Here is a 144,179-nt window from a genome sequence, read left to right on the forward strand (position 1 = left end):
GCACTGTTGATACACAAAAGTAATGTGTCATAAAAGTGACCTCCTGCAGCAGAGGATGGCCATGTAATGGAAAACCAGTGGGCTTTGCCTTTGGTAAGGCAGATAGTGGAGTTCACAAGCTGAAGGTTATGTGGCAGTGGCCAAAGGGAGTGCTGCTATCCAGGAGTTCCATGTTCAGCTGCTGTGGGCCTGATCCCAATATCACAGACACAGGTGTTGCCAGAAATGCTTCAAGCAGCAATTTTTAAGGGTTAGTGAGTTATACTAAGTGACCTCTAGAATTCCTTGTGAAGCTGTCATCTGTGACTTGGTTGCTTACTCAAGGCTGTTTATGCTGTCTCTGCTTCCTGCCTGAAATAATGAAATAGATGCATTAATGGGCTTTCCCATGTAACCCTTTATTTGACTAATTAAAATCTTGGTAGCAGAGGATGGTATTCCAAACCAAGAACTTACCTTCTGAGTGATTTGAGGCCACAAGGCTGTGGTTGGGTCATTCTGTCTACTTTGTTACTCCAGGCAACCATGGCATATCGTCCTTCTAAACCAGCACAGCTCTGCAGATACCAAGTGCACCTCCTTGCTTTGATGATCAAGGTTGCTGCTGTCTCCTGCTTTGCAATAGTTCCAAACTAAGCGACTTCTATGTAGAATCTAAGTGATTATTCATCTAAATAATTTCCCCAGATAAACCTACCAAAGATAGCTCTGAGATGCCATGTTGTAACCATACAGCACCAAGGGCCATTTCACTCCAAAGTGAATTGGCTGCTGTAGTAATTTGTATTCCTAGAAGCTACAACTTCAAGCTGTTTCATTTTGGGATTTGGACTTCACCGTCCTTTCCCAGTGCAGGAAACTGCATCCAGCTCCTCAGAGCTGCACAGGTAGCAGTGGCTGGCTCAGCCTGGGGTCCTTCCATAAGCTGAATGCAAAAGCAGTTTTCCCCTCTGCATTAATGAAAAGCTGGAGAGAAAAAAAGAATAGTAATTAGTAGTGGTAGCTAGCTAATTGGTAGAACTGTTAAAAACCACTTTGATAATCCTGTAACGAATGTCAGAAGCTGACTGTGACAATGACAACTTTGGAATATGCACTCATCTGGAAAAGCAGTTCTAGCATTGACTAAATTGCCAAATCTATTTTAACATGACTTTGCATTTATCATCCATTTTCAGCAATGATTGTATTACAGAGGCCTGTGCCGTATGGTTTTTGACTCTGCAGTCTTAAAAACCTGCTTAAGGTACCCATTAAGGCAATTACAACTTTACTTTTTGCACCAGTATATTGTTCTGGGGACTGATGGGAAGCTTTTACTGGAGTTCTGTTCTCCCAGCTGCACAGCCAGAGCCAACAGAGCTCCCCTGAGCCTCAGAAACACCCCAGGGCAGCCAGAGGTGAGGAGGGATTTGTGTGAGTGTGCTGAGAGCAGGGCTGTGCCTGGGCGGAATGGGCTGTGCACTGTCATCTATGAGATGCTTTGGTGTTGCTGCAGCTGTTTGGTTTGAGGGACCCAGCAGTCACCTCCCTTCCTGGAGAGCACAGATCTAAGTTCCTACCTATGGCAGTTCACCCCTGGACCATGCCTTAGGTGAGAACTTGATATGGTTTCTGTCATTACAAGTCCCAGTTGTTCCACATCACTCTCACACTGACAGAGTCCCCGGGGTTCATTGCTGTAGCTGAACTTTATCGGCACGTTTCTGGCAGAGGAGGCAGCCAGAAACAGCCTTTTGTTCTTTGTGCTTCAGAAGCAAATCTGAATCTGGAAATGAAATTGGGGTTTCTTGCCAGAACGTAGCAATTACAATTTGATGGAAAGATGTCTCATATGTCAAGCCAAATTTTACTAAGTCTTTCCTTTGGGAAAGGATAGAGAGAGAGATCTTCTAGGGTGAATCATGCTGGATATGAAAAGCTAGGAACATCTCCTTTCACTTCTAAGTTATATGTTAGGCAAGCTGAGATGTGTTTTAGCCAAAAGGCTGTAACAAGTTAATCCTCCCTGTCAGCCACTGGGATAATTGCAGGCCAACTTGCAGGTGTTAGAGATTGGATCCTTTTGCCAGCATAACCCAGCATAATGGTGCTGTACTGGGATGAACAAAAGTCATCCCACAGGACTGATCAGAGCAGATCTTTGCTGCTGCTGGTGATATGCACAGCTAAGCAACTTCTGTAAAGCTCTGCTGCTCCCGTGTACCTCATTCAAGCACCTGGGATCTGTCATCAGTTAATGGGTAAGAGCTAATAATTGCCAGCACAGATTTTCCCAATCTGTGAATCCGTTTTTCTTTGCTTCTTAGGCAAATAAATGCAAGGGAAATGGAAGAAACGTGGTGGTCTCCACGTTCCATAAAATCTCTGTGTTTCTCCATGTTTCCTAAAACCCCACCATTGCTGGCTGCTGCTAATTCTCTGGTTCATAATAACGGAGACAAGCAGCCCTTCTCTGCAGAGAGATTCTGACCTGCCAGGTGAGTTCAGCCTTTTGCAGTTCAGTTTGAGTAAAATTACTTCTAGAAATGTTGTATCAATTCTGTTAGTTGCCAAGGCTTTTTCCACACAACTTACTGTCAGCTGGGCATGTAACCAGGAGGAAAAGCACAAAGAGAAAAATCTGAAGCAATAACAAATAATGAATGAGCATAATTACGGGGGGAGACAGGATAAAACATTCTATTCTCTTCCAAGCTGTGGACCTGTGAAACCTGATATGCTGTGAGTAATCTCACTGCTGTTGTCCTTTCTCCCACAGAATGTTCTTGTGTATGGCAGAATGTGCTGGAACTGGTCATTAAATCCCCTTCAGATAAGCAGCAGTTTTTGTATTGTTTCTGAGGGCAGCGTGTGGCATGTGGGCTGTCCACAGCCGTCCTGCCTGGAAGGCATCTTTGAGGGAATGAAGTGAGTTATGCACTGGCATACCAGGACATCAGAACTGAGAGGGTTCACCATGCAGCTTTGTAGTAGCTGCCAGGTTCCCATCTGATACCTGTAGGGGTGATGATCAAATGCCTCCAGTCTAAGCCAGGTGTCAAATACAGCACAATTCAATCCATAATGCATGAACTCCTACAGGAGTTGAAAACGTGGTGTTTAGACACAATGCATCTGCTCCGTGCCCTTTATCTCTGTCCTTCACAAAAGACCATCAGTTCTCAGCTGATGTGCAGTGCCTCTGTGTTTTGCACTTAGTGTTTGTCCTTACAGGTATCAGGTGTTCTCATGGGAATGACCTTACGAACTCTTCAGTGATAAAATTATGCAGAAAATCACAGCACAGCTCTCAGTAGCTGCTTGGTTTACATTACAGTGCTTGGAGTGGGGCTGCAGTAATGTGCTCCTGGTTCCCACCTTGTGTGCTGTAGTGACTTGTTTTGATTGCGAGCAGTGAAATGGCAGAGTTTATGCACAGCAGTGCAGATGAAATTGATTCATTAGAGTTCAGTAGGTTATCATTACTGTATAAATAGATAATGACGTGCCTTCTAATTAGGAGAAATACTCAGTGTTTAGGGTGAGTTTAAGCCTAGAGCTGATTTGACCCCAATCAGTATAAATGAGGATATAGTGCTTCATCACACAGACGGTGCTGATAGCATCAGGGTCCAAAAGCCATCTGCTCTTTCCAGCCTTTAAAATAAATGTGCTTAAGGGTATTTCTAGGACTGTTCTGATTCAGACTATGTTTTTTCCATGCAAATGGACTGATTTGGGCTTCTTGAGTGCAATCACTTTGATTCTGATTTAAGTCACAGTGTTCCATGGGAATTTGGTGGAATTGGTGCTCGGATGATGCCTGTGTCAGGCCTGGGAGCTGTCTGTTATACATTAAAATCTGAACTCCTCCTCATCAGCCTTACTTCAGGGGCATCCATGAATTTGCAAATCACAGTGAAAAGCTCACAAATGATTGGGTTATGCATTTTTACTGATTCTAAAATTCTTATTTAGCTTGAAGGAAACTGAAATTACATTAATCTAATTGACTTAAAGATACTAACATGCTTTGTTCTCATATGAGGAACTGTGTAAAATTTATACTCTGTATTTCAAATGAAATTACATTTCTCTCTAGTTCTCTGTTGAAAACTAATATTTAAAAGATAGGTATCATTCTCTGTATTGCACTTGTATTGGACCGTAAGAAATAAAGTAGGTAAGGAAGTCTTAGTTACAAGGACAAAATAGGGAAGACGATTTTCCAGGTAATGTATTGTATTAAACTTCATTTAGCTATTAGCAATTAGACTTCCGAAGTTAGTAAAAGGATCTCATATTTAAATTTGTTAAGTGCAAAACAGTTCTAATTTTTACTTTTTTGTTGTTTAGAAACCTATCAGAATTACAAACACGTAAAAGTACAACCCATACTCCATTCAAGAGGCTGCAACATCCAAAATGTGAATTGAAGAATATTTGCTTATTCTATGCAAAAGAAACATCTCACTGTTATAACATTTTTGTGGCTTTGTGTCCAAAAATAGCCAAAATAACCTTGGAATAAGCCCTTCATATTGAGGCAGCTTTCTTTGGTTGATAAACATTGGTAAGAAAGTCTTATGAAAATAGATGTTTTAAAAATATTGATGTATAAGAATGCATTATATATCTGCAAAGCACTTTGTAAACACACTTTGTAAAGACAGATAATTCTCTTCTCTTGTTTTTCTTATCTAGTTCAACACTGTGCAACAATTTACTCCTGAAAAGATTAGCTAAAACTGAGCTTGGACTTCCAATACTTAGTTTAGCTCTTTAAAATCTTGGATTGCTGGTGTTAACCTCTTTTTAGTAGAGAGCAGTTTCTCTTCCACTTTTATTTCATTTCCTTGCACCCTTCCCTGCTTAGGGAAACTCTTACAGAAGCTCTGTTAGATGGGCATGTAGTAAGATGGGCAGATGTAAAATTTGATGGGCATGTAGCAGGTTTCTCCTTGGTTGCTTAACTTTGTTGATTTCCCTTGGCTTCTACTAAAATGTTTTAAAGAAATAAAGGTCATTGTGTGCCACAGACTGTATCTGCAAGCTAATTGGATTGCATATCCAAAAGATGCTTTGGTGCTACGTGCTTCCACCTTGGGCAACCAGTGTGGTAGAACTTGGTCTAGGGCTCGTTCCAGTCACTTCCAGGACTAGGGATGTTCCAGTCACTTCCAGGACTGCGAGGGGTGGGCTGAGGGCTTCTGCAAAACAAATGTGCTGTCTGAAGTCAATCATCTGGGAATGTGGAATGATTTTGAAGCTTTGGCTTTGTGGCTACTTAAATGCGTACAGCAATTTCATGGTGGAACCAGGTTGCAAAATCATGGACCCCAACTTTGTAGCCTTAACTTCAACTCACCATAGATGAGCGGGACCTTAATTTTCATGTAAAAAGAACTTTTATCCAGAGTAAATGGAAGGAAGTACAACTTAACAGCAGGATTCTGCATGCTGCCTGAGTGCATCTTGTTAATAGCGTTATGTTGGTATGTCTCTTATGTGGGATTCACCCACATAATCACCCTATCACATGCCTAGTGTTGTCAACTGAGCGAAACAGTGCTTTTAATTCTGGTTCTTCTGCCTTTGAGCTGAACAATGAGACTTTCAGCCCTGCTTGACCAGCTCAGATCAGGGCCTTGGCAGGAGCCTGTTGGCTTCTTCTGCTCCGCTTTCAGGATCATTGGGCTTATGCATGAAGTGGAGGGTAATCTGAAGCTCTGTTCCACTGGCCCTCCTGACAGGCTGTTGTGGGAGCACAGGAGAGTTCACACTGTTTCTTTTCAACGGTAAACTCCTCCTTGGTGTTCCACTTTCGGATTTGAACACACTGGGAACTGCATCCTTGGCAGTTCAACATGTTGTGTTCATGTGCAGTGCTGAGCTTCCATGTACCCAAAGTGGAAGGGAGGGCAGGAACAAAGCAGAGAGAAAAAAATATTTTTAATTAGAAAGTAAGAGTGATTAAGCAGCTTGTTGGATGTCTAGAGCAGAAGAGCTCAGTCTAGGAGGTTTTCCAATCAGATTGTGGGTTTCCATCGTGGTAGAGAACTTTGCAAATAGAATTTGAATTCCAGGAACTCTGTGGAAGAAGCATTCACTTAGAGGAAATGGCTGTTAAATTGCAACAAATTAAACAGGTCTTCAACAGCAGATGTCACTGAAGCCTTAACATATAAGAGATATAGGAGGATTTCAGTAGGCTGAGGAACTAAAAGGCAAAGGCAAGCTGTGGTGTTACTTCATCTGTAAACATAGCGAGAATTAATATTACTTTCTTTACTCTGAAAATCTCATCTCTAGAATGATAGAACAAGAGGGAATGGCCTGGAGTTGTGCCAGGTTGGGGATCAGGATGAATTTCTTCTCAGACAGTGGTCAGGTATTGAAACATGTTGACCAGGAGGTGGCAGAGTCATTGTCCCTGGAGGCATTTAAGGATAGGGCGGATGTGGCATGTAAGGACATGGCTTAGTGGGCAATGTTGGTAGATGAACAGTTGGACTACATGATCTTTTCCAACACTAATGATTCAGTGATTCTAAAATGCAACAAATTGATATTCTTTATTGCACACGTTGTTGTTAAACTGTCATACATGGCTTGAGCTTCACTAAATTCTACCTATGGTGTGATTTTTCCTTAAAATTGACTTTCTTATTACTAGCTCAATTTTATCAGCAGCAATACATGTAGGAGGTGTTAGGATAAAGATGATTCCTGTTAGTGTTCCATCTCCAGCCCCTGATTAAACCAGTCAGTCCCATGAAATGCTCAGAAAAGAATCTGCTGCTGTAGCATTTTGATGCATTCAATTAGCTACTAGTAGCAGCTTTTTTCTGATGAGTTCCTCGTGCAAGAATGAGACGTGATTCATTTAGGGGCCTTGGGGCTTGTCTGGGGCCCTTGTTTGTCTGACTGAGCTGTGAGCGTGTCTGGGTCACCTCTGGGTCCTGACAGGGTCAGCTGGTGGCTGTGATTTTATCAGCTGCAGCAGGCTCACATTCCTACGGTTTGCTGCCTTGTGTTTATGTTCCTGGGCCTGGCTGCCCCACTGACCTCATTCACTCGGGACTCAGATCTCTCTGCCCTGAGGAGGCAGGACAGAGGGAAAAGGTGTTGGCAGGGAACCCAGAAAAGGAGCGTCCAGGATAAAGATATTAGAGATTAGTCTCCATGCTGTGTTAGAGCGACATTAAGCCTCTAAGTTGTCCCACTTTCCAAATCTTTTTTAATAATGCTGCTTAAAATGGAAACAAGCTTAATACCTGTATTTGAGTCAGCCCTTCTCAGTACAACTCGAGACAGTGAAAAAGTGCAAGAGCAGTCTCAGACTGATTTATCTGTGCCAGATTTTCACCTTTCCTTCTTAGTTTTTTCTTCACTCTAGATTAACATAATGCAAATACAATTCAGTTTTTTAATGAGAAATTGCCCCGGCCTCTCTGCTGTAAAATGAAGTGAGTGGACAGTCATAATCAATTAGGGTCAGTACGGCTAAGCCAGAAACATACGTATGGTTGTCACTGTAGAACATCTATGCCTGGTTATGTATTTCAAAGGCTTGCATCATTTGATGCGGTGTCAGACACAGGGTAGGCTTATCCACGCTGAAACTTGCATGGTGGAAGATTAGGAGAATGAACCTATGAGCTTTCATTTCACACCTTGTTGAGATTATTTTCTTAAGAGAAATCAGATGATGGTACAAATGTCACATGCTTTATTGCTGAAATGTGTTATGTGAAAAAGCTCTTTTTTTTCCCATCACTTTTATATCTGTATTAAGCTACTGAAAAGAAATCAGTAAAGTTTCCCAAGCTCTTCTGTATAGCTTGCTAATCTAAAATGCCTGAAAGCAGTATTATTCATAACAGTAGTTCATGGAGGTTGTATGTCAGGCAGATACCTTGCACTGAAGTCCCAACACTGAAGTGTAGGAGTCGCAGACTGTCCCATGCAATTGAAGTCTGACTCAAGAGGTACGTCCTGTGTGTAGGTGGTGTGAAGAGAAAGCCAGGAGCCTTCACTCCCCTCCTGCCCTGAGTTTGTTGGATGTGGCACAGAACTCCCACATGCAGTGAGGTGCTCACCATCACGCCTTCCCAGGCAATGTGCACAGGGCTGAGCTACACTTGGCTAACATGAAATGATAATGAATGCCGTGCTGATGATGCTCAGACTCAACCCCTAAAACCTTTTAAAATCACTGAAAGAGTTGCTAATGATCCCAGTTTATAACAAACATACACAAAACAGCACTGCTCATGATTAATCTTAGAAATAGTAGTGTTGCTGTTCTTTGAGAGAAAAAAAATCTCCCTGCATTGACCTACTGAGATTTTCTGGCACCCACACGGGCTGTATTTAATACCTTTGGCTTTGGTTAAGCATTTCCAAATAATAAGTGCAGCTATGATTGCCTGCTGCTTGTAAACAGCCACAGGTCCAGGACACTTCTGAGCCATGGCCCACTGAGAGTGCTCCTAGACAGAGTGCACACAAACAAACAAAAGGTGTTTAGGATTATACTGTATTATTATGTCACGGGTCCTATGTTGAAAACTTTGACCATCTCAATTGACTTGGTTGCTTCAACTCTAAACTGCCCCAACAGAAAAAGTACTCTAGGACACAAAAATAAATGGAATGGTATATGATGCTAAAAAACTATTTACATGCATCTTTGGAGTAAAATACAACTTAGATAAAGGAGTTGATAAAGAGACAGTGGATCACAGTGAGAATAAAATTACTACGCGGAATGAAGACACACCACAAGCTATGCTGTAGTCATTGTATAGGGCAGCAACAAAAATCTGTGATGCTTTTTGTTTACAGTACATTATGATGTAACTAGAGAATGGAGAGCAATGTGCGTACCCAGAGGAAGGAATGTGCAATCGTATGTTTGGATTTCCTTGAATAGGAAGTGCATGGCCATTTCACTACAGAATTTCTCAATACTGGTTTCATACGCAGCGTGTATTAACCAGTGATAACTGTGGCAGCTGCTGAGGAAGGAGCATGCAAATATTCTCTTACCTTGCTGCTGATATTCTGCATCTCTCTCAGGAAAAGGACAGTTTCAAGAAATTGTTGATGCTTTTAAAATAGAACAAAGTATCAAATAAACACATTAAGCTATATATTGGTTGCTGACAGTGCATTTCAGAACTGATCTAGACATTGTTTTGCCCAGCTGTGACTGGGCTATAAAGAAGGATTGTACCAAATTGCAGTCTGGCCAAGAGCAGCAACTGCAGCAGCCAGGACAGCCAACAGTGTCCCCTGTGTTTGTTTGAGACTTGCCACAGTTCCCAGTGCTGCAGAATACTTCTCCAAAGCAAGACTGCTTTGCCTGTCCTAAATTTAATCCAGTGGAAGAAATCTTTTAGATGATTTCACTGTCCTTTACTGACCCTCAGCTCTTACCAGTAGGTCTTGGTGCCAATATCTTAATTTTTCATTTTATGCTGGTTGCTTTAACAATGTGTTCTTTGGCAGTCGGCCATGTCTACAGCACTGTACGATTAAAATGCCCGCTCTCTACTGCAGCTGTCCATTTGCTTTATGGTCTGATCAGCCAGTAGAGTGTAATTTAAGAGAATAGGAATAAGTCATAGTCGAGGGCACAAAGTATCAGCTGATTTGCTGTATGCAGGGCTGTCCTTTGGAGCTTTTGAACCTGGCTTGTCATACTACCTGTTTATTTTTTAATTAGGGCATAGTGAAGAGGAGGTATGACTTGCTGTGCTGCACACAGTGGATAAATAAAATCAATGCTGCCCTTGTGGAAATACTCTTGGTACCAAGAGCACTCAGGAGTGATGCAGATTTCAAAGCAAATGTAGCACTTTTCTTACTTAAATGTTAGTACAGGTCTAGAGGGCAGGATAATTTGAACTGGTAATGGCATTAACTTTACAGTTTGAATGGAGAAAGAAAATGATCAGTTCTTAGGAGACTCTCAAGTTCTAGACTGTATCTTCAGATGTTAACGAGCCAAATCGAATTGTAAACTGTATTTTTATGTGAGATGCATTTTACCAACTGCCCTATATGCCTGTAACAGTGGATGTGAAGAGAGATGATGCAGAGAGTGGCTTAACTGCAGCAATGAAAACAAAACCATCTACTGGTATAAGCTGAGGGCTGGGTTGACATCCTGTCTGGTAAACAAGGGAAGAATGGAATCAGAAATTAATGGATTCTAATTGATGCGTTGAGAACTGGAACCAACTAGCAGATGGGATGGTGGGGCACGACTGCTCCAAATCTTTTCTGAAGCCATTAAAAAGTGTGTGAAGTGGCAGTGGAGGATGGAAGGAATTTTTCTGTCATGTTTACCATCCCTAGAATCTCTGGGATTTAGAGAAGTCCACCTGCTCCCCCCCACACACACCCTTCTCAGAACTGCATAATTACTGGGCCCGATCAGGAGTAAACACTGAGTAGAAAAGCCAGACAAGGAATATTGTGATTGCCATTTCATCCAGGCCAGCAAACACAAGCTGGAAAGACCCCTTTTTTCCTTCTCTGCTTTATTTTTCTCCTGTCATATTTTACTTAAAAAAAATATTGGCATTAGCAAGACGTGACTTGCTCAGTCTCAATGTGCCCATAAGCTGTTGGCGTGTAAAGCAGTTAAAAGCGGTGACTGAAACGGCTCAGTGATGGTGTAGATTTGCCAAGTCTCAGAGCAGCCAGTGTGAATGAGTGCCTGAATTCATCCCTCCTAGAGCAAGTTGGCAAGGTATATGAATTAATACATAAGATATGTATTTATGTATAGAAATAGACATTAAAAAAAACAACAACAAAAAAAATAACAAAACAAGAAAAGAGAATGAATGATAAAAATAAGCTAAACTACCCCCAAAATAGGGATCTAGATTGTCTTCTTAAAGTTTAGTACAAACAAGAATGCATCAGACCTGAGATAATTTTTTCTTTCCTACAATAATTATCTTTGTAGAAAGATCTTCAGTATATTCTCATTCTTCCTCAGGTTTATTTGTAAGCTGTCAAATGCACAGTTTACTACAGTAGTACAAATATAGCCTCCTGCTGCTGACTGCATTTTGATATGGAAATGTATTCTGACTTGTAAGTATTATTTTACAGAACTCAGTCCTTGCAGAGCAAATGTTAGAACCACTCTTACTAATCTGTTTCTGCTCTTTCTGTTTACTCTACACACTGATGAACTTTCACTGTTCGTTCACTGATGGTAGTGACAAAAGACCATCTAATATAGCGCTTGAAACATATGACTAGCTTTTGACTGAGTAATTTTTAAAAGAAATTACATGCTCCAAAAAATGATAATGGATAATAGGATCTTTATCTTGAAGGAGTAGTAGAGGGAATATAGCGAGATTGAATTTGCAGCCACCAACCGGGTCACATCTCAGTGAAGATGATGTATTATTTCTGACAGCCATTATGGGCTGGTGGCTGTGAAAAGAGCAGCAGAGTAAATTTCATGGTCCTAGCCTAGACCTCAGTGTCCAGACTTCCAGTGAAAGCCAGTGTTCCATTACGTGTTGCCGTGTGACAGATGGCAGCAGAGGGGCAGTGTGACAAAACGGTGTCTGGCACGTTCTAAAGCAGTAAAAATATATTAAAAAATCATAAAAAATGTGCAAACAAATACCTGTACTATGAAGTCCAAGAAACCCAGATTCTGCAAGACCATCTCCATGACTAAAGTTGCATATCCATGGAACACTTAAATAACATCACTACAGGTATGCAGACATCAGGTCAGCCCAGGTGAAGCTCAGATAGTGTTAGTGGTGTTTGCTCTGTAGCTTTTCTTTGCACAATCATGGCGTGGTTCAGTGGCTCTTAAGAATTCTTTACAAAACCAACATGACATCAAAAGAATTCATTCTGGCTCTGTTTACCAGTTAGGTTTGATAAAGGATATGAATTCCCACATAATATTTTTCAGGGTGGAGTGAGTTAACTTCTAAATGGTGTTGAGTACATTGCATTGACTTTCAGGAGCAACCATATGAAAAAATTCAAGTGATTCAAAAAGACACATCAGTTGCATCGTGTGCCAGTCTTTCATCTTCCTCATCCAGCCAAGAAAGCAATACGACTGACTTTGTTAGTCTGTATTCTTTAAGCTGAACTAATAGTAGGTAGCAGAAACAACAGACATTAAATGCTAGTAAAGTTATTTGACTTGTCCAAAGCAATAAGGCAGTGGTATGAGAAAACTAATCTACCTTGTAATTCATTTTCTATACCTGTATTACCATTAAATGTGTAGTATGTCTTGGCAATACACATTGTTGGGGCTGCAGGCGAAGCAGTAATGTCTTCCTATATGCCCTTAATCAAAATACTAATTTTAGAATATGTTTCTCGACTACATTCATTTAAGCAATAATTCTGCCCTGCGCTTAAGCCTAAAGCTTCTGAGGATGGCAAATGTCTGTGTATCCATCTTGAACTTGCAGAAGATACGTGCACAGAATGTGTTTGTTTAAACTGAATTCCAAGTAAAAAAATTCCCCAAGCTGATACTGACTGTACAATGTGCACCTGGGTACGAGGAGTATCACAGAACTGCACATCCCTGCCTCGGCTTTTCTTAAGAAATCCAGTCACCTCGGGCACTAATGCAGTAGAATTGCCAGGTAAATTCTGCTTTTAAAATGATGGTAGGCTTCCATGACTCATGAAATGGCACAGTAAGCTGTACCAGCACTTACCTGTTCGGTGACTAACAACTTGGAGCAACCATAAGCACTGATGTAGAAAGCAGATTTAAGGGCTATTATGCTTCTATCTGATACATACGTTTTAATTCATTCACTGAATATGCAAACTATATGTTTAGCTAAGTGCTTATAATTGGCCCCAGGTGTAACATTCTGAAGATCATTATCGTGTCTCCCTAGTGATACTCTTGTGTATCCACCTATACAGAGGATGCCCCCGTATTAACATAAGGAATTAAAGGCAATATGAAGAGTGCATGCTGGGGACTTCCACCACTTCAGGGGAAAATGGTGGGTTTATTTCTGTTCCTCCTCTCTTTGATATTTCATAAGATCAGATATTCTCTTACCAGCAAGATTCCCTTTTAATTTCTCATTTGAAAAACCTTTATCTGTCTCACGTTTTAACTATATATGTTTCTCTTCTTTCTAGTGTCTGATCCCCCTCTGTTTTATCCCACCTTTGTACCATTCTAGATCATCTACAACCAGAGAAATAGTGCTTAATTTTCTTATGTACAGCTCTTCTGTGCTCTTTGTACTTTCCATAAAATCAAAAGACTCCCACGATACCTGGACTATAACAGAAGTGCAGCCCCAGGGAGCAAATGACGTTCATTTCTCCAAGCCCGTGTCCGCACTACTACTCATGATTTAGATGCATCAGCAGCATGTGCTGCTGTTTTCTTAGCATCAAAATGCAACCATCTAAATGCAAACTATCACACTGCTTCTGCCAGGATGAAGGGCACAGTTGTTTATTTAGGTGATTAAAACAGTAAGGAGTTCTATTCTATATAAAATGAGCATTAAGGCATCTTTTTCCACCTACCCACTGTCTTGCTAAGTAGTTTGGCATCAGTAAGTCAACTTCAGCTGTTGAATTTTCACCTTACTATGGGTTGTCATCTTTGAAGATTTTCTTGAGAGTTAATAGTGAGGTATCTCTTTTAAAATGAAAATGCCTATGTGTGTCTTTGTGGCTTGAGTTAGTCCTGCAGTTGGCCTGCATTCTCAGTAGAGGTTTCCTTGAGCTTGTTTGTGTTGTCCTCTCTTCTGTGTCTATGAGAATTACATACACCTCTGAGAATTACATGCCTGTTCTTAACCACCGACATTTAGGTGAGTATCTCCCAAGGTTTCTTATTTAACTTACAGTTACTATTACAGCTTTCTTACATTCAGAGTATCAGATTTTATGTTCTTCTTCCATGCCATTTTGGTGGGGTTTCATCTTAAGTGTTGCATGGTTCAGTCATGAACACACAGATCTGAAGTGAGGATCGACTGATTCCAGATCATTGCCAGAGGCTTTCCAGTTTGACCTTGGCACCTTGTATACCCCAGTTTGTGTGAAATTAATTAGAAATAGCCTTACCTCTGCTAAAGTGTATTCTGGGGATGCACTCATGCTTGCAGAGCACTAGGACTTCCCTGATTTCAAATGATTTAGAGGAGAAAGTATTTTTCACAGCTATTTATATAGTAAGGCAGGAAGGGCAGCAGTTTTATTCACTATTTTGCATGAAACTTTTGGTCTGTAAGAGTTTTCTAATAGATTTTTCACAACGTGAACCGAAGGCATATTTTTAGCCATTAAAATGCCAGTCATGCTGTTTAGAATTTGTCCTTGAGCCTTGTGACAACCATCTGAAGCACAGCCACTATTATTTATTGCATGCATTTCAAAAATAGTCCAGTCTCTTTCCAGCTTGCTGCAATCTATGGTTAGTAATTATTAACTCAGAGAAAAACACTTTCAGCATCTACAGGTTTAGAAGTACAGCAGAAACTTGCTAAATGTCTTACTAGATAAATCAGTCACTGAATGTCTGGTGATGATGTTTCTGGCAAAATCCCTTAGGATGATGGCTTCTGAAGTCCAGGAATCAAGGGAAGGCACCTGCTTACAAGAATGACATTTCTTCTGTTTTGCCTTTGTGAGAATCCAGCTTTCTTACTTGCCAGGAAAGCAAGTAGCTAAAACTCAACCAAACAGTTTGCAACCAAACTGTTTGACTTCCACAGCAGTTTCCAGAAAGATTCAGCAGTAGGAAGGACCTTGGAGGCAGTGACAGCCTGTCCTCCAGCCAACACTGAGGTGAACCAACCTGGTCAAGAGTAACCTGTATGAATTCTGTCTCCAACAGGCCGAGGTTGCTCTTTAAGAATCATCTAACTGGCCACTTACATTCTCCAAATGATTCCCGATGCCTCAAGAAAAGGGAAAGGGAACAAGTAAAGAAGAGGAAAAAAAACAAACACACCTTATAAGAGAAAACATTTCTGATGTGATATTTCATGACTTTTCATGACTTTTCCAGCCATGATTCTGAGCATACAGTGTTACTGTCCTTAATGCTCCTGCCTAGTGCTGAGGCATTCAGTTAATTATTGAGCTATACTGGTTAGTTTGGTCACATCAGTTTAGATAAGGTCAGCTTTTCTCGGAGCACACGTTACTGCCACGTGCACGAAAGAAAAAGAAGAAAAAAAAAAAAAGGAAAAGCGATTGCATTTTTTAATCTGCATCTTTGAGCCCTTTATTTTCATTGCCATTTAATGCTAAAAATGTAATCTAGTCACTGGAAAAATGGAATTTCAGCTTTCATTTTTTATCTTTGGATGCTTTCACGTGTTCTGACAAGGAAGATTAGGGTCAAATACATACAGGGAATAAAACTGTTTCTGAAATCCTGAACTGTATTTTGGAAATGCTGTTTGCTGTAGGAACAGTCTGCTTGTTTTTTTGGGTTTGTTTGTTTGCTTTTTTTGTGCCTCAAAGTTAATTGAAACTAATGACTTTCATATGAAAATTTAATGTAATTGAGGAAGGATTCACGAAAACAATGACACTTCATTTAATTCCTTTCTGCAGTCTGCTTCAGCTATGAATTGGGACTCAGATCTGGATTGTTCTTTGAAGGATCCTATCTTTGGTGAGATAAATGAGAATTAATACTTCCCATTATTATGTACCTTTTCATAGGGTTACCCAGTTGGTGGGAATTGTCCTTAAGAAAGATTAAACTGCAGATCTGTCACTGCACCATCAGCATCTCTTGTCATTCCTAAGCATCTTCTGAATGTGGCTCAGAAGGCTCATCTTTGTTTTCATCTGCTGAGTGATGCTGATGATCTCTCTCTGTGGATGGATGTTAAGATGAATGCTATCAAATGAAAACAGACACATTTGATGCTCTTACATATGTATTCTTCTGCCGTTTGCTTTCTTGCCTTTTACACTTCATTTCTTAATGCGTGCAAATCTACTGTTATGTTATTCACTGCAGAATTTACCAGGATTATAATTTATCAACATTGATCAGTTTAGGAAAAGCATACATACAGAATGGGATCATTTACGACAATGTTTGTATAAAAATAAACCATATGATGCTGAGTATGTAAACATATTTACGTGTTTTTACTGAACCTACTGAGATTTCAGCCTGTTTTTCTTATTCTGCTACATTCAGATGGTGTTATTAGAAACAGTCTGAGTTATGTTTTCTATTCTGTCACTAACTTGTGTTTTCATAGATTGGGTTAAAAGGAATCCCAAACACACTGGAGAAATTTCCATAATGGTCTCAGTAATGGAAAGATATTTTGGAGTTCTGAGATAATTAGTCAACATTTCAGTAACAAACTGTGGTGAAAAATGTTTCTCCAGCTTGCTTTAGAGTAATTTTTATTTATACAAAATGATACAACTCCCATACCTATAAATCAATCTGAAAATGAACATTTTTTACTTACGTTTCATGGGCCTCAAGTTCCTACTGACTCAGAGGAAATGTTAGATGTTTGTATTCCTTGGGGCATTCAGGCTATGTGAATACCAGCTAAGCTGGAATTAAAAATAAGCCGTATCAGACTTAAATGAAACGTATGCTAATTTGTTTCAACAGCTAGATACTGAGGGAAACATGTTTTAAGAGAAACGAAATACCGCATAGTTGGATTTTAGGCATGTACAGTATGAATTTAATTGCTATCTAGAGATGCTTTTGCATACTGTACAAACGTGGCTACTGAGGGACGTGCAGAGAAAAAGGCATTATTTTACAAAGCAGTTTTAATTGGGCTGTTTAAGTAGTTTAACTAGTCTGTAACAGCTAGGCAGGTCTAAACCATTTAGACTAATGTGGTGTTTTGAAGCATTATGGGTGGACAGCTCTTAGAAGAAAAAGGCCACGGTGTAAGGATTGCCCTAGGCAGGTTTTAACACAGTTCTCACTGAGCTGGTCCAGGCAAATTGTACCACAGCACTGACCCAGTAAAGAAATGATGACATCAAGCACATGATAAAAACATAACTGTAGGAACATTGTCTTAGGAAATCAAAGGGAAACCTCTGGGCCAAGTACCTAAATAACTTTAGGTTATTTAGCAGCTGCGTGACTGTTAATGGGCAGTTCTTTGTTTAAATGTTATCCTGCACATGGCTTTAGAAAGTCATAGGTAGGAGTAATGTCTGAAAGCACTGCTGAACTTTCTGAACTTGTTCTAATACATATTTCTAAGGTACTATGGAAATCAAGTTATTTATGTAGTTTACAAAAGTATAAATTGAAAAGGGAAGAGATCCCCTCCAACCTAAGCCTCTATGATTTTATGATTCTTTGTTTCTATGGCTCAGAGAGCCCTGCCAGCCATGTGAATGGCTTTATTTTAGCTATGACAAATAGAGGGCTGTTAAAAAAATATACTATTATTACTTAGTAATGAGCAAGTCTATCAGCATGTCAGCTGAAGTTGAAGAAACCAGCAAGGTTATGGCTGGATACTCTCAAAATACTCGATTATTATGGCCTTCCTAATGCTCCCAGCACTGAAATTGCTGAAACCTGAGCAAACCCACAGGAAAATCCATCTTTGGATGATAAGTCCCTGGTCTACAAACTGATGAAGGGAGGCACAGTAATTGTGCAAACAGCACAGTCTGTTCATCCAGCTCTCATGCTCTTCTCTGTTTGTTTTCACATCTATTGCTGTATCTCTGGTTTTTGGAAGTAGCAGCACAGTTCTGCACCACGTGAAGTGGATGAAATGAGCTTCTAGTCCATCTCCCAGCACAATAACATCCATTTAAATCAATTTAGTGTAAAATCAATTGAACAGAACGTCCTCAAGATGGAGACACATCAAATATTAAAATGATACGGAAAGATAGCGCACTCGATCATGGCCAGATCTTAGCCTGTAGTCTGACACTAGGACTGTCAAGACTGTCCTCTTACTTAGGCAGTCAGAAGTTCAAGCTGTACAAGTAATGTGTCCCTTTCTGAAGTTATTCATCACAGCTATGAGTTTTGCATCTTAATTGTTAGGCTACACGAGCACTGTGGCAATTTGTTAGATGTCTGAACACATAGTAGAGGTTCTCAACTCTAGGCTGGGCTATCTTTCTTTTCATATATATACATATACCACCACTTACAGGTCAGCAGACAGTGTATGTGCCTCCCCTGTGCTGGTATAAGTGTTCATGGTCCTCTGGTCTGGCAGAAAAGGGTATTTACAGTGCTGAGGATGAAGACATTACTTGCCAGCACCTGAGAAAAGCAGTGGGAATTTAAGAACACCCTAGTCAGCCTGTGATATAATTTATCTTAATTTTGGGAAGGAAATTGAGAAGTTGGAAGGAAATTTCAGTGGTCATTTCGTACAAAGCAGGAACAAGTCAAATCTGTGCTAATGCTGTTGATGTTGATGTTAGTGCTCAGAAGCTGAGAATGACTGAAAGAGGATGACTGTGCGGTTAAAGCAAGGCCGCCTGACTCAGGAAATCTGAGCTCATTTCCTGGCTTTGCTATCTCTTTAGCTTTGCGCAAGAGATTTAATCTCTCCACTTAGGACTTTTTTTTTTTTTCTTTCTTTCTTTCTTCCTGTACCATAGGGGAACAATTACGCTTCAAGTTATTCTAAGAATAAATCCATTAATGCGACGGGTACATTCAAGTTCAGGCGAGAAGACATACAAAGCCTTTGGCTGTTGCTCCTTATTTTAAAGAAGGCCTTTATTCTGCCTAGGGGGCAGATGTATCAGGGTTCTCACAGGGCCGCACGGTCTACATGCTGGGCTACCTGCAGGCCTATCTGCCTAAGCTCTGACATGCAGCCTGTTGTTCTACCTGCCTAATGGCCCCGTTACGGGGCAGAGCGATGCGCACATCGCACACACCGACGGGAGCGGGCGGGGCTGGAGGGCTGGGCTCGCACCGCCCGCCGTGACGCCGGGTGGGCCGGGGGATGAGGAAGGGAGGCGGCGGGCATGCGTGGAAAGGGCTGAGCGCTCCGGCCCTCCCTCCTCGGGGCCGCCGGGCGGGGCGTTTTGCGGCCGCTACCTGGGTGCGTGGAGCGGCGCGGCTCGGATCGAGGACGGGGCGGCTCCGGCTGTGCCCGGCACGGCGGTGAGTGCCGTGTCCGTCCGTGGCGCTGCGCTGCTGAGCGACCCTCGGAGTCCCTCGGCTGGGGGCGGTGGGTGGCGGCAGGAGGGGGCTGCGGCATCGCCGGCTCCGCAGGCCGTGCGGCTGGAGGCAGGGAGGGGCGGGGAGGGCTCTCCTTGCGGGCTCAGCCGCACCCTCGGGGACGCTGCGTGCCCCAGGTTTGTGCGGGGGGCAGGTAGGAAGCGGCTTTAGGCAAAAAGAACCCGGCGCACGGCTGTTTGAATACAGCAATTAAAAGCAACGCTGAGATGTTCTTCTCCGTGATGTATTTCAGCTGTACCGCGGCTCAGATTTTCCTTGAGCCGTCCGGAGCACGTTAGGCGTGTTGCGCGGTGACACAGCTTTGCTTGCATCACCGTGCCGCTGCCTGCACTTTGACACGCCATGAGCCGCCGGCAGCCGCAGCCCTCAGCTCGCAGCACATCGGCTGCACCGCGAGGGGTGCGTGGGAGCTCGGTGCTGTAGTGCGATCCAGGCCGTACAGCGGTTTGAGGTGAGGACGGGAGCTGTGTTATGCCGGTGCGGGGAGCGGGTTTGTTTCTGTTGTACGTGGGCCTCCAGCCTTGATTTGATGCAGAACAGGAAGTTCTGGCGTTATCACGGTGCTGGAAACACATTGAGATGGCATCCAAGGTCCCTTTTGTTGTGTTTTTATAACGGGGAACGCTAGAGGAATTTCTTGAAACTTGGAAAATATGTTTTCTGTACAGGGTTAGAAGTTGGAAATGCTTCATCATGTTAGTGTGACGCAGTGAGTATTTAATCCTGTTTAGTCATACTGAATGAAACTGACAGTTTCTCAAGCATTTATAGGCTCGCATACCCCTAAATGGTATGGGCCCACCTAGAATGTAATACTTCCAAGCTGAAGAGGTGTCACCAAGCAGATGGTAAGCTGGGATCTGTGTCAGCATACAGCTTGCAGCAGCTACAATGTAAGTTTAATCTTTGCTCATAGTCAACACCTTTCAGAATAGCGATCTCTATGTCTGCGCTCCAGAAATGGCTGAGTGGTGTCTTTAATCATAAGGCTGCTTTAAAAAGTAGGAATGTTTAGGGTTTTGGAGGGTTCTACAGTTACTTTTTGTGCATCATGACACCTTGTGTTTCTGAATTTAATAATTAATATGTATGACTATATGAAACATGAATAGTAATGACCACAATTAACATGATGGTCTCAATTAACATGGTGTTATACTAAGAAGTAATCCTGTTTAATGGAACTGCTCGTGTAAAAGCTTGCTGGAGTAAAACCTATTAGTTTTGGACCTGATCATCCTTTAAGATGGATTGGTTATTTGGAGTAAACCAGTTGCAAAGAAGAGCTGGCACAGGCATTTCTCTACATAAAGTCATCACACCTTCGGTCGTCAAAAGAACATTGTTTGTCTGCAGTTGTTAAAGAATGTAGGTCTGTGGGAATGGAGGAGACAAGAGGGAGCGAAAGGTTACAGCTGTGGCTGTGGTGTTTCCTTTTTGCCACTGTTGTGAATTGTAAACTGCCATCGCCTTAATTAGAAGCTTTCAAGCAGGATTAAATTCTTTGCCAACAAGGATGCTAACAAGATGAAAATACTAATGGTGGTTTTGATAATTAGGTTTAAAATCCTGTATTGTGATTCAATTGAAGCAATACAGAGGCTTATGTAAATCTCTGTATAACTGAACGTGTGTATGTTAAAATGAAATCAGAACAGCATTAAAGTAATTATTCCAAAGGTGAAGCCTTAGTCAGTGTAGGTCTCTGTATTTCTTCTTACCTCTGGGACACATATTGAATCTCAATTCAGAACTTCTGTCAAATTAGATGCAGTTTTGAGGATGCTCAGATCCTACCATTCTTAGCTTAAAGCAGCTTGATTCACAGAGCTGGGTTTTACTTTCTAGCTATTTTCCCTCTGTTCTGAAGGGGGGGATTCAGCTGGAACTCTTCTATTGACAGTACTGTATAGTGAGACAAGAATCCTGGGGCTGGGGGGTGTGTTTCTCTGGTTATGTGGGGAACTGGTGACACAAGTTCTCAGTGAAATGCCTTTTTCACAGCACAGTTTGTTGGGATTTTCATGTGCTCTTAGTCCATGATGATTTGAGGTAGTGTTCTGCAGAGTGCATTTTAATGGCTTTGATTGAAGAGGAAGCATGGCTACTGCTGGCAGTGTTTGCTCTGCTTGCATTGCCTTAGTTTTCTAGCCAGAGGAAAACAGCTGGTGAGATTTTACTTTAATGTGGTGGTTGAACAAGTTTGGGGTCTGGAAGAACCCTTTAATTGCAAACAATTTCTGACTTGCAAAAGAACTCCTATGTTTTAGGCTTCGTTGGCCCAGATGGCTTGTGGCACACTCAGCATAAGTTAAGCTGAACATCATGGGAGTGTGTCCCTGAGTATCCTGGGTTCTCTTGGCTCAGAAATACCACGTGTGGTTTGGGCTCTGTATAGATAGAAAGATTCCCAATAGACTATGAATTTGTGTGATACTTGGTTTCAGTTTGTGAATCATATTAATGATAGAAATACATGTAAGAAAAACTAGACTTTACATAGTAATACTATTACATAGGCTTGTTAATCAGTGTTTTTTGATGAGTTGAGTTCTTGCTTCCAGCTAACATGCATCTCACCAAGGGAAATTTGTATAGGCATAAGCTTGGGAGGCCAAAGGTGCTGTTGTTAGCACGTGTGAGGGAAGGACCAGAATCCTTCATCCTGCATAGCTTTGTCCATCAGGAAACAGCTGATAATAATAATAATAATACAAAGCACGAAACAGAATGCCTCAGTCACCATGTGAATCTTGCAGTCGTGAATGTGCTCTGAGATAGTTTTGTATAAAAATAGCACTTTACCACAGATAAATTGTGATGTTGAGTAAGCAAAACTAATCATGTGTCCCCACACCCTATAAATTCAAGTAAAATGTGATTACAGGTGACTATCTCTGTATAAATTAATAAGCTTATATGGGAGAAATGGCTGCTGTGGACAAGCTGTCACTATTCATGTTCAGTTACTTTTGTTCCACGTGTCTACTTTGTTCAGTTTGTTAAAGAAACAGTTTTACCTTTTGGTTCTGGTTGGGTGGAAGTATAACAAGTATCTGCAGCTTCTACGTGTTTCAAAGCTGACCTTGATGGGTACATTCCAATCTGTGTGTTGTAAAATCAGTAAGAAAATATTAAAACACATACAGAAGGCTGTTAGCCTGTGGTTAAATATGTTGTTCTTTAATTCTTTAGCAGATTTGCCAAGTTGTTTGTTCTGGAATATGTTTTTAGAGTTTGGTTTTGAGGTGGGGAGCTGATTTGTAGTAATCACGTTGTAGACAGGAGCTCTAACTGCTCAGAACTAATGAGATGAAATTCCAGTGACACTTTGAGAATGACCGTGGTTTAGAAATAAGTTTCAACTGAAAGCTACGATGCGCTGGTATGTGGCTGCACTAGTTTTGATTAAGGATGGATTTTGAGGAGAAGTCAAATTTGATATCAGAGAATGCAAGCGGTCTAGTATATTCTTGAAAGAACATAGAAAACAATCCTATTAACTGGTTTGTTTGGTAATAAGGCAGAAATCAGTGGCCAGTTCTTGCAAGGCAGGGCATTTATAATTGTGTTGAACTGGAGTATGTATGAGGGCTCCTTTAGTTCCAGATAACCTGGATAACAGTCAGGGTAGTTATAGCCCCTCTGCACAACATGTATGTTAACATATTTAAATATTCAAGGAAAGTATTTTGGTGGGAGAAGTGTAAAAAGGTGGTTTATGGAGGTCTGATGACCTTTTAGGACTACTTCTTGTAAAGACACAAAAATCAGATCCCTTAAAGGAGGGACAAATATAACCCTCTTGTTTGCAGTATTCTCCTATATGAAAAGTAAACTCTGTCCAATTTCTCTTTCCAAGAGTTAGCAGCAGTGCTCTGGAACTCATAAGGCAGTCATAGACAGGAAAAGTTAGAAGGAACAGGTTGGACAGGATTGCAGAGGAAAGATCTGCAGAGAGTTCTAAAACTAGATATATCAAATTCAAGAAATCCCATGAGCTGGAATTAGTTGAAGTTATATTGTATGCTTGCCCAGCTCTTCTTTTTCCTGGTGCATTGTTTTAAGACTAACATGGGAGACAGTGTTTTCCTATTCATTGTCTTTAAAATCAGTTTAACTGCTGGAACTGGATGGATGAGCTGTGGAGTATTGAATCCAGACATCTGAATTGCTGGGATCCCAACCCAGAGAAATACAGGGATTTGTTTACTTTTTCAAGCTTGTTTTCTTTCATGAGTGAAGTTGTAAAGATTTCATCTGTTGTTCCCTTTTCTCGTATTGGGTTGTTTTTTTTTTTAATCCAGTATTGTGTGATTGAAGAATATATATGTATCTTTAAAAATCTCTAGCTGTGATTTGGTACTTCCATTTCTTAAGGCCGTAACCTTCCAACAAAAACTGAATTAGTTTAAAATAGCATTGGCAGTTAGAAGAAAAGGAGCTCATAGCATTTTCCTCTACCTGCCTGCTATTTTACCTTGTGTAGTCCTGTTCACTTTTCATCCCTGAACCTCTTCAGGCTTATCTCAGTACCAGTGAGTCCATATATATAAGTGTCTATATATGTTATTCAGCTTAATCTCTAACAAGCAGGCTTATTTATATACCAGTAAGAGGAATGAACGTGCATGAGTTGGGAGGAGGGAAAGACATATGAATGATAAGTAGAGCTTAGTTGGAGATAGAAACTGCTGAGAACTGTTGACCTTAAGATACGTACGTGGGTGAAGTGTTCAGATATGGTTCATGCTGGTAGAGCAGTGCTTCCATCAGTAGTAACTGTTTATACAGTATCAATTTGTACAATCAAATAGGGTTTTTGTTTAAGACAGTTCAGTGTCCTTATTTGGTGTAGTTGTATCATATAAATGAGTGAACTAGTAAAGCCTTTATGACATAATCAGCGATAATAGCTTAAATTTTCTTTGAAATGCAGTTATGTCTTTCATTCCCACCCCCTCACCTTATAATTACCTTCCAGGATAGAGGTCTTGCCAAATACCAAGTTTAAAGACAGCATTAAAGAGTGACTTAGATAGAGGTGTGTTTTATGGCTGGTACTTGAGGGAGAGGTGGGAGTGGTGCTTGCATAATGGCATGGCCTAACTCTTCTTTGTAGCAGTGGTGCTTTGTCTTTAGGTTCCAGGGCATCCTATCTGTATGGCAGACAGATGGTGCCTATCTCTTCCTAGTTTGCTTTTCTCCTTTGTGTTTATTGTCCCTGCAAATCTGGTAACAGTTTGAACTGAATAATGTCATCATTGAATTGAAACAAGTAAAGACCCTTCATATCTGTACATCAACAAGGATTTGGAAAACAATACATGTTTCGAAATGTAAGTGCCCTGACATTTTGGAATGTAAGCTGCCCTGATTAGGAAGCATGGTCTACATGACTCACCAGGGCTGAGTCTGTTGTGGAGGTTCTGTCCATGAAGTCTATTTCTTGGTACATGACAAACAAAGTAATCAGTGTGTTTTAATTCCTTCTAGCGTGAGTGTTTTTCCATTGGTGTTAGGCGTATCAGTCATGAGTATGATGAATGTTTGAAAGAATATACGAACTCAATGAAAACCCTTTGTCTGTGTCTGTCTGTGTCTAAGCCATCTGTAGTTATTGCTGAAGGAGCTGGTAAGAATTTTGGCAAAACAACTTAGCTTAGAATGGTGTTTTAGCTCTGTGAACAGGAGGGTTGATCTTACAAGTGAGGGAACTGATTCGTCCATGTTGATGCATCAGGTAGCTAGCAGCTTCAGAGCAGTGTTGTGGTTCTGGTTGCTCACTGACCCTGCCCTGAGAGTAGGCTGACAGCCACCGGCATTAGGAGAAGGCTAATCTCTTTGGATTTCACTTCTCAGTTATGAAGGACTGTAGTAACTTGTATTCTTCCATTCAAAAAGAACACTGAAGCAGAATTGAATTGAAATGTGTTATTTTGGATCTGTTTCTTCAGTTTTTTTTCAGGCCCTGGTTTTCTGGGAGTAAAGCCTTTTCCTTTCTCCTCAGTGTTACCTCTCATAGTTTTTTTTCTGGTGAAGCTGCTCCTGAGCTTCTAGACCTTCCCTGCCCTCTACCTCAATAGTCACTGGTGTGAGACTGCTGAAAATCAGTGCAGAATTACCTCTTTGAGAGGCATCATTTCTATTTTCCTATTGTGTAAAGCACAGGTGGGCAGAGTAGTACAAAGCAAAACATTTCTGGGCAGATACCAATCGTGACACAGAGTAGAGGTGCTTTAAGCTGAAGATGGGGGTGGAAAGAAGGCTTGGAAAATATTACTACAGCATAGGTAAATCTTACTTCATCGCAAAGTTTACAGGAAAGGGCTTTTTCAGCAAAACTGAAGCTAATCTTCAGGGTAAGTAACACTAAAGAACATGCGATGTCTTTTAATACCCAGAAGTTCTCTACCATCAAGGTTTTTAATTGTATTCTCTTCCAGTTGAATTCATATGGCCTGAATGATTTTCTTAGGACTGATATATTTTTAGTTCCTCAGACAATTGAGGCCTTGTCCTTCTCAGAGGAGGTGTTTGCTAACCAGATCTTCTGCTAGATTCTTTCATTCTGTTCAGCTCTCATGAGTTCCCTCAAACCTGGAACCTGACTATTGGCTATGCTACCCATCCTGCAGTGCTCCGAAGTAGTTCCTAAGGAAGCTAATTTCTATTGTAAGGGCTTCCCTGTTTCATTTTCTGACATGTCATTCAGTACCTCCCTACTTTGATAAGATACAGTTCATGTATAGTATGTTTTTAATGTTATTTTTAAGTTAAACAGTTCTTAAACTATACTTATAGCCCAGAAACTTAAGTATTGCTTAACATACACTGTCAGAAGGTCTGTATTCTCTGTGTCCTGAATATGTATGTGTTAATATAAAAGTTGATGTGTAACGTATAGATGATTTATGCAGGTACACAGAGGTTGTTTCCATAAGCCATGCATGGCATATGTAGTTGAGATATTTAGGTTTCCATGGGTGAAATGTCTATATATTGCTTTCATGGGTAGAAATCAGTTTTTGTGTTCTAGGAAGAAGAGTGAAGGTCCCTGGAAGTTACCTTGCCATGTTCTTGGTGCCAGAGATATCGATTAATGAGGATTAACTGTTGCTTCAGTTCAGCTGTCGCTGAGCCAAGCAAGTGAATTAGGCAGTCACTTGATTCTTAGCCTGTCTGGAGAAGTAATAGAAGAGTATAGGGTCTGGCTTGGCAAATGTAGTTACTAAACTTCTGACTTTTGTAACATCCCAATTATGGAGGTAGAAATGTGGATAATGCTGCTGAGCTTCATAGCGGTTACGTCAGTCTGCCCAAACCAAGTAGCAAACAAAACTGGTCGCTAATTGGCATTTGCCATATGTGAACACTATTGAACATAATGTTTCTGGTTGAGTAAGGAAGCTTGTGTACTGTCGCAGCTGTCAGCTTCTTGTAGGCTGCAGGAAAGCGTGTTTCATCTTGTAGCTGCTTACTGTGCACTGCTATGGCAGTAAGAGGGAGATTGGTCCCACAAATAACTGGAATATTCAAACTGCTGTTAGCTCTCTGGTTGGGCTATAGGGACAGCAATATTCTTATGTTGTCCAAGATGAAAATGTATGGAGATTGCTCTGAAAGCACTGCCATCTAGTTATTTACATGGAAACTAGAACAAATATGAAGAGCACAATAACATTATTTGATAGAGCAAATTCTCAGCTACAAAACTCTGTTTTTCAGCATGTTCACTGCCATTCACTATGCATTTTTGCCAGCGATGAACAGGAGCTTTTGTACCACACTCAAAAGGATCTGCACCAGTGGAGGTGACCTGCTGTTGCCACTGGTGAAAAGCACCACCCGCTGGCCTCTCTGTGCTCACATTCACTTGTTGGTCTCCATGACTGTTCAGCAAGTGTCAATGAATGTCACCGAGTGCTGATTTTACTGTGTTTTTTATTTTTTATGTGCTTCATTCAGACTTTCATGTCAGACACCATTTTGTCAGACTGCCCCTCTGCTGCCGTTTGCCACACAGCAACAACATGTAATGGAACACTGGTGGGAAGGTTCAACCCCTACTGCCATTCCACCAACATCCGCCTCTGATCTCATGGGCCAACAGAATCAAGTAGTAGATACTACTTTCTGAGCAGCCCTTATATAAACTTTGTTTGCCTCTTTTGTATGTAAGATTCATTCTGTTACATGTAGGGTGAAGTCTCAGGTGTAAAACCGGACTCATCAGAGATGATGATGTATGTGAAACTCTTCTTGATGCTCTTGAAACAGAGGCTATGGGTGTTGCGTTTGCTAGTTGAAGCTCATGTCAGAGGATCTTGTCTTGATGAAAATAATCTTAAATGTGAAGTGCTAAGGAAAGTAACTATGAATATCCTTTCTTATCACCAGAATCTTAAATATCCTTGAAAATAGTGATAAAGTACCTTTTCAGTTAGCTCAGAGTGGTTGTAGATCTTAATTCCTTTTCCCTGGATTATTATGTATGGCTAGGCTCTTCATAATTAGTTTAGCTCCCTATTAGACTTGTGTGAACTAGATAAGGCATTTCCCAGGGCAGAATGTGTAAGGCCTGTTTGTTCAAATATTAGTTTAAGAAAAAAATCCATAGGTTGCTCAAATCTGAAAGTATGTTGAGTTTTTTAAGATAAAGGGGAATGCAATGGAGATTATAATGAACCTGAGTTGTGTGCAATGTAGGAAACAAACTAACTTGTGATGTTCTTGTGAATGGGGTCTTTAGTAGTAAATGTATGTTGAAACTGAGGAAATTTGATAAGAGAACTTGGAGAAAACTTCCAGATGGTGGGAGAAAGTAACATCTGCCAGAGTGTGCTGCTAAGGTGTTTTTTTGATGGCATTTGTCCTTCAACCAAACAAATGAGACTGATAATAGGAAATGGGACAGTAGTTATAGCTATGTAAATAGTGAAACATAGGCATGTATTTTTTGCAGACAGTATTTAATTATCTGAGGTGTTTTAAGCAGTCAGTACAGTTTTCTTGAAGATATTTCCTCTTTCCCTAATTAAGGATAAATGAACAACACCCTTCTGAGAGACCTGAACAGTGTTTGAGTTTAATTTGCAGCAGTTGTTGGAGGATTAAAGCAATCTCATTAAATGGCCTCATTTAAATTTTATGGTCACCTGAGAGATGGTAGACAGATGTCAGAAGGGATTTATTCATACAGCATGAAAGCAGCTTTTCTAGTTCAACTTTCTTGATTTTTTTGGAACATTTCTTTATGAGAGTTGAGGTTTTTTTTGTTAGAGTTGGGGTATGTTTTGATGGCTTTGTGTAATGTTACTTGCTGTGAGTCAGTGCTTCATAATGTTAAGTATAGTGCTGTGCATGGCGTTATTTTAAATGACAATAATGTACGTTATCGACATACGCTTGGCATTAGGTGTCTTGGAGGCTGATGTTTGATATTCATACATGATTTCATTTTGATAAGGTATACAGGTGCACAGTAGACAGAATTCTTTTTTATCCAGCCTGGCCTTGAATGCCTGCAGGAATGGGGCATCCACAGTCTCCTTGGGCAACCTGTTCCAGTACGTTACCACCCTCTGGGTTAAAGACTTCCCCCTAATATCCAATGTAAACCTCCGCTGTCTCAGTTTAGAACCATTCCCCCTTGTACTATCACTATCCACCCAAACACATATATGGGTGTATTCTAAACGGGTGTGTGCTACCTGTTGCAGGATGTGGATTCTGCCATTTTCATTGTGTTAGGATCCCTTAAGAAGCTGTGTTTCTGAATATGTTTCTATTAATATCTTTTTAGTTAGACCTACTTCGAGTAGCACAGCTCTGGGGCATCCTATTCAATTACAGAATCCTGGGGTTGCTTCAGTTTGCATGATTTTAATGCCACTTTGATTTTATCTGATGTGTTTCTTAGTGAGGTCTTGCAGCCTGGGGAGTGAGTCACTTTGAGCTAATGCTTGCTGTGGTTACATAGGGTATTTCCTGTCCCTCAAGTACAGTAGTTCTTGCTCTGTGTTGTTTCTCAGCGTGTTTGCTGTGGTTTAAGTACTTCGGTGTTTTTCAGTCCTGCCAGCTGTCTGTGAAAAATCAAACACAGATAATAGCTTCAGGGAATAACATAATAACTAGCAACACTCTGTGCTGGTAACCTTGTAAGACCAGTGGATGTAGCTGACTGATAAATAAAACCAGGATGGCAAAAACAACATATTCTTTCACAGGTGTCTTCTACAAGAGAAACCTCATCTTGCTAATATGGTATTTATTGCAAGTGAGAACTTTGTGTTAATTAAAACTTGGAGATTTTGCCTGTCCTTACTGTCTATTTGGGCTTTAATAATAATAATAGCATTTAGGCAAATTCATTGTATTGATGCAAAAGTTTGATACAGATAATGTTGTCTGTGCAAATAGTCAGATGAGTATGTGTGGAAGTGTATTTAAGTGGGATGGAAGCTTTCAAGCCAAGAACTGTTGAGGCAAAGATGCAGCTTCATAAAATAAAAGCATAGTATTAAATAGATCAAAATGACATTGTCCTGAAACACATTTTTGATGATGAAGGTAGTGGAATATTTCCAAGGGTCTAGGGAGCCACAGATATAGGGAAAGGAATAAATGCTATAAATCTCTTTATTTCAGAATATGGAGGTAGCTTTAAGTGTTCATGCATCTCTGCACAGAAGTCTAGCATTTAAATTCATTCGTGCCAAGAAATTTTTAATCATTATTAAGAAATGTATTAACTTGAATACTGCATGCAGCTGCTATCCTGTAACTCAGATCTTGTATGGGAACAAGAAGGCAACCAAGATGGGTGACAGTTTCCATATGAAGGTGAAAAATGCTAAGGATCTTCATCATGAATGGGAATATGGAAGAAGAAAATGATGGGGTGAAGATGAATGATCAGTGATGTTTGTTTATTTATTAATCTTTAAACTTAGAAATTGGGGAAACAAAATGAAATGATCAGCCACTGAATTATCAACAAACGTAAGCAAAGATTTGTATCCCACAATGTATTGATGGAACTCTGAGGCTGTATAGGTCCAGGCATACAATTGAGTCCAGAGTATTCTGACAAAATTGATGGAGAGAGAAGTTACTGTTAAGCAGAGGGCTGTGAATGCAGGTTCATGCTTGGGAAATCTGACATAAACAGAATACACTTGGGAAGGGTCCCTGTGGGAATCAGGAGAAACATACAGTGAACTCTTGCTAGAAGACAGCTTTTGCCTCCACCTCATGCCCAGGTGACAAAGTTGATGTTTCTGTTTTGTGCTGATGGTGCAGGGTGTGAGTAGCTTTCTTCAGCAGAAACCTTCTTCAGAATGTGATCTTCAGGGCTGTGTTCTTGGGGTTAGTGCAAGTTAGTTTTATGTCAGTCAGTCAGTTTTACATCAACTGCAGTTCCTATAGGCTGTGCTGGTTCTGCTGGCAGTAACATGTATCACTTTGTTACTCTTTTGCTAACATCTTAAAACAAAAGCACCCCGTAACTCTTAACCATTTACTCAGATCTTCTATGTGAAATGAAGAGCTAGGGCAATCCCTAAGATAGTGAACGTTTCTTCAAATGGCTTTTAGTAATGTTTCTTCCACTGCTAGTTTTATTTGTTCATTCTTGAGGATGTATGATGTCTGTCGGAATCTCTTCTCCTCTTGATGCTGTGAGTGGTACATTGTGAATGTTTTTGGCTAGGGAAGATAACTTTGCAAAGGGTAGTTTTTGTCAGGTTTTTATGGTGTAGTTTTAGAAGCTTTAGGTTGCTGACTACGGGTTTGTGCTATATTCAATTTGTTCTTTTTAAAATACGAAGTCTTAAGTGTGTAATTGAATGACTGAAGAACAGTTGAAAAAATCGATTTGCTGTTCAAATTGGTAGGTGAAAAATGCACGCCCTTTATAAAACTTACCTTTAATGATATGGAGGAAGACAAAGGATAGGCAGTTTAGACCGACCACAAAAATCTAGGTGGTGGAGAGTGAGAACTGAATAATATGTTACTGCTGAATAGCTGCTACTGTATTACTGTTTCTCTGGAAGTCATAAAACGTGAGTTACTTTATACGGTTACAGTGTAGTTAAGCATGGATGCAGTGAAGATAGATGTGAATGCATATTAAATATATTGTTTTGTGTTATTGATGAAGGTCTAATGTATTCTTTCTTTTTCTCAGATTCACGCACCCTTTGAGGACCAATGTACCCAATAGCTCATGGAAGAGAGAAATCAAATCAGGACATCCTTGGTTTCCAGGCTGCCAAAATATGGAACGAAGACTTTAGGAAGTGTCTTACAACCGACATCAAATGGGACAGCTGTTAATTTAACAGGGAATAATGGTGGCAAAAATTTCAGCAAGCACAATGGCACTGTTAACACGTCTTCCTTCTCTTTCAACTGGAGAAAATCAAATAAATACCAGCTTCGTGATCAAAATGAGAGAGAGACCAACTCTAAACATAGTTCTAATGACAAATTAATTGATTCTGAGAAGTATTCTCAGTCTCAAGGAGCATTGAATAATGATATGCTCAGGGTGGGTTTGAACAATACTGCTTCAGCTGGGTCAAAAACAGCAAAGCAAAACAATATGTTTGTATCTTCTACTGAGGAATCAAACCCCAAGTCTTTGCCTGGACTGTCTAGTTCAGCAAAATTCACCAAAGGTGCCCTGTCAGGAAGGACCTCGTATTCTGGACTCAGTGCTCCAAAATCACACTTAAATGGTTTTTATGGTAATCGGCCAATGGTAGGTTTGCAGAGACCTAGAGCGAATTCCAATGCCTCAAGGACAAGTTCAGGAGAAAGCCTTGTACACTCTACAGACAATAGCAAGTCTTCTTCCTGTGAAAAAATGGTAAGATCACAAAGTTTTTCACATTCCATTCAGAATTCTTTCCTTCCCACTGCATCATTAACCAGGTCGCATTCCTTCAATAAAGCTGTGGATCTTACAAGGCCTTATCATAGTCAAAATCTAGCTGTTAGGACATCTCAGAGGTCAACTCTGTGGTCAAGAAATGCGAGACAGTTGGATGTACCCAATGGAAACGAGTCTGTGAAGTATGGATTTACCAGGCCATACTCTAGTATATCATCTTGTACAAAGAAGTCCCCGCTGTCGAATGGATCTGGGTCTGCACCTTCTTTTGGATACAGATTAAGTCGGCCCTCTCTGTTGAAGCCTGCTAGCCAAAGGTTTGCTGGAAATATTATTGTGGATGGTGGCAAAAGTACAACTGCTGACACGTATATAGTGGAGAACTCTGAAATATCAACAAATATAAATAGAACAATTGATAAAAATAGCATTATAGAGAGTAATGCTCAAAGAACAGAATCTGTTGAAGGCCTTCATGAAAGCATGGGAAAACATGGATCAAATGTCATGTGTATGAGTGATGATGGAGATGAAATATCTATATCTTCTTTGTCGTCCTCTGAAAAAAATGACTTGAGCGAAGACTTCAGCGATGATTTCATAGATTTAGAGGATCCAAATAAAACAATACGAGTGCAGCAAAAGGAGAGCTGCATTCAGGAGTTAGAGCACGGGAGCATAACATCAGTAGAACCGTTCACTTCTATCAAGGAAAGTGGAGGATCTTGCTGTAATGCTGATGACTGGCTTGATATAAATGTGTCTGGTAAATACTTTGTTGCATTTGATTTGAAATTTTTGGTACTAAAATGAATATTCTGTAATTGCTATTGTTACTTTATGTATTTAGCCATTCTGTTTTTCATAACAAAACTATACTAGCCCATCCATTTTTTCTCAGTGCCTTTTCTGCATGATAGTTGTCTTCTTCAAGCAGGTTTTTTTTTTGTTTATTTTTTTTTTTTTTCTTCCTTAAAGAGCCCTTTTTCTTTGGAATAAGAATTAATGGTAGCTTCTTTTGCTAATTATCTGGTAAGGTGTTAGAATTCCTCTTAGCCTTGTTTAGACATTCGTTTGTTTTGGATTAGTGGTCTTTGCATTTTTCTCCTCTCGATAGGGAGAGAGCAGCTGAAACTGCTATAAGTAGTGGGAGTAAATGTAGGGTGTCTCCTTTAATTAGCTAATTTTTAAAATCAGAGTGTTACTGGTTTTCTTCTATTGGCATGCTGTATTCACTCCTAAAGTCAATGAAAGACAGAAGGTGCTTAAAAGTCTGTGTTTTCACATCCCTGATGGACTTTGGGGGTCTAAACCTGTGTTGGAAGACATTATAGTTGAAATACTTGCCTTTACTTTTGAGCCCACTTTATTAAAATCTTTATTAAAAAGATACAGATTTCTAAAAGATACTTCTTCTTGGGGGGTAGATCACTGCATTGTAAAACTTAAGCAGAGATGTAGGTTGAAAGGATTCTTGATTATAACTGCCAATCCAGCCTGAACTTTTTACTTGCTAGGGTGAGTAGCGTTAATACCGTAGAATGCTTTTGGTTAGAATTTGTTAGAATATGGTTTGAAAACATGAATAATGCATGCTTTTATTTATTTATTTTTGGAATATTGGATTGTTTTTTGACTTTTTTTGTTGGCTGTTTGTTTTCTTTAAGCAATGGATGACAACAGTGAAAGCACAAAGCACAGTGCCGAGAGTGCAGTTTCTCCAGAGATGAATTACAGAGCTGGGTCCTCTTTTGAGCTTTCTCCATCTGATAGCTCTGATGGCACATATATGTGGGATGAAGAGGGACTGGAACCTATTGGAAGTGTCCATCCGTGTGGAAGCTACGAGTCTTCAGAAATGAACAGCATAGTATGTATTTGTGTATGGACTGAGTATTTGTGGGTTTTTTACTGGGTTTATTGCTGAAGTATATTCTAAAAATAGAATTAATGTAATTTCTTTTTACTTGATAACTATTTTTTCTTTCCTCTGTAGCTGACAGATGTCTGAAACTTCTTTTTAAGGAATTCCTGTTTCTAGACAGATGGCACTGAAACAAAATGTTTACATACATGTCTTCCTCATTCTAAAGTTGAAACAAAATAAATCAATCCTTGTGTAATTTCATAGTAGCACTCACCGTTTACTGAAGGAATTTCTTTATTCTGGTAATGCTAAATATCCTTTACCAGTCTTTAAACCTAAGAGTGAAAAAGCAAGGTAACAGCAAATATCTGTCTTACATTGCCTTGTTTCTAGTCTGTATCTGCATATGACCCTTTTGAACACAAATTCATTTTCATTTGTCAGTTTGTTCTAACGTAGAATCTTTGAAGTAGGTACCTGGCTGTAGTTCATCAGGTGACCTGGGCTATTTCTGTGTCTGGATAACATAAGAGGAACAACTGTTGGTTTTGTTTGCTAAACGTTACTGATCTGAATCCAACATCCATCCATCTAGAGTGATGGAGAGTCGTAGCAGTCCTCCAGCTGAAGTAAGTTAGCCAACCTCTGGATTCTGGCAGACGTGATAAAAATGTTGTTTGTTCCTCATCCTCTTTTCACAGAAACGCTGCTCATATTTACTTATGAGTTGTTTAATTAAGACTGTTCAGATTTCTTTAACATTACACTAATAATTTGAGACTTCTAACAGTATCTATGTGTAATAGATCAGCTTCTCATGCTTCATAAGCTTTAGGGTGTTAGGTATTATGTCACCTGTGCCACTATCAGGACTGTAGAAGCATTTTGGCACTAATTCATGCTTTGATTTCTAATTTTACTGGGGTTGGCTATGCTAGCCCTCAAGTCAGAACAGCACAGAATTGGCCTGTAACTAGGGCATAGCTATCTAATTAGATTGTTGGGTATAACTACATACAAATTTCTGATGTATATTCAGCTCCCTGTGGTAGAGTTTATTTTCGGTCTTAAATTATGGTCCTGGGATGTGGTGTCTAAAAGAAAGTTTAGAAATAGTTATTAACTTCTCATGGTAATTATGACTGGCTTGAAAAAGCATTGAGATTTTTCCAGTAGGGACTTTGTAGTTTATGGACATTTACAGGAAAAAGTTTAGTGTGTAAACAAATGCCCATCTCCTTGGCACACGCGTGTATGCACTAGGAAATGTTCTTGAACTTTCTTCTTGGTTAATTTTGGATACAGATATTTATGATACATGCAGTGGATTTTATGTAACAATTAAGTTACAACTTTCCACGTGCTTTTGGAGTTTGTTTGATACACATAGGTATATTTACTTATGCAAGTGTATGAACTGATGGTCAGGCATAGATTGTCTGATTGACAGAAGCTGCTTTAAGCCTCATACAGCTGAGGTACATTAGATGTTTTTGATACTTTTTTCAACATTGTATTGAAGAATAATCCTATTTGTTTTCAAATGGAATATGAAATGATAATTGGAATCTGGTTTGAAAGAGACAAATTTTAGCTGCTTTTCTTAAAATGTATTTATTCTTGGTGTGGAATCCACATCTCAGTAGGGTGAATCTGGTTTGTCACTTACTGATGTGACTGGAGTTTCAGTTACAGAGTCTAAGATGGTGGTTTTCTCTTCATCTTTGTGGGGTTTTTGTTTTGCTTTCCCTTCGTGGTTGAGTCTTTGTGATGGAATGTCCCTTTCCCAGGTTTCAGAATTAGTTTGAGAGTGGGCAGAATGATTTGTGGTCCAAGGGACATGGCTAGTCTGGGTAATATGCTTTTTAAACTTGCAGACTTCTTAGAGAAGGTGAACTTGCTGAGATAACATTGTGTAATATTCAACCTGTGGTACTCGCTGTTTTCTTGCAGTAATCTTAGTTCCAAGTAATTGAGTATTGCTTTATTATTTCAATAATTCGCTTCTCTACGTGATATGGATTATCTTTTAAATTGACTCCTTTTCTGTTGTGCATTCTCTCCAGTGGGTTAATGCCAGATCTGTAGTTCTTGTTCTGTGGGAAGGTGAGCTTATGACAAAGTAATCCAAAATTTCCAGCTTTAATAACAATACAATTGCAAGTAAGCTTAAATAGTGTGCAACTATGGAATAGAGAAGCTTTCTGGATAAATGTAAGGATTCTTTATGAAGTAGTATTTGGTTGCCTTTAAGGTGTCACCTCTTAAACTTTACTATATGAGATAAACACTGGGGAAGTGATGTTTGTTTCTTTGTTTAACTGAGCTATATGATACTAACATAAATGGCTATGTTTATTTTTGTAAACAGTACAAATTTTCAGTGTTCATTCCAAATATGTTAAAATGAAGTCTTTGTACTGGCAGCACTGTATAAACTTCACTGGAAACGTTTTCAAGACAAAGTCTTTCTGAACTAAGTGTATAGATTTGAACACAGTTTAAGGAGTATAATGAAAATAAGACGTGGTTACGTTGGGCAACTGTTCATCAGGAGCAACTGTTGATTTAATGAGGTTTCAGTACAGAGTGTTCAGAAGATCCCCTGCTTTAGTTTTGTTCTTTAAGAGGTTTTAGTGAAGTGCACGTGTTTCTTCCACATTGACAATTTTTTACCAACAACTTCTTCAAAAAAGAAGAGCTGTGAAACAAGAGCCCTTCATGGGCATTTAGTTACAGGAACTGCACTTAAAAAGCAGATTCTGTCTAATGAGCTAATTTAAACTGGATTTTTTTTTCCTACATTTCATGCTGCAAATGAAGTGTCTAAAGTTTTAAGAAGCTGAAGGTAAAATTAAAGAAATGTATGTTTCAATATAAGATCTACATTTCTGTATGGAGGATTATATGTAATTTCATTATTGAAACCAAGACTCTTAATGTATTTAGATTTTGATAGTATCTTTATGTAAGCCATTACTGAAATGTCTGGATTTCCAAAATCTGAGGCTTACTGCCGTCCCCCATTCCTGTATTTGCTTCTCTTTGCAATCTGCTGTTAAAATGCTCCTTTACTGGGGATGTTCCAGTCAGAACTAACTTGCGTGCCACTTGGCTTTTGCCACCTTCCCACCCCTATGAGGGAGCTGAATGTTTTTGTCTGCTGATGGGTTGTGTCTGCCTGCAATTAGTGTATAAAGTATCTCTATCTGTAAGTGGAGAAATTCCAGCTTCTGATCTACAGTGCTTTGTGACCTTGAGCGTGTCTCATGGAACTCTGGGTCTCACTTGTCTATCTTCAGAATGATGGGTAAAGTAAGAATGAACAATAGCACTTCATGTTGTATCATCAGTATATTTAATATTATTGATGTATTTGTACCTTGTGCTCAAAGTTAAGCTGATCAAGGGCAGGGATTTCTTATGGTTTATTCCTGGTGTGTTGCAGCTGAAGGTGAAGTGCTAATGTCTAAGTTCCATATTGACATTTCATGCTATATTCCAGGGTCTTAAAGAAATTACACTGAGGACATTTGAATTATACTGTTCTAACTTGATATTCTAAGTTCACAATTTTAATGTTATTGTTTTTAGTTTTCCCATATTACAAGTACAGAAATTTCTGGCATTTGCTTTTCATATCCTTGATTTTAACAATTACAACCCTCTAAAATAAATAACTAAATAACTAAAAAGTTATTCTTTTCAGTTATGCTGAAAAACTTCTATTTGGAGAAGAATTGAACACTGTGAAGGTGTCAGGAATATTAATTTTCTTACAGAACTAAGGGTGTGTAGCTGTTTCAGAACATTCTGCAAGCAGTGCTGTTAGACCATTTATTCTTTCAGGAGGCCTTTGGTGGCTGTCAGTTTTCTGATCATGGCATAGATGAATGTCATGGAAGCAGAGGCTGTGACTTCAGAGGTATTGAATCAGAGTGAAAAACAGCCAGTGTCTGCCCTCCCACTACCATGTGGCCTTCAGATGTAGAGCTTAATGATTACAGCAATGGGAGGCAGTAAGAAACTGCATTACTTAATGAGATGGTGTTTCTGTCTGTGTCTTATGTGATGTAGGTGTCCCTGCTGCCAAATATTATTAAGAGGCTATATGACTGTGTTACAGTACACAAACCTCTTGTGTTGCTTTGAGAGGCATAACATCTTATGAATGAGCTTTTATGGTAAATTACTTTTTTTCCCTTTGGGATAGGAGAGCATATTTGCCTTTGAGAGATATATGAATCAGAACTGACACGGCAAATATTCACATGCTGTTTTGGTTGGTAAAAATGAAGGAAAGCAACTTTACTTGAGCTTCCATATTTCATCTGTGCTAATTTCTGTGATGGGGGAGTGAGCAGCAGATGTATTGAGTGCAATATGATAAATGCTGGTAGAAATTAACGCTTGCTTAGTTAATAAGCTTAAAGTGAGATTTCCAATATGACTTTATAACTGTGTATACAGCATTGTAATTTAATATGAGTTTAGAATGGTTGCTTTCAGTGGTTGTCTTTATTCTACCAAGTAGCTTCATCTTTTTTCAGTAACAGGAGAACTTCAGATTTAGTCTAGTGTGCTTCAAACTAATGGTGTTACTGTGGTTTTTCTTAAGGTATGACAGTGTTTAATTTATTCTTAGCAAGTCTTGAAATAGGTAAGGAAGTGATTGTGTGCCCAGGGAGACTGGTAGACTCTTAAAGTTGGGGTAGTTTTTAGTGCTGTTGGTGTAAGCAGGAAGAACGTATCTATGTAAGTACATCAAGTGAATTGCTATTCACCTAACTCATCAAACTGGATTTCTGAACACTTTGCAGATAGCTTAATTAAAAGAATGTAAATTGGCACAAGGTTTCTTTTCCTTTTTATCTGAAATTGTTATAATTATGTAATAATTATTATATAGTTATTAGCTGTATCGAGTTATAGGAACACTGGTATTGAAAATAATTTGTATAAGGTTCAGTTGGTCAGCGTTAGAAAAGTAAGTGAAGGGCAGGACCTCAATGCATGCTGGAATCAGCTTTTTGGTGGTATGCACAGTTTTGGTCCCTCTAGATGAGATGTGTGTGCTCAGTGCTGTCTCCTGAGTTGTAATTGGATGCACTTTTTTCTTTTCAAGAACACGTAACATAGCATTTAGGCCATATCAGTATAAACTGCAAAACACCTTATCATGCTAATCGTCATAGCCCTTCAGATAAGAAATTTGAGTGTCATTTTTCCCTGTAAAGGCTGTTTGTGAGTAAACAGCATTTTTCCCTGTAAAGGCTGTTTGTGAGTAAAAAGTATTTAGGTGTTGTGGTGAGCTTTGTTCACTCTGACATACATCAGGATAGTGCAGTGAGAATGTAACTTTGCAGCAGTGCAAGTCAGAGGAAGGGTTAAAATAGCATAAAAACCTCAAATGCTTCCTAGCTGGTTTGTTGGTTTTCTTTTTTGCTTTTTTAATTAGAAACAACAGTATTAATGTGCCTGTAAAATAATAGAACACATTAATACTATGGAATATGTTGTATTCAAATTACAGTAAAAATCTAGCGAGGATGAAATTTAAAATTTGGTCTCAGGTATCAGTCATAGAATCATTGAATGGCCTGGGTTGAAAAGGACCACAATGATCAGCTGGTTTCAACCCCCCTGCTATGTGCAGGGTTGCCAACCAGCAGCCCAGGCTGCCCAGAGCCACATCCAGGGATGGGGCATCCACGACCTCCATGGGCAACCTGTTCCAGTGCATCACCACCCTCTAGGTGAAAAACTTTCTCCTAATCTCTAATCTAAACCTCCCCTGTCTTAGTTTAAAAACATTCCCTCTTGTTCCATCATTTTCCTAACACTATCCATCTATATAAACAGTCATTTACAGATGGTGATCTTGCAATCTGTGATGCTCCTCTGAATTTTGAGGTTGTTCCATCTTGGTGAATTTCAGATGGTGAAAATTCCTTTTATTTTTTGTTTGCAGTTTGATTACTGGTGGCTAGATGGCAGTAAAGGAATGTGGCTGTGACTTCAGTTGAGCTACATGTTTGGGAAGCGCTATTGTTTATGAATTGATGAAGTCTCAGCAAAATGATTAATATTTCAGATGTTCTTTCTTCCCCTTGATGCTATTGAATTTCAGATTTTTTTTACTTATTCTGTCGTATAGTGAGTTACAAAAGTAAAGTGCTGTGTCTGGCTACTTCTTGAGACATAATAACCCTAAGAATTAGTTCCTATCTATTTCTGTAAACCTAAATTAAACCTACTGTGCCTCTGTAAAAATGTTTTCACAGAGGAATAAATCTTTAAGACTAATATCCAATAGTTGAAGTATTGTGGCTTTTCAGATCAAAGATCCTGTTACATTTGTTGTCATGGCAATCTTCCTTTATGGAGCATGAACAAAATGATGAATTACTTGTTTGGATGTTGTGCTTAACTATCTTCAAGTGCTGCATATTACAAGTCATATCAAACTAGCTCCTTTTCTATCCTATTATTGATATTCTACAGGATTCTATTCCAGCTCTCCTCCCTGTGAGTAAGTCATTACCTTGGTTTGTTTTCTCCCTCCAAGTAACCGGTCTGAGTAGTTTTTCTTTAATGTCACCTTTTGGGAGACTTATATTGTGTTTCTATTTCTTTATTCATCTTTTCTCTCTCTGGTGTTGTCCCTGGCCCCTGGAAGACTCTTCTCTGTACTGTTGGCCTGGAGATGGATTTGACTGACTTCTGTAGCTGAGATGTTTGATTTACTCCATTTGTTTATCCTTTCTTTTCACATCTATTCATGTTTCTCCTCAGGTGTCTCCAGTGGTGTTTTGTTCATTATTTTACTGCATATTTTTCATTGCGAATGGGTTTTTTAAATGGAAGTAACATTCATCAATTCTTAGCATCTTGCCTGAAGAGATGCAGCAAATGAGCCTGTGTAGAGGACAGCACAAAAATGTCGAGAATTTGTGTATTAAATACTGTGGGTCTTTGTAAAGCACATGGAGGTATTAGTTGCAAAAGAATGTTTGAAACACTGTAAGAAGAGCACTTAATTATTACATATAACACTTGTCATATTTGACAGCACAGAAATATGAATTGCTTTCAGCTGGAAAATAGTGTAATTTTCATTTGAAATATTAAAACATAGAGTGTAGTAAATGCAGTGTATTTTTTTGTTCATCTTGTGAAATTGTACCAATTTGCTGCAGTAATTTCAGTCATGAAGCCATATAGACAACACAAGGCATTTTGTTTGGAAAGTCTAACATTAAAAGCATGCATTGACTGAGGGCTTCAATGTCAGGAGAGAAGTGTAGATTGATGGTCTCAGCTGCAAAAACATGTCTATTAATGAGAAAGTAGGGGTTTATTCCTTTAGGGATATTCTTCCCGAATACATTTTTTTCTGTTAGTAGACCACACAAAGAATAGCAATACGATAATGTAAAGGCTAAAAATGATGTCCTTCATTTTAATATAAGATTATTTCCTGGTTATTTCTACCCTACTGGAAGGATAGTTTTGATGCTGCTGCTGTGAAGACTCCTGTTGCCAAGCGAATTAAATAAGTCACTTACTCAAACTGTCATATCACCGAGCCTTTACCTTTTGACATGAACTAGAGCTTCCTATTTCAGTCTCAAGTCCCTACGTCATCTGTTGTTTCAAGAAGTTTTTTTTGTTGTTTTTTTTTTTAAATGAGAACTTACTTTGATTACTGATTTCTCCTATGTGATTTGAAACAAAATCATTATTTGCTGAGTGTGTAGTAATGTATCTGTTCCTCTAGCATCAGCCTCATGTATAAACAGCACCGCGACTTGTGCTGAGAGATGCACAAGTTTTTATAAATAAGGGGTCTTTAGTCGTAGGGAACAAAATGTTGACATCTGACCATGATGTTTGACTTTTTTTTGTGGAATGTCTCAAGAGCAGCTGTCTGCTGCTCTACAGGGGCTTTAACAGCTGCTTTCCAAGTGTGCTGCAATTGTTTCCAAGCCTGTACGCTTGCCTGTCTCTTCAGTCTTTTTCCCATCTCCCTGCTAAGTAGGAACATTGACTGCTATTTGGGCTTTCAGCTCATTCATTTATACCAATTAGTCATGGATCATCTGTTTCTCCTCGAATGCGTTTGTTGTTGCATAGACAATGACGCTTTCTTCACTTACTGAAGTATTCAGTTGAAAACCTGTCTAGAGGGACAGCTAGGCAACACCACTGGAGTTTGACATGAGCGTTAACACTTCCAAACATGTATCTCTTCTTAAGTTGTACCATCTTGGAAAATCTGGTGCTAGAAAGCCTTGCAAAGTTACTATGAAGTAGGATAGCTCATTTGTAAGGGACATAAAAACATCAAATTCAGGGTTAACCAAAAGTTAAATGTGTGAAGGCATTTTCCTAAGGTCTATTGATCACACTTACATCACCTAGCACTTCTCTAGGAAGTCTGTTTCAGTGTTATACCACCCTCAGAGTAAATAATATTAATAATATTTATATAGTATGCCAGATATATAATATTTATTATTCCTATAGTATGCCAGAACGGCACACAGTGCTCAAGGTAAGGCTGCACCAATGCTGTCTATGGCAGGGGACCCATTTCTTGCCTGGTTGACTATCAGTTTTTAACAGGCACTGTTCTTTTCAGCTACTCAAATAAAATAGGATTCAACTCTTACAGTAATGCCTCATAACTGCTAAAACATGGAATATTCGGTAGTGTTTGCGCTTATGCATTTTGAAATGTTTCTTTATGTTTTGAGATTGTTGCCCAGAATAACGTGATGATAATAGCTGTTAAGTGCTCATATTAACAGTGTTTCTGCCATTCATTATGCAGCAGTAAGAATGACAACAGAAGACTGTAAATGCAGTTTTGCTAAGTAGTAATGAGTTCGGGAAGCCTGCAGTTTTTCTCAGCTATTTCAAGATGGTAGTGCTAACACTTCATTTACAAAATGTGTCTGTGTTTATCTGCATCTAAGGAGATAGCAGGAGATAATACTTAAGAGAATTCACACGAGGCACAGCTATTGCAAAGAGTTGGTATTCAGAGCTTTGTTTTCTAGCATGGAGTTGCCTCAGTGTAGTTCAGTAACATATAATTAGCAAAACATGATGAAATGTGCTGTTGACAGAGAAGTATTTTTGGCATCTCCAGTGCTGACCTTGTTTGACATCGTTTGACTTCTGAAGTTCTGATGCAGATAGCAAAGTGGCCTGTCTAGGTTTATTAGTTAAAACTGGCATGCTCCATTTTTGTATTGTATTTTTAAAATACTTTTGCACAGTAATAACTAGGTTTTGTTTTGTTTTTTTAACCGAGTGTTTTTGGACACTGGTTAACTGATGTTCCCTGAGGTTCTCATAGTGGAAGAAAATAGTGCTTGTTCCTACTAATTTTCATGATCTAAATGTGGTATAGGAACAATTTATCAACTAACAAACTGTATTTGCTTCTCAGACGCCTACATTTCACTGCCTTAAAGAAAAAATACATGGGGGTTAAGAATCTTCGAGTTCCTGGAGAAGTATAAATTAGTGGATAGAAAAATGAATGTACACCTGCAGTCGGAATGTTAAATTCCCATTTTCTTTAATTTGCTTCCATTTCTCTGAAAGCTTTCCTGCAGATGTTTATTATTCACAATGTCCTGATGCTGTGTTTCTTTCCTGTGAATGCTTAAAGGAACCACATATAAACAATGTTAATCATGTGGGACTTTGGAATACAGTGAACAGAAGTGATTCTATCTCACCTATTCTACCTTTCTTTTTATATCGCTTCACAAAATGGATGTGAACTATTTTCATCACATACCCTTTCTCCTAAGTCAAGAAGTAAATCGTGTTACAGAAATAGAGAATGTTTGCAGTTCTGTGTCATGGGAAAAAATAAGTCTTAAAATGTGTTGTTCTTTGCAGCTTTTGTAACTGAGAGAGTATTGGGTGAATGCTGTGGAATGACTGCAGAAGAACAGTTGGATCAACAGTGCAGAGATGCCTATCATTGTTCTTCCTTTCTATCAGTCCATCTAACAAGTGGAGGGATAGCTTTCCAAGTGAACAATGTTTGTAAGCAAGTGTACAGCTAAATATTTACTGAACAGCTTAATATCCAGAAAGAAGTAATTAGCAGTGCAGCTTTTCAACCTAATGATTTTCAGTATTGCTCCAGTGAATTGCCTTTAGATGTAGCCAATAAGGGTAAGAAAAATCTGAATTCTGTTCTTAGAAAAGAAATGGGTGTGAAATACCCAAGTGTAATCTTAGGTCTTAAAGATGGGGCTTTTATTGGTGGGATACTAAAAGACAGAGATCAAGAGCTTTAGAACTGTGTGACTATGAACAGTTTCCTCAGTCCTGCTTTGTGTAATTGTTTAGTAGTAATAAGTTTCTTTCTTTAAGCAACCATGTTAAGCAGGCTGCATTCTCTGATCAAGTGCTGTGCTTTGATGTTGATGTGGCTTTCCAGTCACGCAGTGCAAGCAGCATCTGCCTGTTCAGAGTATTCTACAGCCTCCACTTCTAATTATTTATTTATTTTGACAGACTTGACCTTGCTGACACTACAGTTATTTATCTTTAGAATACCTGTCTGACTGCAATTCTGAATGGAGAGTGATTCCATTCAGCACTAACATCCGATGGGCTTTCTTTGTATTGGTTTGCGTATGACTTTAGAAACAGCTTTACGTGAAGCATAGCATTAAAGACAGTGCCTAGTACTGTAAACTGCATGTTTTAAGTTTTGTTGGCTGAAGAAGGTGCTGGAACACACTGATCTTATCAAAACCTTTGGAGTATATTTGGTCAGTAAGTGACTGACATGTTAAGGTATTTAGGTATTGCTGTTCCACACTTCAACAATTCTGGCTTGCTTAACAGCCAGAAACATGTTCAGGTACTGTTGCTTTCCTTGTGGTTCTAAAGGTGTTTTTGGTGGCGTTTAAAGGAGTATAGAGGCCTCTCCATTCTTTATTTTAGGGAGGTAGTATTTTCTGATTTAGCTTCTTATTTACACGGAATTACAGCAACCAGATAAATCTTAATCTGAAAATACTGTCTCTAGACATTTAGATTTAGTAAAAAGGCACCAGAGGTGTGACACCTGAAAGATGCAGTAGAAGTAAATGTGTTAATGGAGTTAATCAATTAGACTTTGCAATTGCATTTTGTCTCTTGCAGTCAGATAAGTGTGCCACTGCCTGAGAAAGTCTGTGACTGCTGTAAATTATGGAGTGTTTTTGTTAGATTTAATGGAGCCTTTCTAACAGTATTCAAGCAAAGACGGTGTGCGTCTTAGCTGTACAAAACAAAAGTATCTTGTGCTGGCTTTATGTTTAGCTTAGAAAATAGAAAGATTCAGTTCTGCGCCATACTTGTTTAGAAAACCTTCTTCCCTGTTCTTTTTTTTCTTCCTCTTCTGAATAATTTGGTCTTGAATCCTTCAGGTCAAGCCTACATTTAGAGGAGTGGAATTCTGAACTTCCTGATGTTTAAATCAAGATTCTATAGGTTCCCTACCCTTTTACTTTGTAAATAACTGTTTATCATTATGATATGAATGCTGAAACAAGATAGTTTTACATCATGTTCTCACAAAGTTACCTTTGAATTCCAACTGAGCAAGATCATTTAGTTTTAAAATGCAGGCAGGATAATAATGAGTAGGAAATTACTTGGAGTTTGGCATAGGCCCAAGGTAGAAAATGGCTTTAGCCCTTCTCTGTTGCACTGTTACCAGTATCGCTGTCTTGAGATGAGTAGGAAGATATTTAGTTGCTATAGTCTCAGGTAAGGCAGGTCTTAAGAGACTGCTCACAACATCAGATTTGTATTTAATACAAATGTAGCAAAGCTTTGAAGTAAGCCTCTGTAGCAATGGAATAAAATATCAAATGCCTCAATTTGTGGTTTCCTTTCTTGAAGGACATCTTGAACAATCTTGATTCCTGTGATCTTGAAGATGATGATCTCATGCTTGATGTAGACCTGCCTGAAGACCCACCTCATGATAAAGGTTAGTTGAGTACCCAGGCATTTTTACTGTGACATTGCATTTGTTGAATTTTACTCTTCTGACTTCTTCAGTAAGATGATGCTTGCATCAAATTGTTTTGGTTTTTATAAATTACCTTCTTTCTTTGCTGAGATGTGGAATTGAATACAACATAAGCATCAAATCTCAAGTTACAGAACTTACGGCCTGTTATAAAACAAGAAACAAACACAAGTAAGCCAACAAAATTTCATTGCAGACTGCCTTTAGGCTGTTGGTGGTTTGAAGTTTACTCTATACTAAGTTAGTCCTTCAGTCCTACGCATTAGTTATATTTGAAAATATAGCTTTGGTGAATGACAATGTAATTTTTGAGATAGTTTATTATTATTATTATTATTATTATTATTATTATTATTATTATTATTATTATTATTATTATTATTATTATTATTATACAAAATGATGGGTATCTCCTAATATATTTTATATGACTGCAACAGTAGCCTTAGATTTTAAATTGCAATATATTGAAGGATCTTCTTTTATGCTTTTATAACCTTTTAATGGAGAGGGTAGGTGCTATTAAAATAGTACTAATGTAAGCCAGAATTAACTGGTTTAGGTAAATAATGCCATAATTCTTTATCAAATCCTATCTGGAAAGTATCAGGCATTTAGTTTGGGTTGTTCCTGACCTGCTCTTAAGAATCGTCACTGACTGCTGGTTCTAAGTCTGACCTGCACTTCCCATTTCAGTGGAGGCTAACATGTCTTAAACTGAACAGGAACATTGGATATGGACACAGTAGTGCCCTACCCTGTACAAATGACATTGAAAGTTTGGAGAGTTTAATAAATGGTTTTGTTAGCTACCTACTTACATATCTTTGTGTGTCTAACTTTTTAAAGGCCTGAAGTTATTGTCTGTAAGAAAAAATGGGATATGTTACTTCAGATTATTTTGGTTTTTCTTCCTTCCCCATAGCTGTATCTACACCAAATGACTTTTTTGGACCTGAAATATTATGAAGGCTGACGTAATTTCTGCTGGAGATAGCCTTTAATGTGTGCTTGCTAACAAATTTATTGGTGATTGTTTCTGCTGTGGTACAATTCAGCTTTTCAGCCCTGAAGCTTAAGATTTTTATTTTTCATACAAAACCATGACATATGGAATGAATAATAAACCAAGCATAAGGGATTGCTCGCAGTACTAATGGTAATACACTGACCGTTCTTTCAGTAATGGCAATTGTTATCTTGTTGTAAAAACTCAGAAGTAATTACAAGGGAAAGATCAAGTTTTTGTTAAGCTTCCTCGTTTATGAAACATTCAGTACATCTGCATCAGTGATTCCATTTAAAATGAATTTCAAAACTGTTCAAAATTCACACTTCTTTGCCACAAACTTAAAAAATCAATTTGCCATTCAATCTAGACACAGGTGATATACTGTTTTTATTTCACTGCTTTCTTCATTGCATCAATATGATAAATCTATACTCATGCTGCTAGTCAAGTGTCAGTGGTGTTCGTGTAGCTGGAATAAATTGTGACTAAAGCAATCCAGGCTGACTTAAGTCAGTGGTTCAGGTGAAGAAATTGCTGTTCAGTAGGGATCAATATTAGTTAATTACTATTCTTTTTGCATTTTTTTTTAATGTGGGATAAATTGGATATCTCTGCCATGATTGCTTCTTCACTAAAATTCAGTGATTTCAAAGTAGCCTGGAAAGAATTGATCTCATGCTTTCCCTTCAGTAAATATAACAAACTGAAAAAATGAATCTTGTTCTTTGTTAATATTCTTATGTTTCTATTTCGTGTCTCAGTTTTCCAAAGGAGAAAAACCATAAGACCGTAGTAACTTTCTGGGGGGCTATTTTGCTTTGACCCATTTGGACTTTCTTGCGGTGCAAGCTGTAGAAGGATGCCTGTGAAGGAAAACAAATCTTCTGTTATTTTAAGTGTACGAGTTAGGTTATTACCTCCATTTTGGTTATTCAACTAGTTGATTTAAAAAGCAAAAAAGAAAAAAAAAAACACCACAAAACCTGAATAGTAGATGCAAGTATTTGTTTTGTTTGACAGCACTTCTTGCCGACCCCTTTTCCACACTTGTGTGCAGCTTCCGTGACATCAGCCTATTAGACTTCCCAGGTCAACAGAAACTCTCCTTGTTTCATTTTGGAGTCCAGGATGCTGCTTGGACACTATTTATAGCAGCCGTTCTAGTTCAACAAGTATGCAGTGTGTGAGGATGGCAGCCTTAAATCACAGGGTAAAACTGGGCTCCCTTCCCACCAAGACGCAGGCTGGGAACACAGCAGGAAGGAAGGCCTGTTTATGAGCGTCTCACGCAGCTATGGCTGAGTAGGCAGCCGAGCAAAACAATGTCCTCTTGTGTAGATTGATTCTTCTAGCAAAGGACTGACAATGTGAGGAGAAGCTCGTTGGGTAAGTTAGAGAGACGGTGTAATGGCAGGGGTGCAGTTCAGGACTGTTTGCTGTGCCTGACGGCACAGGCAGCGTTTGTTTTGGCTGTGTTTCTAGTGGCTTATGAGCTGTTGCCAAATACAGCGTTTGTTCACTTCGGAAGTTTGTGGAATTTCCTTTGCTTTGCAGAAGTTAGTGTTTTAGAGAGATGATTTGCTTTGCTTGTTTTAAACTGTGCTTATTGTCCTCATAACTGAAGTTTAAAATTCTCTCAAGTTGAAACAGCAGCGTCTAGAAGGAGATAGATAAACACATTAAGTAATTGTTTTGTTCTGACCTGTTTCTAAAACGACCATATTTCTGTGTTTGTTGGCTGTTCTCACTTTTTAAAAGCCTGAAGATACTGTCTGTAAAAGAGGAATATGTTCCCTCAGATGATTTGAATATTTTTTTTCCATTCCTATAGCCCTATTTCCTTCAAATGGTTTTCTTAGACCTGAAATACTTTCAAGGCTGACCTCTAATTCTGCCACAGGTTACTCTTATTCTTTTTAAGTGATTTTTATGCTAGTAAAAACCTGAGCTTGTTACAGACTTCTGCTTGGCTGTTCTGAAAGTGCTTTTGACTGGTTTGGGATGGGGGGGGAAAGAAAGAAGCACTGCATCTGCTATCAGCAGGTAGAAAACATTTTATTTACATGATCTGGAGAATAAATTGTATGTATTTTCCTAATTTCTGCTCCTTGTAGATGAATGTGAAAATATGAGCCGTTATGATAGACAAGACAGAAATGCTAGGCAACATCAGGAAGGATTCTGGAAAAGAGCACCACAGCAGCGGTGGAATGCACAAGATCACTATCATCTTGGTCATACCGAGCACTATATTCATGGTAAAAATGATTTGAACAGGTAAAGGACTTTTCTTTTTTCCTCCCTTTGTGAGAAATCTCTTTTGCCGCTAAAGAATATCAAGTGATCCTGGGTACTGTCTGTGAATAGCATGGCAAGAGGGAGCTCTGATGAGATTTGTAATGATTTCTTTGTAAAACTCGAGTAACTAAAATAAGAATGTTTTAACTTGAGCTGGAACTTACTTGGAAGTGTGATTTGTTTCTTGTCTTCGTAGGGTACTGTAAATGCTTGCTTCAATTACAGTATCTATTCCATGGGGAAATGAATTAGCATCTTGTTAATTTCATATTCTAAGTTTGGATAGTTTTTTACTTGAGTTTTTAAGTAAATTAAGTCCTATAGTTTTTATACGCTAGCTTGCATGAATGAACTTATAGCAATAGTGATGACCAAACTCATTTTAGGGTCTTGTAGTTTTTAGTCTGTGTGAGATCCATGCGAGTGCAAAGTGAAAAAGCATCGGCATTTTCTGATTCTTTTTTCATCTGTATACCACAGCACGTAAATATAGCCCATGTTACATAAGTTTGTGTTACTAAATGCTCCCTAGCTCAAGTTTGTCAGCCCTGTGTGTGTGTGTACATCTATATCTAAATATTTGTATAAATAGATATATATGTTTATTTTTATCAGGGGATCAAACTACCTGGATTCTTCTGTTGGTCACTTGGAAAGCTATGGCACACCAAATTTTTACCAGTCTCCCAGACAGCTGGTGAGCTTACCGGAGAATACTGTGATGCTTGATGAAATGACACTTCGGCACATGGTCCAAGACTGCACAGCTGTGAAAACTCAGTTACTGAAACTGAAGAGATTACTGCACCAGGTGAGCTGCTTAAATGGAACAAAAGGCAGTATGTATATTGGAGAATGGGCCCAGATGGGCTGGTCATCTGGCGCTATTAGGCTGCCATTTTCTGCATGCATTGAATTTACAGTGTTTAAGAAAGCATACATTTTTTTAATTGCTATTTCAAGTAGCACTTTTCTGCCATTTCAGCAATTTATCGAATACAAAAATATTACATATTGGTGTTCTGCTTCTCTGTGGAAATAATGAGAAATTAATCAGTAGATATGAAGACAGTCTTTTATTTAATAAGATCCTAAGAAGCTAGAAGTAAAAAAAAATAGTAATAAAAATCAATCACACTAACTTGCTGAATGCAGATTAGTTCAATGGTGATAGCTTTTTCTTCTAATAATAATCATTTAAAAAGCTTTGTATTCTTCACTCTTCTAAACATCGTCCTGTTTGAGAAGGAAGCTCTGCTAGTCCTGCTGGGTCAGATCTATTGGAAGTACTGAAACGTAACCTTACCCCATGTGTTGTCATAAATTTTTAAAGAGCTTTTTCATTTCACTTCTTTGCTCAAGAAATTGTGGGAGTCTTTTGGATACATTTACACGTTAGCATGGAAAGAATTTTCTTTGTTTATTGCTGTTTTTTCTTACCGGAATATTATAATGGAAACAAGTGTTTTAGTTTTAAGGCACAAACAACAAAACAAGAAGCAACTCAGCCCTGAGGCTAATGGGAGGTTATGACTCTGCCTTTGAGAAATGTGAGCATTTGCTTCCCATGGTAACCAGGAATGCTGGTGATGTTTTTCCAGTGACTAAATCAGGGATAGAACTGTACAAAAAATAACAGCGTCAGGGAGGATGTGTTTGTAGAACCTCGTGTGTGAGCAGCAGGCAGCATAGCCTGTGCTTTCCAACAGCCTCAGGTGTGTGATGAGCCTGTGAGATAACGGAAGACTTCTTAGAGCTCTTAATACCTTTAGCACAAGGATAATGAAACAACTAGGCAAATGATGTGTACTTATACTTCAATGTGTAAAGGTGTGCAAGATAGAGCCAAATGGCGTGGGGCCTTGCAGAGTACTGTATTTGAAGTCTTGCTTTAATTTATAGTAGTCAGGCTTCTCAGTAAGGTGGCAGAAGTCATCTTGTTTAAAAACAAGAAGGAACTTAGAAAGTAGTTCTTCCTAACTTGTACATTCTTAACAATCTGCTGCTCCTTTTGCTAGAAGTTTATTTTCTACTGCCGTTGCCGCAGAAGTTAATTTTGCACTAACAGCACTAAAAATATTACATATTTTCCCCCCTTGATTATGAATAAAGTTTGTGTAGTTGTTTTCAAGCTGAGCACTGAATGAGGGCTAGAAGTCAGCTTGGATTGTGTAACAGACTTTTATGATGTGTGAAAAAGCAAGATGAAGTCAGAGCTTCTTTCAAGTGCAAACTTTAGTAGAGGAAGCAAAAGTTCTTGGATGTGTCACCTATGCTATGAAATGTGCTAACACTACGTTTCTAGGTTTATGATTTTAAGAATGTTTTTAATTTGGGTGGGGGTAAAGCTGTATTTAGACCTCAGGTGTGGGCAGTTTTGTTCTTTAAGTTGTATTTGAAGTTGTTATACAAGTGATAAACTGTATGCCATACTACTGAGCATAGTGCGTAACAAATTTATACCTAGCAGACTCCTGGGAAGGCTTGATGTGCTATACTGGATTCATTGCTTTTGCTGTAGTTCATATAGCTGTATCTAGAGTATCTTTAAGTACCAGACCAGCAATGGTATGGTTTCATGTTGTTCAGCATTCTGCCTGCAAAAATAAGGAGTTAGAGCAGTCGAGCCTTGTCTGAACTCTTTGTGACCAGGATAGCAATGCCAGCAGTTCACATGCTGTCTGCTTGCTGCTCACATACTGCTGTCTCTTAAAATGCTGAAATAGGAATTAAGGTGTCTATCTTATGCAGATTTTTTGAACATTTTTTTTTTTACTCTGCTAATTGTAAACTAATTGAATTTTGCAGTAATGTTGTATCAGCTTATATGGAGGGAACAATGTACTTTCTTGCACTAAATGCAGTTTAATTATTTGCAGAAAGATGTTGAGCTACTGGCACGTGTTCCTACTTAAATCTTAGCTGAATCACTAACTTTCTTTTGTAAGCAGTCAGTGACTATAGTAAGTGGCATCTAGTTATTAAAGCCTCTTAAATAATGACTAAGATACTTCATTAGCATGGCTAATATAAATATGCTTTACTTTGATCTTAAAGGTTGCTTACTTCTTCCTTAATTTCCTGAACTTGAACTTGTTGCTCTAGATTGAGGCTACAGAGCTAATGTGTCAGAGCTTCCTTATTTATATCATTCCAGATGTGCTGGAGCCTGTGATAGGCAAGGGCTGATCATCCTCTATAGTAATTCCTCTCACAAACAGCAGCAGTGATGTCCCCCACCTTGTCTTATCTCAAATAAGCACTTATATGTGGAGGACGACTGAAACATGAAGCGTGTAGGCTTATAAAAATGATTTTGCAATGTAGCTTTCATCAGTGGAAAAGAAATTCTGTTTTTCAAACACAAATATTTGTTGCAGTATATAGGATAGGACTGTCTCCAATATAAGAGCAGGTGTGAATGGAGAAAGGAAGTCTGGTATAAAATTGTAAAGTGTGCCAATATGTTTTTGCTGAGGGATTAAACCCATAAGGCACTTGAGTTCCTTTGAAGTATGTGATGTGTTCTTTTCTGTTTGATTCTGGTGAGATCTGTCAGCAATAACTTACGTTTGTCACAGGAGCCCTAAAGACAAGGCAATTACAGATTTAATTGGTAAAATAAAGACAAAGGTTTCTCTTTGTTGTGATGGTGGTGGTTTTGTTTTTTTCTTACCCATGAGATAGTTTTCCTCATTGATTAACCCAGGCTGGATTTGGCAGTTGTGTATTTGTCAGCAACTCGGTGGATTTTTTCTGGAGGCACCTTTAATTTTTTCTTAGTTGAAAGTTTCACTTCTTGGGATTATAAGGACCTCTGAACCGCATGCGTGATTGCTCAGTGGTTGTTGTGAGATGTTAAATTTTAACCATGATCTGAATTGAGTAACTTTTACTAACACAGGTGCTATTGAATGTCAGCTTTAAATGCAGTCTTATATCATGTAATTGAAAGAACTTACGAAATAAATCCTCCTTCTGTTAAAAGACTGTGTAGTAACTCACTTTATATTACACACTGGATCCTCCACGGCAGTTTAAAACTGTCTTCAGACAGAGTTAAGAACTGTAATGGATTTTGCTTCACCTAGAGGAGAAAACCAGAAGTTAATTAATATTTTGCTATGCTTTGGCTGTTTTCTGAAGTAAATTCCTAGCTGAAAGATGCTGCTGTCATAGGAACGTGGTTATTATTTCCCTGTTACTACCCAGCAGGGGGACTGCAAAATGTTCTGGAGCCTGTCACTGTGTGTGTCTTTTGGTTTTGTGTATTTTGAAACTGTAAGCTAAGTGATAGGAAGGGGAAAAAGCCCTAACTGCGATGTGGGACACTGGTAATATCTGCTATATATTGCTGTTGTGCTATACATTAGCAATGGGTGGTGGTTAGCTGTTGCATACTCCTGCAGCCACCTATTGCTAACGTAAAGTGAATTTAATTATGTATAGTCATAAGAAATAACAATACAACAGAACTGTATAATTGAGAATATCTTATGTGCAGAAAGCTTTCATACAAATCAGTTTCAGAGTGCTTCATCTGTATTATGTAGCAGATTTTCCAGCTGGCAAGTGAATCTTATAGGATATGTCCCAATGCTCATCTGCTGACTCTCCTCTGAAATCATTACTTTTTGCTTCAGTGGAAAACGGAGGACTAAGGAATAAGCCTCTTGGTTTATACTGGCAAAATGTTAGAAGATAGTGCTCTGTAAAAGAACAAGTACCAATAGGAATCTGCTGTATTTTGAATACAGCACAAAATGCGATATTATTTAACTTATTTAATTTTCCTTGCTCTTTCTGAGACATGATGGAAGCACGGACAGAAGAGATAAGGTAGTATAAAGGGTAGCACTTCCCACTTCTTCACAGCAGGAACTGAATTAAAACAAAGAAAATGAACATGTGGAGCTGATGTTTGAGAAAGTAAGGGAAGGTGAACTCCAGAGCCTGAAGTATCTTGAAGCGTTCAGTTATACTGCAGTGTGATTAAGTGCAGTAGAAAGGTGATCGATGAGCTGACTAATACTGGGTGGTTAGACTGTCAGTAGTTTTAATGAAGCACTTGGGCTCAGTGATTTGAAGGAATAAAGTGACATTTGGAGAGGAGCCACCAAAGCAGAATGATGAGTCAGAAATGAAATAAATTAGAAGCCTGGGAGAATCAGTAGCCAATGAGAGAAAAAGTAAGATAGGGCAGAATGTGTGTTATTGTAAAATAAATGAAAATAATTGTTTACTGTGCCGTGAATTTGAGAAGAAAATTTTGACAATGGAAACAAAATGGTGAGGAAAATAAAGTGTGTGCCCTTAGATTGACAAGGTCTGAACAAGCTTCAGAGTTATGTGGCTAAGGCTTATAAATCAGCTTAATAAATTCAGGGCTGTGCCTTATTGAGTGATAAGGAGTCTGTCTAGAAGTAAGTGCTGGTACAGTTTTGAGTATTACAGGGTATTTCACTTTGGTTAGATACAGCATACTCTGTAACTCTGCACAACTGCTGAAGGGAATTCACAAGATTAGTTCTGTGAATAATCCTTTGTTTTTTGTTTTTTTTTTAATTTGGCCAGTAGGGCACTAGATGAAGAAGAGCCATTTGTTTGCTTGGGCTCCCAGAAAACTTTAGGAGCAGTGTATTTCCCTAACCACGATTTCCAGTTGTGGATGTGCCTGACACCATGTCCTGCATGCATGGAATTCTCTGTGGACAGAAATGCAGCTTAGTGCAGGTCTGTGCAGGTACTTGCTAGTACCAGTAAGGGCATGGTGGGTGGATCTGTCTACAGCCATTCAGCTGGCTGTTCCTGTGTGCTGTCTGAGCTAAATGCTACCTTCTTCGCTGACCCACTTTGTTAAATAACTGGTGCTAAATTTTGAAATTTGGAATAAGGATTCAGGCTACTGATGATCTGTGCAGTAGGAATTTGCTTAGGAGAAAGGGGAAGTGCGGTGCTATGGAGGTGTATTTAGTTAGGTAGGCTTTGTTTGTTCTTGTTCTTTAGTCCTGATTTTTATTAAAACTCTTAGAAACAAGGGGAGCTGAAGAAATAGGCAACAGAGCCAATATAAATGGCGTACTGTGTCTTTAAGCTGTTGATTAGTAGGTGTTGGGCTGTCATTAAAAAGTGTTTGATGATAGACAATTGAAACTATGACATTCATGGTAATATTTCAAGGAAACCAAAGTCAAATGCACTTTACAATGTCGGGTGGTCAGCAGGCGAATAGCACCCCATACTTGATGAACACAGTTTTCTGGTGGCTCATTTACAGTAATGCTGACAAAGCAAATGAAGGTATTGCAGTGATCATTTTGTAGTACAGCTTGTTTTTCTGTGAGGCGATAGAGGAGCTGTCTTCTGAAAGTACACCCTTCTCTTTCCTGTTCCTCAGTGTTTAAAGGGAATTTGTGTGGTGGTTTTTTTTTTTTCCCACTTCCTCAACGTGTTTCCTTTAAGTAGTTGTTAACAAGTTCAGGATGATTTCATAGATCTTGCTATTGTATTTTGTAAGTTTCCAGCTTCAGATTTGCTCCAATTCTGTAAGTCACTTTTAAACACCTCTCAAAGCTTGTGATTACCCCCAGTTTGTTAAACGGGGACCACCCGAAAGTGGGAAAGTGCTGTAGTGGCTGCTGTTGACTGAAATAGAGTGAAAAAATTCCAGTAAATGTGACTGAACTGAAAATCATTGCAGATTCAAATAGATTGCCGATAGGTCACACCTTTGGCTTGATGCTCAGATGCTGCATTGATTGTCAGTTGCTTGATGGCTGTTGAGAACCAGCTTGATTAAATATTGCATACAAATATATAGATATAAATTTTGGGCTATAAAAATGAATCTCTAGCTAAAGACTCTCTTTACATGGCTAAATGTGTATCAACATCTACAGCATTTGTCTCTTAGCCTCATGCCTACAGTGGAGGTAATGTTTAAATATAACTGTACCAAAGTTAGAATGTGTTGTTTGATGTTTTAATTGGTATTGCAGTCTTAAATCTGGGGAATAGCCACAAACATTGCTATTTCTTTTCTCCCTAATGCTGCTGTTTCACAAAAGCAGTCTTCTGCTGAGGAAATTAAAATGTTTTATCCTTGCTTGTTTTCAGTTGTAGTTGATTTGCCAGTGTGCTTGGTAAGCATTTGATTTTGATATGCTTAATAAACCATCTTGAGCTGCTGTTTTTGCCTTCATTGTTTATATTTGGCACAAATGAGATTAGTTCAATTGTTCTCAATACAAATTCATGATGTACTGAGTTATGTATTCAACAACTTTAAAAAAAAAAACCCCAACACAAAAGAATGGCAAACAAATAAACAAAACAAAAAGCAACAGCAAATCAGACAAAGACATCAAGTTGGGTTAGAAGCAACAGCTTGGAAGTTTTTATAGGTAACTGCAATGTGGTGAGGTTTTCAAGTTTATCACAAACCTGGGGTCTGAAGTCATGTGTTCTCTCCAAGTTTCCCAATGTCAGTGTCTTAGTGCACGATTTCTAAGCAACCAAAAATAACATGCATGTAACCAGTTGCATTGTTTTGCAGGTTCTTTTATCTTTGTTCTAATTCCTATATTTTCATGGTATGTAGGTAGCCTTATTCATATTATTTTCTTTCTCCTTCCTTGTTTTTGCAATACAGTTAAGCAAGAAAAGCAAAGCAAGAAAGGCTGCATAGATTAGCCCAGTATATGTTCACAGTGGGGGTACGTGGTGATAGTGTTAGATTTAATTTAATAATTTTAATAATAATAAGATGATTAAAACAGTGGTGAGGGCTTTTGAGCAGATGATCTTGGCTTTTGCTTTGCTGGTGAGTATCAAATGCAGTTTAGGGTGTGAGTGCTTGAATTACCAGAAGATGTGTGACTTAGGTTCTTTGCATTGGGATCATAATCTGCTGCTGTAGAATATTTTGTTCATCCAGTTTTGTGCATTGCATTGGTATTCTGCAAATACCAACTGTAGAGCTTGAAATGCTGTGCAGGCTACTTTGTACATTTATTTTGCTTGGTATTTTCCCCTCCCCATAATTAATCCTCCCCCGTTACAACTGTGACACTGATATTTTTGTCTTTGTGTAGTATTTAAAGTAGTTGTTTAAAGTCAACAAATTTCTTCAACATTTTTTATTGTTGCTCCCTTACTTTAGCATTTTAGAGAAGTTTGAGGTGATGTAAGGTTCTTCAAAATATTACTGTGCAAATTCATTCTAAATATTTCAAAGTGCTGTAGAACCACATATTGCAAATTGCTGCTTCATCAGCCTGTCACCTGCTGGTGCTCTGCCCAGGAGCACGCAGTGGCTTGTGGATTGAATTAAACTGTTGGACAGCTGAAATATGTGCCATAGAGGGCATAAATATGATACATAATCTTTTTTTCCCCCACAGTTGATCTTTAGTATCTGAGCTGCAATTTTATTCAGTGGTTTCTAGTGGTAGACTTGTGGGCTTAGACTTGCAGTGGTTTCAGGCAGGTTTTGAGACATGATCATCTATGGGTTTTGTATTTTGTTGTTGCGCTCTTAGTGCAAGTGCTTCACAATCTGTCCAAGTAAAATTATACTTTGGTACTATTGCTAGTTGTCCCGCTTCTCCTTATTGTGATTAGTTTCAGAACTAGAAAAGAGTGTTTTTTCATTCTTCTAGTTTTTGCAGTTATTTAGTTCTTATGACTGTGAAATAATTTTGTTTTCACCTGCACTGTAGTAAATGTTACTTGTTTAATGAACATTTAGCTGAAGTATTTTGGCTGTGTATTTGGATGTTACTCAGATGTATTTGGATGGAGACTAAAGGAGATGAAGCTTTTAAAGTGGCATAGTATCACTATACCATCCTGATGTAAAGTATTTAAATGCAATGGCCAATTTTTGCACAAAATCAATGTTTTGACATAGCTGTAGCTACTTACCGTGGCGACATTCATGGCTCTTATTTGGGAGTGTACATATACTGCTGTAAGGCAGGCTTTTATATCAGAGAAAGAAAAACAGGAAAACTCATAGGGAGGGACTTGAGATGCTGTAACAGGCTCTTCAGAGAGGTGATGTAGCCGTGTATTTGAAAGGGGGGTGTTTAAGGAAATGATTTGACTGTTCGTGTTCTCTGTTAGAACGATGAGAATGTGTCGCCCCAGGACATCTCACTCTCAATTCCATCAAGTCCAGAACCACAAGAACCTGAGTCAACATATTTTAAGGTAAATGATACTGATTTACTCTTCAGAATAAGGGATATTAACATGTTTGTTTGTCTTATGAAGTAGTGCTTACAAAGCAGAAAACCTACCAGACGTGTGTGTATCGTAGAATGGCCTGGGTTGAAAAGGACCACAATGACCAGCTAGTTTCAGCCCCCATGCTATGTGCAGGGTTGCCAACTGCCAGACCAGGCTGCCCAGAGCCACATCCAGCCTGGCCCTGAATGCCTGCAGGGATGGGGCATCCACGGCCTCCTTGGGTGTACGTATAGATCATCAGAGTTTTCTTTAAGTGGAGAGATTTATTCAACCTTCTAAAATACTTACTAATGGCAGAAAGTTAAGTAGTTAAAATAACTTCACTTTTCTTTATTAGTAGCAGTCTTGGGAATTATCAGCTGTAGAGTAGCGTCTTAAAGATTTTTCTCACTATTTGGTAACTATTGAAGTTTGAAAAGACAAAGTTTCCTTTGAAGTATAATAATACTTTAATTATTTATGTACTTTGATTTTCTGTTGCCTTATATTCCAGGTTCCTTAGGTGGTCTAATAGAACTAATGTAAGTACCACTAGAGATAGTATTTGATGATTAGGGCTTTTGTCTCTGTGGTGGAAGCTTCTCATACAACAGCCGGGTATGCATCAGAACATCAAAACTGCAGCTGATTTACTTACACGGGCTGCAAATTTAGTGAGTTGGCTAAACTTTTTGTGAAGAGACTTCAAGTTTCTTTGTTTATAAGGTGTATCCTTTATCACATCTCACCATGCAAATAAGGTGAAGAAAGATGATGTTCATGTTATTGTTAGGGCTCTGTGAACCTCTGCTTTAGTATATCTGGTAGAGCTGTTGATTTAGATTATGTGGCCTTGGGTGAAAAACTCATATTGCCTCATGTTCTTTTATAGACAGAAGATTTATTGAATGAGATCAGGCAGCTTAAAGATGAACTGAAGAAAAAGGATGAAACAATCAACCAATTAGAGCATCAACTTGTAAGTATAATTTTAATGCTTAACAAAATCCTGAGCAAGCACTGCGAAGTGCAAACCGAATAGGTAGTTCTTATGAAGTCTTTAAAAGTGATAAACTTCTAATTTTTACCCTTTTCTGAGGGACCCTTTCATTCAGGAGGCCAATCATAATTTGTATTTTTTTTTTAATATTGAGCAAATCAATATAAGCTGTTGTGTGAATCCAGGGGACGCTTACAGTTCAGATTCAGATGAGCATGCATCCTCAAACAAAAGTACTATATTACTATTCACTTTTTACTCCTGTTCTAGACTAGTTTTGGATTTTACCCTGTGTATATCTGCATTGGCTTCTGCCAAACTAGTCCGTTGCATAGTAGTTACATGTTTTCAAACCATTTACTGAAGTCACTTAAGAGAAATTGCTTTTTAAATTCACTTCAAACTGATTGCCTCAATCAAAAACACAGATGAGTAGTGTGGAGGGAGGAAGGATAGGATGCCATTTAAATGTATATTGGCCTTTCTAAGAACATGGAGCACTATCTTCTATGGGAATAACTTTTTCCTGCAATTTCCTGTGCAGTCCACGCATTTTCCATATCGAGTGATGCTGTATTTTATAATTACTTTCAAATACCTACATGTACTTTTTCAGTTATTGGTAATGAAACAGACTTGCACCATCGGATGTGCGAGTCTGATGTGGGATAGGAGTTGTTCATTTTATAACAAATTTTGTAGTAGTCATCATGTAACTTTCTTTGTTAATAGTAAGAACCTCCACACTGTTGTTTCAGTGTCATTTCTTTTCATGCACTGAGTAAAGATTTAGAATGTGTTGTTACGTAGCCATTCATCTTCTTGATTAATTGCAGATATTTGCAGTTACCGTGTTTTTAGGTGCGCATGCATATATATGACAAATCTTTCAAGTAATCTCTTTGGAAAGAGAAATAATCCAGAGGAGCTAGTTGTTAGATAAGCAAATTAACACAGGGACAAGTACTTCATTTTATCAGTGCGTAATAAACACGGTAACCAAATACTGCCAGGAGGTATCAGGTGCTGGGCCTGAGTGGTGCTTTTCAACAGTGTTAATTAGTTATTTTCTAATAAATTCTTCGTTCTCTTTCTTGGGGGGTGTTTAAGGCCAGTAGATGTAACTGCCAGAAAGACAACCAAAAACCTGCAGTGGCCAAGTGCGCGTATGCTGATAAATTTACACAAACTTCCTGGAGGAGAAGTTCTGTGAGTAAAAGTTGTTATGACTTTGAGTTTCATTTCTCATTTTTCCAATTAGTGCATATGCACAAGTTTGCCATACTTAAGAGATGATGTGTGCTGTTTATAAGTGTTTTTATTTGTATGTCATTACTGCTGTGCTTAGCTTAGATGTCTTATTGCAGACCTAATCATGTTTAAAAATATTATTACAAACACTTATTTTAATACATATAATTAAACTTCAGAATTCTTTCCTTAATCATCTGTTGAACATTTATGTCATTTTCAACCCAAGCTGTATATCTAAACCTTAAAATGTTTTCTTAATGTGATTTTTAAGTTGGTTATCCATATCTTTTTTTCCTTGTTGAAGTTTAATGGTTCCCATGTGTGCATCTGAGGAAGAGCGACGGCATGTTCTAACCTTAAGTCCCTAGATGTAAATAAGGAAAGATACTTTATGCCTTCACAATCATTTCTTTGTAGAAGTGGTTGAATTCAAAAAATTATTGGGTGAATGTCACTCTGATAGAGGACATCTTCGTTCCCACATGTTGTTGCATGGATCGTATTTGCTCCCATGTACAAAATTATTGCATTCTTAATAGAACTGTAAGAGAATACTGAAGATGGAATGGTAGTAGGGGGAGACAAGATTTATGTTATAGTAACGTGAAAATGTTTCTGAATGATGAACAAGGCTTTTATTAATTGCCAGCAAGTGATCTTCAGCCTATAATCTTTCAGGTACTACTTCAGCTAGAAAATCATGAAGATTGTCTTTAGAAGATGAAAACTGGGTTAGATTCTTTAGTTTCCTTTTAACCTGCAGTAGGTTTTTTAATACCAAATCGTAGTAAAGACAACCCTGCCACCCCTCTAAAACTATTCTTTTAAATATCTAGTGCTAGGATAGAAATGCCACCATATGGTATGCTCACCAATGAATGATATGCTTCCTAGTGAATCTTTTTTCCATTGAGACCAAGCTTTCCAACCTTCTCTTGTGTGATTAGAACCCAGAGTAAAGGGAGCGTAGCCTTAAGTGGCTCTTCTTTTTTCCTGTGGCACCTCTGTTTTTCCCCTAGGCACATGTAGCGTCCTTGATGTTTATCCCATTCATTTCTGTTCTTTTGTGTCTTTGGAGTTTTTGAGTTCATGTTCTTTTTTTCCAAGATTTGATTTCATGTATGTGACCTGCATGCGATGTGTTTCCATACAGATACTGTTGCTGAGTTAGTGGCTGTTGTTGTTTCCTTGGTCTTTTTATTCTATCTCATTTTTTGTATAAATTCAGAAATAGAATAGCAACTATTAAAAGTTAATTGCTAGCTGAAGTAGCCTTAATTTGAGCAATCTGTAGTATGAATTGTTGAGATAAAGATATCAGTAGATGGGGGTTGGAAGAGGCAGGATAGTATTTCAGCTAAGAGCTTTCATTAGGCCCAGTTAACTCTTTGGTCAGGTAGAAGTGTCGTCTTCAAAGTTCTGTCCTTTTGTTCAGAAAGGCACGTCATTGCCATACAGAAATTGTCACATTGAGGGGGAATATAGATTAAAAGAAAAACAACATAATCCATGCTATGTTTATGATTGGGAAGGTGTGTGTATGTATGTACACATACGTGTATACATGAACTTAGGCAATATAAGCTACTTTTCAGGAGCTGTTACTTGTGAATCATAGTTCAAAAGTTTGGGCCAATGTTTTCTTTATCTTCTGTCTAAATATACAGTATAAATATAGAAAGTCTTGGCACAAAGTCGTCGTTGATCTGAAACTCAATGACAGTGTTACTTGTAGTAGAAAGAAGAAACAAGAGACTGCATTTTCTTGAGGGATGAATACGGTAAAAGCAAATAGCAGGAGACAGGTGACAAAAATGTATTGTCACTAGAAGAAAGGGTTCCTGTTCATTCTAAAATAATGGTCTTGAACTGAGGGTGCAGGCTGGGAAAAACCAGGTTCATTGCATGTAAATATGATTTAAATCACGAATATGCTTAATGCTTATGTAGACTGTGAAGGTTTTATATAGGCTTTGGTTTTAAAAATGAAGTTATAATTGAAATTTTTCCAGTAGATGTAGAACTCTGAGGCATGTCAGCTTTTTGAATCTTTGTGTATCAATAATAGCAAAGTTGATGAATATCCAACTGTTTGTTTTTCTTTCTGAGCCCTGACCTGCCAGTTACTTTAAATGATGTCAAATATCTAAAGTTACTGCAGTTATGTTGGCATAACTTTATTCTAACACTTCATAAATTCTAGCAGATCTGATAGTTCAGGTTAATTCCTGAATCATCAGTCCTTGTTACATTCCATAATTTGCTGTTTCAGAAAGCACTTCATACATGTACTTAATGTAGTGTTTCATAAGGAGTGGACAGCAGAATGAACTAGGCAATACTGAGAGTGGAAATCAGCTATTAAAAGATCTCCGGAATATAAAAACTTTATGCAAGTTATTGCAAGTTTAGTCTCTGTTTAATTTAGTCTGTGATATAGCTGATAATTAGGGATATGATTTCACTGAGAAGTGTTGGTGATGGTTGAACTGGATGATCTTCTAGGTCTTTTCCAACCTTGATAATTCTGTGATTCTGTGATAATCTTGCTAGCGTTATGATTTTCCTAATGAATAGACTTGTAAGTATCTTTAATTGTGTTCCTTCACAGATCTTACTGATTTGTTTCTTTCTCTAGTACTAGGTATGTTTCTTGAAAATGGCTCATCCTGGTGTAGTGATAAATTTATCTGTGGCCACAGCTTTTTGGAAGTAGCTTTAGGTTTGTTTGTTTTTGTTTTTGTTTTTTTTACCTATACAAAGATAAAGACGTACATAATTGTAAACTATGTAAACCTACGTTCATTCTTCCAAGTCATTTTGAAAACTGAGCAATTAAGGTTTGATAGTTAGCTCTCTGGTGCCCAGCCACGCTTTGCTACATATTGTTTTCCATGTGGTATCCTGCTCAAAACTACATTATGTAGTCTTATTGTCTGTATAGTCAGTGATTACTTAGGGGAAACCATTATTTTTGGTTAGCTGTCCTCAGGAGTAAAGTCTGAGGCAATTATTGACTGACAGGGCTCAATCGCGATGTTTCTGGAAGGACTTTATATGGATCTCTTTTAATTCACTTCCAGTCAGTATATACCTCCAGGTGCTGAAGCCTCATCACTGTGTGTTTATCTTCACATTTCGCATAGGTTTTTGTCATTGTCCAGCACTTCTCTACTGTTCATTTGCTCTTTTGTTACACAAAGGTTGCTCTGAAAGTAATGCTTCCTATTTATTTTCATGGAAACTATTAACAGCTATAAGGATCACAATAACACCTTTTGATAGACCAAATTCTCAGCTACAAAACATCCTTTTTTCAACATAATCACTGCCATGAGCTATATGTTTTTGCCAGCAACAAACAAGAGCCTGAATGCTGTGCTCATAAAACAAAAATAATAATCATCACCATCAGAAGTGATGCACTGTTTCACAGCTGCTGTGGTAGCATTATTGCTAAGAAAATGCTACCCATGCAGTCTGTCATTCATTGGCCTGTCCAGATGAAAGTCAGGAGGCACCAAATCCAGACTATATGGTGGATGTGGTGGGACAGCCCAGAAGAATGGCAATGTTTTCCAAGGTCTTCAAGCTGGTGTGGGACCTGACTTTATCCTGTTGCAAGAGAAAGCTTGCTACCTTCTCTGGCTTGACACTGGAAATTTGGGCATTCATCTCAGTGTCACAGGGTAGTAGTCGGGATTGATTGATTGGGTTCCAGGAAATCCCAAAAGATTGCCCCTTTCCTATTGCAAAATGTAGTGCACATCACTTTACTTGATGAGGGCTGTGCCTGGAACATTTTCTTTGACGGGGAGTTTACGTGTTGTCACTCCAGGAACTGCTGTTTTGACTCCAGCTTGTAATAGTGGCACCACATCTTGTCACCAGTAATCTTGTGACTCAGGAAACTAATCTTTAGCCTCATATTTATTCAGTAGGTCCTGGCAAACTTGCTCATGCTGTTCTTTCAATTCCTGATGAAACATACCACCTGTCCCCTCACTGTGCTCACATCTGCTTTCCCATCTCCATCAATATTAAGTAAGCATCAGTAAATGTGTGTTACTTGTTCCACATGAAGGAACTGAGTTCCACACCTTTGCTTCATTTGCACTTCCATGTCAGACAGCATTCTGTCAGACCGCCCGTCTGCTGCCATCAGTTGCAAAACAGCAACATGTAACAGAATATTGTCAGGAGGGTTCAGCCTCTACTGCCATGCTACCAACATCTGCCTGTGACACTGTGGGCCGCCATAATAAAATGGGAGATAATACTTTCGGAACAGCCCTCATGGTATTACTAATACTTTGTTGGTAGCACAGAAAGTAACTGGACTAGGTAGTTATGTTGTACATCTGCTTCTTGCTTTGTTACAGTATCACTGTTACACTGTGTAACACACAGGCACTTGCCCAGCGTTGAGCCCACGGATGAATTTTGTTTGTTTAGTGAAAAACTACCATATGGAACTTGCTTTATACTTCCAAAATTACTATTGCATACCAGGGTTATTAATGTATGTCTTTTTGCTGTTAAATTAGCAAAACACAACTGATGCAAAAACATTTTGTTTACATTGATGCTTGAAGTAAGTTGTAGGCTTCTTTATGATGTCTTAAGTTTATATGGGACGGCTGGTAATGCTAAGTGAGATAGCAAAGATCATCAGCTGCTTTAAAACTCCAAACATGTGGATCTTTCCTACACTTCTTTGTGTAGCTGGAAGAATTTCTCCTAGTAGTAATAGTTTTGAGTTCTATTTGGCTGGTGGTCTAAGACTTCTATATAGCAATAGCTTACACATTTTTCTTTTGTCTTGTTATGGCAGAAGCCTGTTTTATAGGATCATGAAGGTTGGGAAAGATTGTCTTGTTCAACCATTAACCCATCCCACCATGCCCACTAACCGTATCTCTCAATGCAGTATCTACCCTTTTCTTGAAAACCTCCAGGGACGATGACTCCATCGCCTCCCTGGGCAGCCTGTGCCAATGCATCACCATTTATTTTTTTTCTGAGAATAAAAATTTTTTAATATCCATTTTGAACCTCCTCCTGTTGCAAGATAAGGCTCTTGCCTCTCGTCCTGTTGTTATTTTCCTGGAAAAGGAGGCTGACCCTCTTTTGTACTTGGCTAGAATGATGATATCTCCCCCATGCTTCCTCTTCTCCTGACTAAAATAATCCCAATTTGCTCATTTGCTCCTCATGAGGCTTATGCTCCACTCATAACCAATTGTCAGCTGAATTTAACTCCATTCACCACCACTCTCTGGGCCTGGCCTTTCAACCAGCACTTTACCCAGCAAGGAGTGCATCTGTCTAAGCTATGGGCTGCCAGCTTCCCCAGGAGAATATTGTGGGATACCGTGTCAAAGGCTTTGCTGAAGTCTAGGTAGTCTACACCAGCAGCCTTTCCCTCCAGGCAAGTTACTCAGTCATAGGAGGAGATGAGGTTGGTCAAGCAGGACCACGAACTTCATGAAGCTGCGCTGCCTAGACCTGATTTTCTGGCTGTCCTGCATTTCCTTTTATTCATGTGATGGCTTATTCTGAAGTTGAAGTCTCTTCATAGTGCTGGTAATCTTTTTGTATTTTTTAAGGTGTGTTTTTTTAATTTTTTTTTTTTATTTTTAGCCTTTTTACTGAAAACTAAGAACAGCAACAACAAACAGGTTTTCCAGTGCAGTTTGGGTTAAAACTTCACAAAGCTTTTAGCAACAACTGTACAATTTGTCAGGATCTTTGGGAAAATGTTCATCTTGTTCTGGTGTGAGTCCGTCTTACACTTTCAACCTTCCCAGAGTTTCTTGTTTTGGTGGATAGTTAACCCTCTGAATCACTTATTTTCTGGGATGCTTTTGCTGGTTGTTTTTTGTTTTCCTGTTTCACTTTTTCAATATCTGGGAAATGAGAGGAATGGGATTAAAGTTCAATGCCTCGATGCACGTAATAGCTGAGGGGGAAGGATCTGCTGAGGCTGCTGTCTAGCATTGAGGTGTGGGTGGGTAGACTTGTATCGCAGCCACAGAACCTTGAAGAATCCAAACATCTTTTAGTTTATTTTTAAAATAAGAACTCAGGTAAGTAATGTTCTCATTTTATAATTCTACTGTTGCTTGGTTTGTGAGTTTTAGAGACTTTGAGATAACTAAGCTATCTTTGTCATATTTACTAAGAAACTGCAGTTTTCTGTGTGCTTTAAATATGCGCTGTAATCTGAGGAGATACACCCACTAATAAGTACAGGCCTTTTTTATTGGGCATTTGAGCGTGTATTTGGCTCGTAGAGGGAGATGAACATGAGGCTTTTTTCTTTTTTTAAAGAAGAAGCTCTATAAACTTCATTGGTGAAATTTTGTATGCTATTAAAAGAAGAGCCATCTTGTCCTAAGTCAGACATATTGTCAGATAACTATCTCTTAATGTCATTCATGTAGAGGATCAATATAGCATTTGTAAAATCAATGTAAGTTATAATAGAAACTTTAACAAATCTCCAGTACTGTATTTCCTCTTCCTTATTTGATTCCATTGGTGTTGATTTTTCATTACTTTTTCTGATGTACAATTAGGCAAAGCTTTTGATTTTTACAAAGGAGAAGTTCAGCTTATATTTGAGACTTGTCCATTATGGAGCAACATCAACTTTGAAGTCTGCTGCCGGAAGAGTAACTCGGTCTGCTTCTCAAGTTATAAGATGTTCCTTAGCATTTCTGAGAGGGGAACTGAGCCATGCCTAGAGAGCAGTTCAGTCTAGCAGGCAAGACACTGAAATGAGTTAATTGCCCTTTCTCCATTTACTTCATCAGTCAACCAATAATGATTAAATACCATGAAGAATTACTGAGCAGACTGTATTTAGGGCTGTTCTTTGAAGCATTAGTATGGATGCCTAAAAGGCACTGGAATGTTTCAAGGCATCTAAATATTTCTTTGCTTTTACAATAGTATTGTAGCTATTAAGTAGCTCAGCTGGCTTGTTCTTAATCTCTCACTTTAGAGAGAAGAAGAAAGAGGGTATATAACTTTAACCACTCTTCCTAATTTAATGCACTAAAATATCAAAGAAGTCTGAGGAGAAAAAAAAAACACCACCAAAACAAAACCCAACCAAACATCAAAACAAAAGGAAAAACCCTGTGTTACCAAGCGGAACAGTTCTCTACAAGATGAGACCAGTGCCTGCTGAAACTGGCCTCCTTACTGTCTCGAGCTTGGACTATCTTTAGAGAATGGAAGTCATTTTCTATTGTTCCTCCATGCTGACATAATGTAGGATGAAATGTGAGCAAACTGTACAGATGGTCTGAAAAATGTAGTGTTGTACAGTGCTGTGGAAATCCAAAGCTTTTGTTAACGTCTCTTCAGTCAGGGATTTGTTTGTCTTGTTCCTAGAAATATTTGTTTTTTAATACTGGTCTCAATTGATGCAATATATTGTATTGTTTTGCCATACTGATAGACTGAAACTAGTAATGTTCTTTCATGTAGTAGTGTGAAAATATTGTGAACCCTTACGGCTACTGAGAGCAGACTGTGAGAACATGTGAAGTAATCAGTGTCTCCATCTAGAGTTTGTTGGGTAACAATGAACTTTTTCCTGGTGATTTCTCTTAAGTGATTGCTATATCTCAGCTTCTGAAGAATGAAGAAGTCTATTCTACTTTTTTTTTTGTTTTCTGCTATAGTTTAAGGGTGTTCTACCCGGTAAGCTCTAAGATTTCGTTTAGATGGATATATTAAGTTACATCTTAGCAGTAATGAAACTAGGACTAACAATATATAATATCTAATTAGTTGTAGAAAAGTGACGGGTCAGGGAATTGTTTAAACTTGCACTACGGTTAAAAAAAAACAACACCTACTATTTCTTTTTAGAAATCGTATAGCATTTAATAAACTTAGAAAAGAATAATGGAGATAAAATACTGCTTTATTTGTTCAACCACGGCAGTGTGATGTGCAACAGATAGGCCAGCAGAGAAACTAGAGGGGAGGGGCAAACCATGTTTCTGGTGCTTCTGATAGAGGTGTTTGTTTAGATGCGAAATTCCCACCATCTGAAGAAATAGCTTCAAATGGTTGCATTTGCTGTCTGCTGGTTAATGGTAGCTGGAAACAATGAAAGGCAAAAAACATGGGCTTAAAAGCACTGAGATTTATTAGGATTGTTTTTTGTTTTTTTTCTGAGAAAGTCTTTTTATTATAAATGAAAGCTGTTTGGTTTTGCAGTGGATCGGTGTTGTTAACCAGTGTACTAGTTGGGAAGGCGTTTAAAAAACATTTTGTAACCTGTAAAAGTAAGAATTTTAGTATGCATTTTCTACATGAAAAGTTCAGCTACTGTTTTTCTTCCTGGGAAAAAAAAAAAAAAAAAAAAAAAAAAAAAAAAAAACCCACAAAAAAAAAAAACCACAAAAAACCAAACAAAACCAAACAAACAAACAAAAAAAAAAACAAAAAAAAACCCCACTAAACCCAACCAACTTTAACAGGTTTGTGTGCATATATAATAAAAATGGAGATGTGTTATAAGGTTTCTGGCCAGGTTAGTCTATCACAGTGCCATCGCTTCCTGTGGACTTCAGTAGAACCTCACATTTACCTCAACAAAGTAGAAAAACTTGTAAATATATTGATGCCTTTCTGGGGGAAAACGGAAAAGAATGGTGTGGCTTTTTGGTGTCTTGTTTTTCCCTGTTCTCTTTTTTATTATACTTCTCCCCCTCTCTCTTTCTGCACAGGGTGGGTATTCTGCTCCCTCCTTCTCTCCCTGGCAGGGCTCATTCCAGGGCATCCCTCGGACTGTTCCACCGCACCGCAGACAGAGTGAGTCTGTACTTCTCACTCATCTCCCTCACCGTGTTCCAGTAGAAGCTTCCCTTTGCACGCACTGTTCATCTTGTAGTATCCTCCTTTCTCAGGCAGATTTACAGGCATACACAACAGTCTGTGGCTAACCAAAATGCTTCCTTCAGCCAGCGTATAAGCAGCTTCAACTTAGAGCTTTGTAACGGTTACTGAATGCTGATCCACTTCAGCAGATCTTCAGGCAAACCGGAGTAGTCCCATCTTTCCAGTCTTGTCTTAACATAAATCTCGCCTGCTGCATTTTCCCTTTTGTTTCTCATGGCCGTAATATACTATCCCATTTGCGTTTGTTCTGTTTGCTCATAAGTCTGCATGTATGCATACGTGGATGTATTTACATGAATATGCTGTGGATGTACATAAAAAGATACGGGTGAGAATGTAATTGTCATTGCCTCTCACGACAGTTTTTCTTAACTTTGCAGAATGGCTTTCCCAAAATGAGTATTTTTTTTCCCCCTGGTGTTTCTTGTAAAAATACTTCTAATACATTGAAGTGGCTGTTGCAAGATTTGCATGATTTGCTAACGTTGCTTTTATGCTAGCTAAAGTGTGGGCTGATGTAAGATGCTTTTGTTCTCTTGGCTTGGATCTGCAAAACAAAGACAATTGCTGATTTTAAGAATGTGTGCTTACGTAGATGTAGAGAAATGGTAAGTCTGATTTTGTGCTTTGGATTGCATTGTAAACAGATACTTGTTCAAAGAAATATAACTAATTAATAAAACCAAGTTATATTTTTTAAATGTGCTGTAATTTGCAAATTACAGTGTTTGTTTAGCAATGTCCAAGAGCGTATTTGGACGGGAAATGCAGTATAATTATGGAAAGAGTAAGATTTCCAGGGCTGGTGGAGATCTGAAGAGTAAGCTGTACCTTGGAAAACTAAGCTTACATTTGTTTCAGATTGAAATAATCCTGACAATTATTTCAACTGCAAGAAAAGAAAATCTTGTAAGATATCTGAAATTGTATTTCAAATACTCTCTTGACGTTTGTGACAATATTCATTTAATCAACTCACCAGGAATGCACTCTGTTCCATAGGCTTTTCTCTTTGCAATAGAAGGATACGCCTTGTTTGTGTGTTTGCCTGTGTGTAAATGTAATGAATGTAGAACTCCCAACGCTGATCATTATGTGTTTTGTTTCTGGCTAGAGGGCAACAGTACCACAGTGCAGCAGGGAATGGGAGTTTGAAAAGATAGGCCTTAGATCTGAGGAACATAAAAGTACTACATTTCTGGAACTTAGCAGTCATAGAGCCAGAATTGACAGCAGTATCTGAGCTCCCAGATACGCACCTCTGTGTCACATCATTCACACTGACTGCTTAACTAAAGGCAACATCTTTGCTAATTTCTTAGTGGTTCTGAGCTCCCGCTTCATTCCTCCACCCACTGCAGCAGCCTCTTATTCAAGGATTCCATAGTGAACTTCCATTACTAAAGCTGGTTAGATTTTAAGTATACATCTTATGCATTAGATTCTGTAAATGGTTACTGGAGTTATCACTAGCATCTTTGTGCATCCTCCATACTAGGTTTTCTTTTTGTTTGGACAGATTTTAGGTCTTCTGTCTTTAGTAAGGAATGCCAAAAGGGAGGGAATTGAGGCAACTCCACTGAGAATAGGAAAAAAAAACAAACAACTGCAGTTCTTTTGCAATAATATTGAGATGGCGATGGGAACACTAAGGGATGTTTTGGCCGTGTTTTCTGTCCAGAGAAAATTCGAATTTAGGCACTTGTGTAAATTATGCACAAACTTGAGCACTGAAATGTGGGAGGTTCTGTCCAAACATCAGGAAGCACTTCCTTATTGTACAGGTTTTGCAATGATGAAAGTATTTACTGTGTTATTGATAGGTGATAGATTACTCAGAAACACTGTAGATTGGGAATGTAAATCTGTAAACCAGTCATATATAGATGTATACTTTAATTTTATGGCTGCTGGACAGCTAATTGTAGAATCACAGAATCATAGAATGGCCTGGGTTGAAAAGGACCACAATGATCAGCTGGTTTCAACCCCCTGCTATGTGCAGGGTCACAAACCACCAGGCCAGGTTGCCCAGAACCACATCCAGCCTGGCCTTGAATGCCTGCAGGGCATCCACAACCTCCATGGGCAAACTGTTCCAGTGCATCACCACCCTCTGTGTGAAAAACTTCCTCCCAGTATCTAACCTAAACTTCCCCGTCTCAGTTTAAGACTAATCCCCCTTCTCCTGTCACTATCCAACCTTGTAAACAGCCTTTCCCCCTCCTGTTTATACACTCCCTTCAAGTATGGATTGTCACATCGACGTCTCCCCGAAGCCTTCTCATCTCCAAGCTAAACAAGCCCAATTCCCTCAACCTTTCCGCACAGGAGAGGTGCTGCAGCCCTCTGATCATCTTTTTGCCTTGCTGTGGAATTGCATGCATGTTTTGTACGTCCAAGGAGAATAGTTTTTGTAACATTTTGTTATTTCAGCAGACTTGGAGACAATTCAACATTCAGTCTTTCATAAACACTTTCCTGATGGTGCGTGGATTTCTTTTTAAGAATGGAACTGTTTGGTTTTATAATTCCAGTAACCCAGGTGTGCTGAGCTTGATTCCTATGTTACTTGGATTTTCTGTTGGTAACAGGATTTAATTTGGCAACATAGCAAACCTTTTCCAGTGCCATTCAAAACTTTTTTATTTGTATCCTGGAGCTTTAACAATGCATCTCTAGAAATACTACATTTAGAATACACATTTTCAATAAGCCAACAATGAATTGTTGTTACTGTGCAAGTATATAACACCAGTGTGTCTGAGCACCTAGCCCTGCCTACTTTTTCTATACAGAAACAGAGGTGAAAGCTGTTCTTTTGCTCGCCTCAAGCTCTGCAGTTGTCTATGCTTTTTTATGAAGCACTTCATGGAAAAACCCTGCCTTGATGTACTGTATTATTGTCAGCAGTTCTTTTCTTTAGGAAGTTCTGTTTATATACATACTATGCAGAAGAATCCACACTATGCTATATATTATTACCTCACACAGTGGAGAATGATGGTTTGAAGAAAAGGGAGAGATTCGGTCTGTTATGTCTCATAGTTTGATGTCATACTCCATACTAGCAAATGCTATTTTATGACGCTGGATCACAGGTTTAATACAGCTAACTGGAAGAGAGAGAAGGGGAAAAAAAATAAGTCAGAATGTTGACAAACGCTGCAGATATAAGGTGGGAAATCTTGATGGTAGAAAAATACAGCTTTTCCATGTAGTCTTTCAGGAAGGCTGCATTTTCGAATGAAGGTCTGTGAAATGACAGCTTATCCTGTGCAATAGCAGTGAGATGTGATGTCAGAAAATGAAACATAAATGTGGTGGAGTTTGTGTTCCTCCCTACTCCTTACTCCTTGTCTGAAAAGAAGACACATTAGTTTGGAGTATCTTCTGGCTCATGACTGAGTTGCAAGGAAGATGAGTGCAGTCAACAAGGTTGGAATATGTAACACAGTTCATCTCATGATGATGTTCATTGTTAGGTACCGTTAGCATACGTGCGTTTGGATGCAGATATTTTTGATTTATGTGCTTATAATCATATACAAATGCCACTTAATATTCTGATGGCTATTTGAAGTGTAAGAGATTAAATGTGTTGAAAGACTTGAAATTGAGAGAGCAGAGGTATTCCATGCAGGATTTGCTGTGAATATGGCTCATGCTGCATTACTTAAACACTATTATTGTCTTTATTTCTGGAAGGTGGATGAAAAACAAATGTGGGGTGTGCTTAATTGCAATTGAAATGATGAAAAGTTGCAGTTCTGTCATGGCGATTGCTCAATGTTTTGTCTTGGTCCTCTGACATCATTGTCCTTGTCTTTTTCTTGTCTCTGCTTTCCCATTATGCCATTGGCAAGGAGTTGAGAAGTTAGTCCATTACTTCTGTGATACAGCGTGGTACAGTACAACTTCAGATTTCTTACCATCTCCTCTTCACAAGTTTTATCGTTGTTCTTTTGCCCTATGCATGATGCATGTCTATTGGAGATGTGCATGCGGTTTTTTATTTCTCATTCCTCCATTTCCTTTGTTTCTCAAAACACTGCAGGGAGAAAATGTCCATACTTAGTTCTGCAGGGGTATTGTTGAGATGGGTATTCAGATTGAAGATACAGAGTAGCCAAAGCAAAATTTCAAAGGGCATTTCAAAGTAGAGAGAGCGCAGTGCCTAACAACGCTGACATAACTGCGTATCGGTACAACATACTTACTTACATCTTTGTTAGTTTTGTTTTGGAAAACTATCTCAGTGGTTCAGTACCTTTATATTAATGATTAACCACTTCATGGATATTGTTGGCATTTTTCAATAGATGATCAGAGAAACAAGGAAAAATCCCTGAGGCTGATGTGATAGGAACTCCAATTGAATGATCTTGATTGGTGCATCAACGTGTCCAAGTATTTGAAGCTCTTGCCACTACAGAAAATTCCATTTCTTTGCCTTGCAGTGTGTTTACAAAGCATTTTGTCTGCTGTACTTTCTAAGGAGAACTAACTGTCCTCGGTTTCATGGTACTAGAAATATGAGAATTGAACGTTACATTTCAGGAACATCAGAAAGGATTGTAGGTGTTCTTGTCTCCCTGGATTTTGTTTTTGCTTTGGACAAAGAAAAGAACTCTTAGCATGTCAGTCTCCACCAAGTCATGGTCCATCTCTCCTTGAAATACTGTCTAATGTGCATTTAAAGCAAGACAGATGACAATTTCTTAAGAGTTCTGCTAACTCAAATATTGTTCATAGGAGGAGAAATGCTTTACTGTCTTTTTATTCGTCCTCCTAGTGGCACATTTCATCAAGCAGTGATCCTTCTACTGGCCTTTAGACTAATAGCTTAGTCCTAATTTGTTAAAACCCCATGAACAGGAGCTTGCATGTTTTGGAAGTGTTCTTCTGCTCTCACTGACATCTTAGATGTGTAGCAACTTGAGATACCCTTTATTTCTGGTGACTGACCAGACTTTGAGTCAGTGAAAATACAAAGTTAGGAAATACTAGAGTGTTTAAACAAAAACCTGGCAAAAGATGATCCCATATCTTTAGTGCCATCTTCATAACTTTGGGCACAAAGTTATCTTCTGTGTTCGAATTATGAACTTTATGGATCTAAAACTGCTTATATCCTTTCAGATTAGGAAAGGTAACAAAGGAAGTACAGATTTGGCTATTTTTCTACATAAAGCATTAAATGCAAATGCAAATTGAAAAGTTGAAATATTACCTACTCTTTTGTAAAAAACCTTGAAAAAACAGCATCGTCAAAAGCTTTTTTCTTTGTTGTTCATGCTTTTCTAATGTTCTTTTTCAACAAGTTAATTTTTCTCATTAGTATAACAAGCATAGTTACATTCTAAGTTAGGATTTGCAGTGTCAGGAAAAATTTGTGTTCTTTAAGACTGGCATTTAGAAACACTTTATAGGAGAAAGGAAAGTTTTTGTTGTTATTTTTATGACTGTGTACATATTTGAACTTGACATAATGCTATTTGCTGTAAACTTTTTTTGCTTCATTACATGAGAAAATAAATTATTCAAATATTTGTACACAAATAATATGTGCCTTGCTTTGATTTCTGTGCACATTTTTAGCAGTTTTGTTTTTGCAGGTGTGCTTTCAAAACCATAAACCAGTTTGGCTAACATCTGTCAGCTCCTAAGCTGGAAGGATAATTATTTCTGTAACCCATTACAGAAAATCTGAGAAGCAACATTAGTATCTGTAGGGTTTCTTAAACAAAGCCGGAGCTTTTACAATTTTGAATTACTTCTTGTTTTTAGTACTTGCTATAAGATTGCTTGCTTAAGAAGGATGGTTCTGCATTTGACACCACTCAGAAAAAAATAGGTAGTTATGGAGAAATGTATGAATTCTACAGGGATGTTTTTCTTCCAATTTTAAATCCTCCTTGCACCCCACAAACTGATTATATTCAGACTGATCAACATGTCTGCCACTTCACTGATTGATCCAACATAGGTATTGCCTTTTCTTACAAGTAGGACATATATTTTAAGTGGAAAAAGAGGGTTAGGAAATTGGAATTAGATCAAAGAACCTCAGTATTTCTCTCATTGCTGTTAATTTCTCTCTTTGTGATGACTTTGTGGATTCAGTTTGCAGCAGTAATACTATGAGATGAAAAATGAAGATCTAAAGAATCCTAGATGTGCTCTTGTCCTAGAAACGTTGTAGAATTTTGGCGTGCACAATTACCATTATGGTCTCTCTGCTAATTCGAAGAAGGGCAGAAAGACTGAACAAATAAAGTTTCACATTTTGAAGCTGAGTTTAATAATTCAAAAGGGTGCCTGAAGTGATGGTTGTACTCAAGTCCCGTAAGCCAAATGTTGCTTCTTTTTTACTGACTCTATTTTACTTGTAAACAAAAGCTTTAAGCTTGTTGACTGTGTACTTACAAACTAGAATTTGATTGGGATTTAAGTAGTTTAAGCAAATGTCGTGGATGGGAGTAGCTTGTTGCAGCTGAGTTCCTTTATAAAGAAAATGAGAAAATCATCCAAACTTGAAGCTTGTTAAAAAGTGTCGTTTAAGTTCTGATTGGTTTGGGGGTTTGCCATGCATTGCAGACTTCAGTAATTCTTCCAAGACCTGTGTACAAGTTCAAGGTTGAGTATGAGTTTGTACACAGGTTGAAGACTTTTTACAGGAAAGAACAAAGAAAACCTAGAAATGATAGAATTGTAGAACAGCTCAGGTTAGAAGGGACTCAAAGATCACAGTTTCAACACACTGTAGTGGACAGAGTTGCCAGGTCTGAATGTCCTGCAGAATTTCTCTGTGGTTCAGAAAGTGAGGTCACCTCAGACATGGAAAAGCTATGATTTTTTTTTTTTCTTTTTCTTTTTTCTTTTCTTTCTTTTATTTTTTTTTTTCCTCCTTTTTCTGGTTTCTGTGTTTCGGGCTTCTAACCAATACCAGCACAGAAATCAGTGTCCATAACACAATTCATAGCCAAGGGTAGAAAAAGCATGAGAGGGAAGCAGGGAGACACAGCAGGGTTAATGCGGTGTGTGGAGGCTGCAGTGTGCAGCAGTGGAGGACTGTGGCTTAAGCCAATTGGTAGACAAGGGAAAAGGCCCTGCCAGCCACCTGAGTGAGTTTCTCTCATGTGCAGGAACTGCTGGTGAATATCAGCATGGTTATTTACTATGGATAGAAAGTATCGGGAGGGATACTGACTGAATTGGAGATCTCCAGAGCTTACCCTGTGCATAACTTTTTGTCTGCATAGTCAGATAGGAGTCTGAGGTAGACAGAGGAAGAAGGATATGCAACAGAACTGTGAAGGAGAGCTGTGGTGTATCTGTGTGATGGAGACAAAACCCGCCTGTTCATATTCATTTCAGGCCTGATGAAGAAACTCAGCCTTCCCACAGGTATTTTCTAGACTGTAGGTAGTTAGAAATAAGGTTAAACTTATTTACCTTAATTTAAATTGAAGCACTGCTGTTATCTGTAAAAATAACTTGTCCTTTTTGGAGAACTGAAAGTTACATCAGTCTTCTGTGGTAATGGGTTCCTCAGCTACATTCCCCATGATTACTTGCTTCCCTTTGTGATCCAGAAGTAGCACTGGCCATTTTCTTGTCCAATACTGAAATGTCTCTTCAGGCAAAACGTAATGTCTTCATCAAGTTATCTTTCTCTCTTTGGTTATTAGTGTAGCAGTAGGTGATCTCCAGCTTCACATATACTTTGTTATACTGTTTTGTTGAAGATCATTTCTTTACCAGCCCATTTGAATTCACTTCAAGATAGAGCAGCTAGCTAAATCTATTCAGTAACCTAATTATAGCATACCTGTATCCAATTTATTTTGCATCATTTATGCAAAGAAAATGTGCTGTAAATTCATTTGCTTTCCCTCCTGCATGCTTGCTCGGCCCCAGCAATGGTATTTAGTGACCTTCTGCTGCCCTTGGGCCATCCTCTCCCTATCCCAGGTTTTACCCAGCAAAGAGGCTTATCTGTATTCATGATGAAAGAAGAGCAGAGTGTCAGAAGACTACATGGGAACTGTGAAGGAATGGATCATCCTCATGTTTATAGCAATGTAATGTAACTCCCTGGACTTCACTGGGATTGTTTCTGCTTACTGTTACATCTGTGAAGGAAATTAGAAGTAAACCATACTCCAATAGAAGGAAACCTTATTGAGAATGAATATATTTTATATAAACTCCTTTCCTGTGTGTACAGTATGTAGCAATGATGGAAGTTCTGGGATAGCTAACTCTAGTATGCAGCATTTAGAAACTAAAAGATGGATAGTCTAATAGCTGTTGCATTTGTATAAGGATTCAGATCAGAATTGGAATGGTATTTTTGTATCATTGTCAGGATGTCCTGCAGACTAAGGCAAAACCATCAACTAAGCCTCTTTTGTGTTTCTTACTTTACACTGTTATTTATTTATTTATTTATTTATTTATTTTTGTCTTTATTATTGTGTATTTCAGTACTGGTTTAACTTTTTCCACCTAAGTTACAAGTCATGTTTGTACATGTCCCATGAACCATCCTATTTTGCCAAAGTAAAAAGTTTTACTTTCATAAAAGATATACAGCTGTTACCAAGCATCCAGTCAGCATACTTTGGGTTCAGAATGTTATCTGATGCTTTCTTTGCCTAACATATTACTGCATTCTTTTCTCTTTAACAGCCTCAAGTACTACAGCCTTCCAGCCGCCTTCCCAGTTCCACAGACCTCGTCCAGGGAAAACTAATAAAAACGCCACATATCGAGGCCCGCAGTGAATATTCTAAACATGGTGTGCATGAAAATGGCAATCATCAGAATCAAAATGCTGCAAATATATCTCTGAGAAACAGCCTGAATGATGTAAACACTTCAGTGAACACACAGTTAAGCATAAAAGATGAGAATGCGTTGTATTTGGAAAATGTGAAAAATAAATGTACTGAAGATCCTGGGGAGGTGGCAAGTGAGAAAGAAGGTACGTTACTATCTCATTCTCGTCTTCAGAGCTCTACACGAATTGATGCTAGAGAGGTGCGGACTGAGGTAGCTGTGAAAGGTCAACCCTCATTCACATACCAGGCTTCTCGGCCAAAGACTTCAAGAATCGCAAAGCCCCCAACTGCTTTAGTGCCTCCTACAATGGCCGTACTCACGAGGTCTGCAAATCATTCCGCTGCTTCCAAGGAACCTGAGCTTCTGCCATCAAGTAGTTCGACTCAGCTACAGCCAATGTCTGGTCCGGATGACCCGAAGGGTAAACAGAGTCAGAAAGTGTCTAAACTTCGCCCACCAACTATATCCTTCGTTAAACCTAAGCAAGTGAGCAGTCAGAAATCCACATCGGTGTCTCAAGAGCCTCAAAGCACCTGCTTGAAAACTAACATCCCAAAGCCACAAGTACAGAGAAAAGAAAATGTGCAAACACAGAACACCGCTTTGCATTCTGGGGACAGTTTGCCCTCTAGTCGGCATTCCCGCCTCCCTAAACCAAAGACGCATTGAGAACATACCTACATCTCATTGGGTGATGTCATATGTTAAATGGCTTCCTCTGTATTGACGGCCATTGAGGCTGTTTCATCCACAGCCTGCAAATCCTGGGTGAATAGCAAAAAGAGCATTTTCCTTTCGTGTTTGCTTATTCTGCTTTTTTGTTCTGAAGCTCATGTTATGAGCTGTGCAGCAGTTCTTGAGAGTGTTAAATTATATTGTAATTCTGTATTAATGATTGTATTGCACAGTGATCTTAATCAGTACTGAAGTCTGGTGACCATAAATACCAGAATGCTGCACTATGTATTCCAGGAGGGCAGAAATGATATCTTACCTCTGTTAACTTGAGTAATTAGACAATTAAATCACTATTCTTGGTTCTGAGGACTCGTTAGGTTAGAGTGGTAGAAAGTTAGAATTATTAGCAGATGTTTTATTGGCCATAATTCTGACTCTGTATTCCAGAGGCCTATGCAAAAATCCTCGTATTTATCATTATCTGAAGACTGACATATTTAATGTTATTTAATCTGATGGGTTGAGTGGTTTGTGTTGTTTTTGCTGTAATCTGAAGTTGCTCTGTTCTTTATTTATCTAGTTTTCACTCTTCACAGACAACAGATTTCACATGGTGAAATGGATCTTCTCTCTTAAACAGCATCATTTGTTAAGATATCGTGGTATGTTTTTATCGTGTGATAGGCACATTACTGGGTAGATTCTCAAAACGTAGCTCTAAAGGTATATGTGCAAAACCTTGCAGTACAGGCTCTTATGAATTGATAAGTAAGGAGCCTGTGGGAATTAGGGATCCATAACACCTACGCTGAGGTTGCACAACATGCATTTTAATGGATATATTTTAACTTCTGTCGTACCGGTTGTATTTATTGATTTCCGTTTAATATTGAAAGACTCTGAAGTACCTGACTTGAAACATTTGCACAAACTTTGCCATATGTGTAAGGATTTGAAACTATTTTACGTAATAAAACTTGTATTAGAAAAGTGACTATTTTTAAATAATAATAAATTAACCCCATTTATTTGTCCTTATCCAGAGCTGGTACTCTAAGAGTTTTTCAGAGATGTGCATTTTCTTTTGGGAGTTTTTCTGTAATTATTTTTTTTCCTTCTTTTTTTTTTCTTTTTTGTAATTATTCAAGAAGTGCATGAGAAAGAGCATTTGGGGGTGAAATAAAACAAAATCAACATTCTTTGGCTCCCTAGGGTAAGTTTTTGGGTTTGTTTTTAAGTGGTGTGGAAACGTGCCCATCATGGTGCAACTACGGGACCATAACACATGAGCTGTGAGTTGAATACATGCATATCCAGTCATGTGTTCTAGAAACAACATTATGTCCCATCTGCTCTTCTCCTCTTCTTGCCCATCACTGAATAGTAGATATTAATGTTTGGGGGCTTGGGGGTTGTTTTTTCTGTTCTTGTATTGTTTTAAATATAGGCAGCAGAAAGCTGTTACAATTCACTCAAAATCTGTTTGTGTACAGTGTGTAATGAGAGAAAAATGAAATATGATAAAAGTTTGTTCTAGGCTTTGACCGTAGGACATTGACATATATTACAGTGTTTTCTTTGAGAAAATGAAGTGAATGGGCGTAGACATTTCATAAATATCTTCCACAATTACGTTGTGTAATATCAGCCCTTTAACTCAGGGTATCCATATGGATACTTAGTTGGATGGGTAAAAAGAGAAAACACATGCGATTTGAATATGTGCATAGTGAATGTCCCCCAAAGGTTTGGATTCATCATGCTGTAAATTCTTCTACCGGCCAAAGTAGTAGAAAAACAAGAGGTTTGGGGCAGGAAGAGTTCAGGGTAGTTTACATTCCAGAACTGCTTCTGAGAATCTGAAGTAAAAGGCCTACAGGACTCCCTGGTAATTGAAGGGGCTTTGCTGAAGAGAATGTAACCAAGAAGTAACGAGTAACAGTAACTGCTGTAATTAATACAAGATGAAAATAAGTGCTTATAATAATAACTCCAGGTTGCTGTTACAAATCTTCTCCAGAGTTTTTCTTGTTGAGCTCTGGGTTAGATGGCCTGCAGTGTAAACGTGTACTTTTGATAATGATTTTTTGCATATTTCCCCAATGAGCTCCTGGCAGCTGACTGTGTTAATCAAGAGTTCAGAAACTGCCGAGGGAATGGTCAGGTTCCCGGTTTGTTTTCTGGTCCGTATAGATTTCTGCGGAAGGTTTTTATGTTCACTTTCCTCAAAGAGAGGCTGATTTTATTTTTGGTTGTACATGATTTTATGTAAAAAAAAAAAAACAAAAAAAACCTCTTTTCACATAATGCTATTGATGGATTTTTCACCATGAATTTTGTTGCTTTCTCTTCTGGAATTGTCACCAGTCTGGCTTAGTGATGTCAAAGTTTTTATGTTTACATTTAAAAGAACAGATCTCCATCTGTCTGCACCTTTACTGAAAACTTGGGAACGAAGCAGAGAGATTACTGGGGTTTGAATAATACAGAAGGTGGCTCTTTATTTTCAGAAGAACCAAAATACATTATTCGGTGTTTTTTCTTCCCTGTTAAAGGAGCGTAGATTGATACTGTTTGACGCTAATAAATAGCACTTGTCCGTTTTGTTCTGGAAGAGTAGAGAGAGATTGAGCTGGAGAAACTGGGATTTGCTCACAGATGAGACAGATGCTAGTCTGAAATGTTTGTATTCGGCTGCTAACCTCACATCCCTGTAAGGTATTTTAGCTCTTCTGACTTTCCCAGGGAAAGCTCTGTTGCATGTATAGCAAGTCCAGAGTATGAGCAAAGCCTGTCAGCAGATGGGCAAGGAGGAAGAGTGGCAGTGAAGTTTGAAGGCTCGCTTCAGTGAAGGACAGGAGTTGGGGGAAGACAGGTAAGAGGGTGTTATGTACAGCTTGTAGAATGGGGTTAAGTAAGTATATTCAGGTAATTTATCTACCTTATGGAAGGTGCAGATATATCATCAGTACTTGTGCAGATTGCTCTAAATGCATAAATTATTTTATATCTTTAAATTTTTGGTTTTTTAGATGATGGCATTTTTTAATGTCTTATTCTTTTGTTCAGTATTCACAGAAGTATTAAACTACTGTTCAGTATGTGTGTACAGAGGCAATTACGTGTTTTAACAAGTGAATAAACACAAAAGAAAAAACAGAATTGCACTTTAAATGAGCTTTATCGCTTGGAGTTGTGCCTAAAATAATCTAGATGCCTCCTGCTGAGTATGGCTTTTGTTTGAAACTAATTTCCCTGCTAGCGTTACCGTTTCCAAGATACCTTCACATCACTTTCACAAGATTGATATGCACTCGAGCATGTTTTAGAATAGTCATGTAGCGTACTGAGTTTTTGTTGTGCGATGGCTTTAAATCTTCTGTGGAGTTTTAATGCTGCTGAAGCAGCCGGTTACCTTCCGCTTCCCTGAAGCCAGAGCTTCATTTTGCTGATCGAGGCCAAAGGCAACATTTTCTTAGGACTAACATAGCCCTTTAAAAAAAAATAATGGTCCCAGCATATCTTTTTGTTGGAGAAAAATAATAATTGTTAAAGAAAAAAAGTGCAATACTGACTGTTAGAATTCCTGGAGTTGATCACAAAGGCCCTGCAAATCCAAAACCGCACTGAATTTTTCATGTAGTTCTGAGGAAGGTGGGTTCTTGAGACTCACTGCTGTGAGAGTCGAAGTTAGATGTAGCAACTAGACTGCACCGTAGCTCAGTAAAGTTCACTTCATCCTTGGTCTAAATGCCCATTTGTTGTAATGACGCTGGAAATCTGGTTACCATTTGCGTGATTTACTTTGTTTGCATGTCATGACCATATGCGCGTTCTATTCTAAAACCTCATACTTGGGTAGGTTGCATGTTGCGGGGGGAGGGGGGGAGAAGTATTTGTTTTTGCACAGCACATAATCCTCTTATTGTGGACATTTTCTTGCCGTTCATAATGGCATTCTGTTCTTGAATTGGGCTTCCGTAACTATTCCTTATCTTGTTATAGTGGCTTGTTCTGAGCAGAGTGGATTTAATAATACATGATTCTGGTGGTAGGCCTCAGTATAGTAATCTTAACAACGCTATTGAGGAATTTCAGTCACTGTTGTGGGAAAGCTTCTAGCTGCCTACTCAACTATAAAAGCATCATAATAAAAACAGTATAATTCCAGTGTCAATGAAATCTTAAATTCAGTACTAGCTAAAACAAGAGGTACCCTTACTATATCTGCTTTGTTGGTTTTGTTGTTGGTTTTTGGATTTATTTTTTTTTTTACCCAGGCCAGAGTAAATATTGTATATTGGGATTTGCTTGTAAAGTTGATTTAAAACCCTGTATGTAAAAATTCTTTCCTCAATGTTGCTCTAGTGAATAAAAATAAAAGTCATAATTCTAATCAGTCACTATTTCTCCTGACTGTTCACTTCATATATATGTATATATTTCTCTCTGTCATTGAACATGTAGAATTATGAGATGGAAAGGGAGGTTAGGGATGGTAGCAGTGGCGGGTGATTCTTTAAGCTTGTGATGATGTTTTCTTATGGACTTGTCTTTCTTCAACAGACCTGCAGCTTTTCCCCTCTGACTTAAGGCATGAGAGCATTTAGAAACAGACAAAAGGCATAGAAAAGCTATGAACAAGGACTGATGTGGTTAGTTTTTAAAGGTATGTTATTTCAATTCTAACGCACACTTGAGAAGAGCAGATGGTTGCGTTGTAGTTTTATCATGTAAACTAGTTAAATTGATCTCTTATTATCATAACTTTTGAGTAAGTCGCATATGGCTTCTATGTTCAAACACAAAATTTGTAACTTCCTCATCTGAGGCCCAAAAACCTGATTACATACTCCTCTCTTGCTTCAGCTGGGTTAGTGTGCTTTTAATTGCTTGACGAACAACACTGTGTTTTAGTGGTGTCTAATCATGTCGATGTGATCACCAGAAGATAAGTAGCTGATGCAATGACTATGTTATTAGCACACGTAAAAGCTGTAGTTCACGTGGTCCTCCCATTATTTCTTCCTTGCCATCTCCCATCCAGGGCCATAGGCCTTACAGCAGTGATGTGGTTGGCCTCAGAGCATGTTCTGCTCATGCTGGAACACATCTGCTCTCCTGTCATTGGGCATAACGCTATGTGTGAGAAGAAAGTGTGAGGTGATGACACTTCCTGCCTTTTGAAACCCAGAATCAACATCTTTGTCAGTTTTGCTGGTACAGAAATGACTGATTTTCACGAGTACGATTGAATATTGCTGAACCACAAGACAAGTTATTACTGAACCACATAGTATCAACCAGATTCTGGTTGCTGCTTTCCCTGGGTTACAAATATCAGCTGTTCTTTCAAATGAAAATTGACTTTTTGCAGAGGACATGGAACGTAAGTACTGCAGCTCTGAAAATATCATTACGTACTTGAGGAACTCATAATTTGGCAGTCTGAAAAATTAGAGGAAGATTTTCTGCTACCAGTTCCAGTTGCTTTCTGTGAAATCATGGCCATTTAGAGTCTTTGGGTCGCATACAATAGATGGAGTACTTATGTATGCTTAGTTCTGATGATAGTTGGGGATTTTAGTATGCAGCTAAAGGCAGGACTAATTGCTCGTATAACATAGCAGAAACTAATTTAAGAGTGATTCCAGACTTTGATTATTCCAAGGTAGAGCAAAAGCTGACAACTTAAAGGTATCAAAGTAAAATCCTTCCCTCCATCACCACCAGACCTGGCAAATGCCCATCTTAACAGGGTTTCAAAGCCATTATTTGCAAGAATTCTTAAATGTAGATGTGAGGCAGTGAATTTCTCTATGTAAATGAGTACCACACCGGGCAAATTACACTGACATTACGGAGCAACAGGAACCTGCCTCCCCAGCTTCCTAGAGGGTCCCAGAGGCTTATATTATGCTTACACCAGAAAAAGTTGCAACTTCATGGTGTTTTTTTCTTTTATGTTATTATAATTACTCATGTTATTATAATTACTCATGTTTTGCAAAGCACCTTCTGTGTTGTTGAGGCTACTGTAGGTAACTCCAGGTTCAGCCCTGCTCCTTGTAAGTTGTACTCTGTTAACTGATCTGGGTTGTTGCACTGTGACCTGACAGGTTGCTGTCTTAAGGGAGAGCCCTTTCTAAGAGATGCTGTATCAAAATATGGAGCAGAAAAGCAGGTACAGCTACAAGACACACAGCAGCAGGTTGTCAGGCTGAGTTGATCCAACCACGATCTGAACTTATGTTTCTGGGAAATCTGATGTTCAAACCATATGCTTCTAAGTGCTGCAGGTTTGGTAATTCTGTGCAGGGAAGCTTAATGATACACAGACTCTTTGCTAATAACACTCTTGTGCATTTTATGTTGGCATTCAACTCCTTACTTCCAAAGAGTCAGTTAAGGGCTGTGCATGCATGTTGCATCAAAAAGCTGTGAAGAGACAAGAATTGTGTCATTTTAATTGTAAATGCATAGGTAGCTGGTGGATAACAAGCAAAACTATACACTTGCTGGGAAATCTCTTGGAAAAATAAACTCCTATTTGCCTCCTTTGCCTTTTCTGATCGGCTTAAACATGAACTCGTACTGTAAACTTTCTTGATAGCAAAAACTTGTTGCCTTTCCTCCTTGAATGCAGACAGCAGGCTGCCTTTTGCTCCTGTCAGCAGCAGAGGGCAGTGCAATGCAAGCAGATGAAAGATGCACGTTTACAAACGCGTTACCGTGTCAGAGCGCCTTCCCGGCTATAGGTGGGGCTCTATCTATATTTACTCGCTTACTGATGTTCATCTCATCGCTCTGCCCTGTTTGTTTAGATGGAAAGGCCCCAAAGAAAGACATACTGATTCTTTTCTTTTTCTTCTCCTTTTTTTCTTCAGTGAGCAGAAGCAACATTGCGCAGTCAAGAGAAGCAATCATCTATTTGGAGGTGGAGAGAACAGCGGACACTGGTAACCTTAACTGAAGCATCCGCATCATTTGAACTGAAATAACTGAGCTGGCTTTCCCTGCTTGGTCTCTATGATAGGCTGGCCTTGCTTCAGCCAGCTGTATTTATCACGTAATTCACTGACTGCTTAGGCTGGAAATACACAAGGGATATGGGAGATAAAGGCTAAATGTGTAAATGTGTTCACAGCTCCAAGCCTTTGCAGAATCTGTAACTGCTCACTGAGTGCACCAGGTCTCTCCTCTGGAGACAAAGTCCTGCCTGGGAAGAGTCTTCCCTCCAACAACTTGCTGTGCTGGCCATCACTTGTGAGAAACTATTAAGGGAGAATGTGTGCATTACCTTTTAAAGCAATCAGATTATTTCAGGCTATATCCACTAGAGGGTGTTTTGGGGTCTTTTTTTAAAGCAGGGATGCCAAACAACCACAAAAAGAAACCCAACAACGAAAAAATGTAGTCTGTAGTAACTCCAAGACCAGAGGTAGAAATCGTAATAGCTGTACCTGTCCCATCTATAGCACAATGCATATTAGAGTGTAGGCACTTGCTGACAGCACTGCGTTCCTAGGTATATACCTGCCTCTTGTAGACAGACATTTATGTCTCCCCTTTCCACCCTTACAAAATCTGCCACAGACAACAAGATGAGGACGCAGGAATTTGTATGTTTATATAAGTATTCTGACCACACTTTCAGATCTCGGATGATCAGAGGGCTGGAACCCTAAGAGGAAAGGTTGAGGGAACTGGGCTTGTTTAGCTTGGAGGAGAGAAGGGTGAAAGACTGTGGCCAACCAGTACTTGAAGACGGCATATAAACAGGAGGGGGAATGGCTGTTGACAAGCGTGGATAGTGACAAGGAGGGATGGTCTTAAACTGAGACAGGGGAGGTTTAGGTTGGATATTAGAAGGAAGTTTTTCACACAGAGGGGGGTGACACACTGGAACAGGTTGCCCAAGGAGGCTGTGGATGCCCCATCCCTGCAGGCATTCAGGGCCAGGCTGGATGTGGCTCTGGGCAGCCTGGGCTGCTGGTTGGTGACCCTGCACACAGCAAGGTGGTTCAAACTGCATGAATCTTGAGGCTCTTTTCAACCCAGTCCTTTCTATGATTGTTACTTCTCCTTTTACATCTCCAGTTTGATTACGTGTCCAGTCTGCCCTGAGCTGGAAGAATGGAGGAGTGAGACAGCTGAAGTGCTGCAGCTCTGTGGATCTGACTGTACTAGGTTAATTTTTGTCCCCTTTAGAATATTTCCTTACGCATATACAGACTATCACCTGCCACACATCTCCACAGTCCCTCTGGCTGTTAGCGGAATCAATTCATTTTAATGAATTTCATAACTTATTGCTACATACAGGTTTCAGTCCAATTACTTCAAGAAGTCCTGAACCTTTTCTCATCCTTTAAGAAAGAATTGCAGACTGCTCCTCCAGCCGCGTGTTTGCTGCACTCTGAGCAGCACCGGGCTCGTGTCGGTCCGGGCCTCAGCAGCGCCTCGTGCGGCCCGTGGCCATTTTAACTGCGAGCCGACGGGCACGAGGAGCTGCGGGCTGAAACCGCAAGTCCCTTCAGGAGCAATAAGTGTGCCTAGATGTAAGGAAAGGGCTGCGGGACAACACCTGATGTGTGGCCTGCTGCTGTTCCTTGGGATTTCTGGAGCAAGGACGACGGATTGATGTTGCTCGGGGGCGTTTTGCAGCCTGCGAGGAAGAGCTGAGGTGCCTGATGTTGCATAGGGATTCCTGGAGGTGAGTGTGATTCGTGTGGGACTAAAAGCTTCCTGGTGCTTCTAAATGGCTGCTACTTTCTCCCAGTAAATAACGAGAATGGAGGAAGGGGAGAAAAAATATTCAATTCTGAGGAAGAAAATGTGTTGCAAAACCCAGAAAGGTGGCTTTTATTTGATTTGATTTTTATTTTTTATTTAACAATCTCAGTAATAAAATAGACAACATCAAAGAACACAAATGCATCTGTTTTAGAAGCTCTCTCTTGCCCATCTCTTGGTGGTTCTGCTTTAGGCCGAATAGAAGTTGCCCACTGAGATTCCTCCTCCAGCTTGTTCTCCTTGGGGGTCTTAGGAGTGTGAGGCTCCTGAGCTGAAGCTCATTATTATTAATTAAGGAGCAGCTCTTTTCTTGACAACCCGAGGCACAGCTTCATGAATCAAACGCTAACAGTGCCGAGATGATCAATGAGGAGGGGGTTCTGCTGCTTTCCAAAACTATAACCAGGGGTTTAGAGTGTAGTGAAGATCTGGGGTTGTTTGTAAGGTAATTGCCGTAAGATTGTCCTTTATATTTGAATGACTGAGAGATAAGTGCCTAGTTTTTAATTTGTTTTTAATTCTCCCTCACTCTGGGGGGTGGTGGCTGAACACATCTCCAAATGTATTTATTGATCTCTCTTCTCAGCTCCAAATTATTCTCTTAGCAGCCTTTATTACAGGTTCTTCTCTACTACGTAGGTGATGAACATTGCTTTCTTTATAATGGAGAACTAGAGGGGAACAGTAAAACAGCAGATGAGAGTTTTGAGCTGTTGCTGAGTTGAGTTTTGTGCTCTTTTTTCCCCCGAATACTCATGTATCTGTATTCTTCATACACAGCTTATATGAAGAAGCCAAAGACCAATCATTTCTTGTGGAGCAGAGAACTGAAGGGTCAGATTGTAAACTCAGACTAAGTGTTTGCTGAAGGCCCCCTACCAAAAGGTCTTAGTATTTTTCTTAATAGACTGTAGTGGCTTCTGCATGTGCTTCCTATTGTATTGTAGATTCAGTCCAAACTCTTCTTTTTCAGGTCTAGTTAGAGATAAGGAAAAGTTTTCATCTTGAATTTAGGAGAACATGCACATCTGGTTCTTTCTCGGTGCTTTGGACTTGATGACCTCTAGTAAATAGCATTGCTGGCCTGGAAGTGACTGTAGCAGAGGCATGTGTGCTGTCCTGCTGAGTGTAACTGGTCAGGGGATGCTTGGCCATCAGCAGTGGCTCTCTGTGTCCCCTCCAGTGCCAGCACCAGTCATGGGTATAGTTCAAGATGGAAACTGCGCGTCGTCACAAGTCAGAGAGGTTTGTATGTGGGCTACTGAAAAGTCTTTTAAATACTCTATCCCACTGCTAGTGGGAGTTGTAAGGAAATAAACTGAGAAGTGGAAGAGAGTCAGAATGGATTTTTCTCATCTGGAAGGGTGCAAAAGTGTTTGTTGCTGTCAGTGCACCCCAGTTGTTTGGGTGACCAGCTGTTCTTGGGTGGGAAGAGGAAAAGACAGATGCTCTTCTGCCCAGTTCTGTCAGTAATTGCTTTTCCTGTGCTTTTCTGAGTGCAGTCTGAAGACGGTGCTGTACTGAAGATGGCTTGTGTCAATGAACAGCATCTTGCGAGAGGTAGTGGCTCACTGCACTGGGCCAAGCTGGGTCGCTATTGGGGTGTGCTTGGTAATTAAATCTTGGAGGAGCAGCTAAGCAGTTTGACCCCTTGTGTGCATGTAGTAATTAAAAGAGCTTGTAATTAATGGAAAACAGGGAGGGAAGTCAACTGGAACCTGTCAATTTTAGATGTGTTTTGATGGTGAAGGTTTATGCAATGAAGCAGGTGGGGTTGCCTTTTACTACTTTTGTAGGTCGAAGCTTTTCATGACCCTACAAATGGCCAGTGAGGCTTTTGCAGCTCTATTAGATGTACTTGCCTTGCCTAACCAGCAGGAAATAAACAGAACTCATTATCTATGTTGGACAAATCTAGATTTTTCGTTTTACCTGTAAATGTTTGAGGTTGCCTCCTCAGTGATACGAGTAGCTATGAATCTGTGGAGAGGAGGGAATCTTTGGTTTAAATACTTATGCATTTCCTTGGCAATGAGAAAAGCCTACTATAATAATTAAATTCCAATAAATCCCAATAAAGTCCTCCCCTCATTTTTAAGACTGCATTGCAGAACACTTGTTGTTAACCAGCTGCTGTAGTTAGTCACCTCTGCAGCCTGCTAGATGATGACAATCTCTTTTTTCCCCCTCTGCTGTGGAGATATTGGAAGGCTTGTAATCAGTCAGCAAAATTCTGTGCTTCTTTAAGTACTGAGATCCCAGACTCCCATTCTTCACATTCCTCAAACCCTGTGCATGATGTGGAGTGCTCAGCTGGGCTTTCTGTGGAGCTCAATGCCACTATCTAATCTTGGAACATAGCAGGCTTCAGAATCAAGTGAAAGGAGCAGAACATCATTGTGCATAGAGGAGGGGTTTGGTTTAGGTGGTAGGAGGCGGAGGGTAATGAAATCAGTTCAGCGGTTATTTTGCAGCAATGAAGCCAGTTCAAGTGGTGGTTTTGTGTATTATACTTTGATTCCACCAATAGTGTCGGGTGTACATTACATGCTTTGAGATAGGGACATATGCTGCAAAAACAAAGTCAACTTCTTTTACTTATATGTTATGGTGAATTAATTGAACTGAGTCCAGGAAATTGGAACAAACTTGAGCAGGCCTTGAAGGACAGAGCCATAGGAGAGAATCCAGGCCAGAATCCTACAAGCACATATGGGAAGCTACTGTACATCTGCACAAAAGCATACAGATAAAAGAGATCTGAGGGACAGGAGTCTGAACTGTGAGCGAGTGTATACGGATGTACACTGTCTGAGGATGTTCCAAACTGGAACATCAAACAAGATACTGATTATATGCACTTTCAATTCACATACAAAAGTGAGATTTTGTTAGGAATACTTAACTGCTAGATGACAAGCTTTAGTAAGCCTATACTGCTTATCATGCTTATCAAGTTGTGTATTGAAAACATTTGGCTTATTTGATTATATGTGCTGATTTGGACACAAAACTTTCATTTGGGATTGTCTGGGCTATGAATGGCAGAGCACAATTAGGGAACCTGCAGTATTTACATACCACAGTGGCTCTATACCTTGCTCAGAAGCTTATCTGACAAAAATCTGTTGAAGGTTATGGTCTGCTTTACTTCCTGGGCAGGAAAATTGAGGTATTGAGAAATTCTGAATTTCTTGTATAACTTGACATAAAATAGGTTGGTAATTTTCTTGTCAGGATTGCTGTGGTACAAATATGACACTTTCAATGGCTATTTTGGTGCGTTTGTGTGTTCTGTAGTTATTGTAAATGTGAAGGCTGCTCTTGAGCATGGGGGTCATATCAACTGAGTTGCAAGAGGCAAAGTGAAGGGTACAATCCTACTTGCTGATGAACTGAGGTTTTAAAAGAAGAAGGCTTCCCAAATTAGACTGCGGTATTTTAAATATGTTTATTCCCAATGCAAAGCTTTTGTCTCCAGCAAGTTGTTCTCTCCAGTGAAACAGAACTCAAAGGCTGCCTACTTGCAGTCCCCCTTTCATCACAGAAAGATGTAAAACAGACCTCTCGTGTTTTCCCTTTATCCCCCAGTGCTATACTACTGAGCAGCCATTCTGAATGTTTTATAGTAGGGTGTCCATTTAGGTTTTGTGCACCATTTATTGGAATTGGGTGTTTTCCTTGCTCTTTTTCTTCCCTTCCTTCAACAGAGGCAAATAAAGGACCTGTAGCTTACTATCTCAGATTGCTACTGTACTGGGAATCACTGCGGGCCTCAGCAGGTCCTTAAACAACTGCAAAAGTAACCGGACATGTTGGTAGGAGTGAGTGCAATGTGATTTCTGTTATGCCTGAATTGTGTGCTCTGAGCATCCAGAAGTCTACATCAATTAGGAGAATTAATCTACCAACAGCTTAAGAAAATAGTTGATGATGTGGCAGTAGATGTTGAAGCCTCCCACCAGTATTTCATTACATGTTGTTGCTTTGTGACAGGTGGCAGCAGAGGGGCTATCTGGCAAATAGTGTCTGATGTGAACGTTTGTCAGGACCTAGTGAATCAGCACAAGGTTAAAGGTGACAGTTTCCTGGACCATATCATTAATGGTGATGAGATGTGGTATCACCTTTATGAGCTGGAGTCAAAACTGCAGTCCATGAAGTGGTGACGTGTGAAGTGTGTCAACTTTGTCCAGGACTGTGTAGTCTTGTCTATATCTGAGATAACAGCCTTGTCAAAGTAAAATGTCTTCTCTACAGTTTATTACCTTGGAAGATACTTTTCCCTGCTCTTCATGGACCCTGTGGAGTGAGAACCCAGAGGGTCTTAGCCAAGATAGGAGTTGCAGGATTTCCATGTGATGACTTGCAACCAGACAGCCTGCAGGGTATGCCTTACCTCGGCAGTCTCACAAAGAGAACAAGTGTAGAAATGAATAATGTAGTGGGCAACAAGCTGGAAAAATAAAAATATCGATCTGTTTTTGAAGATCAGAATAAACTGTAGCTTTGGAGGTTTCGGTACCTTTACCCACATCTGGGAAGCTTAGCAGGGTTACAGAAGAAGCGGGGCTCCATATAATGGAGAGTGAAAGGGAGCTGCCTATTTTTTTCTTATTCTACCCATCATCTTTCATGTTCTTACTGCTCTGTCATTGCTTAGCCTCCCTGTCCCTACCCTTTTTGCTTAATTGTTGAGTTATGGAGGAAAACTCAGGCAGTTTTCAAAGACTTTTTAAGGGCTTTCACTGCTCAAATCTTGCTGTTCCTTATGGAGACAAGCAGATAAGTTCCAAACTTGGAAATATAAAAAGGTCAGGTGAAGTTGAACCCCAGGTGTGTGGTGTTGCAGGACTGAGGATCTGTTATCTGAATGCTAGAATGTCCTATTGTATGGGAACTGCTGAGTCACGGCCTGATCCACTGATTGAGCACCTGTGGAAAGGACCTGGTCAGCCATGGGAGCACAAGTGAGAGTAATTAACTGTGTGAGTGGAAGCTGTGGAGCCTGGCTGCACCTCTCTTAGACCTTATTTAAGGGCTGACTGCCACCAGGGAAGGCTCTCTGGTTGTGGATCTCTCTCCCTGTTGGAGTTTTCCCCTGTGAGCCTACATCTTTGGAGATGGGTGAGTGTTCCTTTCCTGTTTGTCTCTTCTGCCATTCCACCACTCTAATCTTTCCAACTGTAACGCCTACAAAAAGCATTCTGGGTGAAAAGGCTGTGAGATATACTCAGTAAAGAGTGAGCAAGTCTTTCCTAGCACAGATCCCACTCTGTTTGTGGACTTGGTATTCCTGGAGGTGAGCTGTATTGAGTGCCTGTAGTTTTCATAAAGCTGGTTGGGGGCTGGAGCAGGAGAGGCTGAGGGAGCTGAGTTTCTTTAGCCTTGGAAAGGCTGTGAGGAAGAGATTGTACTGCTAAAAACAGAGAGAATCTGGATTTCTCCCAGACTGATTTTTTTCTACTTTGTTTTTTCTTCTAGCATTCCTATGCGTATGGTACTGAGTGCACATTGTTCCTGCTCCTTTTGGCTAACCAGTATTAAAAGTCCAGTTGCCAAAACAGTCTGATGTATGAATGAAGCCTGCTTCTGCCATGTGAACTGTCTGGAAGCATCACCTATCATGGAGCAGGAGGCGTCCTGCTGGGTCTACAGTGAGCTCCAGCTGTTCATCTTGTGAGTACCACAGTGTTAGTGTTATAAATCAAAGAACTTTCTGTAACACAGACAATAACAAGTTGCACCATAGCTTTAGCCTGTATCAGCAAGTGGCAATCTCCACATAGGTTTAAATTCATCCACATCTTTGGGTTCCTGTTTGCAAGTTAGTTTCACATAACTAATTCAGTTATGGTGTTGTCTATCTGAACAAAGTTCCTGAGTAGTGTGTGATACCGATGCTTATGAGGTTAGAAGGGAGCTGTGCTGGATCTGAATTGGAAAGCAGCAAGAGGTGTTAGGGTGGTAATATCAAATCTGACAGAAAAATGAGAAAATAAAACAAGCAGGAAAAAAAGCATGAAAATAAAACGGTTAACTCCAAATGGTAGCCTGAATCATGGAAAACAAATGGCAATATTGGTTATGGATGAGTTCTGGTCTGGTGAGATTTCATTTTAGACATTCTGGTATGGGTGGGATAATGGATATTATAGGTAGAAACCATGATTTTAATGCTGTTTCTTTTGCTGATTCCCAGTTTAAATAACAGCACTCACTATTGCCTGCATTAGAGGACTGCTGGTTTCCAGTCAATTAACAGATAGGTGTAATGTCCCAGAGCTGAAATAAAATATAGATTGGAGTTTAAGTTGGGCTAAACAGGTAAGGTTGGAGGCTAAAGGCTATTTGAAGTTGTGTGGCAGCTGAGACTGGGCCCAAGGTCCTTGGCTTCTAAATTAACTGCTACAGCGGAGGAGAAGAAATGGTGCTGTCAGCTGTGTGCCTGGCAGAGACTGTATGGCACTGCCTGCCTCTCCTACAGAAAACTGACAGCAGGATCAAAGCAGCCTAAGGTAGGGTTCCTTGGGCAGTCATTCTTATTTTCAAGTAAATATAGACTAGTCATGACAAGTCTTTTCCTGCATACTGCCCTTGCAGTGTATCTCAAGATGTTTGTTTACTGGTTTTGGCCTACAATTCACAATAAAGTGTTGCCTTTAGAGGCAAATGCATATTGGAAGGCTCCATTGGCTGGTAGATGAGAAACCTTCCCATATTTGGACCGTGCTTTAGATTTACCTTTTGTTTACCGGCAGCATTAGAACATGTTATTTGGTAGAAATCTGACGCATTGAAAGTGGGATGAGATAAGTCCTGAGTGGGTGGGAGTAATTTTAAAGACTTTCCGAGCTCTACTACTCTATTATTAACCTTTCTTAGTGGTGCTCTTTCCCACGTGGTGTATCTTTGAAACGATGTAACAGAGACAATATAAGTGGTATCTGTGGTGTTGAGGTGCTTTGAGCAGACAAACTATGGCTGTTACTTTCAGAAAATCACCTTACTTGTGCTTTGAGCGAACGTTGGTACTGAGTGGAACTGATGAGAATTGTTCACTTTTCTCTATTTATTTAGATTTCTATTGGAGGAGGTGGGGAATGGGAGGACCCATGATGCAGTGTGGTAGTATTTGCTGTGTGTCTTCTCTAAGCGTTCCTTGTCCAAATATGTGGATGACTATTTGTACTTTCAGATTTTATCAAACTATCAGTTTTTACTTGCTGTTGCAGCTGGACAGAGGTCTAGATGTAATTTTAAACTTCACTTGATATGTTTAAACCACACTTTTAGTACAGTGCAGTAATGAACGAAGTTGTCTTTGGGCACCAGGGTGTGGGTGCATTTGCCTCAGGGAATGATGGAGAATTTTTGTTTCTTGAGAGGATTTTTTTCACGAATGTGAAAATTTCTTACCATAAGAATAACATGTAGCAGGAGGCAGTATACATGATACAGCTTTTCTCTGGATGAAGAACTGTCTAGCAGAAGTTTGTGGGTTGTGCTGATGGGAATTTTGGATCAGGATAGGAGAAAATTCTGAGCAGTTTTGGCAGTACAGCTCTTTGTCTCCCAGCAAAATTCCTGTGTCTTCCTTTAGTCATTCCCTGTTGTGTCTCCACAAACATTCCTTTACTGGGAACAAGAGAAACTTTGGATTTGTTTACATTAAAGGTTGTTTTGCTTTTGCGCTGTTCTTTCTGTATGGAATTCTTCCCTCTCTCTGCTCTAAAACGCCAGCATTTTCCTTTTGTTATGGTAACCTTTTGTGAAGAGCTTTCTCCTATGCTATATAGAAGAATGCTGCATAAATTGTCCCAGGCTATTGTTGTCTTGCAGCTCAAATCGGGCTGTACTCTTGCTATGAACAAGGCAATTTCATGAGTATCTAATGCTGACTGTTCTCTGTTATTTATTATTACAGGCAGCATAATAGGCTCAGCCTTCTGCCAAATGCCCGTTCTTTACCACACCCTTCTTACCTTCTTCTGTTTGAATAAGATTAGTGAAGTATAGAGAATGTTTAATTAAATTTAATTGCATGACAGCTTAAAAGTAGGAAGGTAATTACTCATTTAATTATTTGGCTGCTTCGTGCTTAAAGTGTGTATATAATTGCTCTTTTTATAAGGACACTCAACTTTGCAAGCTTGCATGAAATTATAACAGCCTCATACTTTTTGTTATTGTTTTAAGTGAAACTAAACAAGTACCATCTATAAAACAATAGAAATGTGTTCTGTTACCTCAACCATTCTCCCCTTTCTCGGCTCAGTTTTGATGGTGTCATCTTCCCTTCATCACTTCTCTGTATTGGAAAGGACTTTAACATTAATCATATTTAAACACACAACCCACTGTCACTTGTGTATTTTTCATTAACAGCTGTAGAACACATTGAGAGCTTGGGATTGAAGACATGCAAGTGTAATTTATTCTTTCCTACACTGTCTTCATTATTTCTACAGTGGCAACCTGATCAATCACTGAATGTGATTGCTTGAAACAGTCAGAGGTTAAGTGACATCTAGTTATGAGTGCTGGTAGAAAACAAGGAGCTTCCCAGTGTGTGTAAGTGCTCTCAAAGAAATCTAAGCAAGTGCCCTTCTTTGCAATAGACCGTTTCTTTTCTCTCCTTAGTAGTACAAGCAGTGAGTTTGAGTTGTGGAGTTCTGACAATCCAATAACTCCCAGGGCAGCTAACAGAAAGTGGCTTTTTCTGTAGGAGTTGCCACAGTGGAGAGAAGCCAAGCTCAGTGGAGGGAGAGATGGTTATTCAAATAGCGATTTGTAATTGCAAGGCAGCTCAAAGTTTGAGGTAAATACAGGCTCTATAAGATTGTGTTTTGTTTAAATAGCAAACAGATTATGAGAAAGTACAGTGCACTAAGTCCCTTCATAGTCCGTAGGCAAGCAAAATAATTTCTCCAGCTCTCTCAAGGTTACTGTCAATTTCTGTATTGATGAGCTCTATTACCTTTCCCAAGTGAGACGGAGCTAGTGGAAGTTAGTACTTTTCCTTGGTAATTCTGATGTGACACATCTAAATAAAGGCCAGTACTCTTGTGACCTTCCTGCCAGAAAGTTAAAGGAGCTGCACAAGCCCAGAAGACTTCATATGTCAGGATTTGACCCATACCCCAGTGTAGTCTGCAGCTATCCTGTTTGCTGCCTGTGTGTCTCCTTTTGTGGATGAGATCTAGATTCAGGTTCAGTAATTCAGGCTTATCCTTCATCTCCTGTACAAGGAAGACTATTGCTTGTCACCATGAACTGCCTTCAGCCTTCCCTAACCCTTGGTACCTGTATCCATATTACCTTTCCACGTGTTGTCCCAGCCTTGGGTACTCCTGGAACTCTTCCACTGTTTCAACATTCCTTCTGTGTTTCTAAGTCATTGTTTGTAGGAGATGATGTGACATTTCAGTAGATCTTTAGGTACTACTGCCATTCAGACTGTATACTTCTCATAGAGGATTCTATGGCTATTAGGGAATCTTTTCTCAGCATGGTCAGGTTTAGTGGTATGGCTGCCTTGTGTAAATGATGCAAGTATCCTGATTTCCTTAAGGCTGTAGTGTCAGCTAGTAGAGCCTGAATGTAAAGGTGAGGTCTAATGAAGCATATTTACAGCTTAGTACTGGAGTTTAATCTGTATTGCACTTAAAAGAAACTGTGAAGAGATGATAGAAGCAGGCTGGAGTGTCTCAGCTGTGGGCGAAAGAATCTTCAACTTGATTTTTAATTACCTGCAAGAAAGCATAGCCACAGGGTGCACGGATGTGGAGATAAAAAAGTTGTTCATAGCTGATGTTGAAGTAACTGTAACTATCAGGCAGAATTGGGTGAAATTAGTAAAATGTGACTATTGACATTAATGCTGCATTAAGCTTGTAAAAGGACTGATTTGAGAATAACAGCATTTTCATTCAGTGAGCTCCAGATGAGCTTGATTTTCTTTTATTATCTGTCAACTACTGATTTCCTCTGTTTATGTGGTTGTTGATTTGGAAGAGCAGGTGCTGGCTTCACTGGGTGTGTATCATGGGGAGTCATTGTCTATGGAAAGTTCTGTTGACCAACCAGAGGCTGTAGCTGTGCACCTGATGTAGGCTGATAAATCATCACTGCAAAAACAATTGAAGGTAAAGAGCAGTTGCTGGGAAAATATGTGATTGCTTTGCTGAATAAGTGCCTGACTCCTCTACTTGACTAGTTTGAATGAGTTAATTTTACTTTTTACAGGGGGAAATAATTACTATTCTTACTTAGTGTTTTGTTGCCAGTAAAGTCACAATGTCAGTAAAGAACATTAGACTCCTGAGATGCTTTTTAATCAGAAATTCTGTTATAAGTTGTTTCTAGAATCAAACACGCCAATCTTGTGGGCTTTTCCTTTTCATTCAGTATCTTTGTGTCCAGCATGAAGAACAGATGCTCCTTCACTCAGTTTGGTATAAATTCCAGCAGGGCAACAATGTTTCATTTGGTTTTCAGGAAATGAAAATCTTCTTTTGTTCTTTGTGTTGAAAGTATAACAAAAAATGTTAATAAACTAAATGCTGGTAATTTTACACCTTGGAAATGCTATGCAGACTTACTAAGAATTTCCTTCCTCTACCCCCTGGGAGGTGCTGTACTGATATAGCTGTTGAACTGGGAGTTCCCTTGCCAGTATGGACCAGAAGTTAGAATGCTTGTAGCCACATTCTGCCAAAGTCTGTTGACTTCTTACCTGACCACCCAGCAAAGAGAAAATGGAAATGAAACTAAAGAGAAGATGTTGTGGAATAAATGCTTTTAATATATTTTTACCATAACTTGGAAATTTTTTGTTAGATGTCACTTGGTTTTGGGTTGAGATAGTGTACTATGACAAAATTACTGAAGCTATTAGTCTGGAAATGCAGTGAAATTTTACTGCATTGCTGTAAAAAGAAATGGTTGTGCTGATGTCGTGCTCAGTAGTTGAGAATGCAGTTGTAGCATGATATGCTGTTGTGCTCTACCTGCTAGAGACCTTAACTGTGTAGTCACACAGTGCTGTGTCAGTGTACTCTAGACATTCTTGCTCCAGTCACAGAGTGAGTAGAAGATCTGGAAGTGTTGCAGATGATATCAATCTGCTGGGAGTGGATGTTGGAGGCTTGTGAAGGCTCAGTCTGGTTTTCCTTTCCTGTTTAGAATGTGAGAGTTTTTTTGAATAAAGTGGTTAATGGAAGATGGAATTTCTCAGAAATGAAGTCTGCTTGTTTGTTTTGTTGCTTTGAGATTTCCAGCACTTCAAAAGTCCTTATTGTATGCTGTGTTAGAATAACTCTCTTGAGCAAATGCGCTCTAAGGGGTGCTTACACACTATCAAAGAGCATGTGTCTTGAACTCGAGACGTGATGCTTCCCTTTCCCAGCAGAGCAATAGCATGTTCCATCATGCCCCTGCATCAGGCTATCACACTTCTATTGAAATAAATCCTCTCTTCTCAGAAAAGTAGAACATGTGGTCATTCAAAGATGCATCACCTCTTGCGTGGTTTGTTTCTTGAGGAATGAGCATGGAGAGCATGCTCCCAGCACCGAGTCTGTAACGTGTACCATTTGTACGACTGTAATTTCTTCAGATCAGTTCATTAGGCAAACTTCTTTCCTTCAAAGGGTAAAGGAGAGCTTTGATTCTTTGTTTGGAGTCTGTCTGTTGCAGAGAATACCCTGATCTAATGCTATTCTATTGCTCTAATGGTATGCTCTAATACCCTCTGGAAAAGGATTTAGCTTACTGCTTTAGGGTGCTCCCCCTCAGCTGATAGTGATTATCAGTGTATAGCTATGCACCATGCTTATGATCTGTGGTGCTGACTTCTCCCAGCCTTGAGCTTTTCAAAACTGAGGGTTATTTGGCAGATGAATTCATGAAACATTTTATAAAGGTGATAAATTTTCTTTATAATTTTTTAAAATTATTATTTTATATTTCAACACATTAAACTACAAACCATCAGCCTATGAACTGTAACAGTACTCAAGATACATGTGAGGGATGTCAAAGATGCTTTTCACTCGCATCGTGACTGAGAATGTACTGCAAGACTAGGAAGGAATATCCGTTTTGCCCTTGTTAGGTCCTATTTGGGCTTGTGTGCTATAATTAGTTGGTATTGGGGAACACTTGATCACGGAGTGCAGCAGGCAGAATGTAATATGGGAATACTTCTAGTGAGATGACAAGAACATCTAATGCCAACGGTAATGCCAGTCTTCTGTGATTAACTGGTAGGTAAAGAACCTCGCTATGCAATATGATTGTCAGGCATCACCCATGGCTGAGTTCTCTTCAAGCACAGGCTAACATGGGACATATTAATATCTCTAGTATCTCTCTAATATCTCTAATAACATTTCTAAAATCTCTAATGTCTAATATCTCTAGAGACAGGAGAATGGGCAGCTATGGCACAGCTGCAGTGACTGGCTGGAATGTAATGAAGGGAGAGAATGGGAAAGGAAGCCAGTCTGCAGTGCAGAAGAATCTGAGAGATGTGACCGTTTCATTTTACTGTGCTAGTACCTCATATCCTGCAGTGCTGGTAATGACCTCAAATAACAAAATATATCTTGGCAGTGCAGGTGGGATTCTCCTTGAGATCAGAAAGCTTTAGGATTCAGTGCGTCCTGAATGTTTTAATTTTCCTATGCCAGCTCTAGTGCCCAAAACCCAGAATCTATTACTTTGAAACATCTAGAAGTTATGTCACATTTTCCAGTCAAAATCCATGTTGGTATCATTTGCAATATGTGACGCTATTGCAGGAAAAGTATATCGGTTCATTCTTATGCAGAGAATATTAAAGGATTGTGTCTCCATGTATTATGAAGGATTTTCAATTTTTACAGTAGTAAAGACAATTGGACCTTGCATTATCTGTACTTCTTCCTGAAACATTTAAATAAACTTGTCAGCATGTCTCTGTCTGGCAAAAGGAGTTGGTTTTACTTGCTTACTGGGGTCTGGAATTAAATATACATTGGCTCAGTTGCATTGTAAAAATGATTGGGATCTTATTGGCTACTTATGCCTACAGGACAAACATTGTTCTGCTGTGGCTGCTGGCGCTTGCCATCTAATTAAGTATAGTTTTATTAAACTCAGGTAGTGCTAGTGTAGCCTTCTAACTAGGTGCAACTTTTCTCTGGATCTCCTGAGGTGACTCGTGCTAACTAGGTTCCTGTGTTTTGATGTCAGCTTTTTGAGCACATAACTTTAACAACAATTATACCATTTGGTTGGTCAAATTCTGATTGGTTTTCAGGACACAGTGCACACAGCTAGGAATGTATCTGTGGCTGCCCTGACCTTCCAGAGTTCCTACATGTCAGGGTAAAGCTGGTTGTCCCCAGTATTGCAGGAAGGAAGATCTGTGAACTGGAAAGCAGGGCTAGGAGAGCACTCCCCAGCAACTGTTTGTAAAAGGCTGGAAGAAACTGCTGAGCAGAATGAGCAACAGAAGAGCAGAGGTGATTTGTTGAGAGAAAGATGAGGGAAATCAAGATTTTCAAAGGGCAAGTACTTGCAAAGATTAAATGTTACAGAGCTTGATCTACGGCTGGTAAACAGGAAAATGCCAGGGTGATATTTCTGATGTGAATGTTTCTGCAGATTAACAGTAATTAAAGCTGGGCTTAGTCTGCCTGGGGCTTTCTTTTCCCTAAGTGACCACATGCTTACCCATTAGTGTTGAGAAACAAGTAATATTAATGTCATTTTTAGATTTCCATGTTTTTCTCCAATAAATTCTCTTAAATTTATGGGTGAAGCTGTGCAGTCCCAATTGTACCGGTGTGAGTCTATGTTCCTCTGTGTGTTAGAGAACTTCTTTGAGACTGCATCTTTCATGTATAACCACATGCTGATGTAAAATAGTGTTTAAACTTCCTCATGTAAGCAATTTCATGTTGCTGACATCAGTGACTGATGTTTATACAAGTTGCATACAGCTTGGTTATTGATAAAATCCACTCTTCTCTAGACCTATTTTGGTGCAGATTTTTTTTTCATGTATTATTATTTTGTCCCTTCTGTTTTCTCCTTTTTTTCTCCTTTTTCCAAGAATATTTGTGTTGAGGAACATGCTAGTATCATGCAAGATAGCTTGCACTTGGGAATATAGAATTCATGCAGTTGAGTGCTTGCTTTGTGTGCATGGGTTTGTTACCTGCAGGCTTTCACTAAGTATCATGAGGGTGGGCTCATCTCCTACACATTGCCCCTGCTGTCATTACAACTGAGTCTTTATCTGTCCCCAGTCCCTCTGCCTCCATGCCCCAAGGATGAAGAAATAAGACTCAGCCAACCTAGATGCTGCATATTGGCTTCTATGCAACAAGTAATTGGAAAACTAAATCTAGGGACAAGAGGACTGTAGCCTGAACTGTATTATAAGCATAGTATTGTTTATGTGCATTCTAACACCATCTAAGTCTTCTTCAATAATAAAACACAAAATGTGTTATTCATATAACAAGAGGTAAAGCTATGGATGAGGAGAAGGGGGGGGGGGGCGGGAAGACTGGTTATATTCAGAAGGCATTATATTGGAATGCCTTCTGGAAGTGACAGCCATCCAGCAAAGGCATGGCCATGGTTCACAAGGGCAGAGAAAAGAACAAACTCTATAAAACATCTGATGTTTTCACTGTGCAAATGGCTTTGAGGAATGTTTTATGATGATACCCTGGGTGACTTTTGCTTTGTCTGCTTATAACTTAGCGTGAGTGGGTGGTTCCCTTTATCAGCCCTTTCTTGGTTTGCTCTTAGAGAAGTTTGGAATTTCATTTTCTTAATTAAAGTTGAGAAAGGAAAACCCCTCTGAGTTCTCTCTCATGCAAAGCCTTATGTGCAATTTTAATCACAATATACTGTTAGATCTTTTTCTTGCTAGTACATTTGGACACTGGTAATCAGACGGTTTCAATCTGTTAAACACTGCTTGTAAGCAAGGTCTTACTACCAAAGTGCTTGTACTTTTTAGAACAGCTCTTTGGCCCCTTTACTTTCTTCTACGTGACTGATGCATCATTTGGAAGATGGTATTCTGAGGTGTGACAGTGCAAAGCTGAAGTTTCAGTTACATTCTACACCTTCTGGAGATGCAGTGGTGTCTTTCTGATTGTTGTCTGTCTAGTAATGCTATTATGAGGGATGCTTACTGACAGCACATTCAATCTAATGAATAGTTGTCTGCTTCTTCCTGCCCTCCCCGCCCCTTCTCCAAGGTGATATTCTGCTACATGTGCATAGGTGCTCATTTCTAAGAGCTAAACTGGCAAAAGTCTGATCTCACAGGGATCATTTTCCATATGAGGAACGTCAGTATGTTCCATCAGACTATGATTATCTCAAGATGAGGAAGGAACATTGGTGGATTGAATTTATGCAGCACTGAATCAAAAAGTAACTAATATACAAATAATTGCATGTGACATGGAATGTGAAATGTGGTCCTTGACAAATTAAAAGGCAATTTTTTTGTTGTTTGTTTTCTCTACTGAGCATATAACAACTCTGGGTTCCATCCTGTTCTCATTGTATGTTAAAGGGATGTTTCATAATAGCTAAAATAAAAGTTTAAGAAAAAAGTGTTGTAAACAAGCATAATGTACAGCTGTAATTATTTTGTTGGTAAAAGATTAACACAATCACACAAATCATCAAGCCAAAAAAAGTCAAGTAGTATCAAAGTAGTACAACACTGAAACTAAAACACTATTTCATCATAATTGTAAAATGAAATCCCTTTTAAAAAGAAGTCACAAGCCCAAAATAGCCAGTGGCAGGATTTCTGAGGTACAGAGTCCTCAACTTATTTCCAAACAGGCAGTTCAGGACCTCAGTACTTGGCCTTCTGATCAATGTTTAAATCACTAGGTCCTTATCAGCACAGAGTATAACTTTTTTTCAGCAGATTTATCCTGCTGTTTCATTAGAACATAGCAAAACTCATTAGCACAGTTTCACTTTCCACAGATTTAAAGTAGCCATCGTGTATTCCGTTTCTCATTTCGGAGTTGGAAAGGCTTTGCTCTGGGGCAGTGCTCGGTCAAACTTAATCTCATCATTATGTACTAGAGCATGGCCTTTCAGTTGCTCTGTTGGCTGGGGGCCTGGCTAACCGCTTAATAGGCTACCTTTAATGATTGTCCGCAGTGCTGCACTAGATCTGTGGGGTTCATTCAAGAAAGCACTAGGTACTGTACTCTGCTTTTGGTTGTCTGCTTTTTTTTTGTGTTAATGGGATTTTTGATTTTGAGGACAGCAATGGTGGTTTTTTTGGTTGTTGTTGGGTTTTTGTTTGTTTGCTTTTTGCATAATTCCAGGATGGGGCTGAAAACTTAGAAAATATAGTGATGTGTGTTCTAACAAAATAAATGCTATTACGTACGTATATATGTTCTGTAGTAGTTTGAGGTCACTCATCTGCAATAATTCCTGTTCTTTCTGTAAGTGAATGCAGACGGGAGGAAAGAAAGGATGTTTCCTTTCAAACTAGTAATCCTAGAAACAGCAGCATCAAAGGAACTACAGTGTTCTGCTTTGTCTTCTGGGCCAGAACTAGGAACTGCTGGGTGTTGACTGAACTTTTCCTTAGACTGAATTGCAGTAATATTTTGGACATGGTCTTTAGAACCTTAAACCAATCCCAGAAGATGGGCTATGATCCTATTCATCCCTCCAGATATAGAACGGATTTCTCATATTTGTCCTGTTTGTGTTACTCTTGTTACTCTACCCTGTAGTTCCTGTACTGTGTATTTAAGAGTTATCTTCCCTAAAATATTATCATAATTCTGTATCTTTCATCTTGACAGCTTAAAGAACAAAAATCAATGCCTTCAGCTTCAGAAGAGTGATCGTTGGTTTCATTGGTTGTGCTTCCAGGCCTTGTGCCTGACCAAAGCCTGTAGATCTGCTTCTGTACTGCTTCTTCTAAAACTGAGCAATCATGCTAAATGTTACCTTGCTATTAATTGCCATAGCACAGTTCAAAATGTGACAAGCTTTTGATTCATCAGTTTGAATGGGACATGAGATGTTGTTTTTGTGTGATTGTCTGTGAGGAAATGAAACGTATGTGTTTTAAATCTAAAGAACATCTGGAAGCTGGTTGTCATCTTCATGTGTTTGTGCCTCCAGGTCTGTATTTGGCATGCTTGTGGTTAAATTCTGGTATCAGGTATAGTGGTTTGCCTGGACATTACCAGATTACAAGAGAAAAAATATGTGTTTATTTCCATGAACTGTGAAATACCAGATGAATTTCTAAGTGTACCTGACTGGGAAGGGTGTGAACTCATTGGTTTTCCAGGGGACTGAAGGCAACTTGGCTAGTAAACCAGTATCCAGGCATCAGTTTAGGCCAGGGTCTAAATCCGGCTCTCATTCCTCCATTATCTTAGAGAGAAACAAATGCAGTTTATTTAGTGTGTCTGATTTCACTTCACACTGTTTTGATCTCTCTTGTAGAGGAGATTCATTAGGTCAAGGGAAATTATCAGAGTTTGAAGTAGTTATGCAGTCTTGAGTTCTGTTCCAAGTGACTTCTAGAAACCTAATGACTCCTCCTGCTACATCTATTATGTGTGTTCTGCCCTTCGTATTATATTGCAGTGATTTGCTGTAATTCAGAGGCCAAAACTTATCGGTAGGATTCCGGTGCTGTGTAGCATTAATAATGGGGTTCTCAGAAGTCTGAAATCAGGTTCCACGTCTTTGGAGTCTGTGATGTGACAGTGATACATTACGTCATTCTTCATGGCTCTCATTTCTGTAATAACAATAATGTTGCTGCTGCTCTTTTTTTCTTTCTTTTTTATTTATTTTTCTTTCTTTTCTTTTTTTAAAAATCCTGTTAGCTTAGATTATCAGAAATTTTGAAGCATTGGAGTGAGATAGCAATGGTATGTGTGAACATTAAGCAATTTCACACCTGTGAATGGCTACATGTCAATATGGCCTGAAGCAATTGAAGGTGACCAGATAGGAATAACAGCCACGCTGCTCCCTTTCATACTGTGTGGCTTCAGTAGCTGGTATATGTCAACCTCTCTAATCAAGTGAATCATTCTGACTGAGGTTTATCATGCTTGGCTGGCACATCTTTCTAGGTATTTTCACATTGTTCAGTACAAATAAGCTCTGCTTTTGGCTGGGACCTTTAGACTGGTGAGAAAAGCGTGAAGTATTAACTAAATAATTCTTCAGTAGATGGAGTAAAAGTTAATGTTTCATAAAATGCAATGTCACTGTGCATATTTGTAATGGTGCGGATTGCTTTGCCAGTTTTACCAGCTGTAGTTTGTTCTTCTGTTGTTTTTCCTCTCCATTGTTTCTGGTTTAGTTGCTACCTTGTTTACCTTTGATCTTCTCCAGTTTAACAGTCTCTGGGGGGAATTTATAACAATCAGCTCAGTGATAGGAGGAATAGGAGTGTCTCTGACCTGCATCTCCAGAGTAACTTCAGCAGCCTGGAAATTGACATCGTTACACTTGCATTAACTGCTCAGATAGTCAGAGGATTACACTCAATAGGAAGTATGTACCAGAGAATAATTGGGCAAGCAGCATCAGGGGAGAACAGAGGTGTTGCTTAATGAAACACACTCACGGTGAAATGTTTCTTATTTCCCAGGCACCATATTAAGAAGGTTGGCTTTGGGATTGGGAAGGACAGAGAGAAAGAAAAGGTAGCAGAGAACAGCACAGGCAGTTTTCAATACAGAAGTTTCACTCCAAAAATAATCAACGTGACCTGAGGCCTGAGGAGTCTGAAATTTATGAGAGGAAGCTATGCAGCAGATGTCTTGGCAGCTAGCAGTTGAGTGAGCCGATCCATTGAGAAAGAGTTTTTATTAATTTGCATTCTAAAATGAAATCAAACTACAAGTGATGCATTTATCGCCTAACCTATCTGAGACACAGCTTGGGGTGAGATGCTCTCTTATCACCTGCAGAGCAGAATTGAAAAGATCTATCTGTGTTGCATTTTGAAGACATTTAGATGAATGGTTGCTGTGAGACTGCACAGATGTTTTGCAGAAACCTGGAGTTACAGCTGCAAATGCATCCTGTGCTTTCAGACATTGACAAGGCTGTGGGATGAACTTCAGTCAGATGGGCCATGGTTAAAAGCTTAAGGAGTCCAGCTATCAGACACGTGGGCAGGTGGATGACAGGGTAGAGTACTACTGTGTACCAAGGACTGTTAAAAACAGTATGCCTTACATTAGGGTTTGGGCAGATCTATTTCTTTAATTAAAAACCTGCTCATTTAGACTTGGCATTTAGACTTGTTTTTTTCTGGTTTCATATCCCTTACTGTAGGGATACATATTTAATATTTAAACACTTGACAACCTCTGCTCCCTTGCTTTGCAAAATTAAATCTAAAAGGACCTGAACACGCACTAGTACTTCTGATTTAATGTTGCCCAGAGTGCAAATTTGCTTCCTCTGGTTTATAACAGATTTTGTTAATATAATTGATTAAGGAATGTTATATCCTTACTGTACATGTACAACAGCTGGCATGAGTCTGGCTGTTCTTTTAAAACTGAAATTTGTTATTAAAACAGTAACCATTTTCCATCAATTCCCTGGTGATTTCAGGCAGAAAGAAAAGGCTGCAGAGAACTGATCAGACTGTCTTACACCAAAGGTTCTCTCCTGGCAGTCTCTGAAGTAAACCGCTGTTTCTGTTCTAAACAGAGCATTGCTCTTAAATTGATAACGTTGTATAATTGTTTGTTGTTGTTATTGTTGTTTTTTAAGTATTCTGGTAGCAATAAAAAATGTGAACTGTGTTCCCTAGAAAGGAACGCTTAAATACCCGGCATCAGTACCTTATTGTAGTTCTCTGTATCCTAATTTAGAAATGATGGTTGCAAAGGGAGGAGAAAGATATACAGAATAAGCATAAAGACCTAATGTAGTTGTACTGTTAGAAGTGAACAACATTGAGCACATATGTAGGCTCACTGAAGTTAATGGAATTGTTTGTTACTAAACCATATATTTTTAAAAGTCCATCTGAGTAGGAAATTGAGTGGTTGAATTATAAACAGCTTCTTCACATAGGGAGGACACAAGCAATAGGACACTATCTGAATTGCTTTCTAAAGTGGAGCAGTTACTTTCCATTAAATCTTTTGTGGAGGCTCTCCCACAGTTAATTGGACTTTAATTCCATTTGTCTTGATTCTCTTGCAAATCCTTGCTTGAGATAGGCACTTCAGTTAATGGCTGAAACTTGGGAGTAGGCTTTAGCAAATGGATGAGTTGTGCTGTTTCTGAGGGCTACCAGTTCTGTCCTGCTACAGAGAGAAGTGCCTTGTGGCCATATCAGTTCAACAGCCCTGACTGTAATATGCTTAACTAACCTGCTGGGAACCTCAGCCTAAACTTCAGACTGCTCATGTAACACCATTATCACTGGCTTACTTGCTCTGCTGCACCTATTTTGCAAAGACTATTTTGTGACAGCTTATACAATGCTTTTCAGTTGGTGCAGCTAAAAAGATGAGTGATGCATTTTAAATATAGAGGAAATTGTTTAGAGGTGGGGGAAGAAAGAAGTGAGACAGGTAACATTTAAAAGGATATTGGAAAATTTAATTGGGGCTTCAGCCCTTTCTCCTATATTGGTAAAAGGAGAACAAGCAGTTTTTCAAGCAAATCCGTATCTGCTGTTATCTCCCAGGAAAACCAAATGAGCGTATTGTCTTCTACTAACTCTCTGAATTTTGATATGCAGACAAGTATTTTTAGTTATGCATTTGTTAAAAATCTAAGCAGCAATTAAATGGAGGCATTACAAATCTATGCTATGTATTGTGTTGCATCTTGAAATATCTCCTTTCGTTTTCACGTAATCTTTGTTGTATTGCTCTGGGTTGCATCACATCATCTTTAAGTGGTGAAATAATTTAAAACCAAGTCCAAGTAAAGAAAATGAACTTAACAGCTGTGGCATGAAAGTGGAACTATGTAAGAGGAGAATAATCACTCAAAAGGATCTTTCAAAAGCTGTTCATCAAAGACTGGTGAACAAGAGCTAAACAGAGAATCCTTAGACTTGCTCTAAAAATATAGAGGTGATTTCTAGATGCATTTGTTAAACGTGCCTTTGCAGTTAAATAGGTAATTCTGACTGTGCTCGTTAAAATATCAACCTTGGAAGAACAGACCTCTGCAACCTCTTGTGACATAGTCCATTGTGATGGCTATTGTCAGATTCATTGCAAATGCTGCTAGCTGTGTGCACTGTTTTTCTGTGAGATATTATTTGCAAGTACTCTTATTATTGGATAAGTTTCTATGGTAATAGATGGATAAATGTCATCATCACTACTGCAAGGAAGTTAACCAGATCCCTTAAACATTCTGGCGTTCTATGCCTTTGTTTATGAAAAATCAAAAGCTTGCCATGAGTGCTGTAGGTGTATTACACAAGTGGAATTGGGTTTAAGCTACAGTAGAATAAAATAACTTTTTTTTGTGTGGGGTTTGTTTTTTCCTCCCCCCCTTCACGCATGTCATTCAGATGACTAATACCTGCCTGCTCATTCCTCTTAGGTGCTTGCAATGTTTTCTCTTTCCTTGTTCAGTGGCTCTTTAGGGTGTTCTGAGCTAATCGTTGCTGTTGACCTATTGCCCTTGTGACCAAGGGAGGAGTTGGCAAGGCTCCAAAGGACTTCATTCACAGAAACAAGTTTGAAAGCACAAAAATTAATTGAATTTGAGATGCTTTTGCTGTAGGCATTCAGTGGGCAGTGTGTATGTTAATATTTGCGTTTGAAGACTAACATATGGAAAGTGAAAAATAAATATGTGGAACAGAATGAATACTGAGAATTCAGGATAAGCTGATTTTTCAGAATTAGATAACTTAGCTACTAATTTTGGTATGTAGTCTTTTAAATTTCTGACAACCAAAGGAAGCAGAATGCTCCTAGCAGGTGATAAAGACTATCTTAATAATGAAGAGGTCTTTGGCACTTACTCTTCCTTTAAGGTGGTTCAAAAAATGAAGGTGCTGAGTGAATTGCCACAGATTGCATATCTTTGCTCTTGTGTGGATATGTGATTAGTTAAAAGATGGAAGGAACTTAGAAATCACAGAAACATAGGGGTTGGAAGGGACCTCTAGAGATCATCGAGTCCAACCCCCCTGCCAAATCAGGTTCCTTACAGCAGGTTGCACAGGTAAGTGTCCAGGTGGGTCTTGAATATCTCCAGAGAAGGAGACTCCACCACCTCCCTGGGCAGCCTGTTCCAGTGCTCTGTCACCCTCACCATAAATGATCAGTTTTCAGAGTGTAAAGAAGTACTGCTGTTAAAGGAGTATGTATTTGAAGCAACACTGCTCAGCAGATTGTCTTGAAAATGGTGTGAATTGACAGGTGACAGTTTACCAATAGTATTGAGAATCTCAAGATAATAATGATAAAGGGCAGCCTCAAAGAATCTCTGAATTTTCATGCACAGAAGTCATTAAGTGCACGAAATAAGGAATGAGATCTTAGCATTTTGATTGATGCTGTGATGGAAACAGTAGTTCACTTCTCAGTGCCCTCCTAAAAAGCAAATAATGTGCTAGGAGTATGATAGAAGAAAAAGAGAGCAAACTGAAACTGTCTGGAATACCATGCCTATTCCTGATTCCCCCTCTAGAATGTGGAAATAGACTTCTAGATATAACTGGAAAAGATGCAGAGAAGTGTGTTAAGGATCTTCTTAACTTTTGTGCAGTCAAGGATGCAGAGGAGGATTCTTCATCTTGGAAAGGAGATGGCTAAGAGAGAACATTATGGATAGGCAGCAACAGGGGACAGTTTATTCACTTATTTTCTCTCCCAGTACAAGATTTAGGAAGTATTGAAGGAAATCAGCAAGTGGTCAGTGCAGCACTAATAACATACAGAATGTTCTGAATGCCAAAAGTTTGCATGAGTCCACTGAGGACTTGTAAATATCAGGGCAGTTCTTTTAAATTGAGAGATCTCTGAACTACAGTCTGCTGAAGAGTGATGGAGTATCTTGGGGGAAATAATACTACATTTGTCCTGTTTCTCTGTGATGTGCTCCTCTGTCAGCCAGGCTGGGCTGAACAACGGAACCTGGTAGAATTTTGAACTGGTCTCTTCCTTCTTTGTCCTTCTTCCTTGCAAAAAGTCCCATCTTACCTTAGGATATGAAAGAAGCAAAATATCTGACTGATTTAAGGAGAACAGATTATGCGGTTTCTTATAACATTTTCTTTTTGGAGTGTTGCTGAATTGATAGGTACGTGACCAATGGAAAAAGCTGACTCCAATTATTTTTCTTCTTTAAAAAAGGCACTTCTGAAAGCTCTTTAACATTCCTGCTTTGCTGGCTATGCTGGCAAATTCTATCTTTAATGGAGCGTAGATCATGTTTCATAAATACAAGTTTAAAATTAAAAACTGAGAAGGTAATTTCTGCTGTCTAACCCACAAGGGAATGGTGTTTGTTCAGTATGCTGGAAATGTCTTTTTCTGAAAGCATGGCAAATCTGAAATACAATAAGCTGTATTGTTTCCTATTCAGTCTGCTTGCTGTTTCATGAAATTGTTCATCCTTTTACATCAGCGTGCTAAGAAAAAAGAATTGTGAGTTTAATTGTACAAGGAAGATCATTTTCACACAATTGCTTCATTTAAGAGAAGTCTGACTTGTTCTTACTGATGTTCATTTCTTCAAATCTCTTTTCTCCTTTGTACGATAAGCTGTGTGCATACGCTGGATTTGAACTTACCAGTGACTTCAGCAGTTACAGTTTGCTGCTTGATGATTGTGTGTGTGTATGAGCAAAGCGTGCCTGGCCATCACTGCCGTCTGATCCTGTTTGGTCCAATGGCTTATTGCATATCATCATCAGTCTTGCCAGTGTAGCAAAATGGTTGTTCTCAATCCTCCTCTTGCTATTTATCTTGCGATTTGACTGGAAGAATTGTTGCAAATGAGCTAAACATTTGTCTTCTCCAGCGTTTCTGTGTTTGGGGAGTAAGAATATAAACTCAGGAAAGGCTGGGAATAATTATTTATTACTATTATTACTGCTACTTTCCAGGCTGTGCACTTATCCTTGCACAGCCTGTCTCTATCTGCTCTGAACTGCTAGTGGAATATGTTTCCTTATAATGAATCCCATATTTAAGGGTTTTTATTGTTTATGTGGAAGTGCAAGCATGCTTTCCAGACCAACTGATAATTAACGATTTTAACAAGTGCTGTGGAAAGGCTTATTACAAAGAAAGGCACTTTTAAACTTTTTCCTCTATGTTTCCTGTTTTTCTGCCTTTGTGTCAGCTTTGACCTGTATTTGACATGCAGAGTATACTGAGAGCTGGTATTTCAAGTGCCTCTGTGGACTTCAAAGGTCTTACTTACAGAAATTTTAGCTATATTTTACCAAAGAATGAATAAACTGAAAGAAAACAAGGGGTTTGACAATTTGTGTTGCTAGAGTTGTCTATACTGTAACTTTGTGGAGTGTATTACTGTTGAAGAAGACTGATGTGGGTATTTTTCTTTCTAGTTGTTTTTTATATTGTGTGCACATCCTTGATTCCAGTGACAGACAGAGTAATTATTTCTTTGTTTGCCAGGAACATTAAAATTGCTGTGTTTTCTAAAGAGAATGTGTTCAGACTTAAGGAAAGTAAGTGTACAATAGACTATCACAGCTGCCTTTTCTACTGGAATTGTTTTAAGTAATAGCGGTACATAGTAATTAACCCTTTGTGCTTAAGGATGCACATCACAGTCTCAATCAATGGGCACTTAAAGAATAAAGGGGCAAGGTATGAACAGTTTAATGATTCATTTTTGAAAAGCGTGTGGTTGAACTGTCTGTATCTTCAACAATAGCCATCTTTCAATAGCGTATTGGATTTCTCAGCCCATTATCTCATGTATGAAGTCAATAAAACACTTGGTTTTGCTCACTTTGAAAAATGTGTGGGTAGAGCTAGTACTTGGAAATTGAGACATTGCACCTGCTGCAGGAAACTGCTCTGTCATAAGGGCAGATTTCCCAACTTACAGCTTTACCTAAAACCTGTCCGAACTGTGGGCCTCTGCATACCTTTGCTAACATCTCCTAGTCTAGTGCAGAAGTCTTGTTTTAATAATTTTTCATTATACAATAAAAAGTATGTAAGCAGACATTGTGATTCCATCTGACTTATTAGGAAAAGACTTCTTATGTGGTTAAATTCTTAAATTCTGGATGGAGATGTTGAGAGAGCCTCTCATTTTTGCTCTTCATCTTAAATCGCTACTAGTATTATCAATTGCGTGTCCTTGTTTATACTTGTTTATAATTTTCTAGAGAAAGAATGAGTAAAGAAGCATGAAGCGTCGGGGCTTGGTTGAAGTTTTAGTGCACTTGAGTGCTCTTATGTCTAATATATTGACAACTCCTTTCTAAGTCTGGCAAAATTAGAGTTTAAGGCTATGTTTGCAATGACAGTTTATCTTTCATTAAAATTAGAGCAGTACACTTCAGAAATCTGGTACAGTTGTTGAGATTCTGTGGAGTCTTCTTGGCAGTCCTCAAAAGCTGCCTGGCTGTGACCCAGGGCACCCTGCTGTGGGTTTTCCTGCTAGAGATACAATGGGCTGAGAGGGCCCTGCCAGCCTCAGCCAAACTGTGATCTGTATTAGTATGTTTTTGGTTTTTTTCCCCCTCTTCTTTTTTTTTTTTTTTTTTTTTGAATAAACAGTCAGACAAGAATTTAGTTGTGTTTATTCATTGGCTCTGGAAAACAACCTTTTTTTCTTGGTGCTGTGTTCAGTGCTACTTTGGAAATCTAGTCTATAGGTCATAAAGTGCAGGAGCAGGGCAACAAATCTGTTAAACAGTGAAATAAAAGTTTCTGTCTTTATGTAAATATTCCACGAAGAATAAACATTGGTAAATTAATTTCATACTCATGTGACTGTTTTAATTACTGCAACATTTGCAGTTAATCCTGACCTTGTCTGTTATGCTAATGCAACAAAGTGTTGGACTTCCTCTCTTTTGGGGTTTCATAATTGTCATGACTCCATGAAGCAGCCCTTTAGGTTATGTTCCCAGTTGGTTGCCAGTGAACCCCAGTAAGTAGAACTACCAGAAGGGGCAGCAATTAGTCCAACCAAAGGATTATGATGTATATGAAGGAGAAATCATTGGTTCCTGTGTGTTCCCCAGAGAGGAGGAATGGTCTTTTACTGCAGTTCAGTGTTTGTGCCCAGAGAAAGATGAGCTCTGAAGAATCTCCAGGTCCTGCTCATTTTTGTGACTGTTCTTGCTCTGGGGATTACTGCTTGGTAATCATTGAGAGATTTGCAGTATCCTCAGCACTGAAAGCATGTACATCATTGAGACTGAAAGAGAGTAGAGTGCTGAAGTACAACATGCAGATCCTATAGTTGTCAATTACATATCTCTGCAAGGGAGAAAAAAAATGTTACTGAGGGGAAAATGTATTGTGGTAATAATTTTGTGAAAGAGGATCACAAGAAATCGTAATAAAGTGGGACAGCTCAATAAAGTGGGTCGTCTTCCTCTCCATCTTCCACAGAAACAAAAATGTATGAGAGATGAGTGTGGGGAGGCTGTGTTTTAATACATAAAGTATTCTTTGCCCCTCAGAGGTGTTGTAGGCAGAAGCCTTGTCATTGCTAATGTGTGATAGCTTTGCTTTGAATTAAAGCCAGAATAAATGTGAAATTAAGATCTGAATGTTACGGAAGGCCCCTCAAAATCTCGTATTTCAGTGGTAAAATATTTAAATGAGGTCAGTTCTCTGCTTGTAGTAGGTTTCTACCTGGGCTACAGTAGATCCAAAGTAATGTATTGGTGTAACATATAGGTAGTTTGTTGCAAGTTGAGCAAGAGCTGTATCCCTCTCAGCATTTGCTGTGTAACAGTGTGTGTATTTTACCAGACAGACTCTATTTCACTTATGTCTATATGTTTATACATTCTGGCTCCTTTGCATTTTATCATAATATACCAATAATGAATAAGATCACTTCTGAATATTTTACTGTCTAAATTGCCTGTTTGTTTTTTCATTTATTGTTTCTTCTTGTATTCACTGTTTTCCTCCTTTAGATTTTTTTAGTTTTATCTGTTAGATTTGTAATTTACCATCTAATTCATATTTCTAGTTCTCCTGTTTAATTCTTCTCCTCTTTGTCTGTGTTATAACTGTACGTACACTACTAATATTGCCTTTCCATTTCACCCTTCCCCTTCTTTTAAAAGCAGCCCTAAAAATGATTTGGTAAAATAGGCAGTATCTCACAATATGGTGTATTCACTCAGTGTTAACAAATGTGTGATTACTCTTTTCAAAGGTGTAAGGCATTTTATCCCTTTATGTCATTATTTTTATTTCCTTTGTGTTGTTGTTCTTGTTTTGTTTAACCAACACTTGTCAGAGGCTTGGATGTTATTGGGCATTGATGATAGACAGGAGAAAGGTCCCTCAAGCAGTGCAGATAAAGGTTGCTGTTTCCAGAAAAGTCATATCCTGAGAACTATTGTGATACAGCAGTAACGTAACACATAAACAAGCTCATCAGACTTCAGTACCAGAGGGACCATATCTGCAAACAGTACGTTGTGACTCCATGTATGTTGAGAATTCCAAAAAGAAGATAAAGGATTATCCTGTTGCTGCTCTCTTCAGAACTGTTCTCAAAGGTGTAATCATGGAGGAATTCTTCCACTCACTCACCCAAAAACGTGGTTAGCTGTGAGCAGTTTTCCTAGTCAGTGTGGAGGAGATGATGGAAGAACACTGCAAGAATAATGATTAAAGTCACATAGCCAGGTCAGTGTCTTTTGACAGCGGCATTCCTTAAGGATCTATCTCAAACTCTTATCCCTGTAATGGAAGTAAGTCATTTGTATCACTTTTTTATTTTTATCCTGTGTCTGATTTTTACAGCTTTGGGGTAATTTATATCTTTCATGCTATTATTTTGCTCTATCCTTCTATAAGCTTTAATTCATTACGATGTGCTTTGTTTTGATTACTTCTGCTGTGCTTGTCTCTTTGTACTGATTTCTCCCCATTTTTACTGGTTAATGAGGAAAAGGCACCAAACTTCACAGCTCAATCAGTTTGGTTATGCAAGAGCAATCATGTTCAGTACTGTAAATGTTTCTAATATTTGTCCCTGTCTTGCAAGGATATATTGCAGGGTACAAACCTGTATAGAGCATCAGCACCGGACAAACTTTGAATTGGGAAGAAAAAAAAAAAAAAAAGGCGTTTAATTTTGGATTGTATTTCTGGGCATGAAAGCAATCCATTAGTTTCCTATAAACTGTAGCATGAAATGAGCTTGCATTGTGATGGTGAAGTGCTTTGATCCCTTGAATTAGCACTATCATGCATTACTGTTACAATTACTATCATGTAAGAGCAGCCTTGCAGACAATGAGAAGTGAATAAGCATAACTAACAAAAACAGGCAGGCCACTAGTGCTGTGTTTCATCTTTGATTCTGTAAACAAGGTTTCAGTTGATGTCAGTGTGAAGACTTCATATGTCCAAAAAACAGATTGTGTGTCTCTAATTAGAGACTGAAGGCACTGTAAGGTACCGAAGTGAGAATGTTCACTGAAAAGACCTAAAAAAGGCAGACAAAATTCTGTGATTTGTTTAGGGCAAGATAAACCAATTGAAACTAGATTAAAACAGACAACACAGTAATAATGCTTGTACTTGGGTTGGAGTACTTGGGTTGGGTTGGAGCTGACCCCAAATAACTTCTGAACTTTGTAGAACTTCTATTTCTTCATCATGTGTTTAGCTGCCTGCCCTGAATAGAATGGAAGTGATGAAATAGACTAACCCACAAGAGAGAAGGAGGTAGTTGCATTCATGTTTAAGAACTGGAAATCAAAGGGTTTTTCTGACAAGTGAAATTCAGTAACATATCTGAAGGTATTGAGGAATGCCCCAATAATGTCATCTTAATGCTACTCTTCATCAGACCTGTTTTATTACCGCAGTCAACATCTCTTGCTAGGTGGGTCATTGCATTTAAATACTTTTGTTTTAGTGCGGTGTTTTCCTCCATGAAGCAATCACCTCACCAGCTTAGGGAGAAAGTATGGGTACTTGGAAGTAAGTTTCTTTAAATGAACTGCTCTGCGTGAAGTATGCAAGTAACTCACTGTGTAGGCTGAGTAAATGCATTCATTTGGTAGATAGTATAGAACTACTTATAGGCTGGCAAAAAGGTTAGTGTTTTATTTTCCCTCTCTGTGCGTTAAACTATTTGTGAAGTTTTTCAGTAGTTCCTGCACAGGACTTACTACGGCTATGAAATTTCCTATGCAAATTGTCTAATTGTATTTTATTAAATAATAAGGTATCCACTTGGAATAAACAAATAAAGCAAAAAGCAGCATCCGCATTTATGTTCTGAGTTAAATAACCAAGGTAGTTGGTTATTTAATCTCCCAGAGTTGGTGTGCTGCTATGGTACTTGGGGATTGTTCTTCTTTCAATTATGGAAATAATTATTTCAAACACAGACTTTGTATCTTTTTCAAAGTCTTTCCTTTCTTTGAAAACTGACAGAAATTGTTGAGCATTTTAAAGGCTCTCTCCAAAGCCAAGTGGATCTTTTAGGAGAGCGATCATGCTGTATTGCCTCTTAATTGAAAAAAAAAACCTCTGGAAATGGATGGTGTATGAAAGGAAGATGTAGATAACAAAGGAGACCTAATTTGCCCCATTTCCCTTGACTCTAGAAGGATTTTCATTCTTTGATGTTTGGTTAATTAAATGATTAAGGAACAGCGTGGGGAGGGGAAGGAAGATCAGTATAAAGCCTACACCAGCCTGATAGCCAGTGAATGTAATACTGTTCTTGTCTCGTTTGCTGAGTGTTCCAACTTTCTGTGCTTATACTAACAGTTGAAACTTTGTGCTTACAAATGCATTCAGATATGCAGGTCACTCTTAAAGTAAGCTCCCTATTTAGTTCCATGTAAGCTACAACAGATACAAAGAGTACAATAATGCTATTTGATAAAGCAAATTCTCAGCTACAAAACACTTTTTCAACATAATCACTACTATTAGCTGTGTATTTTCTTCAGCAATGAACAAAAGCCTGCATGCTTTTGTTCGGTGTAGCTGCTTAGATTGTGTCTGTCTTTCACATCACCATTGCTGCTGCTGAAATGCACTGTTCTCCACCTCTCTATGCTTGATCTCCATAAAAGTTCAGCTGCTGTTAGGGAATGTCAGGGGGTGCCATTTATTTTCAACATGGAGGAATTAAATTCCACTCCTTTGCTACATCCATGCTTCCATGTCAGATACCATTTGGCTGGACTGCTCTTCAGATGCCATTTGTCACACAACAACAAAATATAAAGGAATACTGGTGGGGAGGTACAATCCCTACTGCCGTACTACCAACATCCATGTCTGACATTAAGGGCCACCATAATAAAATAGGAGGCATTACTTTCAGAGCAGCTGTCTTACATATGTACGTATGTCTCATGCTCCCCTTCTGTGCAGAATTTATAGCAAGGAAAAATTAAGTCCTAATCATTAGGGACACTAAGAAAGTAGGAATTAAAGTACTAATGTAATATGTAGGGTTTGTATGCTGTTCTACAGTAAGTCAGGGGTGTGTCAAGTAAAGCAAGCCTTTTCTCTTGAGAGTTGGTGGGTTGCATTTTCTTCGGTGTCTCAGACAGCAATGAGCTTGTTTGTAATCTCTGTCAGTTGTAGCCAGTTGATGTTTCATGATGGTATTTGAGCTGTGCTTATTGATGTTGATGCAAAGCCAGAGAGATTATAATCTTTCGGCTTTCATTTGCCATAGCAACTTGCTTGAAAATTTGCTTTTTGCCCTTCCCATTCCATGTGACTTATTGGCATTTCCAGTTCCTCGTATCTTGGATGAGCCAGTTGTCCAGCTTGTGCTCACCAAACAGGGAAAAAAATCTTGTTCAGAGGCAGAAGTATCCATGTCTCTTTGTATGCTTATGAAGAGATCTTTTATTTTCCTCTGTTATGTCAGCTTAAAATCAAAGGATGAAGGGGTTTTTATGAACTGTAACAGTTAAAACCTGTTACCAAAGGAGTGGTTTTGTTACCTCAATGAATATCACAGTTATTTTCCTTCGCCTTTATCATTTCTGTGATGCTTACAATGGTAAATAATAACAGTACTTTGCTCTTATGCAGTACTTTTGTCTATAGATCTTGGAGAAGTTTAATGGGAAATAGATTCTTTGTTTTTAAGAGAGAAACTAAGAGGTGAATTGAGTTGTTGAGGGTTATCCAGTGTGGGAACTGGCAGAGTAATTTTCGTCAATGTCATTTTTCATTAGAAAAAGCTGACACACTGAAACTGAATCTTTTCCTGGAAATAGTAGCATCCAGGAAATGACACAGTTCCAGAAGCAGTGAAAATGACAGACACTATAGAACAAGCACAGCTAGGAGCTCTGGTGGCAAGGGCACCTAGTATAGACAAGAAAGACCTAGATTTCACTTCTGGTACTGAAGTGAAAAGAAATTTGAATGTATCTCTCCCAAGGGAATATCCCAGTCCCTAGACATTGTGCACTGCTAGACATACCTGCCTGTCAGACACAGAATCACTTTCCTCAGGAGCATAGTTCATTGAGTCTAGTGTAGCTTGGCCTTCTAAAATAGTTACCCTGGTTGATCACTGGTGTGGATTTTTTGGCTTTTATTGAGGAGTGAGTTGATTTTATAGTTTGTATATCTTTAGTGTGTAAGGAACAAAAAATTCCTTGCTAAGATTTTACAGCTAAGGCAACTCTGTCCTCTGTGACTGTCATTTTCACACAGTTTCTTAGAAGTACATATTTCAAATTTACCGAGGGATTAGAAATTCCCTTTGAGGAAAGACAAGAACGGAGCGTGCAGATATAAATGTACTGTAAGATCTGATGTGATGTATTTCTTCAGGTACCCTATGCGGCATAATGAGAGGGTTTGGGTTTTACCATGATCTTTATATGAGGTCTCAGAAACAACAGACAAGCAAGTGTCCTCTTTCTCAGTCCAACATCTCCTCCAGCTGATGACTTTGGAGAAGTGATCTTGATTACATGGAGAAAAAGGTGGTGGCATCTTTCCAATGAAAAGCTGCAAGTAAAAATCCAGAGCTAAACCTTCTGGCTGAGTATTTCATATGGCAAATTAATTCAAACTTGAATGTAAAAAGTGCAGAATAGCTGTGAAGTTTTTGTTACATTTAATGTAAATAGGCATGAAGGCAAGAAAATCTGTTTTGCTCAAAGGAGGCTGGAGCACATCTCAAGCTTTGCAATGACACTTGGAGGCAGCTTGACTCAGCAGAGAACAAGAAGATAAATAAAAAATAGCAACGTTGTAAATAATTTAGATTGAAACTCTGATGAAGGGCTTTATTTCTGAGCATGTTCTTTGAAGAAGGGTTGGCAGTCTCACGTAAGAGGGAGCTGGGAGGTAGTTCCACACATCAGTCAGGGAAGGCAGCCTTTGTGCACTATTTTATGCTGAGCTGGAGTCAGAAATGCAAAGAAAAGGGAAAAAAGAGGATTTTGGCAGAGAGAAAGGAGCAAGTATCCTGAGGACATTGTGAGTTGTGGTGTGCTACGGGAATAGGTCAGTTGTCTTCCTATCTTGTCTTGTGGAGTAGGACCAGAGTGAAGAAGAAACCGGATGGTAGACAGGAAGGGAAGGAAATTAGAGGATATGTTAGCCCTGGCTGTGGGCCTGATCTATTCTGTGTGCTTGCAGCAGTGCCCTGTGCTCCCTGTCTGTCTCTGCTCCCACAAGATATATGTCATACAAGTTACCATGTTCTCGTAGTCCAGTTGAGGAGAAGAGCTGCTGGATGTGGTCTGCCATAAGTTGATGTGTACAGTCTTCTAAACTATTTTAATAGCAGGAAAGTGCCTCTGTGAAATCTTTCCTATTACCTTGGTCTGTCATAAACTGGGCAAGGTTTGCAGGCAGTATAGCAGCCTCCATGACTGTCTGTGAACCTCATTATACCTTTTTTTTCCCTGTACGGCAAGTCCACCTCTTATCTTTGCTTTATATGTATAAATAAATTCCTGTCATGGGAGAGTATTATAGAAATTCTGAAGAGAAAAAAAAAAAAAAAAAGTGCAGCTGCATTAATCAAAGGAATATTGTGCTGAAGGAAATGTCAGGCCTAATAGCTTGTCAGTGATCAGTGACAGAAAAGCTGCTTTCAGCTAGTTGCATGGTTTCTTTGGCACTAATTAAGAGACTCAGTACCTTTTAAAATATGATAAAAGGTGAGGGAGAGGGAGAAGAAGCCCTGAATGTGCTATACTGAGAGTGGAAAAACAGATCTTCCACACGTGAGCAATTATAGCTAGAAGCACTCTTGTCCTTAAGGCTGCTTCTTGGTTAGCAGTACGTGTGATTCCTAGGAAGTCAAAATCCTAAGCTGATTGTGAGATGTTAGTCTGTTTTTCTTCTCTGCCCAGACAGGGAAGACAGTTCTTGGTTATGAAGTAGCTGTGTCCATCTGCAAGATTAAACTGTTGTAGTAGCATCTGATTGTTGTTAGACTTGGGACCTAAACTGTAGTTCACTACAATCTATCCAAGTTTATTTTAAATGAGTTAGAAATTGTAATAGAAAATAGAGGTGGTAGTTCTTTGTTTCATACACAGCACCACAATAGAGGTGGTGCTGGTGCTGCTCATCAGTGCTGGCTGCCCAGGGGCATGGGGTGGGTGGAGGGATGTTGGCTGTGCAGAGTAGAAGGGATGTTTTCTGAGGACAGATGTTGTCCTTGCGCCATCATAGTGATGTCTTTCTATAGGCCTGACTCAGCTGCATTCAAGCAGCATCCGGAAGAATGATCTCTGATTCAGTTCTCACCAAGCCTTACTGCTGGGGTGTGTAAGCATCCCATAAAAAAAATGCCAACTGCAATTGCATTGTATAATCTGGAGTAAAACCTGTATATAGTCCTGGGTATGTTCTAGATCTGCTGTTATCAGAAAACTCCTGTGAGAGATATGTCCACAGAGCGCCCTCTCTCTGTCCTCCTGTGATTCATTTTTGAAGGCACTGAAAGATAAAATTATGCGTGATATTCTGAGCACTGTGAGGGGGAAAATCACGGGTGGTTTGGGTTGGTGACTTGTTCAGGAATCTAATTCACTGAGTGCCTCCATGGTGCTCTTCTCTTGTTTGTTACCTAATTGAGATTTGGCATGTTACATCCTTTGTTCTTCAGAGCAGTAGTTCTGTCTCCAGAAAACTGAAAGATGTGTTTGGCATTTATTATGGCTAAACTGTGGGGAAAAAGCAATGGTGCACCAAACTGCAGCTAAGCAGGATCATATGTAATAAAAGAAATGTACCTCAGAGGAGTTGGTCTGTAAGGGAGAGCTAAGGGTGGTGCTGATCGAGCTTTAAGATGAGGAATATGCCTGAGAGATAACTGTAAAATCCTCTTCTTACCACTTTGTTGTCATTCAGTTTCCAGACAATCCTGAGTTTTTAACTTGCGAGCAAATGAACTCCAGAATGAAAGTGAGACCTTTTTTTTTCTCTTTTACATAGAGAAATGCGCTTCCCTAACTAATAGTTCAGAGAGTAGGCAAATAATTTCAGAAGTTAGAAAAGAAGAATAAAATCCTTCCTTTGCTTTAACTGGTATCTGGTAATGGATGATTTGTTTATGAGTTTGGCAACACTTTTCCTCATTTTGCCCTCAAAATCCATATTTGCAACTGAGTATCCTTCTAGGGTTTGTTGATTAGGTTTTGTTTTGTTTTTTCTTTTCTTTTTATTTGAGCAGCCATATTACAACAGAATTTGTATTTTTGACTGTCTTTCTGTGGTTAACATTTGGCTGAAAACCTCCGAGCTGTTCCAAGCAGAAAGCTCTGTCAGCTCTATTGGGTAGTGAAGCTGACCTTGAGCCTGCTCTTCTATTGCTGCCTATTTGTGCTTTTTGTCCTGGCAAAAAAAAAAAAAAGTAAAATTGCAGATTCTAAGTTCTTTTAACTTCTTCCCTTTCCACCAAAATTATCGAATTGACTGAAATTGTGTTTCATTTGTTTTGTGAGAAGAGGGAGGCTGTCTTGCTTTGCTTTTTTGATTTGCTTTTGAGCTGGTAGGTAATATTCTCTGAATTCCTTCCAGTTTTGCTCAGCAGGCAAATCGTGGCTTTTAAAATTAAAACTGTTCCATTCACTAACATGATTTCAGCCACCAGGGCTGGGCTTTAAGTCTAAAATACTGAAAAACTGTGATACTTGAAGCACAACTGAGAGCGAAGACAGCACTAGAGAGGTCTGCACATCATCTGTCTTGACAGTATGATTGTAGTAATGTATTGTCCAGTGTTTTGAGCAGATTCCTACTGCCCAGAGTTGGAGATGTCACACTGTGTGACATTTTTACAGGAAGAGAAGCAACTGGAGCTGCTGATTTTGATGTGCAGGTAGGGAAGAGGCCTCAGGAGTGCATCAGATGCTGAAAAATGCTGAGAGCCCACATACAGTCCTGGCCTGGGGAGAACAGAGCCTCCCACTGAGAATGGGACTGAATAGTGGAAAGCCAAGCCCAGTCTTTGGAAGGGGACGTGGAGGAATATCCATAAAGTTGAATGTCAGGATATCTCACTTCATATCTCCAGGCAAGCAAGACTGTTTGCCTAACTGTTTGACTGAGCTTCTGAGGTGTACCTGCTGCCTTAATTTTAGGACCAAGTTCTTGTGGCAGTGATCTAACACAGTTGTAACCAACAGATTATTGATAGGCCTCTGGATTACTCACTCCCCTTGTATGACTTCTGTCCTCGTTCTTCTGTTAGGACAAAAAACAAACAAAACAAAACAACCAAAAAAAAACCAGTGTATTTGCTTTGGATGAACTTACCCAGAGGAGATTTTCAACCATTAAATGTAACGGGATAAAATAGAATTGAATCAAACAAATCCAGCCTGAAGTCTTTAATTAGTGTTGGCATTTGGAACGTTTCAGATAATAATAGGTCATATTCACGGAGAGGCTGAAAAATAAAAAATATTGTCACTCTTCAGTTCAAATATTTTCCCTGGGATTACTGGTATTTTTTTCAGAGCATATTGTTAGTGTGTCCAAACAGTAACTCTGTGGGAAGAAGACTGCAGCATTAATTGTAACCCCTTTCTCCATGTTTAGTTTAAGAAGCTCTTTGTGATATCTTTTACAGTTCGCATAGAGTTTATTTGGCAGTGCTTTAGCTCTCAAGATGTGTAGCTGCAAGAGGTCTATAAAAGCTCTGTCCAGAGTAAAATCCTTTATTTTCCATGTCACTGACCTAAGGGTTATTCTTGTGCCACAGAGAAATAAATGAAGCAGAGTTCAAATTTTCAGCTTTCCATTTGATTAAAATGTAGTGTCTGAGATGTTCTATCTGTGCTGTGCCATTAGGTAAATGTTCATGAACTGCAATAGTGGATCCTGAGAGAACGTTTTAAACATGAAAGGTCTGGTACTTGTGTGTGCTGGCTTTCAAATATGGCTCTGCAAAGTACATTGTTACGTTGTTAGAAATATTGTTTCAGAAAGATGAGTAATGTGATTGCTGCTTACTTGTTAGATGTAATAGGTTCCAGAGGGACTCCTTACAGTTGAACTCTTGTTTAATTGTTGGATTGCTGGATGAGCTTATTCTCTGGTCTTAAACTGCACGTGTGCTATTGTTCAGTTCATAATGGCAGTTGTATTTTCAGTATATAAAGAGGAGCTACAGGAAAGAAGGGGAAAGACTCTTTAGGAAGGTTTGTGATGATGGAACAAGGGAAAATGGTTCAAGCTTGAAGAGGGTAGATTTAAGTTAGATATAAGAAGTCTTTTACAGTGAGGATGATGAGGCACTGGTACAGGTTGCCAAGAGATGTGGTGGATGCCCCATTCCTGGAGGCTTTCAGGGCCAGGCTGGATCAGGCTTTGGTAACCTGATGGAACTGCAGTTGTCAATCAGTGGTCTTATCCCAGTTATTAGTAAAGGGCAGGCCATGCTAATAGATGTTTACATCTATTGTGTAGTTTTAAGCAGAGGAAAAAGGTTTTCAAAGGATACTGAAATCTTTTCCTGCCAACACTTTAAGTGGTCTTTCTATGCCAGTTATGCATTAAATGCCCTATAAGTGTGACTGTTGGCAGTTTTCTACCACCTCTGATCATTACAGCCTTAATCTGCTTGTAAAAGTTACTTTACCTCCAGGACTGACAAACTGTCTCTTGACTAGAGTCAAAATTTAGTTGGTCTTTCTATGTAGTTAAAACCTTGAATTCAATCAAAACTTGAAACTAACAAACAAACTGGTTACTCAGTGGGGTAGGAGTTCTATCGGAGTGGTACCATGAGGCTCTAGGTAGAGGTCCTGAGCTCAATTACTCTTCAGGAGGATTTTTTTTTTTCTTTCCTAGATCTGCAGAAATAATGCCTTCACACAGAGCTGCCTTTTGGCATCCTGTAAGTGAGGCAGTAGAAACAGCTTTCAAGGTGATTAATAAAATTATGCAGACAGACCTGCTTACCTGACAGCTAAGTGAATATCTGGGCTTAAGAGAGTGCTGTGTAGAAGTAGGTAATTAGTGGCATTATATCAGTTAGTACATTTTTTGTTGTCTTCTCTAAATTTGGGTAGAATGTCATGTAAATACATTTAAAAAAAAAAAAAAAAAAGAAGGAAAAAGTCATGTTTATTTCATAGAAGTATTATATTGTTCCCAACTTAATGGCTACTGTCATTATAATTTTCACTTAGCAGTACACTTCTCCAGCAGCTATGTCTGAACTGTGGAAAATCCAGTTAGTGCTGCACTTTCAGCTTTGCAGTCTTAGACCCATTTTGTGACAGTGGAAATGTTGAACCCCTATAGTAGAAAAGCTCCCATTTCAGCAGTTTAACTGGTGATTTGGTGCCGTTTTCCACCAGCTCAGTTCTTTCAGGTGGAAGAATGCAGATTCTTGGTCATCTGTGTTGGGCCTGCTGGGAATCTTCCCTGGAGTCTTTCCAATGTTCCAACGTCCAATTTGCAATATCTGAGTCCTCCAGCCACTAGGGATTGTGCTGAGCTCTGATAAAATAAAGTCAGCCTCGTAACCCATGGAGAATTTCTGGAGTTGCTGCCCATGCTAACGTTTCTCCCCTATAATGGCTGCTATTTTAGGTAAATGGCAGAGAAAACCTTTGGTTCATTGCTGGCTGATATTAAGCTGCAGATAAGTCACTTTCTTGCAGAGTAGCTCTGAAGTATCTGTGTTCTGAATTATGCCTGATCATTTTGGTGACAGAAATAAAATTTTACTGCTTTTAATTTGTCAACCTTGCAGATTCAGCACAGCTGTGGATGAGTGAGCTGGAGTCTATTCTGCATGCAGGTGGCTCACAGATGTATTAACTATTTGCTGTTTTCATTGAGAATCATTAACTATTTCCCTATCTTTATTGTTGTGTCTAATACATAAGCGTGAAAGACTCAATTGGAGTCCCAGAAAACCATTTGAATTTTTCCTTACTGGCAATTAGGGAAAACATCTTATCTTACTTCTAAATTGAGCAAGGTTGATGCGGAAGACAGAAAATAAACATACACTGCTATTTCACAAAGTCACCTTAGAAAGTCTAATCATATTTAATTTGGAGCAGTGCCTTTGGAGGGCAGCACACAGCAGTTTATGGTGCAGTAAAGGGTAGTACCCTTTCATCAATTAGAGTTTGACTCTAAAAATGCAATGATTTAATGTTTTTGTGAAGCCAAGAAATAAAGAACAGAAATTCACCATATCAATAATCTATATTCTTTCTCTCCTTTCAGGATAAGGAAAAATGCCTGTAAAAAATGCAATTTGCTCCCATGCACAGGTGTTGTGTTGCTGAATGGAACAAAAGTATTTTTTTGTAAGTCTGTTTTGTTCCAAACAGCTTAACTGGTTGGCAAAGGATAAATCAATGACAAGAAGTTCTTATAAGCAACTTGCATAAATGTATCCAGCACTTAGCAGTTTATCTGCAATTCTAATGGACTGCATTACTGATGAATTACTCCACCTTAAAACTTAGCCTCTGCCAAGATTTCAGTGGTGACTTTGGCTTTCTGGGTACCAAGGAGACAAGTATAAGTAGGAAATAAATTTCAGGTTTAATCTGCTATTGAGAGCCCTGCAAAGCAGAAGAGGGACAAAGAACAGATGCACACTAAAATTCCTATTAAAAAAGGTAGTTTCTGGGCATCTGCTAGTTAGGCATATATAGGAGTATCTGTAGGTGCCTTGAAAAGGCATAGGTTTCTTTCAGGGAAGCATGGGAATAACTGTTAATTTTTTAAATCTTGCTACTTAATGTTGTTAAGAATTGTAAAGAGGTAAAATTCCTTTTCAGGCTTCCTTAACAAACTTCAGTGTTGGTCTGCAGACTGTGTGCTATTTTATTTTTTTTATATGAAAACAATGATTAGCTTTTCTTGTCCATGTGTCATAATCTGCATTTCTTGTGAGTACCAGCTCTGAGTGCTCTCATGGTGCCTGTACTCAGTGCATTCTGAACAGGGATCCCTTTTAAGATGTATTCCCTTTCCAAATTACTGTATTTCCCATTTCAGATTGTAAGGAATATTAACTCTCCCTGCTTGCCTCCACATTCTCAGAAGATCTGTAAGGCAGATAGTGATCTGATATCTTCTTTTTATCTATTCTAGAAAACTGTTTTCATGAAGCTTCCTTAGGCACTTCAGCTGAGGGAAGCACCAGCAGTAGCTCTTAATTGACAATAGACTTATTACTTGTGATAACTGTATACCGCTGACCGCTATTGTTTGCAGACGTACTGCTTATGGTAGTTGTACACTGACAGAAGGTCACCATCATGCACTAGGATTGTATTTTCATACTTCTTATGTTTATACTGAGGCCTAATGCTGAATTTATATTTATAAGAAAATGTAGATTTTTGGTTTTTTTTGAGGCCTCTGGCATGGGAAGCCGTTTGTTGGTGAGAGTGCTTAGGAGAAGTTTTCAGAATTCAGATCAGGTATTCTGTAGATGTGAAAAGCAGCCTCTGTTACATTGGAGAAGAACAGTTATATAAAACAGGGATAAGCATTTGTCATAAACAAACCTGCTGAATGATAACAGATAGGAAGAAGCTTTTTCTGTGGTAAAACAGTTCTCTGGTATCCCACATCACCTTGTTGGAAGCACATGGCTATGGTCTCTGTCAGAGATCAGCAGAATTCTACTGGGGGCTGACAGTCCTCATTTCCTTGAGTCAAAAATAGTTTTAGCCTTTACTCTGTAGTTGAGATACTCAGAAACAATTTGTGTGATCCATTGAAAAAATATTTGTAGAAACTCCATATTTTTGTCTGAGGTAGAAAAGCAAACAGCTGTTCAGATTCATAACTGAAGGCCAGAGTTTTATGAATATCTTGGATGTATTTTGGCTGAAAGAAGTTAGATCATCTACAGTGGGGCTGGGCACCCAGTGAAGTCCCTGACTAAACTTGCTCATCTGTCTCAACAGACATGCTGTGGTTCACAGCAAGCACTGCCTGGAAGAGAAGGAGGGCTTCTTATCAACTGATATGTGTGCTCACAGGCTGTAGTGCTTTCTGTTCTCAGTTGCACAGCAATAAATCTGTACGCTGCCATTACATAAATAAAACCACTGTTGGATTGCTGTCACACACGCACATGATTTTCTGTGTCCTCAAATGAGGTTTTTCTCCTCTGGTAAGTTGCCAGGCTCCTGTTCTCATTGGTCAATCTCTTCTGACAGGGAAAATATCTCAAGAGACTTTTCAAATTACAAAGTCAGACTGAAATAAGTGCTGTATATGTGAAAGTACGTCTGAAAGGCTGAGTCCAGTGGGAGAAACTAGTAGTTGTGAAAGCGTGAGTTGCTGGGAAGCTAATAGATGACTCAGTATAATATTGTGGAGTGGGCTTTTCAGTAAATTCAAGAATGTTCGATGTTGCAGATCGTTTCCATCTGTTCCGTTTTGAACCACTGGAACCCTCTTCCCCTGTGCCTGGCATCTGGGCCATAGCACTGAGCCTTCCTGATATTTTCTTCATCATCAGGGGACACTAGGAGTTCTGTTTGAAAAGCAAATGGGAGTTGTAGGTCTTTGCAGTGAAGCATCTTGACTCAGAGGTGAAAAATTATACTTTTCTGCTGGAAGTATAAGATTTCTCAAATTTCAATCATGAATTTGCATGGTTTTGCCTCAATTTTATTACCCTGCAACTTCATTTTGGTAGCAGACAGCAAATATCATTAAAAACATTGAAATGTATTGAGTTCTCTTTTTGCTTTCTCGCCTAATGAGTTTCACAACTGAACAGAAAGACCATCTGTATTAAGGGAAGAAATAGCTTGAGTCAAACCTTGGGGTCACAGTTTTGAACAAATTTAAACTGGTTATGAAAATTGATGAGATTTATTTTTTGATGGTTTTTGAACATCCAGTAAATATTTCTGATATCTATCTATACCTATACGTATTTCTTAATCTGTCCTGGACCTTGAATGCCTTTCCTTACATAAGGTAACCTGAAGCATTGATCCTGAAGGAATGATCTATATAGATAATGGAGTACCTATGTGATGTTCAATTATAGATTAACATTAGCCACTGGACATACTGAAGTGCTGTGTTGTAATTTTGGTGGGTTTGCGTAATTCTGTATTTTTATCCATCAGTAGCAATGGCAATAACAGTAATTTATTTAGCAATGTGTCACCTGTATGAGTGCAGTCTTTGATGATGTTATAATTTATTCATTTCTGAGTTCAAGATTTGAGTCCCTTAAGTATAATTGATGGAATTTCTTCTTGAACTTCGGCTTTCTGCTTTTCATCTTTTTTGCTCTGGACTCCTGCCTTGGAGAGATGTGACCTGTCCAGCTGAGGTGTTGCCTTGACACAGGTGCAAAAGTTTTGCAAGAGTGCTCTTGGTCTCCAAGTTTTTGTTCCCTTAAACTGCAGTACTTTTATTTTCACTACAGGGCAATTGTACAGGCTTCCAAGCACTCTGCTTTGTTGAACTCGCATTGCATGCTTTTCTGTTTATCCCAATGCGAATGTAGCCCTGGTCCAGTAATACTGAGTAATGCTCCCCGTTAGACACACTAGAAAATCCTAGCAATGTAAGAGCATTTTCCTTCTGATCTCTAATTTGAGAAATGAGAGGAAGTCTTTGAATTTTGTTTGATCTTTTCATTAGCACTAATTTGTTTTTGTTTTATTTTTCCTCATTGCATTGGTCATAGAATTGATCTTCATTCAAGAAATGTCTCCATAATACTGTTGCTTCATACAAATACTCAGTAAATGTTCCTGCAGAACTACAATTTCTGCATTTTGCATATTAATTATGAACTGTACTGATGTACTGTGCCAGCATAGAAGTTTAAACAGCTGAAATTATCAATTACATATCCTAAATATTTATACTTAGAAATACTCAGTGATGGCAACTGTCTGATGTGTAATTGTAGAAAAATCTACCTTCTGTCTGTTGTTTCTCAAAAGGATGGTAGGGGTCATATTACAAAGCACACGTAACTCCCAGTGACTTCATCTGGAGCTGCAAATGCTCAGCACTTTGTAATGCAATCAGCCCCGTGTCTCTTGGTAATTATACCCTTGGGGCTTTCTTGTCTTAATTTTTTTTTATAATATAATCCATACTGTATTATCCTATTAGGAGACTCGCTTTTAACTCCAACAAGCAGCACCTGCCTGTTTACCAGAAACGAAGCAGTAACTGTTCTGCCCATTTCAGTGTTAAAGGAGATAATTCAGTCTGTAAAGCAGGGAGGCTGAACAAGCTTAGTTAAAATAAGTATGTTAAATCTTGAACGGAGACATGTTTTATGCTTTTGTTCCTTGAATATTCATTTTACATATCTTTGGTATCTCTGGCTGATGGGGAGAGAAAGGCTGTTTTGGAGTATGATTAGAGTATCTACCTCAGGTCTCTGTTTGGAATAAATTCATATTGTAAGCTATGGGACATAGCCTTGGAGTTCTGAAGGGTGTGTACTCTGGTTGGTTTGTTCAGGTTAGGGGAAGGATGACATTAAAGAGGAGCTACTATTACTTAAAAAGTGCTCGTATGTTATAATACACAATGAATTACCAGTCAGGCATAATGCGGAGTTTGAGCTAATGGTTACTCTGTTCACAAGTAAGTATAAATATGGCTGTGTTGTCAAAACTTTGGCTTGTCCCACCCTCTTATAAAAAAGAAGTAAGGTATGTGTTACAACAAAGTATTTTTCTTTCCCACCTCTCTGATTAAGTCATTTCTGTTACTTCTGAGGTAGGTGATCTGAAGCGTTTTGTACTATTTCTGTTTGTGTTCTACTGAGTTAAAATTGAAAAGAGAAGTGATATTCAGGAGGTTGGAATTTAGCCAGTTGAAAATGTAAGGCAAAAGTGTTTTTAGCAGGAGAAACTCCATAACTCTGCAGCACAGAGCATATGTTCAGGTTTTCAGGTGTTCATTCACAGTCCTTCTGTGAAAACCTGAAGGCCTTTCACAGATGTCTGAGTAGCCAGGAAGCCACTGAAGCTTCCAGTAGCTGCTATGAATTTTGAGAAGTGTTCCCCATGTTAACTTTACTTTTACTTGTATGTGTGCATGATGATATAAATCCCTGCTCATGGAGCTGAAACCTTTGGCATTTTCATGTGTGTCGCTCATAGAATGGTATGTATGTGCTGCTTGTGTGTTATGCTGGCAGGGATGTTTGATGGAGTGGAGACGCAGTCTCCAAAACACTTTCATTTTGGGGGAAAATAACTCAGCCTTCGAGCTCAATAGCTTTCCTTTCTTTTTATATTATTCCTTTTCCCTCTCTCTACTTCTTTAAGCTTGATAGAAAAGCAGATTGATGGACGTGAAGAAAAGGCAAGTGTAACAGTCATGAATTTCTTTGAAAGATGTTATTGCTGTGAGCTCATGGTAGATGGCAGGTACATCTGGGCTGGGGACAGTTCATGTTTATTTTCTCTGCTTGGTACTCATCTGCACGAAGGGAAACAGATTATAGCTGAGGTCCTCTGTTCCTGTCTATCAGAGTGAGAGTGATGGCAGCTAACCCATGATGAAGTGCCTGTTGCATAATGAAATATCTATGGTGAGAAGTCCTTAATTATATCCTTGCCTAGACTGTGGCATCTTCCTGAAATTACTCCTCTGTTCAGCTACGCCTGGTGCAACAGCATGTATGTGAATGCTGGAAGTTTCTGTCAAAGTGCTTCCATGTCATCTTGCTCTTGTTCTCACTCCTACTCACTCCTACCATCAGATGAAGAGGGAAAGCATCACTCTGTTTTGGAGAAGGTGTGCCTTTGTTGACAGTTGCCGTTCGGTGATGAAACAGATCACAAAATATTTGACACTGTCTGCTGTGAGGAGCCAGTGGGCAGTTTGAAAGTACATGAAGAAACTTATAATCCTTTGGGGCACATTCTGTTGAGAACTAACCCAGGCCTCCTTCAGCTGTCATTTAGACTCACCAGCTGATGTGCAGTTCTTGTGTTACTCTTCAGGAGGCATCCATGTGGCAGGCTGACAGATAACTCTTGCCAAGTAATAGATCTTTCAATAAGTTTTTTGTTTGTTTGATGTGAAATAGCTTAGCAGTCCTGATCTTTTGGCTTTGGATGTTTCTGTAAAACAGGAAGCAGCCTATGCTACTCAGATAAGCCTACGAATGAAAAACTAAAGATCTCCTGCTGAAAACTCTGCTTGCACTGGCCATCTGTTCTCTTTCTCTGAGAAAATAATGTAGAGGTAAAGCTGGTGCCTTGGACAAAGAACTTTTGTAATTTATTTGGGTCTTTCCACTTTGCAAATTGCACATAGAAATCTCTAAATACTGTCTTAGAAGCCATTTGAAGCATGGATGGCATTTGAATTTGTTCCGTGTATGTAATTTAAACATACATATTTCAGCTACAGATTGTTTTCACCATTGCACAGATTACTCATCAGTCTACATTTCTCAGACATCTAAGTCCCTACGAGCATGACTAGGACTTGAAGTATGAAATCTTTTTCATACTTGCAGAGGTGCTAAAATGACAAGCAGGCCATTGTGTTGTGGGATAGACACCTGGAGTTGAGAGTTAACACCTGGAAATCTGTTTCTGAGCGTACTCCTGGAACTGCTCTTGAATTCTTATAATTTTGTTTTTCTCAGAGGTCACTGTCCTGACACTTGACAACTGTCCTGTGTTCTGCCTATAGTAAGGTCAAAATACCTACTTGGACCTCATTTTACAAATCAGTCTGTATACCTCTGTAACATACTCTACATGAATCCATTTAAATGATTTTCTGGGTTGCATTTGTTGTTTTTAATAATCTTTGTCTTCCTTAAAGTTACTTCTTTATAGAGCGTAGTGAAGGCATGTGCACCACTGAAAGTTTAAAGCTATAGCTAATGAGAGCCACATGAAAACTTGTACATCAGCTTCTGAATAGAAAATTTCACCTTCAGAGTTGAGGATCAAAAGTGCAACGGGAATCATTGCTCTGATGTCTCTATTGAAAAGACAGTATCATTAGTACATGTTTTTAAGTGCTATTTCTCTCTAGTGTGCATTACCATTAAAAGTTAAAATCTACATTACTTTCCTTTTGAAATGAGGGTTCATTCAGTGCCTTCCCTGGTTGCTTGAACTATGAATGATTGGCTCTGCATGAAGCACTTTGTTACCCGCCTGGTGGTGGAAGCCATATTAAAATAAATGTTACCATCAGGTATATCTTGCATACTGTAGCCATGTGTAATTACCCAGTCTGGGATTCACTATTCTGCTGACCCTGAATTCACCAATGTGTTTTGTGCGAGTTTTGTGGCAGTTTAAACAAATGTAGTTTCAAAGAATTACAGAGATTACAGTTGTTTTTTTTCTATTATCTTAGATGGAAGAATAGGCAACTGGAATTTATAATATCCAGTGTTATTAGGACAGTCACTTAAAGGTCTGTCCTTACAAGGTTATTAACTCATCAATTTCAGATTATGCTCTATGGATCCCTTGAGCTCTATCATCTGTTTCTAAGAGACCTGAGAAAAGTATTTAAGAAAGGCAAGGATATAATGAATGTATTGACAGTGCGAGGTCTGCAAGGAAGTGCTTATGGGTCTGAAAATCAAAAGAAAAAACTGAAATGCAGTTAATTAGAGTTTCTAGAGAGTACATGAATATGCTCTATTTTTTCAGGTCATTTTAGTAGGAAATGTTTAATCTCTTACCAGATTTCAAGTTCTGTAATTTCATCATAGTTCAGAGGCAGGTTAAGGGCGGTTGTATTAAAAGGCCTTAATAAGTTGCATATATTTTTTGCAGAAAACTCTGGATAACTGAAAGAATAAATGGGTAGTTTCTCCGATTTCTGTTGCTGCTAATGACTGGTTCCTTAGCCATATTCTCTGAAGTTGTTTTGCAAACCACAAGTTTATCATGAAGGTGATTGATGTGCCTATGGTAAGGATGAGTAAGGGGAAGAAAGAAGCAGCACTGTGTGCTCATCTTGCAGATATCTGTGTAGCTTTTGTGGAGGTTTTCAGTGAAGTATACAAATGTACGCTAGCAGGATGTGACCTCCAGGACAATTGGAAAGCTTTTAATTTCTGGTTGTGTTTTGAGGAAAGGACAGGTTTTAGAAACCTTGTCTGCTTCTGTGTGCTGGAGAAGGATTTGGGAAAGTATTGTAACATTCCTGACCGTGGTCATAATCTATGTTGCTGGCTATGTCCAAAGCAGTTTCTCCTGTTAAGGTAATGCTGATAGTGCAATTCCTAGTGATTCCTAAGAATGGCCTTGTTATTTTTGTAGCTTGTATAAAAGCACCTGTGTTCAGCGTCTTCTCTGTGTGTCCTCTGGGTGCTGAGGTGAAAACAGCGTGGCTGTGGTTGCTGACCTTACCAGCTACCTCACAAAAAGCACAGTTCATGTTAATGGATGGTAGAAATTGATTGAACCTGTGCGATCGAGCATCTAAATCATCACCTGTGTGATCTCCTGTTGTGGCCTGGGAAAGTCATAAAGTACAGCATGAGTAGGTACTATCTGCTCCCAGATTTTAAAGACATCCTTCTTCACCCAATATAAGCTCTTTGATCAAGTGAGGCTGAGGAGTTTGTTTAGCTCCAGAGTATTCTTTACTGTTGCAGCTGAACACTTCTTAGCTTTGACTTCTTTGTATTTGCTGTTCTCCATAAGGCAAATTTACCAAGAATCTCAGCTGAAGCTGAGAGAAGATCCTTTGACTTAAAAAAAAAAAAAAAAAAAAAAAAAAAAAAAAAAAAAAGCCTCTGAATAAATTATTCAGTGTGAAAGAGTGATACATATTCTACCTAAGAGCCAGGAAAGTAAAACAACGAAGAATATTCTTAGACTTGTTCCAAAGAACCTGGGCTCCCTGGAAGAAAACGAAGCTTCTGGAACATGAATCAGAGACTCTGTTTTAGCAACTTGCCTCACCTTAGTAACTCTGTCTGGAAGTCAGGTATCAAATGGAATTTAACTGCAGCACTAACTAAAGATGGGTGGTGTAAATGTTTTCAGTCAGCACCTTCCAAGAGGCTGACTGGTGCAAGCGTAGCACATGGCAGTTCTGGCTGGGTTGGGAACTGCATTAATCATTTCTGGATTATTATAGTTCCTTCTAATTCCCTGTCCCTTGGTGCACCTCTTCTGAAAGCAAGGGGACGCTCCAGTTCTCATGTAAACTTAGCTCTCTTTCACCTGTATAGGCAGTGTAAAAGGGCTGTGACATCTCACAAGCTCCTTTCTATTGCCTACAACATATATGTAGCTGGATCCAAACTTGTTTCTATGTTTTTTGTTTTTTTTAATATTTCTCTTCAGAAATCAGTAAACGTTCTGTGGAATACAAGCACTTGTGGACACTTGGTGAAGTTCTGAGCATTTTTTATATAGGAAACACTGTAGCCCACAGGTTAATGGAATTCTTGGTGTCCCTGAAAATGAGCAGTTAAGTTTTGGGCACAAAGAAAAACCACTGATTTTGAAAACAGTATATTAAGATACTGAAAACAAGGTCTCTATTTTGGGCTGATTAGAAGTTTGCTTTGTGGAAGGCTGGTTATTGCCAAATGTCACAGGAATGACTTAAATGTGTCACTGAAATATGTACTATGAGATCCTTTACGTTACAGTCTCAGATAAATTGGAAATACCTCAAACATGCATCTTGGGTAAGCCAAACAAATTTTAGATGGAAATGAATGGAAATAAATTCAGGGTGTAGACTTAAATCCAGCCTCTAGGGACACAGTAATTGTGCCTTTTAGAAAATGGTCTCCTGCTCTTTGCATTTTAACTGTCTATAATTACTTTTGTGGTCTGTTGGTTGTTGAGGAGCTGGACAAGTTGGGAATTGGCAGATTCAGTGTTGCCATTATTTACAGTGCTTTTGCCAAGTCATTAAGTTGGCAATAGGAGGCTTTGTTCTGACAAAACTAATCCATTGGTATGGCCGGACACTGCATTTTCCGTTTAACTTAGTGCTCCTACTTTAAAACTATTTTGGTCAAAATTTAGCTTGGCAGGAACTACCAGAACACCACCAAAATTGGTCTAGATAAGCTGAGGGTTTTTTCCTTTGTCCCTGTCTTTTTGTTTTGTTTGTTTTGTTTTCCATGTTTTTTCCTCACAATGAGCAGTGCAAAGCTGATTAAGATGAGGACATTCTGTAGACCTTGCTGACTTATGTTGCTTTAATTTTTATTCTTACACTGCCAAAGGGATGGGGGAAAGAAAGAGAGTCCTTGGATGGCATTAGAAAATGCCAGGTAGCCCCATGAGCTTTCAGGGGATTTGCTCAATTCAAAAATGATTTGCTGTTCATTTAGTTCTGTTTCCATGATTCTGCCCAGCACTGTCCAGCTCTGCCAGTAGCTGCCTTTAGGCAAGGATGAAAGGCTGAGTGTGATATGTAGTGCTACTAATGTCAAGGATCGCTGAATAACCATTGTGGGACATAGTCTGGAGATGTGTGAAGTGCTCAGGGATAAGGTGACATTGTGTGGTACAAACACTAATTGTTATTATTCTTTCTTATAACATCAGGGCATGTTTCTGTCCTCGTTCTGCAGGTCTTAGTGTCCTTGTACATTTAAGCTCTGACTTCATCAGAGTAATATTTGAATTGAAAATGAGCAAATATCTAAATCGTTACACTGAAAATTTCCCTGTTTTATGTAACCCTGGATGCATTGAAAACAGTCATTAGCAATGACTCTAGCACCAGCAGTCTTGAAGTGCTTTATATTTGGTTCAAAGCAAGTGTGTAGCAACTTATCCTATCATCACACCATAATGATTGAGTAAGAAAAGCACTGAGAACTGATGTGTTTCTTAACTGTAAACTCAATGCATGAAACTGGAAATCGGGATGTGCCCCATCACATCCTCATCTTCAAATTGGAGGGAAGTGGATTTGATGGGTGGACAACTAGATGGATAAGCAATTGGTTGAAAGGCCGCAGACAGAGGGTGGTGGTCAATGGCTCTATGTCCAGGTGGAGGCCGGTAACGAGCGGTGTCCCTCAAGGGTCTGTCTTGGGACCGGTGCTCTTTAACATCTTTATTAATGACATCGATGAGGGAATTGAGTGCACCCTCAGCTAGTTTGCTGACGACACCAAGCTGAGTGGTGCAGCCGATACGGTGGAGGGAACGGATGCCATTCAGAGGGACCTTGACAGGCTGGAAAGCTGGGCTAGGGTGAACCTAATGAGGTTCAACACGGCAAAGTGCAAGGTTTTGCACTTGGGCCGGAAGAACCCCAGGCACCTGTACAGGCTGGGAGGAGTTGTCCTTGAGAGCAGCTCGGCAGAGAAGAACCTGGGGGTCCTGATGGACGAAAAACTCAACATGAGCCAGCAGTGCGCTCTGGCAGCCCGGAAAGCAAATGGGATCCTGGGCTCCATCAGGAGAGGGGTGGTCATCAGGGATAGGGAGGTGATCGTCCCTCTCTACTCTGCTCTTGTGAGGCCCCATCTGGAGTACTGTGTCCAGGTGTGGAGCCCTCAGTACAAAAAAGACATGGAGATTTTGGAAAGGGTCCAGAGGAGGGCCACAAAGATGATCAGGGGGCTGGAGCACCTCCCCTATGAGGACAGGCTGAGGGAGTTGGGTTTGTTCAGCCTGGAGAAGAGAAGGTTGCGGGGTGACCTCATTGCAGCCTTTCAATACCTGAAGGGAACTTACTGCCAGGAGGGGAGTAAACTCTTTGAAAGGGCTGACAATAGCAGGACTAGGGGAAATGGTTTTAAGTTAAAAGAGGGAAGATTTAGGTTGGATGTTAGGGGGAAGTTCTTTACTAGGAGAGTGGTTAGGTCCTGGAACAGGCTGCCCAGGGAGGTTGTGGATGCCCCGTCCTTGGAGGTGTTCAAGACCAGGTTGGACAGGGCTCTGGGCAACCTGATCTAGTAAAGGTGTATGCTTGGTGGCCCTGCCAGGCAGGGGGGTTGGAGCTACATGATCCTTGAGGTCCCTTCCAACCCAGCTCATTCTGTGATTCTGTGTATTTCTGATAAATTGCCTGCTCTTCTGACGTGAATTCTATATGTTACCAGGAAGTCTTTATGTTACCGTGAAGTAAGAATTCTTCTGACTTTACAATTTTGCTGTGGAAATTAATAATTGAAAAAGAAAAAATTTCAGGTTCAAGTCTTCCAGAGTAAGTTGAATTGTGTGGGGTGTGTTGACTCAAATTGTCTCGACCTTTATCTTCAGGTAACTGTTCACTCCAGCGATAAAAGTTGTGTTTGATCTAGAGGTGGCACACAGACAAAGCTAGACTCTGTAAGAGAAAGGATGAGTTTCCAATAACGTAATGAATTGGAAGGGAATCATTGCTTTTTTTTTTTTTTTTTTTTTTTTTTTTAAAAATAAACAGTAAGCTTGTAAGGAGGGATCCAGGCCAGCACAGTTAGGGCTGGGCCCAGAAGCAGGCTGTGGGCTCCAAATTGACACATGAGAACAGAGGCTGGGTTAAACCAGAGGTCTGAAGCTGGGTGTGGAGCAGAAAGATTAAAGCTTAAGGGGACCGGTGCAGACTAAGGATGAACCAATAGAAGGGTAGAAACAATGAGGTAATTCATCCCCAGTGAGTACATATTCATTTACTATCGCTGTTCTATTATTACATAAACCATCCCCTCCTGTAGTGATTTTAGGTGAGTGTAATGATTTCCATGGTGCAGCTACCATTAGCATGGCTAAAGTTTTTGTGGAAGTGTCCAGGAACAAATTTAATTTTATTGGTATTTAAATAATCCACCATGTAATCTATGACTTACACATCTTAGACCATATAGCAGATTACCTCTGTGAATATTTGATCTACATTTTCTCACTGAAATAAAGCTTCGCTCGTGAAGCTATGGGTCATTATTAGGTTGTAATCACGCACACAGTGGTCTTTGTTATAGAGTACTGTTAATTACAAATGCTATGCAATTTGCAGGCCATCTATTCTGGCTAATTATGATGTCACTTTCACACCTGTGTCTGAGAGTATTTGCTTCTCTAACTAGGACTCATTCTTTTGACTCAGCAAGGAGCTTCTCTTGATGGTGGAAATAACTCATTTGTTGTCTCCATGGGTATAGAATGAGACAGAAGTGAAAACTTGGAAAACAGCCAGCAATTGAAGCAAGCAGTGAGCCTGAAGCGACTATGTGGGCCTATGCAGCAGAGAGAGCATGCCTTGAATGTAATATGAATAAAATCTAGGCTTAAAACAGGCCTGTTTGCTGCTGTGCTTTTTGCACAGCACAATACATGTTACTTAGAGCTTTAGCACAGCTTCTCGGCAAACACAATTTGCTCTCAAAGGAAGAGAAATAAAGAGGGGAGACATTTGATGCTGGAAATAAGGTACTATGAATAAAAATCAGCAACAGTGGGCTTAGTTTGCCAAGCTGGACTGGAAATTCTTGCAGCTCTATAGTAATTGTAATATATACAAATTCTTGCAGACTTTGTAGAGGAAACCTGCCCGTCAGCTTCTGTTAGTGGCAGAGATGCTGGGAATTGGCATGTGAGGATGATGTGATAATACAGAGGCACTAGGGAGTACGTGTACACAAAAGTGCACCTCAGCCAGGCAGGAGGCTGTGCTGTGATTTCAGTAAAAAGCTGTGACAGGAAATCAATACCTTTCAGAAGGCCTTACAGCATAGCAACAGCATTACCCACACTTTCTTCATTCTACCTCTCCTTTCCTTCTTTTCTCTCTTCATAAAGATACAGAGTTGCATGATCTTATATTTGAGTTTTGTTAACTCTGTTCCTCGGCGCACCTCAAGCAGTGAAGCAATTCAGGGAATACAAAGCATCTCCAAACTATGCTGGAGGGATGGAGGATGGGGATGTCATACAGGCTATTGAGTTTATTGAAAGGCTCTGATTACTTTGCAGGCAGCCTGTGTGGACTGCAGTCTCCTACACAGTTCCTCCATCACAACCTTGTTTTGTTCTTTAGAAAAACTTCTCAATGCATCTTAGTGCAGCCTTCACTCAGGTGTGCATTTTCTGATGTGTGGATTGGCAGTAAGCCCATTGTGCAGGCTGCCATGTAGGGCAGGATGTTCTAGCAGGATGATGTAGCCACGTGGACCAAGATTATGGAGTTTACATTAGGCATTGGCTTTGCAGAGCTTAAAAGACTTACTCTGCAAAGTCTTCCAAATGTCTTCATACCTCGATCTTTAACTAAAAAGATAGCAGAAGAGTTATGAGAAGTAAAGCAAAGAGTACTTTAGTACTAGCTGATGTTCTATTTCAATTTATCATCTCTGTATTTTATATATACATGTGCAGTAGATAAACAGGTAGTGTTGCATATGCTTTTGGTTTTCATTTCATTATTACTTGAAATTTGTATGATTAATCATTGTGTGCTCAGATACTCAGTCATCCTGCAAAACCTGAAGCAGGATGCAGAGTGAGGAAGACTAAGGCAGTTTCTCGAATGCTCTGTTAAGAAGGATATGAAATCAGTTCAAACAGGGGCACCAATGAAGCTGCATCAAATTATAGAACAGTTTTGGTGTGGACAGTGGAATGCAGAAGAGGGGATATTTGGCAGGTAGAACTCCTGCTCCATACTTTCTGTCTGTGTGCAGGTTCTTCTGCTGCGTATACATACATGGTTTTGTTTCTAAAAGCAAACAAAAAAAAAACTTGCTAGGAACACTGAAGTCTTGTGAGAGAGGTCCACCAATAGCATTCAAATGTGAGACTCTTATTTCAAGATGTGGAAGACAGAACACTGTGAAAGTTTGGATGAGGTCAGAGTGAGTGAGAGGGGTGAGTCTGTTGCCTTGCTGGTGAACAAGATAAGATTGGGATTTTTTTCTTTTCTCTCTCTTTCTTACAAAGATGCAGGGTGCAAGCTCTCCAAGCTCTGCTGTAACATGGCTCCATACCATGGGGTCCATCACACAGAAGCAGGTTGCTCCAGCACAAGAATTCATGGTGGTAGCTCCCTCAGATCTCCTGCTTCACTGCTGATTCCTCTACATGGGCTGCAGCTCTGGGTTTCCTCCTGTGTAAGCTCCAAGGACTATGGCTTCCTGTGGCTACATCCACTGCTGCAGTGTGGGCTTCTCCATGGCTGCACATAGAAATCTGTTTCACAGTGTACCAGTGGGCTTTAGGGGGACAGCCTGTTCTACCATGGACTCCTTCTGAGTTGCACCTGGAGCACCTCCTGCATCCTTCTGTGCTGACCTTGGTGGCTGTGGGGCTGTTTCTCTCCCATCCCACTCCTCTCTGCCAGCTGCTGTTGAGCAGCAGTTTTTCTCTTTCTAAAATCTGTTCTCCCAGAATACAGCCAGCATCACTCATGGCTCAGCTGTAGCCAGTAGCAGTTCCCTTTTGGAGCACCTGGAGCTGGTCTCATCGGACATGGGGCTGCTCCTGGACTCTGCTCACAGAGACCCCATCTGAATCTCTTGCTACTAAAACCTTGCCGTGTAATCTGAGTATATAATTTAGAGAGGAAATGTCAGCAATCTGGTGTCATTAAGTAGTGATTAATTTGGTTTCTTTTGCTAACTGTTGGCACTGAGAAATGCTTGCTTTTCTAGCATAGAATTGGAATGATGCTTAGGAGAAAGTGTGAGGGTTGTTTGTTTGTTAGTTTTTTGCTAACACTTCTGCTTTTCACCTTGCCCAAGGGTTCAGATCTTTCTCTATAGAAAGGGGAGCAACCATAGAATTTAAATCTTAGATGATGATGATTCTCATTTGACGTTTTTCCATGAAATCTTTTTTTTGTCAGAGCTCAATGTGTCAATAGACCAGTACATAAGTGTTATTGAAGTTATTCAGTGAAAAACTCAGAGCAAGAAGAGGAGATTCTGTAGTATTTAAAAAAAAAAACCCTTCCATAAACAGGTACTGTTTAACAACCAGTTATTCTAGGTTGGAACAAAAAGTTCAGAAGAACATTTGTTAGCTGGAAAAGGTACTTAGAAAGAAAAGTATGTTGTTTCCTTGGTAGTAGCTGAGGTACATAATATACATGAATTACATAGAATTCATTCTATGTTATACACCAAATCATTGAATTTTCTTTGGTGCTGGGTTAGTTATTAACCTAATTGCCTGTGGGTCATAGTTTTGCCAATACAGTATGTCACTCTACCAACAGGAAAATTACTTGAAGTATAGAAGTGAGTTGATGACAGCAAAGGTGCAGGGTGTACCTGAGTGACTAGAAGCTGATGATGAACAGCACTTTCTGGTTTGTGTTTTAAATGAGCATCTGTTCCAGCCTTCTAAGTGCACTGAAGTTTTTCTACATCTGGGGTGGAAACTGAAGCCTGCTAGATTAACCAATCTTTTCCTTCTTCTCAGCTTGTCATAACTTGCTGCTCTTGAGCTCCTGTGATGTGAGAAAGGTTACAGCTTGGAAATTACTTATAGCAGGAGAGAACCACTGAGTGAAAAGTTTTCCTAGGAGGGCCATTGTCACAGGGTGATTCACAGTTCAGGTCAGTTCTAGCCAGAGCAGCCGAAGAACTTCCTTTGGGAAATGGAGAGCTGAGAATTAAATGCGTGGAGAAGCAGTGTACAAGTCTTTAAATTAACTGGCGTGAAAGCCTGAGGGCATATTACTGCAGTGTGCCAGGCAAGATTCTGAGGTCAAGAGGTACTGTGATAGGGCATTGCTCACCGAGGATGCTCACGGAAGGTATCTACTGTGTTCAGACTTAAAACAACCTGCCATTGATGCATGTGTACGCTTCAGATGTGTTGTGCTGTTGCTGACGGACCTTGACTGTGCTTAGAGCTTAATTGTAATAGGCACTATGTATTTATATTGTAGGAGATGGCCTCTGTTCACAGGCTTTTGCAGGCTATGCAGTAGAAGATGTAAAAAAAGAGCTAGGAGGAAGGAAATACTGATACTGGGACTGGGAAGAGAGATGCTGAGGGATGGTGTTCATGGAACATTTTTATGGTTGCAAAATGTAAGGAAAACTTGCTTAGAATCCTTGAAATGAGAATCTCTTCTTCTACCAATCAGTATTTGAGTTTGTGTCGATTTAAATGTTTTGCTTGGGTAATTAAAAGACTTCATATTTTTCTTCTTTTAACATTCTTAGTGCATTCATTTGTATTTCAAAACAAATAATTCGAAAGCAGGGAATACCAAGGTAAACTTTGACACTGGTGCTTTTAGAAGAAAAAGAAGCGTTAGGAGTCGGTGGTGCTGAAACGCTTACATTTTACTTACATTTTAGTTAGGTTTATCAAGGTGGATTATGTCCTTGAGGAAAAAAACATTTTTTATAAGCTGTATTTTGCCAGCTTGCCAGAAGTTTCTCAAGCAGATACAATCCAAATTAAAGGAAGAAAGCCTAAGACACAAAAATCAGGGGCATCAGTAAGC

The 144,179-nt window shown here is 39.2% G+C and overlaps 1 protein-coding gene and 1 long non-coding RNA gene across 6 annotated transcripts; both read left to right on the forward strand.

Moving 5' to 3' along the window:
- Positions 1-19,006: 19,006 nt before the first annotated feature.
- Positions 19,007-83,708, forward strand: CCSER2 (coiled-coil serine rich protein 2). 5 transcript variants are annotated; one of them, XM_015865998.2, is made up of 12 exons: positions 19,007-19,150; positions 31,422-32,895; positions 33,797-33,999; positions 45,925-46,015; positions 49,184-49,346; positions 49,983-50,178; positions 58,494-58,580; positions 59,491-59,577; positions 60,709-60,807; positions 69,606-69,690; positions 73,644-73,683; positions 78,475-78,658. In XM_015865998.2, the coding sequence occupies exons 2-12, from the start codon at positions 31,461-31,463 to the stop codon at positions 78,536-78,538; spliced, it is 2,550 nt and encodes an 849-aa protein (XP_015721484.1). In that variant the 5' UTR covers positions 19,007-19,150; positions 31,422-31,460; the 3' UTR covers positions 78,539-78,658. The 5 variants fall into 5 exon arrangements, with proteins under 5 accessions (XP_015721484.1, XP_015721483.1, XP_015721485.1 ...); XM_015865997.2 differs by lacking the exons at positions 69,606-69,690; positions 73,644-73,683 and adding an exon at positions 19,461-19,679 and having other exon boundaries at positions 78,475-79,296; XM_015865999.2 differs by lacking the exon at positions 73,644-73,683 and having other exon boundaries at positions 78,475-78,750.
- A 9,428-nt stretch (positions 83,709-93,136) lies between these two features.
- On the forward strand, positions 93,137-102,515 carry LOC116653585. Its single transcript, XR_004307678.1, has 3 exons — positions 93,137-93,228; positions 93,586-93,780; positions 102,402-102,515. It is a non-coding gene; the product is annotated as an uncharacterized LOC116653585 (long non-coding RNA).
- Positions 102,516-144,179: the final 41,664 nt, after the last annotated feature.

The sequence above is a fragment of the Coturnix japonica genome, chromosome 6 (genome assembly GCF_001577835.2).
Source record: "Coturnix japonica isolate 7356 chromosome 6, Coturnix japonica 2.1, whole genome shotgun sequence".
Classification (NCBI taxonomy): Eukaryota; Metazoa; Chordata; class Aves; order Galliformes; family Phasianidae; genus Coturnix; species Coturnix japonica.

Excerpts from the sequence above, each read along its gene's own strand:
- CCSER2 (XM_015865997.2), top strand. The coding sequence starts at position 31,461 with ATGGAAGAGAGAAATCAAATCAGGACATCCTTGGTTTCCAGGCTGCCA. Across the intron at positions 32,896-33,796 it reads GCTTGATATAAATGTGTCTG|CAATGGATGACAACAGTGAA; the intron begins GTAAATACTTTG and ends GTTTTCTTTAAG. Across the intron at positions 60,808-78,474 it reads CTTCCTGGAGGAGAAGTTCT|CCTCAAGTACTACAGCCTTC; the intron begins GTGAGTAAAAGT and ends TCTCTTTAACAG.